This window comes from Mytilus trossulus, unplaced genomic scaffold (genome assembly GCF_036588685.1).
Source record: "Mytilus trossulus isolate FHL-02 unplaced genomic scaffold, PNRI_Mtr1.1.1.hap1 h1tg000138l__unscaffolded, whole genome shotgun sequence".
Lineage (NCBI taxonomy): Eukaryota > Metazoa > Mollusca > Bivalvia > Mytilida > Mytilidae > Mytilus > Mytilus trossulus.
In genome coordinates this window covers 145,611-289,789 of record NW_026963302.1, presented here as the reverse complement: position 1 = coordinate 289,789, position 144,179 = coordinate 145,611, and the positions used below count along the sequence as shown (strand labels likewise).

At 31.3% G+C, this 144,179-nt stretch overlaps 5 protein-coding genes and 1 long non-coding RNA gene across 10 annotated transcripts; 1 reads left to right on the top strand and 5 right to left on the bottom strand.

Annotated features, from left to right (window-relative positions):
- Positions 1–53,990: 53,990 nt before the first annotated feature.
- LOC134700320 (baculoviral IAP repeat-containing protein 2-like) lies at positions 53,991–60,677 on the bottom strand. The gene is made up of 5 exons (XM_063561671.1): positions 57,494–60,677; positions 55,928–56,109; positions 55,510–55,654; positions 55,091–55,264; positions 53,991–54,564 (listed from the first exon to the last, which is right to left on the bottom strand). Exons 1-5 carry the CDS (start codon positions 58,782–58,784, stop codon positions 54,365–54,367), a joined length of 1,992 nt encoding a protein of 663 aa, XP_063417741.1. The 5' UTR covers positions 58,785–60,677; the 3' UTR covers positions 53,991–54,364.
- Positions 60,678–68,711: 8,034 nt separating this feature from the next.
- Positions 68,712–78,375, bottom strand: LOC134700444 (uncharacterized). 3 transcript variants are annotated; one of them, XR_010103874.1, is made up of 8 exons: positions 78,322–78,352; positions 75,183–76,443; positions 74,159–74,306; positions 72,923–73,093; positions 71,094–71,247; positions 70,466–70,602; positions 69,807–69,987; positions 68,712–69,201 (listed from the first exon to the last, which is right to left on the bottom strand). It is a non-coding gene; the product is annotated as an uncharacterized LOC134700444 (long non-coding RNA). The 3 variants fall into 3 exon arrangements; XR_010103876.1 differs by lacking the exon at positions 78,322–78,352 and having other exon boundaries at positions 68,810–69,201; positions 71,094–71,282; positions 75,183–77,751; XR_010103875.1 differs by lacking the exon at positions 75,183–76,443 and having other exon boundaries at positions 68,811–69,201; positions 78,322–78,375.
- Positions 78,376–80,850: 2,475 nt separating this feature from the next.
- LOC134700443 (baculoviral IAP repeat-containing protein 3-like) lies at positions 80,851–87,656 on the bottom strand. Its single transcript, XM_063561835.1, has 6 exons — positions 87,568–87,656; positions 84,347–85,660; positions 83,826–84,007; positions 83,524–83,668; positions 82,915–83,094; positions 80,851–82,547 (listed from the first exon to the last, which is right to left on the bottom strand). Exons 2-6 carry the CDS (start codon positions 85,638–85,640, stop codon positions 82,348–82,350), a joined length of 2,001 nt encoding a protein of 666 aa, XP_063417905.1. The 5' UTR covers positions 85,641–85,660; positions 87,568–87,656; the 3' UTR covers positions 80,851–82,347.
- An 8,064-nt stretch (positions 87,657–95,720) lies between these two features.
- Positions 95,721–113,562, bottom strand: LOC134700449 (mediator of RNA polymerase II transcription subunit 8-B-like). Its single transcript, XM_063561841.1, has 7 exons — positions 113,449–113,562; positions 107,902–108,020; positions 107,125–107,269; positions 106,199–106,339; positions 98,601–98,685; positions 96,922–97,083; positions 95,721–96,165 (listed from the first exon to the last, which is right to left on the bottom strand). Exons 1-7 carry the CDS (start codon positions 113,452–113,454, stop codon positions 96,083–96,085), a joined length of 741 nt encoding a protein of 246 aa, XP_063417911.1. The 5' UTR covers positions 113,455–113,562; the 3' UTR covers positions 95,721–96,082.
- On the top strand, positions 113,512–122,934 carry LOC134700448 (nuclear transcription factor Y subunit gamma-like). Of its 3 annotated transcripts, none has more exons than XM_063561840.1 (10): positions 113,512–113,625; positions 117,177–117,305; positions 118,351–118,422; positions 118,775–118,888; positions 119,518–119,613; positions 120,099–120,273; positions 120,874–120,938; positions 121,414–121,599; positions 122,090–122,224; positions 122,656–122,934. In XM_063561840.1, the coding sequence occupies exons 2-10, from the start codon at positions 117,189–117,191 to the stop codon at positions 122,752–122,754; spliced, it is 1,059 nt and encodes a 352-aa protein (XP_063417910.1). In that variant the 5' UTR covers positions 113,512–113,625; positions 117,177–117,188; the 3' UTR covers positions 122,755–122,934. The 3 variants fall into 3 exon arrangements, with proteins under 3 accessions (XP_063417910.1, XP_063417908.1, XP_063417909.1); XM_063561838.1 differs by lacking the exon at positions 113,512–113,625 and adding an exon at positions 113,966–114,069; XM_063561839.1 differs by lacking the exon at positions 113,512–113,625 and adding an exon at positions 116,584–116,725.
- Positions 122,935–135,511: 12,577 nt separating this feature from the next.
- LOC134700367 (dnaJ homolog subfamily B member 4-like) lies at positions 135,512–142,866 on the bottom strand. Its single transcript, XM_063561721.1, has 3 exons — positions 141,915–142,866; positions 137,478–138,855; positions 135,512–136,800 (listed from the first exon to the last, which is right to left on the bottom strand). The coding sequence occupies exons 1-2, from the start codon at positions 142,743–142,745 to the stop codon at positions 138,622–138,624; spliced, it is 1,065 nt and encodes a 354-aa protein (XP_063417791.1). The 5' UTR covers positions 142,746–142,866; the 3' UTR covers positions 135,512–136,800; positions 137,478–138,621.
- Between the last annotated feature and the right edge of the window lie 1,313 nt (positions 142,867–144,179).

The following is a 144,179-nucleotide window of genomic DNA, read 5'->3' as shown; positions in this document are numbered from 1 at the left end:
TCCCGTAAAATACTTAAATTATTACGTCATTATTCTATGACGTCGTGTACTTCATTCATAAACAATCATGTGACGTGGGAGTACAATCGGAACAGCCCAACCAATATATTCATATTTTACCACGGGTGTGTACTCAAAGCGTTTGAAGGACGTCATGTTAGAATATAGTTTAAGACAGTGACTTACTAATGGTTTCTTTGAACACACATTATGGCATGTTTCTACAATCTTTTTATTCGTTCAACATGTTCAATACAAAATGAAGACTCTCCCCCTTTTGTTTTATTACAGAGAGTATATTGTTTATGCTTTGCTGTGTCAGCTAACAATAACGTTCAGGTCATAGCTTTAAGTCATTTTTTTTTAGAAAAAGCAACAAGGTTTAATCTTTATGACCCAAAATGTTAAAAGTAAAATCACAAAAACTTAGAGGAAAATCAATTCAGAAAGTCCATAATCACATGACAAAATCAAATAACAAAACGCATCAAAAACGAATGGACAAGAACTGACATATTCGTGACTTGAAACAGGCAATGTTATTAAGTTGTATATTGAATTACAGGCAATTTCATGATTTTGGCTATGTTATTCATTATTTTCAACTACAGGTAATTGACAAAATCTCCATAACTTTTTACATTCAATTACTTGATAAATTGTCATTAATTACGGTCAATTACAATTATATATTTCAGTTACCCCATATCTGCTTGGAAGCATGTTATAATTAAGATACTTTTGTGTTGGGGGTCTACAATAGCAGTTTTGACACGCAAATAGCCAAATACATACAGGGTTAACGTTGCCTCAGGTAGTTCCGAACTTATTTTTCTTGAACCGAAACAAAAAATCGAATAAATTGTAAGCCATGGATGTAAATAACATAAAGAAGAACGAGGCTTGCATTTTGCATGTCTTAAATTACGTTACAAATATAAAATACCCAGTTTTAGATAATCAACAAAAGCAAGTTTACAGTAGGACTAATTATCTTCAGGGGCAATCGAAACAGTACGGTTAGAAAGCTAAAAAAAATAAACATGAAGACGGAAAACAGGAAAGTAAAATAAAGATTTGAAAGGTAAAAGTTGACTTACCAATGTTTATTTAATCAAAGCAACATTAGTGTATCAATTTGGAAGTAATTTTAATCGATTAAAACAAGGTCACTAGAACAAATCAGAATTTTAACCGAAGTGATACTTGTACCGTCGATAAGGTAAACATCCGAATTTACATGCATCATCCGCTATACAAATCCAATGTCAGTCAAAATGAGAGACAGACACAAGTGGCAAAATAAAAAAAACTATATATACTTTTCGAAAACCTTGAACACATGTAGTTAGAGAGTTCCGACTTCAAAAACAATTTATCTGCTACCCACATATAACTGGTGACTCAACAACTATTTGAAGGTCGGTTCCATTCGTTCTACTGTGCAGTGACTGTAAGGAGCGATATATATTGCAGGAACAAGCACGAGCGTGATGTATTAACTGAGACAAGAAAACGTGAACAGGTAATACAATTTACGTGATGCATTGCTCAAATTTGATATTACTAAATGCAGATGCTTTTATTTAAGTCAAACGGATTTGTTAATACGGGCATACGATACAGTTGTAATCCTATATTGAAATTTTGATGAAAATTTGCATATATTTAATCAAATCAAATATGCAATAAAAAATAAACCCTGATGTGCTAATTTTTTGTAAAATAAGGTCGAGACTTTGTATATTTAGTAGAAATTTGGATAAGTGGCCGTATTTTATTTTTCGAAAAGCCATAACTTTCTTGCTTTAAAAGATAAACACAAACTGTTTTTTTGTTTGTAAAATTATTTTTTTATCTAACAATCTCATATTTTTTATTTCTTTTTAACAAATGACTTAAATTTATCAAATGTTCAGGAAGACAGAAATATTTATTTATAAAATTTAAAAATTGCAAAATTGACGTTTTCATAAAAAAATTGTACTAATAATTTTCAAAGGTAATCAAACCGAATGTCATATTAAAAAAGAGGGGTTCATGAACTCGTTTTTAAGTTAAACGTTTTTGAATAATAAAAATCAGTCAAAAAATGCATCGTTTCCCGATATGTCATAGTTTGACGACTCGAAAATAACAATTAACGTTAGCAACGTCATTACATCCCCTGTAACTGTATTGTATGCCCTTAACATACTTTAACGAGTTGTACATTCGAAAAATAAGAAAATGTATAAGCCAAAAATGATGCGCATTAGAAAAAAAAACCCACTGTAAACACGATAAAGAGTAAAATGAAACCAGTTCTTAATAGCAAAAAAAACCAAACAATTCCATCAAATGAGTTTGCTCATATATCTGATGTAAGGGTAAATGTGGATGAAAATGAACGATTTTTAGCGTGAACTATTTACTTTTGTAGAATTAGGTGTATGCATAATGTTGTTCATATTTAAAGATATATATACCACATTATAAAGGAGACTTTGGAAGCAATATTAAACCAGATGCAAGTTTTAATGCTGTAAGCATATAATAGACTCACCATTGATTCCAATGTAACATAACTCAATAAGAGGTCCGATCCATTTTGTTCCTTCCCATTCTAATGTTCCTGTATCGTCGTAATAAATGAAGTATTTTCCAATTTGATTACATGCTATAGTCTGAGTAATGCTTGGAAAACCAGGAGCAGTATCTGCATAACAGAGGAAACCATCAGGTGGAATAGTCGATGTATTGGTCACATATAATTTAAATCCATCCATACGTCTTTCAGCTGTAATAAATAAAATATTAATACAATTTTATTAGGATACAAAAAACTTACGTCATTGTCCTTTTTTTTAATAGTCTTCATGTTTCCTTTCAATTTAAATACACAACAATAACTTGAGTTTTAAATAATCTTAATTATCTATCATTTCTACGCACAATTATATGTAGTAAGAACACGAAAAAAGTATGAGCTATAGTATAAACTTTGAAGGGAAATACAAGCAATTAAATATGCAAAAATGTGCAATTACAAGTTGGAATGTCAGCCTTCAAGCAGGCATGTTTATGGGGACATGATCACATCGAAAACAAAATATGTTGCTATACAGGGGCGTCAGAAATTTAGATTTCAAAGGGAGAGTAATTTATACCTGTCCCGTGTTTAGAGCTTGACACTTTAACATGTAAGTGTTAAACAGCAAGGACTGTTAGATATGTGTTTAATTATATTGGCATTCCTCCATGACTTTTCTGATAACACCCCACTAATCAAACATTATAATATCATCCTTTGATTTTGCCTGGATAATAAAATATATTCTAAAAACTATTTACACGCTGAAGAAAATTCTACAATTTAATATAAGGACATTTTGTATAAAACAATTATTAGACTTGTAAAAATATTTGATCCGGTGTAGTATTGATCATAAAACAAAAAAAATAATCCTGCATTGCAGGCAAATAAATGGTACCAGTTCTACGGTTAGAAATTATTTCGCAAGTTCTGCAAATCGATAAATATCAATAGCAAATAGCATATATAATAAAGAGGACAGGGTATAATTCTCAAGGAGAAAGTTCTCCACAAAAAACAAAATGCCACAGTATTAACAGCTATAGGTCATCGTACAGCCTTCAACAATGAGCATAGCCCATACCGCATATTCATCTGTAAAAGACCCGTAAAATCAAAATGTAAAACAGTCAAAACGAAGAATACTTTGTACATGCCTTTTCTTATGTAGAAAAGGTGACTAAACACGGTTTTATAGCTTGTTTTAGAATGGCATCAAATTCCAACATATTGACAATAATGCGCGAACATAACAGACTGACAAAATAGGCAAAAATGTCAAACATAGGAGTACAATAGCAAATACTTACAATATGATTCACTAAAAACAAACAAATATGTAACACAGAAGTATAAAATGGTATGTACATGTAAAAGAATCATTTCAAATTACTTAGACTAAAATAAACAAATCTACCATAGTACAATAATACAATGACGGGATGTTTAGTACTGATCCGCGTCATATATGTATCAAAGAAATATAAAAAGGAATATAATTAAACCTGGTTTCCCGTTTGAAAATTTTTACACTAGTATTTTTTTGGGACCCTTTGTAGCTTGCTGTTAGGGGTTTGTCAAGGTTCCCTTTTATTGACCGTACCTTGATCTATGGTGGTATTCATTAATTAAATTGTGCCTTGAATAAAGAGGTGTTTCATTGGCACTCATACCTCAACTTCCTATATCAAAAATGAATGACGGGCATGCATACACACATGTTTTATAATAACACAGAGCCACGATATATGTATAATGCATATAGATAAAGGTCATTTAATCTTACAAAAAACGATATATGTATCGAAGTAATACCAAAATGCATATAGATAAAGGACACTTAATCTAGCAAAAATGAATACGAGAATATCATAAACAATACCATAATGACAGGATAAACAAGTAATTAAAATTTCTTTATCACAATAAAAGCAAACAATTTTATTCATTGCTTTTTTATTTTTGAATTTCTATTATATATGTTAAATCCACCCGTACTATTGTAAGTACTGGGATCAAACGATTAGATTAACATCGACTCTGGCGTAGAATCGAGCGTTGACATCAGAATGTACACGTCATCCATCTAGAGATATAAAATTATGTTGTCGTCGTTCAAAGTTTAATATGAAAGACCAGAATACAAAAATTATAATAGAACAATGACACATAACATAACAAAATAAATTCGAGCTATTAAAAACAGTTGAAAGTAAAGTAAATTTATTAGAAAGTAAAAACAGGAAACGATAAATGTCCCTGATTGATAAAGAACGTGCAAAAGTATGTCATAAAGGTCCAATGACTTCAATAAACCAAAATTTAGTCCGAGGTTAAAAAACTGCCATCGACAACTGTTCGGTCAATATAAATGATTTCGTTAAAAAAAAACCAACGATACGCTGTTTCGCGTTTAAGTTGATTTAATTGAACAACAACAACACTGACGGAAAGTTGATGCATCAATTTGTTTATTAACATAAAATAAAACATGTTAGAGAAAATGTTGATTTAGAAATACCTGATAAGTAGGTCTACGTAAACCTCGATGCAAGAAACATGAAAAATAGGAGTATAAACGTTATGGTACGTTTTGTATTACAAATGACTTTAGAAAACGTTTTGTCGCATTAAAACAACTTTGCCTATTCTTTTTGTCTAATTTGTTGTGTGTGTAATGTACAGTACAAGTCCAAAACTATATGCAGTTTTCAGAAAAATTGCATGTTTACATCATTAAGTCTGGCCAATACACATCCATACCCTTATAGGCAAGTCAAGAGATGTTCCGAAAAGTGTAAATATAACCTTTTTGCACCTGGCCTAATCATGCTAATCACTCGTTCCTTATCAAAATCGGTTAAAATAAAACATCCAAAAGTTTATTTCAGCTCTCTTACTCTCTTATTTCATTTCCATCATAGAAAATCTAAGGAATGTATGAGAAAGGGAAGAAAAAATACACTACAATTAAAGGGAACTTTATTCGTTAACAACGAAAAGTAGGGTCATTAACTGTGGTCTTGGGCCAGAATGAAGATCAACGATTCAATAGTTCTCGATTAAAAAAAAAAGACAAATGTGACATTATATCAAAACTTGTATTACATTAGTATGCTTTAAGTTTAAGCTGCAGTAAGTTGAGCAATTAACAATTTTTTTTTGAATATTTCGGGGACATGTTGAGCAATCAAACTTTGGTATATTCAATTAGATACTCACAATTTTCCCTGTAGTAAATGTTTACGTCTGTGATGTATGCAGACCCAAAAGAAAATTGAAACATCCACCAAGCCGGATCATGATAAATATCGTCAGTGTGTGCACAGTAGTTGATAGACCAAGCATTTGAAATAGGTGGGTCCACAGCATTTTTTGGTCCACCTTCACCATCAACATAAAACGAACTTTGAGTGGCGGTGCCAAATGGTGTAAGGTTACCTGTAAAATATAAAATGCAAATGAAAAAAGATTCACAAAACTGCAAATAGTAAATAAATTATTACACGTTTTAGTACTAATCAAGGTTTGTTGCATATTTTGATAATCTCTGAATTATATCACATATATATACATTGTATAAATCATTGTGGGTGATCATTCTCTTTTGTTTTTAAATTCCTTAATAATTCAATGGAACGGTTTCAGTGAAAACAAGGGTATTATAAAAATATTAAAAATAAGTTAAACATACCATGCACACTAAGCTGTACAATTAAATATCGTATTTGATCTGACTACTGTAAATTCAGAAAGTATTGCGCAGTTTTTATTAATGCGAAAAATGCTCGCATTTTGACTATTACAAATGTACTATATCAATTAAACAGGATTGGCCTCAAAATCATAGATGTTAAAATCGCATTTAAGTTTTAAATGACAAAATTATTACATTTACGGTACCAATTTTCCTGCACCTGATGCGCATTTCGACAATACATGTCTCTTCAGTGATGCATTTTTGAGTTTTCATTATAATTTTTTTGGCTTTTGCAAAACCATTTTCTTGTGATGTAAAGTTGTTTCGCCAGATGTCGCTTATTTTGTTGGACATTATATTGAACAGTTATTGCAATTTAAAATAAAAACTTGTTTAGCCAAAGCCATTTTTTTTGTAAGAGGTATCTGTCCAAACACTGTTTGTCTTGTTTGTGTTTGATCCTCCATAACAAAAACGGATAACGACAAAAATTCTTTTTCATATGTGTTCCTTCCAACCTCTAGATTGTTATTTTGATTTTGATCGAAGAGACCCGGAAATTTTATAGATGTTAACTACCTTTATCAAATAAATTTGTCGAAATGTGTTTGTTACTCATAAACCAAAAACCGTTTAAACCCTATGGTCTTTTTAGATGAGGTTTTTGGGTCCTAACTTAGACATTGCGATCAAGGTCTAAGTCATGCTCTGAATTTATCTTTATCTTGTTTGTGCATTTTCTCTGACCCGTATAAATATACAATATAAATTAAAGAGCGAGTGTAAAATGTTTGCTTCATTGGGATGCAGGTATGATACATTTGGTCTTTCCATCTTTCCTTTTGAGTTTTGTTTCCAAATAATTTGTTTTCATCTTCCGCCTTATTATTTTGCTTACGTTGTATTTGTGTCGTTTAGTTTCTTTTATATATGATATCATACAGTCTATATGCTTTTGAAACTGACCCTGTTCAACTGAACAATTTTCTTTGTATGAGTTATCTCCCCATACACTGTCATGAGATCTCCTTCGTAACCGTAAAAGAAAACGACAAATGATTTTTTTCCCAATTGCTTGTTATAAGCTCTGAATGTTTTATTTTGACAGAAGCGTTATGAAGATTCCATATGAGAATTAAACATGTTATATCCCCTTTTGTATTCGATATAAGTAAAATGTATTTTTATGTGGAAAACCATAAGTGATAGAGGCCTAGGGTATTTTGATTTGAGGTCCTTGGTCTAAAGAAACGAAAATGTGGTCAAGGTCAAAGGTTAAGGTCAAATTCAAAGTTTTGCTTTTGGCTTGTGATCACTAATTTTCAAAATTCTTCTTAGATATCTACTAAATATTTTTACAGAATTATTAGTTGAGTTAAAAGGGTACGGAAACATTTAATGGGAGTTTTCTCCCCTTATATAATTACAAGTATGGTGATATAACTAATTATATATAATTATGATTTGAGGCCCTTGTTTTATGACCTTGAAATTCAGTTCAAGGTAAAAGGTTCATTCAACGTTATTTGACCTTGAAAAATCCAACCGGAATTGACCTTTTGTAAACCAAAAGTAGCTATTTAATAAATGTAAAAGTATACAGAACCATATATTTTTGGATTAAGTAAACTATTCAACAATACCTGACATTTTTCAAACGGGAAGTAAAATATCTTCTTTATTCTTATTTTTATGTATAGATACCATATATGTTTTGAATAAGCTGTCATTTGATTCTAAAATAGACAATTTAAAACTAAATTTTAGAATTGTCATATCAAAATAGATCCCTACTGGTAGACAGACCTTTAATTTACTTTTGTGAATCAATATTAATAACGCTATTTCTTAGACATATGTTACATTGCTTACCAAAAGTACCCAATACTCTTCTTTTTGATAGGCTTAAGTATATCTTATTACCATATACATTTTGCAATAAGTGTACGCACAGCTATTAAGACAGGAAGACATTTTCTTACCCGTAAGTTGGTACTTTCCTTCCTTAATTAAGCAAAAGCATATAGAAATGATATTGAATCAAAAGGACGCCAAAAGTAATTTCAAATTAACCAAAAGTCGCTCTTACCAATTCAAATATAAGAGGGTCAACTTACGTTGTGCTGTAACCAGTAATAGAACAGTTGTGTGAGTAAGTAATACTATTAACATTTCAGCTGCCACTACATCCAGGAGGTAAACTGTTACTTAATAATTTGCTAAAAGTAATAAAACAAGCCTAATTTAGATATATAGATTAAAGTTGAAGTACAGTAAATGGGTCATATCACATATTTCGTGAAATTTAACTAAGTCTTTCTTACGCGTCTACTACGATAGTGATGCGATTATACTACGACGTCTTGGATTTCTTATGCACATAATGACAGATAAGTTTATCACTAACATAACTTCTTACCAAAGTTATGTTTTATTTCATTTAATAGATTAAAAAAAACTTGTATAATTTATTCTTTATACAAAGAAGGTTGTGTGGTACATTGTTACTCTGAATGAATTTTAAGATATGTTTTGTGGGATATTTTTGTAAGAATACAATTTATTAAAGGTATGAATATATTAAACAAGAATGTGTCCATAGTACACGGATGCCCCACTCGCATTATCATTTTCTATGTTCAGTGGACCGTGAAATTGGGGTCAAAACTCTAATTTGACAATTAAATTACAAAGATCATATCATAGGGAACATGTGTACTAAGTTTGAAGTTGATTGGACTTTAACTTCATCAAAAACAACTTGACCAAAAACTTTAACCTGAACGAACGGACGGAAGGACAGACGGAAGGACGGACGGACGGACGGACGGAAGGACGGACGCACAGACAAGAAAACATAATGCCCCTCTACTATCGTAGGTGTGGCATAAAAATAGTTATATACCCAATGCCAATTATTTGTAGGTAAATTTGGTTGCTGGTACAATGTATGTCACAGTAACTTTGTTGGTAGCAGGTGATTTAAATCAATAATCAATGGTTGACTACCCACCTGTTGATAAGCATTCGCTATATTGCTACCTATTATACAATTTAAACGGACAAAACAGGTTACTGGATAATGAATGTTATTAATAACAATACTTTATTGTTGAAGATAAACTCATCATAGATATCAGGACTAAATTTTGAATATACGCCAGACATTCGTATCGTCTACAAAAGACTCATCAGTGACGCTCGAATCCACAAAAGTTAAAAAGGCCAAATAAAGTACGAAATTGAAGAGCATTGTTGAAGAAGATTTTGCATCATAAATTGACATAGTTGATTATAATCTTCTATTTAAAACAATAACATTTTCTTCCAAATATACTGGTTGAGATATTTGCTTTCAGTACAAGTTTGAATCAAACATTGAAAGTGTAAACTAGAGATCTCAACACGGCGAATAATTACTAATTACTAGTATATAATCGGGTAATCGTTGGTTTAATCGAGCGATACTTCAGTACTCGCTCGGGATTATATCAACGACACAAAATTACATATTTTCGATTCTCAGGATTGATGTTTTTTGAATGGAAATTCAGCTATGTTAAGTATCTGAGATAACAAATTACACACCATAATTAATAATAGCTTCCTCCGCCTCATTTTTAGACTTATACCTTGACTTTGAAATACACGGTCATCTCAGTACAAGAATTTATGACAAGTGGAACGGTTTTAATTTTGAAATTGTCAGCTTTCCCCACCTTAGAAGCAATATACCAACTTCACATGCAAATGAAATATACATTTCCCAACTAACTCGTCATTGTGTTATTGTGATATGGTAAACATTGTACATTTACAAGGTTTGTCAAGATTACTTTATATGCTTCTTTTTTTAACATATTTCTTTGTTTTTATAGTGATTAAGATTATAACACACTGTTGACAACTGTATGCCTAATTTTGACTTTTTACTACGCATACCTGTTATGTCTTTTTGTTTGTTCACACATCGTTCTCAATATAATAGAATTTAATGCGACTGTCACACGAGTGAGAGGTTTTGCTAGCTATTATAAAAGGTGTTATCCACCATTTTCTACATAGGGAAATTGGCTGTATCACGTCAGGAATATGTTATATATTTGTTTGATGTTTTTGAGCTTTTGATCTTGTCATTGCTTATTGACTTTCCGTTTTGAATTTTCCTTGGAGTTCAGTTTTTTTGAGATTTTACTTTTTACTTACAAGTACTTAAGTAAACCACAATATAATTAAATGAACACCTTTTTAAAAATTAAAACTAAGAAAAAATAGAATAAATAAGTGCAGTTAGTAATCGTTAAGAAAATACATTTAATGTTTAGAAAGTCGAAGGGATTAGAAGTTTACCTATTTACCGATGGTCATCATGGAATTGAACGAAATTATTCTATTCGGAAAATGTTTCGGTTAACTATTATTTGGGACATTCGGTTTTGCAACTTTGTAAAAAAAGCAGCTCTCAAGAAGATCAAGGTTATGTAAAGAAGACAGCAGCAATATTCTAAAAGGAAACCGATTATTCGAGTATCGTTTTTGGTATTCGATTACTTGATACAACTGGTCGATTCTCGAATAATTGAGTACTTGACAATATCCCTAGTGAATAAAAAATGCTTCGGACATCGGACCCCCTCCCCCTCCAAAAAAAGCAACTTTACCAATTAGCCTCCTCGTCAATTGTCGAATATGAAATATGAACACGTATGCAAAATTCATTTCCAAACAAATAAAATCATTGATTAATGTACATAAAAAAAACTGCATTAATCCAAGCAAAGATGCGTATACTTTCTTACCTGATAGACGAATTCGACTCCAAAGAAGTATTAAGTCAATGATATAATTGAATGTAATTTTTATATATGGTCTTATACGTTTCATATACAAACGGCTAATGATAAAAAAACAAGTCTCTTTTCGTTCGTGTTTTAAATCTTTATATGAATATATGACAAACCATATGCGTAATCGGACCTATCCTTTTATGTGAATTATGGCCATCTTCTTTTGTATTGTGCATCCTGTTAACATGATCTGATTTCTTTATCCATCTTCAATTACCAACATCGACATCAAATTTCATCAATATTTAATAATGTCAGTGTGCTGGCAAAGGTCATATCTTTGGTTAGCTTAGTTGCTAGCTAAACCGTGAAATCAGTTTTAGGTGAAGTCGGACAGATAACCACCGAAATAGTGCGTAGAAGGAAGAAGGAATTATTTTGAGTATTCAAATTCTATCAGGTAAAACGACGAGAGTGTACATTAACTTTATTTCTCCTTCGTTTATTGGGTTGCTAAACACTACATGCGTCTCATATGATGTTATATTGAATATTTAAGAAATTGTATGAAGAATTATTTGTATACACACATCAGAAGAAAGACAAACACAAAAAAGCAAAGGATTAGGTTCAGTAAGACCCCTTTTTGGCCCTAAAATATATCAGTTTTTCAAAAAAGTTATAATGCAAACTTTGAGCTATTTATTTGAAGTATTATACTTCAGCTACATAAATATGAGATACTTTGGACAATAAAATGCACATATATCGGAAATTAGCATCATTAAGTCATGTTTAACTTCTGAAATCTTCACAATTTTAGAATTTGAGTTAAATTCTAGACGGCTTTTGTCTTAAAAGGAAGTGGCCGCATTCTTTTTCATTCAAAATATGTAAATGTAAGTTGTATTTCATGATACATAACATATATTAAGGTTCAGGGTGAACACGGATGCGGCCACTTTCATTTTTGATTTTTTTTTATCTGAAAACTGAAATATTATGGCATATTTGATAGATTTTTCATATTAAAGGTTAACTTAGGTGTTTAAAAGTGTAAAAAATCTTTCATCAGATGAACCTGAAATTTGAGGTCAAAATTGGCCGACCGGACCTACTCTGTTAGCAAATTCTGTGTTGCATTTAAAAAATAACCAGATATTTTTACATTTTTTCATGAACTTTCCTTTACATAAAAAGACTCATAAAACATTATTTTTTTTTCAAGTGAGTATACAAATATTGACATTCATTTGTTTTCACATTTATTCTTTGTGAAACGAGTGTTGGCCTTCTGAACCTTTGTTGAAACACTTATGATAATGTTTGTATAGACTGTGAAAAGCTTACGAACGACATCCTACTGATCAGGGGCCGGTAACAAGAAGCATTCTTATGTCTTACGAACATCTAAAGGGCGTCTTAAGATTTAAGAATGTAACCAGACCCAAACTCAGACCTATCTTAGAATGATTGACAGCCCTTAATGTTTTGAAAAAGTGCATGATTTAAGAACGATTCTTACGCCTACCTTAAAGCGATCTTACTAATTCCGGTAACACAAAATCATTCTTAAATTTTGGTCAGTTATTAAGTGTTCTTAAAACAAACTTAGCAACTTAGGGGTGTATCAAGAACAATTCGAAATAGCTTCACTTGATATTTTTTGTAAGAGTGGTCTCGACTACTCTTAGTTGTACTGATTCGCTTGTTTTAGAACAAGTTGCTTAAAAATGTTAACACGTGAACCTTAGAACTGGTTTTTTTTTCTAATTATGAGTTCATCTGAATAGGAAATTATATATCAATGTTTTCTTGGCCATGTGTGTGGAGGATGGTAGTTTCTCTTTATTGTAAATCATTACAATTTTTCAGCTTGTGGTGAGAAGTGTTAAATATAAAGCAAGGAGAAATTTGTGACCTTTTTCAATTTTAAACCAAGAGTTCCAAATGGTGAAGTTTGAATCACCACTTCTTAAATTCTTAAATTTTACGGAAGCCATCATGAGTTGCTTGACCAATATGGAATATCCGTTATACATATAATATAGGATATGTTCATTGTGTCGTCACTACAGTCCCATTCCTTTTTTTTTTCACGAATGTGACCTAACGAATTAGACTATTTACCGTATTTGTAACATAATGAACAACTCGATGGGCGCCACACGTGGAGCAAGATCTGCTTATCCTTCCGGATCATCTGAAATCATCCCCAGTTTTTAGCGGGTTTCGTGTTGCTGTTATACACCTATTTTTGATATTTTTGCCTATTGTGTCTGTTTTGCTCACGCATGGTTATCAATATAATGGAATTTGATAAAAATGCCATACAAGTGAGAGGTTCAGTTCTTTAAACCAGGTTCAATCCATCATTTATTTTACAGTTTGAAAATGCCTGTAATAAGTCAGGAATATGACAAGTGTCGCCAATTTGTTTGATGTGTTTTATCATTTGATTTTGCCATTTGGTTAGGGACTTTCCGTTTTGAATTTTCCTCGGAGTTCAGTATTTTTGTGATTTTAGTTTTTGTAAGAAGGCTTTCAAAGAAAACAAAATATTGTTATAATGTGAAAAAATATAGGAAGATGTGGTATGAGTGTCAATGAGCCAACTCTCCATCCAAATAACAATTCATAAAAGTAAACCATTATACTAGTGATTTGACCGAAATGAAAGTAGGATAGAAAGATAAACCTACGTCATTTATACAAGATTTAAATTCTACCATTGGCCAGTGAATAAAAGGGGCTCTCAAAAGAAAAAGTACTGAAGGATTGTCCTCAGACAAGCATATTTTTTTTATTAGAATAATAATGGTCTACAAGCAGTTGAAATAATTTCATGTTTGAAGCGGTGAAAATTTTTTAATTCAATTTGACTTTAATTTATCAAAAAAAGGGAAGAATTAATAATGGTGGTCTCAAGCTAGAATTGTTTTCCTTAGGTTAAATGGGTAGTTGATTGTTATGCGCATTTTATCGTTCATTAAAACGTTTTTATGATTCATTTAAGGTGATTATAATTTCTATGCGAGGAACCAAAAACGGAGACACCAGAAAATTATTAAGAACTCGTAACTTGAAAACGATTACAATGCAACTTAAGGGGGAAATAAGACCGATCTACGAACAACCTGTGGGAGCTTTGATTTACACTCTTTGAATGATCTTAGAATGATCTTATCTTCCCCTTTATTCAATACTTACGACCTCTTTTAATAAATTTTCTTGTTACTCGCCCCTGATTACATACTCACAGTTAAATTATTTACATAAATAAAAATGACTATTCAACTTTAACCTTTATAGGTTTAATTTGGTCCACACAAGTGTGGTCTTCAGCGTGAAAAAGAGTTCAATAAAATTCAGGATTAATATTTACATACGTATAGTTCAAGTGTTCGGTTATCACATACAAATGCCAACCATTCCTGCCATTCATTCACCCCTTCCTGTTCCCATCGGTACTCTGGTACCGATGGGCTATATTTTTGGACAACTAGCTTGCTTAAAGTATTGAATCTTTGACATTTGTTGACGTACAGGAGTGGTTGATGGCCTAAAACCTCTCCCGAGTACGGTTTGGTATCAAATCGCCCCTAACAGACAACGTTTTCTCCTGTGAAAACCGTGTTTTTTTTTAAATTTTGAACACAATAGTTCCGTAGAGTATTGGAACATATACTGTTGATTTTGGGGGCAATATAACTTTTTTTATTAACTTCGCCGTGTATTTTTGAAGGAAACTATTCATAGTATGATTAAAACTTGTACGCAAGTCAAATAAGTGATTGCTAGTGTACCAAACGCAATCATTTACTCGAAATGCACTCTCAATGTGTGGTCAGTACTTTCCAAATTAATTGAAAAAAGACAAAAAGTCATGATTTTTTTTTCGAAGTTGAAATAGATGTAACAGAACATTGTTTCCGGATGCCTGGTTATGGTAATGCCGAAAACACTTTTGTTGAAATAAAGAAACCGGTAAAAGTTAAGAAAAAAATGGCAGACTAAAGTAAGATATCATCCTATATTTGCTCAAAATGATTGGATTTACAACAATTATATGTTATATCTAGACTTAATTTCTAAATGAAAACTGACTGATTATTTGTTTTCCCTACACTTCGTTACTGGAACAGTTAACTACTAAACTGTCAATATTTTAAACTGGAACTCCCGTGGTTAAATGTAACTTAACTTAACTTAAGCTGCACTAGCCCACAGCAGGAAGATTGCATGTTCGAACCTCAAAGCCGGAGGTGAAATATTAATTTTCTATATTAAATGTAACTTAACTTAACTTAACTTAACTTACTTTCAATTTCAAAAAGAGGGTCATGAATACATCCAAAACTCAATTTAAAAACGATGTTTGTATGTTTTTAAATAATGTGTGTCCTAATTGCACCCCCACCCCACCCCTTAAACTTAAACATTATAGGCCTAAAACACCAAAGTAATTATTGGTTATTCATTGAAACTTTACTTTTAAAGTCAAAATTCTATGTGCTGCTTGAATAAACATAATTTAACCTAAAAATTGTGTCAAGGATAAGATGTTTGACGACATACGGCTGAAATCCGTTATTTTGCATATTGCGAACATCAACGTTTGGAAGGCATACAGCACGTATTTCCTCAAACTATACCATAATGGTAACTTTCCTGTTTCTATCAGACTTAGGACATTGCTTTGACACCAAAACTATATCCTATTAGCCATTATAAAAGTCTCCAAACGACCATTTTCGCAAAATTTTTGTATTTTTTTACTTTTTTTCCGCAAGTCACGTGACTTTTGGACAGATAACACGTGACTTCAAATGACAAAATTTCTGATATAATTATTTCTTTGAAATATTTAATCAATTATCTCTCAAATGGATCCAAAACGACCTTTGTGTAAGCTTCAGTGCGAATGCTATATGCGATTTAACTTTGATAGTGTCTTTCCATAAGTTTACGTCCAATTTGGCGGAACGTGAAAGGGTTAATGGAAAAACAGTCAACCTTTTTATTCCTGAATACTAAACATTTTCCAGTTATGAACTGCTTCCAGTAAGACATTTAGACATAGTAAAGATTCGTAGAGTGTTTGATAAATGTAAACCAATAGAAAATTGGTCTTTCGGCGCACCCGAACAATTGGTATGCAATGGTTTTCCTCTTCGGACACAGCTAGTATAAGCAAATGACAATCAGATCAATACTTGTCCAGAATAGTGTTTCGTACTTAAGGTTGGCATGTCTTCCTGAGAACTTTAAATTTTGGGCTTTGATGTTAAAGTTCCTGCCAAGTATAAAGGAGGTTTGATATACATATAGCATTCCGTGCTTTTTATCTTAAATACTTTTAAGAATTTAATTGACAAATAACTTTCAACAGTCAGTATTCATCGTCACCAACCAAATTTGATAATATTGAACTATCAGAATTCCAGGGCATCTTTTTCAATTGTTATGGACGCATGATTCTTTATTTTCCATTTCAGGTCGGTAATACCTGAGTTGAAGGCATAAATTACCTAAACCGTATTCGTACCAACTTTTTGGAATTTTGGGTCCTCAATGCTCTTCATCTTTATACTTGTTTGGCTTTCTAACTTTTTAGATCCGAGCGTTAACGATGAGTCTATATATGTAAACGAATATGTTCACAGGAGCAATGCTAATTACACTACGAATAGCACAAGACAATTCTACATTGAATTTAACTCTTCATATTGGTCCACGAAAAAAGGAAAGAAACAATCACATGGCAAGATTCACATGGAAGTCCTCCGATTCCTGCGATCCACGATACATGAACATTGAACTTGCCCAGTATCATAATAAAAAGTTTGGGAAACCAGAAACAAACGAATGGTAAGCATATCTATTTATTTAATCGTCAATTTAGACGTTAATTGTTCATATGACTATTTTGCCTCCTCTTTGTACTTGTTGTATAAAACACATTTGATAATTATATTGCTTAGATATCTAGACATTTTTAATTTTTGGGCCAATATTTACCTTCGTATTCCTACCCCTTTGATACTCATAATGTAAAACGTTCGCGTTAAAAGAACTCGTCGTTATTGAACTATTATTGATCATTTAAAAGTATGATGTCTATACCTAAACGAAACCATATGTTCTCCATCAAAAGACCATACATTAAAAAAAACAACCCAACACAACTTAAGAAGAATTGTTTTTTGAAAATACGTTTTTCGTTTACCCTTGTTGATGAAGAAATTTAAACGGCTTTAAAGAACCAGAAATAATCCAAATTCCAAATGAATATTATTGCCTTAACGGGTTAATGCTTGATTTAAAAATAAATTGACATATTATTTTCGACATTTGTAATGCTAACGATAAATGTTTTCTACAAATTTAAAATATTCATGTTTGCATGAAGAAAAAAACATATTTCAAAAATGGCATTCAGGGATTAACTTATTGTCTTTGGGAACCGGATTGATAGGTTCTTAGTAATGATTATGTTGATGTGAATAATGTTTATTGCTAAAACGTTTTACATTTTTAATTCCTAAACATTATGTCTGTAACTTTATTGACAAAGGTTAGTCAAAAAACTCGCTTTGTGCGCATCGGCTTCCATATTTTAAAATGTTTAAATTTTAAAAGTAGCTTAAACAAATAAAACAAATATTTCATTTTAGACCTTACATGCGTTTCAGTTGGCGATGATAAGTTATCTAACAAAACAACCCTATTTAAATGAAGCTTAGGCAACAGTAGTATCCCGCTGTTCAAAACTCATAAATTCATAGACAAAAAACAAAATCGGGATAACAAACTAAAACTGAGGGAAACGCATTAAATATAAGAAGAGAACAACGACACAACATTAAAGTGTAACACACACAGAAACGGACTAAGCATTAGACAATATCCTATGAGAATAACAAATATAACATGAAAACCAAATACATGAATTTGGGAAAGATAAGTACCGTGAAACGTATTATAGTAATGCTAATTCATACTAAAAAAAAGAGAGAAAACTAACGACACCACAAAGATAAAATTATTTTGTTCAAAATTTTGTAAATAATTATCACTGTATTGATCATTAATGTCAATTTTTGCACGAGCAGGTATGTGAAGTGGTTAAAGCGAAATGTTACCAAAAAGAGATAACGCTTCAATCTTATCCAATTGATAGTAAAACAAACGAAGTTGTCCTTCGTTTTACCGTTTTATATTTTAACAATGCAAATTGCTACTTTGAATATAAAGAGTGTAGATGAAATTAACTTTTTGAGATTACTTATAAATGGTCTATTAAATGGTCATTTTTATTGTACAAAGGACATGTAGGACATGAACTTTTTCTTTAATAAAATTAATAGGGAATGTGTCCATGGGACACATATCATGCCCCCGCTTGCATACAATTTTATAAAGGGACGTAACTCTAGAAAGATAAAAGTGACGCTACTCAAATTCGTACTTGATCTGAGTTTTGTGGTAGTTAACATTTGGTTGATGCAAACTTAAGTTAGAGAACGGATACCTAAATTTCAGCAGTTTTTCCCTTTGTAATGGGGCATAACTTTAAACGGTATAGACGACGCCACCAAAATTCAAATCTGATCTGTGTTTTGTGGTATTAAGCATTTTGTATAAGTTTCATCATATTTGGTTGAGGCAAACTATAATTAGAGAGCTGAAATTAATTTTGGGACGAACGGACGTACGGACGAATGTACAGACGGCTAATGTTAAAACTTAATGCTCCCTCCGCTACAGTGGGAGCATAGCAATGGAAAAGAGAATATAACTACTGTGTTCTAATCTGACTTTAGATGTATATTTTTTTCTTTATGTAAGTAAAAACAGATGTCGGGTTTATATTATTTGTCAATGAGACTCTAGAACAACAATGTATTTATTCTATGTGTGCGTTCTTTTTAGTATTTCAACTGATCGATATTAAAAGGGGGATGATGGGGATCGCAGAAAAAATGTGAACATGTGTATAACTGACATAAGGACAGATGTCTGTCTCGTCAGAAATATTCGTTGGTTATGTTTTGTTCTTGTGATTATGGGAATGTTATGTTACCTTCTTCCAATACGTATTTTATGCCGATTGATTCGTGCATCGAACGATTATATATATATAAGAGAAAGACATAAAACATGTGTAATATTGTATACATAATCGCAATATTAATTTGTTAATTGATGCTTCCCTTTTGTACGTGAATTCATAAATATTCTATTATATTTTCTATTTCAGAACGACGATTGGTGTCATATTTAGTTGTTTTCATCGTATGAACATTTGTCTAATACATGTATAACAAACATCAATCAACCAAACATAATACAATATTTTCAAAAATTGTGATCTAGTGAAATATGTCAAAATCGCTGTATCTTTAATTGTAACAGACACCACCGGAAAATTATATACTAGTTTACGACAAAGTGCACGCGTATAGATTTATCTATGTATACTGCAAGTACTTTCCCATTACCTTAACAGTAGAACACACCCGCGACATCACCCGTTTAATGAATTAAAGTACCTACGCCTTAATTTTAGCCTGAACTTTTAGTATTCATATTGTCATCTGATAAAGTCATGCTGATTATGAGGTGCACAGTTTTCTCTGCTTTCAAACTCTTTCTGTTTGAACCCGTCCTCATTTTTTTTTACTACAACGGGAAACTACATGTGACATATATTATTGGTATCGGTATCGGAATCGACCAGGAACTTGTTAATTATTTGTAAAATAAATTATGTGGAATGGTGAAATTTTTAAATAACACCATTGTCCTATATTAGTTATGTATTAACTTGAATTCTTTGATTCGACGTTTTATTTTCATGCCGGCTTACAAATTGAATCTCGTTTTACTTTGATTAGGTAATTGCTGGTATTGGTTATGAATGAATATATGCTGTCATTTTTGTACAAAGATTAAGGTTAATTTTTAAATAGCTACAAAGTTTTGATTTTTCTACCCTTTATACCACTTTGCTTCATAATCTTTTCAAGAAAAAAATCACACACCTGATTAAATGGGCATTTAAAAAGTCGGAAAGTGAATATATATGTTCACACTCTTTTAGGTCATTTTTTAATAACAAAAAACAAAAGAACTATGTCAATTGGACCTGCTTTGATACTACACAGCTACTTTTGCATAGGTACTATTTCTTTCAGTACTATTTTGTTACTCTAAAATTATTGTAATATTTAGGTTCCTGGATTTTACAGTACTTTATTTGTACTTCAAATTTAGGTACACATTTTTGGTTACTAACGTTACATTTTCAGCATTTTGAAGGTTTTTCTATTTCAAATCTCTTAAAGTTATGATTTTCAAACATGGAATATTGTATTATTTCTGTACCAAAATATTTAGTACAAATCAAGTACTGTAAATAACAAGTACCTAAATATTACAATAGTTTTAAAGTAAAGAAATAGTATTATATACCTATATGGAGTTATTTTCTTTCAGAACGTCAGGTCATTCTTTTTTCAGAATCAACCCGGACGATACCATGTTTCAATGATATATGCTCCAAGGCATAAAATAATGACCTGTGTAAGGTCATTATTTTCCTTGATAAACATGCAATCTATGATTTACTTCAAAACTTTATTCGTCTGATAGTTTTCTGTTGCCGATTTGGAAATTTATTTTTTAAAGTTCAATCGATGATAGGTGTAAAGGAAACCGTCATTGTAGTCCCGCATTTTAATTTTAGAAACAAATAACGTGACGTTTTGTTGATTTATAGCTACAATAAAGAAACATTGTCATATATGTCAGATGAATTTTAATGTAGACTTTCATAAGATAAATCCAGATTTAACATATTCGTGTGTAAGATTTTGAAAATCTTATTGAGTCAAACTGAATAGGTTGATTGATTGTTGGTTGCTTGCTTAACGTCCAGTGGCAAATATTTCATACACGTTCAGAACGATACAAACTGAATAGGAAATCATACTGTGAACTTCATGTATTTATATTCGTCTTCGTGTCAGTTCTTAACTTTATGTATACCTGTAACTCTATCAAATGATCAACTAATAAGATAATCTTATATTCTATATATTGAATAACATAAACGTAAATCACGAAATTTATATCCTGATTATCTTTTAATAAAATGTATTGTTATTCAAAAGACAATCTTTCTGAATTTTTCGATTCAAGTAAAATTTAAAAAAAAATAACCACTTTTCGGCAACAGAAATTACATAACAAATAGAGAAAAAAAAACATACCCCCTCCCCCTTTTCCATAAGCAAAGTGATTCAATAAATAATTTACAATGTGTCTTGTATTTGTCATACACCGTTATCGGATGGTAACAATATTGTGGTTATTTGTGTCTTACTTCATGCAGTTACAGTAATATTTTTATTGTATATGGATAACAATTTTTAAAAGGTTTATATATATCTAAATTATTTAGTGAGTTTTATTTCACATTCTAAAAGAGCCGCAGGGCGTATTAATACCTGAACGCATTAGAAAGGAATATCCCACTTTAGTGTTGTCGGTAAAATAGGATACTAAATATACAAATCTTTATAAAATTAATATTTTTTGACGGTATATAAGTCAGATAAGAGTTTGAAAGCAGAGAAAACTGTGCACCTCATAATCAGCATGACTTTATCAGATGACAATATGAATACTAAAAGTTCAGGCTAAAATTAAGGCGTAGGTACTTTAATTCATTAACGAACCCGTGATGTCGCGGGTGTGTTCTACTGTTAAGGTAATGGGAAAGTACTTGCAGTATACATAGATAAATCTATACGCGTGCACTTTGTCGTAAACTAGTATATAATTTTCCCGTGGTGTCTGTTACAATTAAAGATACAGCGATTTTGACATATTTCACTAGATCACAATTTTTGAAAATATTGTATTATGTTTGGTTGATTGATGTTTGTTATACATGTATTAGACAAATGTTCATACGATGAAAACAACTAAATATGACACCAATCGTCGTTCTGAAATAGAAAATATAATAGAATATTTATGAATTCACGTACAAAAGGGAAGCATCAATTAACAAATTAATATTGCGATTATGTATACAATATTACACATGTTTTATGTCTTTCTCTTATATATATATAATCGTTCGATGCACGAATCAATCGGCATAAAATACGTATTGGAAGAAGGTAACATAACATTCCCATAATCACAAGAACAAAACATAACCAACGAATATTTCTGACGAGACAGACATCTGTCCTTATGTCAGTTATACACATGTTCACATTTTTTCTGCGATCCCCATCATCTCCATTTTAATATCGATCAGTTGAAATACTAAAAAGAACGCACACATAGAATAAATACATTGTTGTTCTAGAGTCTCATTGACAAATAATATAAACCCGACATCTGTTTTTACTTACATAAAGAAAAAAATATACATCTAAAGTCAGATTAGAACAAAGTAGTTATAGTCTCTTTTCCATTGCTATGCTCCCACTGTAGCGGAGGGAGCATTAAGTTTTAACATTAGCCGTCTGTACATTCGTCCGTACGTCCGTTCGTCCCAAAATTAATTTCAGCTCTCTAATTATAGTTTGCCTCAACCAAATATGATGAAACTTATACAAAATGCTTAATATTACAAAACACAGATCAGATTTGAATTTTGGTGGCGTCGTCTATACCGTTTAAAGTTATGCCCCATTACAAAGGGAAAAACTGCTGAAATTTAGGTATCCGTTCTCTAACTTAAGTTTGCATCAACCAAATGTTAACTACCACAAAACTCAGATCAAGTACGAATTTGAGTAGCGTCACTTTTATCTTTCTAGAGTTACGTCCCTTTATAAAATTGTATGCAAGCGGGGGCATGATATGTGTCCCATGGACACATTCCCTATTAATTTTATTAAAGAAAAAGTTCATGTCCTACATGTCCTTTGTACAATAAAAATGACCATTTAATAGACCATTTATAAGTAATCTCAAAAAGTTAATTTCATCTACACATTTTATATTCAAAGTAGCAATTTGCATTGTTAAAATATAAAACGGTAAAACGAAGGACAACTTCGTTTGTTTTACTATCAATTGGATAAGATTGAAGCGTTATCTCTTTTTGGTAACATTTCGCTTTAACCACTTCACATACCTGCTCGTGCAAAAATTGACATTAATGATCAATACAGTGATAATAATTTACAAAATTTTAAACAAAATAATTTTATCTTTGTGGTGTCGTTAGTTTTCTCTCTTTTTTTTAGTATGAATTAGCATTACTATAATACGTTTCACGGTACTTATCTTTCCCAAATTCATGTATTTGGTTTTCATGTTATATTTGTTATTCTCATAGGATATTGTCTAATGCTTAGTCCGTTTCTGTGTGTGTTACACTTTAATGTTGTGTCGTTGTTCTCTTCTTATATTTAATGCGTTTCCCTCAGTTTTAGTTTGTTATCCCGATTTTTTTTTATGAATTTATGAGTTTTGAACAGCGGGATACTACTGTTGCCTTAGCTTTATTTAAATAGGGTTGTTTTGTTAGATAACTTATCTTCGCCAACTGAAACGCATGTAAGGTCTAAAATGAAATATTTGTTTTATTTGTTTAAGCTACTTTTAAAATTTAAACATTTTAAAATATGGAAGCCGATGCGCACAAAGCGAGTTTTTTTACTAACCTTTGTCAATAAAGTTACAGACATAATGTTTAGGAATTAAAAATGTAAAACGTTTAAGCAATAAACATTATTCACATCAACATAATCATTACTAAGAACCTATCAATCCGGTTCCCAAAGACAATAAGTTAATCCCTGAATGCCATTTTTGAAATATGTTTTTTTCTTCATGCAAACATGAATATTTTAAATTTGTAGAAAACATTTATCGTTAGCATTACAAATGTCGAAAATAATATGTCAATTTATTTTTAAATCAAGCATTAACCCGTTAAGGCAATAATATTCATTTGGAATTTGGATTATTTCTGGTTCTTTAAAGCCGTTTAAATTTCTTCATCAACAAGGGTAAACGAAAAACGTATTTTCAAAAAACAATTCTTCTTAAGTTGTGTTGGGTTGTTTTTTTTACTGTATGGTCTTTTGATGGAGAACATATGGTTTCGTTTAGGTATAGACATCATACTTTTAAATGATCAATAATAGTTCAATAACGACGAGTTCTTTTAACGCGAACGTTTTACATTATGAGCATCAAAGGGGTAGGAATACGAAGGTAAATATTGGCCCAAAAATTAAAAATGTCTAGATATCTAAGCAATATAATTATCAAATGTGTTTTATACAACAAGTACAAAGAGGAGGCAAAATTGTCATATGAACAATTAACGTCTAAATTGACGATTAAATAAATAGATATGCTTACCATTCGTTTGTTTCTGGTTTCCCAAACTTTTTATTATGATACTGGGCAAGTTCAATGTTCATGTATCGTGGATCGCAGGCATCGAAGGACTTCCATGTGAATCTTGCCATGTGATTGTTTCCTTCCTTTTTTCGTGGACCAATATGAAGAGTTAAATTCAATGTAGAATTGTCTTGTGCTATTCGTAGTGTAATTAGCATTGCTCCTGTGAACAGAAATAGATAGATATAGCACTATTCTGTTTTCCTCGGTATATGTTTTTTTACTTCATGAAGTGGAAAGCATGAGTACAATCTAACATCATTGCAATGGACTGTCACGACAATATGATTCAAATTTCATATCTACATTGAGTACAATCATCTGATAGAAACAGGTGTAAACAATCCAAAAAACATCAAACCTAGACGGTGTTTGTCTTCTATAATTAAGAGTTCAATTTATATTTATTGTATTCCACTTGATATCCGCCTGTTGTTTTGATTTAAGCGTCACTGTTGAGACTTTTGTTGATAAAAGATGTGTTAGTGTTTAAAGTCTGTTTGATTCAATATTAAACATAAAATATTACTTGCATATGAAGGACGAGAAATTGAAAAGGTTACATGAATAAATCTTTGCTGTTACTTTTAGGTTGGTGGAAACATAAAATACCTTTTCTTGTGTCTATGGTTTCACAGGACTGTAATCAACCTCATAACTTTTCGAACGCAGTTTTAAGGAAAACAATATATATATAGATAAATGACCATAAAAATCACTATAACTATAATCTTCTTACAAAATTGTAAAAGCGTATATGAATTATCTACCATACGTTATTAAGTATGAATGTTGAAATAGCATATACATACCAGTATCATTATTAATACACATGTTCTGTGTAATCTATATCTGGAACAAAGCCTCTTTTATAAGTCTTTAAACAATGATGTATACAAGCTTATAAGTAATAATAATACCGAAAATAAGTTTAACAACATACATTTCTAGTATTTGAGCGATTGAGATAAGGACAAATATGTACAAGATACTCGTTTAAAGACAAAGATTTACACTGTATGCAATATTGTATTATATAAAGTGAGTGTTCTCCACACATTTTTATAGTCTAGTATACGATGATCTTTTTTTTACTTGTATAATCACCTAACGCGGTTACTGGTGATGGTAATTATGAATTGTAGATAATCGTTTAGCAGCAAAACAATTGCGATTTCAGAATAAGTGAAGGCAACAGTAGTATACCGCTTGTTGTGAACGTTAAATATCGCGGCAGTACCTTTTTGTAAACGTTACGTTGTTCCCGGCAAATTTGATAGTTGCCGATTTAACGTTACGAAATTCCACCAACATGTGGCTTTCGAATAAAATCTTTGTTTTCTAGCTTGTTATGAATCTTTCATTTTTTAGTTACTTGTATTTACAGGCTTTATATTGTTAAATCGGTGTCGAGACTTACGAATTCATGCTATCTTTCTTTATAATTCATATTTATGTACGTACTGACAGTTATTTACACGATAAACCTTGACCGGTAACGAACTATATTCTTACACGCAATGATATGGCGGGCTACGACCTATAAAACCCGGATTTTGCTGAGAGCAAAACCAATTTGAACCGATCTTGCAAGATTCCAAGAGGTAATAACAAATACACGAAAACACATTCAACCGTTTTAACATATTGTATTTCATTTACCTGTATTTATTATTGTTGATAATAATAATCTCTGATACTTTAAAACGTTGTTTAGTCATTATTTATTATCCAGAAACCAAAGATATTGTTTTAAAATTAAAGATTGGCAACAAACTTGGTGGCAGCGAATTTAGTTTTCTTTTTTAAGAAAACTTTAAGCATCTACGTGAATATTTTATGAGCCACGAAATTGTTAAGTACATACATTGTTTCTGTCCATATTTTATGATATTTGGTTACACATAAAAAAAAACTAAACATAAAAAAAGACACTTCAACAAAAACTGAAAGAAATAGATAGTTTAGCTGGTGAATATCAATTAGATTATAGTATATATATATAAGTAATTTTTTCAACAAGGATAAATAAGTTGAAATAAAATAATTGAGAGTTTAAAAGATATCAACAAGGATAAATTCTATTCAATTTACATGTTAAGAGGATAAACAGACCAGAGCATTGCCATATAATTACTGACAAAGAGGATTACCAGCCGAGTATGACTGAAACTATTCACCAGGTGACTTTATATGAAACTTACAAAAGAGGGAATAGAGATAGAAACATCCGTCAGCTTAGTATGCAAGAAACTGTTGATTTAGATGAAGGTGAAGATTATATTGAAATAAGGAAAGTTGGTCGGAAAAGATATGTAACTGAGGAGAGACTTACGCAATTGAAAAGAGGAATGAAAGACTCTATCAACAGTCACTAGAAAAAAGTCATTCAAACAGAAATGGCAAAGTAGTATACACAACAAGATTATGTCAGTACTTCATTGCAAAATAAGCAAGTGTATAATGACTGTACGACCAAGATAAAGAATCTCAGACGTTTTAACTGTAATGAGGATGGCCATTAAATAAGAGATTGTCCATAGAAAAGAGAAGCCCATATCACAAAGAAAATAGAAGTGGTTTTATAAGGAATGATGGAAGGAGCCAAAATCAAACTGAAGAGTCATTAAACTGCTAAGGGTTGAGACTACCGACCAAGTGTCAGCCCCTAAACATGGTAGAGAAATAGCTTAAGAGAATAATTTGAAAAATGAAGATAATCCTTTCCAAATGAAAGAGCATTTGGTTGAACCGAAAACATCAGTTGGTACAGCTTATTTAAAGAAATCATTTGAAGAAGACAGCATAGATATACAGGATCTAGATTTCAGCCTAGAGATGCTGTTTGATGAGTCTAAGGAGATACAACAGAACACACCAGAGAACACACCAAAGTAGGTAAGGGGTAGTGCAGAACCAATCAACAGGATAGAAGAGAATAGTATCAGTGATCGGTAAAAGCAGCTAACATAACAGTTCCAGTGGTCATTGACAAGATTGCGACATATGCAGTTATTGGCACTGGAGCAGATGTGATGGTTCTAAGTGTTAAATTGTATAATAAGATTCCTGAGAGTAAACGGCCAAAATTAAGGAGATCAGCGATAAATTTGGTAGTTGCTGAGGTCGGACGGAAACAGGAGGGATTTCAGAGGTGGAAGTTAATCTGGGATGTGAAACCTTCAAATGGCCAGTTTATGTAGCGCCCATTGAAGACAAAATATTATTGGGCTGTGATCTAATTGATGAAATGAAAGTAGCTAGTGTCGGAGAAAAGGACACCAGTTATGGGCATATCATTGACAAAGAAGCAGAAAGAAGCAAGTTCCTTTAAACCAGAGATTCGTTGGTATAGACAGATGACAAAAAACGTGGTAGCATGTACGCAGGACATGCATGTATATAAAGTCAATATTACAAGTGCAAGGTATAAGGGTAAACAGACGGACAAGGTCGATGTCCAAATGTTGCCTGAACTGTTTCAACATGTTCCAGAAAAAATGTAAATGTAACAGTAGAAAATATAACTGTTACAGAAGAAAGACTAAAGGTTACGGAAGAAAATGTAAACGTTACAAATGAAATTGTGAATTTTCTAGTTACACAAGATAATGAAAATGTTCCAGTTACAGAAGGAATTGTAAATGTTTCAGTCATAGAAGAGGATGGAAACATGTTCTGTCGGGAGGAAAAATTAAGTCAACTAAAAGAAAATTTCCCCAAAAAAGATTTAGACCAAACTAAGAAAGAACTTGAGAACGAAAAACATGTAACTCGAGATACACAAAAAGATTGGAGGAAACGGAAGAGAAAAGCAGAAGTTGACACAGAAAACAAAAGAGCAGAAGAGTACACAGAAGGAGAAAAGAACAGAAGAGGACAGAAAGAAAGACAAAAAGAGACGAACCAATAATACAGTGAAATCGTGGGAAAAAGAACACGTTGAAAATTTTAAAAACATTTTATAATATTGAAAAGACACAAAATTAGAAATTTGTTGACATTATTTATATGTATATTGTTTTGTATGCCGTTGGTACAGTTTTACCATTAAACGTGTCATTAATTGTGATATTAGGTTATTCGTGATTTAGACGAAAACAAATTTTCTTAATTTTAAAATTCAGCAGCAGGTGCTCGTTTAAGGTAGCTCGGGACTATTCGACTGCACATAACTTCACGCATAAATTACAAAAGTATATGTCGTAAATTCGACATAATTTTTTTTAAATATTTTGATTGATTAGACATTTTAAATCATATTTTCGATATTATCCGTTTTTGTTAAAGGGTCAAAATGACATTTCACCCATTTTCACCATTTTTCCGCCAAAATTTGAGTTTTAAGGCAAAATGTTTTTTTCCTTATCGGTGACCTATGTTTTTATTTGCTCATTCTTTGAAGCTATATTTCAGCTTTTCATATTACAGTTTTGGACCAAGTGTCATAGAACGTTTTTTTGATATTCCGATAAAAATAAGCCAATACCTCTATTTTCCCTATCATTTCATTGAAAAATGGTCCCTTTTACATACCTGTTTAAAATTAAAATTTTGAGCTTAAATAGTCCGTGACCCCCTATTTTTTTTTTGACCAATTTGATTCACTTTCTGTAAAGAATAAAATAACAAAAAATACGGCACTTCTGATAGAAATTTCAAATAGGCCCGAGCCACCTTAACTTGATTTGTTTGATTGTATATATTGATTTAATATTTCGTGGTTATTTAAATTTCGATACGAAATTCTATTTTGACGGAGGGCAGTTTTGTGAACGTTAAATACCGCGGCAGTACCTTTTTGTAAAGGTTACGTTGTTCCCGGAAAATTAGACATTCGCCTTTTTAACGTTACGAAATAAAATCTTTGTTTTCTAGCTTGTTATGGATCTTACATTTCTTTAGTTACTTGTATTTGCATGCTTTATGTTGTTAAATGGGAGTCGAGACGTACGAAATCATGCTTGCTTTCTTTATAATTCATGTTTATGTGCGTACTGACAGTTATTTACTGCGATGAAAATTCCTTTATCAAATGGCACAACACGAAAAGCTCAAAAATTTCAAACGAATGGATATCAACTGTCATATTCCTTATTTGGTAAAGGTATTATCATGTAGCAAATGGTGGATAAACCCTGGTTTTAAAGCTAGCTAAACCTCTCACTTGTATGAGAGTAGCATTAAATTAAATAACAAATTGACAAACCAGTTAGAGACTACTTAAACTTGAGAATTTTCTTAAACTGCATTTTTCTTAAAACTAGGTGAACGTCATAACGAAAAAGGTGTACATTGGAGATTTACAGTACAAGACAGAAATAATTACAGAAGATGGCAATACATTTGTCATTGTAGTTGGAATATTAGCCGCAGGAGCAGTTATATCTATAAGCATAGTTTAAGAAGAAAGAAAACTAAGGCTGGAAATTAATTTAAAATCGGAATAAAGGCGAAGGAAGAAATGATCCAACAAGCCAGGAAAGAAGGTAGTTAGCTCATATTATAAAATACACTTTTATTGGAATATTAAAACAGATGAGAAACGGCTATACAAGTGAGAGGTTTAGCTAGCTATAAAACCAGATTCAATCAACCATTGTCTACATAAGAAAATGCATATACCAAGGCAGGAATAAGACAGTTGTTATCCATTCGTGTAATGTGTTTTCACTTTTGATTTTGCCATTTGATTAGGGACTTTCCTTTTAAATTTTCCTCGGACTTCAGTAAATTTGTGATTTTGCCAGACTAGCAGCTACGTTGGTCAAATCTTAATATTATTTTATTTAAACATCTCATATACACTCTGCTTTTACTCTTTATCACATGCAGACCATTACACTTCAGCGTAACCACCATCGTACTTTAGCGAGTTAGCGTCAGAAAGTCAACATTGCACTTCAGTGTGTTAACACACGCACTTTAGCGTGACCATCACGGTTCGAAGTACCATCGAGAATCCGAGTCCTACATTTATATATATTCAAATAGCAGATGCAATTTGGACTCATTCTGACCTTTAATATATTCAAGGCATATACTTTCGTACATTAGATGCGCGGTTTATTTACAAAAACACTCGATCATCGGAGGCAATTCAAACATTTGTTAGAAAACGGGGATTGTGTCAAAAAGACAATAGACCTATCAAAGAGTAGAAACATTCCGATGCCATCAAGGGTATCAACGCAGCTTGAATATCTCGCACCTTGAGTCGGGCTTCAGCTTGCGCTTAAAAAAATATGTATACTAGCTCAGCTGAATCGACGTAAAGCAACAATACGACAATTTGAGTTGTATCCAAAGTATTGATAAACACTAGACTAGTACTGTTACATAGAAGTTTCAGGTTGTCTGAAAGATTAGGAAACTTAAGGTAAACTATACGTGTTGTTATATGTTGAAATCTGTTTTAATAGTTAAACTAATTTTATTGTTCTTTGTTGTGTTAAGTTTACTTATATGAGATTAAATGATATGAAATGGGTTGTGTGGTATAATTGTCAATGAGACATCTCTGCAAAAGAAACCAAATGACACGAATATATATTTTCGTAAAATCAACATGTTAATTGAAACTTACGGAAACAAAGAGCATATAATACGTAAAGTCAAACCTTTGCAACTTTACGGTCAGATGAACATTTAATCTTTTTTTATGCATGTGTTCAAATTTCTTTGCTCGATGAATATTTTTTACAAAATTAATGTGAAAACGATTGCAGATAGGACAATTGCACAATATTTGAATTAAAGGATGATTTTCATTCGTTTAAAGCAGTGGATCAAAATAATATTTTACTTTAAATGATTGATGTTAAACTTTGGGAATACGGAGTAATACTAGTTACTAGTTTTCAATTATTATGGATACTACTGTATGATAGATTGATTTATAGTAAACATATCAATAGCCATGTAATAATAGACAAAAGTCAATAATAAAGTTCTGTGTGAATAAAAATAAGAATTAAACAGCTTATTATGTTCGTTTTTTATTTCTAAACCTAATAAGCAAAGATAGATCAAAATCTAAAAATATTTCGTTGTTAATGATATTTTCTAATACGACCTTTTGTGGCATATTCTATTTCCAGAAATTGAATTAAAACAAACAATGCGAGGAATAATTATCAATTCCAGTAATTTTTCGCGTTCCTTGGAATGATTTTCAATGTACAAATATATTGTATGTATACCAAGGCAAATGTATAGAACTCTTTCAATTACCATTGATGCAGATAAAAACATATATGTTATCAACGTCTATCGTCTATTTGCACAATTATCATTTTAAATTAAAATAATTACCATTAGGGGAGAAGATAGAGATTCTTATACTGAGTCTGATGAGTCGGTATATGATGAAATACGTGCAGGTGAGGAAAGCGTAAATGACGGATATGATGAACTCGGGCAACGATCACAAAAAAATCCTTATAATCAGCTTCAAAAAAAAGAGCTGATAATCCAAGTCAGGATGGAATAAGTGCAGATGAAGAATTGCAAACAAACAAACATAGTGATTATCTAAATGTATGTGATGGATACGAAAAACAAATACCCCGAAACGATCCATTATATATTAATCAACTTCAACAGGTGCTGCAAACAAAAACTACTGAAATATCTTCATAAACACAACCAAGGTCATGTGTTTGTCAGTCCGATTATGAGGTTCTGACACTTAATCTCTCAGAGTTGTACTGATTAATACTCTAGGAGGAGAAAACATGATTTACCTCATTGTTTTAATTGGTTTTGAATATATCTAGCTTTCAAAATACTCTTTTATCGTTGCTTTTTAGTATCTGTAGTTTTTGTGTTCGTATCTTCTATTAGTGTTGAGTCGTTTATTTATAGGTCTGTTATAATTGGTTCTTATGTTTTGCTGAACCACCACTGTCCCAATCAGGGTTATAAGCGCTCAGAAACATGTTTAACCACGCTGCTTACTTTATGGAACTGCCTAAAGTCGCGCGCCTGTAATTAAGTGCAAAAAGTTGATATATGTCTGTCATATTTGTATTTCGCCTTCTATATTTAATAATAAGGGCGTTTATTTTCTTGTTTAACTTGTTTCCCTTTTTTTCATTCATTTTATATTTTACTTTACGTTATGAGTCTTTCACACAGCTGAATCCTCATATATAAGTTTTAACCTGATTTATTTAAACTTTAAACGACATTTTGGTAATAATATCACATCTCGTTACTTGTGTACATGATAATATAAGGGATATGTCTCCAAAATGACGATACAAATCTAAAATAGATTAGAGCAGCTTATTAGAATTAAGGTGGATGTGTAATTTACATTTATTTACAACTGTTCATTCCATTCTTTGTAAAACATTTGTAATGACTTTTTGGTAATTAAATACAATTGCTTTATAACAAAAACACAAATATTTTTTTATATTTCAATTTCATTTTACTTAATTAATATTTATGTAAAACAAAGAAATCTAAAGTGAAAACTATACTTGTAATCATTTTGCGTGTTATTTTGTTCATATATTTTCTTAACGATGGACTTTCAGATGAGAAACAGCAATAAAAGTGCTGTTTATTTTTAGTTTTTGCTTGGCATGTACTGATTTTATGTCATTTATGATACACCTTATCCTTACATTTCTTTTACTGACTGCAACACTCGATTTCTCTATGGACGATTTCGTGAACGAACAATTATGCAAAAAGTCTTATAGTTCAAAATCATATAATAGAAGCAAAATAATTAAATCCTTCATTTTGTGGTTTGCTTTTTTGTACCAGTTATTGCAGATTGTGTACTCCGTGCCTAATTAAAAAAAAAACAAGAATATATGTCGTTTGCCTTCTCGTACTTTTTCATGTGTTTTCAGGTATAGGTATATATCATCGCTAAATGAACAGCTGAAAGATGGCTAAGCCTCATTGCAAAATATGACAAAAGACTGTGTCACCTACATGTAGATATAACAAGAGTGCACGCGCTGAAATGTCTCGACTTCTGTCATTATTATTGCTATCATATTAAAGGTCCTAAATATAAAGCTTTACTATACAACCATCACATAAACTTTACACGATCCAGAAAAATGAGGTCAAACCCATATTATCCAAACAAGAAATAAGTATACACCTTACAATCATTCAATACACTAAATATTACCTATTGCTAAGAATAAATTTCACGAAGACTAAAATAATTAAGACTAACTTAACTTAGAACAATGAACCATAAAAATGAGTTCAAGGTCAGATGAACCATGCAAGATAGACATATACAGCTTACAATCTTTCCATACAACAAATACATAGTTGACCTATTGCTTATAGTTTAAGAAAACAGATCAAACACAAAATCTTAACATGCACTGAGCAACGAACAGTGAAAATGATGTCAAAATCAGATGACACCTGCCAGTTGGACATATTTATCTTACAATAATTCCATACACCAAATATAGTAGACCTATTACATACGGTATGAGAAGAATAGACCAAAACTGAAACTTATCTATAATCACTGATCCCTGAAAATGAGGTCAAGGTCAGATGACACATGCCAGTGGAACATGCCCACCTAACAATTCTTTCATACATCAAATATACAAGACCTATTGCTTATAGTATCTGAGATATGTACTTGACCACCAAAACTTAACCTTGCCGACTGATACTTCAAACTTTTTTCAAGTAGTAATCACTGAACCATGAAAATGAGGTCACGGACAATGAACATGTGACAGATGGAAATTTCGTAACAGAAGGCATCTTTATACAAAGTGTGAAGCATCCAGGTCTTCCACATTCTTAAAGCTTATAGGAAGCCAGTTAACGCCGCTGCCACCGACGTCGTATCACTATTCCTATGTCGATTTGATACCTTGTGTTTTATGCTCCTTGATAATTACTCCCAAATATAAGGGTGGTGATTTGTTTCATATCAAAAACTGTAAAGAAATTACTGCTCCATTCGTCACGACATACTGTTGGTACCATGAAGGGAACAGTATGAAATATTTCAAATTATTATAACATATTGTTATTCTAAACTATTTCCCAAAATTGATCGCACTGAAGATCATAAAAACCATTTTATTAAAATAAAGTATGTCAATAAAGGTTTTGATTTTGTACATATTGCCGGTATATTCAACGATCATTCTGTTTAGGAACAAGTTCTTGGATATTTTGACAATACTGAGCTCCCTCTTATTTGTTGTATTTATAAGAATTTTACCCGGAAATTTGTTTTTGATTATAACCAATTGTGTAAAGATGTTGATATCAGTGAAAATACACCTACTTCATGTAATTGTAGTAATTCTTAATACATTTATGGACCCATTTCCCATGTTAAAACAGGAGATCTTAACATCGTTCAAAACCGAGAGTTAAAATCATTCCTAAGTAAAGGACCTAAATATCGTCCCCCGTCAATTATTAATTGGACTGAGTGTCGTAATATCATCAACGACTCACTCCGTACTTACTGTTTCAAATGGATAAAACGGGAAAAAAGCTGACAAAAAAATTTATTGACTCTTTTTTTAATTCAGTAATGAACATAGTTGATATTCGTATTCAACAGTTTAAAGAATATTTTACTATTAACAATAACCACAATAAACTTATTTCTCGTATCAAACATAAACTAAAAGAACTAGCCAAGGTATTTGTTTTTGTCTCGGCCGATAAAGCTGCTAATAATATTATTATTGTTTGACGTAAATGTTCCATTGAGGTTCTGAAAAAAGAAATTACCAATTCACCAATATTCCAACTGACTCCATTTTCAGAAAAAGAAATCTGTAACAAACAGAAACTTTTAGCTAGCGCTTTACAAGCAGAATCAAATACAATGAAAGTCCCAACTATGTATTGGCTTCCGAAGCTACACAAAACACCTTACAAATATATATTATTTATTTTGTCTTCAAGCCATTGTTCCAGTACTAAACTGTATATTCATCTTACCAGTACACTTGGTACAATCAAAAACCTAATAATAAACTGTTCAAATAATGCCTTCGAAAATAGTGGAATTAATTACTTTTTGAGTGTCAGGAACTCGTTGGAAGTACTAGATAAACTGCATGCTTATATTGGTGATTTTGAATCTGTCAAAGTTTTGATTTTTCTACCCTGTATACCACATTGCCTCACATTCTCATTATTAAAAAATCAATGGGTATTTAAAAAGTCAGAATGTGAATATATATGTTCAAACTCTTTTAGGTCATTTTTTAGTAGCAATAAACAAAAAACTATGTCAATTAGACATGCTTTGATACTATATACACCCTTGCATTTTTACGAGATAACATTTTTGTTCGCTTTGGAGATTCCGTATATCGTCAGGTTATCGGAATTCCAACGGGGACTAACTGTGCATCACTTGTTGCGGACCTGTTTTCGTATTGCTATGATTTACAATTTATGACAAATATCAGCAAAGCCATCAAAACAACATCTGATAAACAAATTTAATAATACTTTTAGATATTTGGATGATATTTTGGCTCTCAATAATGACGACTTCAGTATGTATACAAAGAAAATTTATCCTGTTGAACTTACTTTAAATAAAACTTATACTAACAATGAACCCCTGCCCTTTTCCCGATCTTGATATCAATATCACTAACGGAAAGCTTTATTCCAAAATTTATGATTAAAGAGATGATTTTTCATTTCCTATCGCTAATTATCCATTTTTTAGATGGTGACGGTGTTTATATATCTCAACTTGTACGATTCGCTCGTGTATGTAACAATGTTTTAGATTTTAACGAGAGAAATTTATGTATTACTACGAAATTGTTATACCAGGGTTTTCGATATCACAAACTAGTCAAAACATTTACTAAATATTATCATCGGTATAAGGACATCATTTGTAAATATAGCTCAACATGCAGACTTCTTTTACGTTCAGGTATTTCACATCCAATTTTTTTATGGAAATATTCTTTATAAAGCACAAAGGTGTCAGTATTTACCTCAGAAACTAACAAAACCTTTGAATAGACTGATTTAGAAGGGATATAGTTACGATACTGTTGTCAGGTCACTAAAGATTGCTTATTTTGGCGTTAATATTGATTCACTTATAGGGTCTTTGCATCGGAACTAAACACATTTATTTAAAAACCAGTTGTTGGCATGACACGGGTTATGTTCTTCTCATATATGATATGATGGTATGATGCTAAACCCCTAACGGGTAGGATTGTGCCTAATGTTCATTTGATGAAATCATAATCTTTCAGTCAGTTTTATTGAAGTCTGGAGCTGGCATGTCAGTTAACTGCTAGTAGTCTTTTGTTCTTTATGTATTATTCTCATTTTGTTTATTTTCTTTGGTTACATTTTCTGACATCAGACTTCTCTCGAACTGAATTTTAATGTGCTTAGTGTTATGAGTTTACCTTTCTACATTGGCTAGAGATATAGGGGGAGGGTTGAAATCTCACAAACATGTTTAACCCGGCCGCATTTTGGCGCCTGTCCTAAGTCAGGAGCCTCTGGCCTTTGTTAGTCTTGTATTGTTCTAATTTTGTTTTTTTGTGTACAATTTGGAAATTAGTATGGCGTTCATTATCACTGAACTAGTATATATTTGTTTAGGGGCTAGCTGAAGGACGCCTCCGGGTGCGGGAATTTCTCGCTACAGTGAACACCTGTTGGTGACCTTCTGTTGTTGTTTTTTCTATGGTCGGGTTGTTGTCTCTTTGACACATTCCCCATTTCTATTTTCAACTTTATTAAATCGCTGCTTAAAAGTTATAAATCTATTGAGAGAAAACAAATCCGGTTTACAAACTGAATTCGATGGAAACACGGAAAACAGAATCACTGGACTGCAACAAAAAACAAACAGCAACGCAACATACAGAAAAACGAATTATCAGATACCAACTGCTATATTCTTGACTCGGTTCAGGACGTTTTAAATGGTAGGTTTAACCTGGTTCAGTAGCTAGCCAAATCTAACGCTTTAGGACAATGTTAGATATACCGCTTAAATGACAACATTACATGACAGGAATACAGAACAAATGAATGCAAGATCACCAGAGGAATGAATAAATAAATAATATAATAGTGCATACAATATTAACCATTGTTTTTTGGAATCGACTTGTCTAAATATTCTAAAATTTATAAGATGCCTGTGTCAATTGAGTCGGTTCTTGCAAGCCATCAATTACGAACACACAGCCGAGACTATTTCTTAAGCTTTCAAAGCTATAAACATTAATCGTAGTCCATAAAAAGAAAACTACATGTATTCATTCATTACAAATACCAGCAATCATCTAGCGGAAAAGGTAAGATTTTTGCACAGATATATAACATGTTTGATGTATAAAGGAGCAAGTTAAATGTGCTTATTTAACGTCACTTGTTGATGTTTCGGATTAGATCGAAAGGTAGGCTGCTGTTGTCTGCTCTATGGTCGGGTTGTTGTCGCTTTCACACATTCACCATTTCCTTTCTCAATTTTATTTATACTTATAACAGATTTCCGTTTGAAAATAATTATACATTTTGGTTTGTTGCTAACATTTACATTTTTTTCATGAAATTGATATGTTTTTCATTACTGATCCCAATTGTTATAATCCATACTGCGAAACAGCGGTTGCATTGCATGGCTAACCTATCAAAAGTAGCGTAGCAAAAAGAACGTCACAACTGTTGATAATCATTATAAAATTATTTGTCCGAAATGCAAATATTGGTACAGCTTATAAAAGAGCTATCTGGTTGATTACATTTTGAGAAATATATGTCATAGTATACAAACAAAATCAAAGCATCCCATATAATACGATTGAAAGGAAATATAGAGTATACGTTAGTAAGACATAAAGTAATAGCAACATATTAAACTCAATAACAAATAAGAACATATTTTATTATATTGCTTTGATCGATGATTGTTATTTATGAAACATCCAGAAATTTATATTAGACACATGTGTATACGATGAAAGCAACTCAATTCTGAAATAGAGTAAAAAATAAAATATTAAAAAGAATGCACATGAAAAAAAGGAAAAGCATTAATTAACAAATTTTGTATTGCTATAACGTAAACAATAGTCACATGTTTAGAAGCCCTCTCTTTAAGATAAACTTGTTTGATTCGTGAATCAACATGCAAAACCTACGTAAACAAAGAAGGTAGCATACGATTTCCTTCATCCCAAAAACAAAACATTGAGATATTTTCAACTTATATATCCGAAAAGACCCGTTTCCTAATGGCAGTCAATATGTGACGGGGTTCAACTTTTTTTCGAAGATACCCATCGTCAACGTTTTGATCAGATAAAATACGGAAATGAACATACACTTAAGATAAGTACATTGTAGTTCTAGAGTCGAATTGACGAATGACGTAAAGCCGAAATCTATTTTTGTTTACATGAAGGAATAAATTAATCTGAAACTAGATTTAAACACAGAAGCTAAAGCCTTATTTTATTTTATATGTTATTGAAGAAATAGTTCATATCCTACGCGTCCTTTGTGTAATAACAATGAAATTTGACATACTAAATATCTATATTCCTTTTTTTAATATTTGGATAAGGCTACATCTTCTCATTATTGTACTGCTTTCACGACCCAATAATGAGTTATATTTTACCATTGCTTAATAATCTTTTAAAAAGTAAATTTTATCTTTAGGTTCATCATTTATCTTCGACGTAGTAATCTTCATTGTCAAAAATTACAACTGTAAAACGAATGACAACTTTTGTTTACTATCAAATGAATAAGAATAAAAGAGTTATCTTTCTTATGATATCATTTCGTGTTTACCACTTTCACATACCTCGTCTTGCAAAAATCAACATTGACATTTATTTAAAACAGTGATTATAATGTAAAAATACATTTAAAAACCAGAACATTTTCATTTCTTTATTTTGGGGTTAAATAGGGTACTTTTAGACTATTTATTTTCACGAGACGAATGGCAGTTAAAATTTAAAATATGTTTTTATATGTTGTTGTTTTGTTTGGGTTAATTTTAAATTGTAAAAAGGTATTAAAGCCGGAGTGCACATAGCCAGTTTCTTGACTGAACTTTGTCAAAAAAGTACATAGTTTAGGAATTCAAAATATAAAACGTTTAAGCAATACACATTATTCACGTCAAAATAATCATTACTATAAACTTATCAATCCGGGTCCCAAAGGCAATAAGTTAATCTCTGAAGAACACTTTAGGAAAAGTTTTGTTGAGTGCAAACGTGTATCTAAATTTGTAGATAACATATATCTTTAGTGTTACGAATTTCTAAAATAAGATGTCAATGGTTTTTTTTTTTAAATCAAGCATTATACACGTTAACTGCAATATTCATGATAATATTAATTGGGAATCTGGATTCCTTCTGGTACTTTAAATAGATATAGGGAGATGTGGTATGAGTGCCAAGGTGACAACTCTCCATTTGAGTCACAATTTTTAAGAGTAGACCATTATAGGTCAAATTAGGAGACACCTAGGCTGAAAAATTCCTCATAACTAAGGGTTTACGAAAACAAAGTCATTTTAAGTTTGTTTTTTTGTTATTTTTCTCTATTGTATGGTCTTTAGATTGAGAATATTTCGCTCGATTTAGGTACCAGCATTACATTTTCAAAACTGATTAATTATAGTTTAATAACGACGAGTGCTTTTAACTGAGTTTGACACGATTGTTTTACATTATAAGCATCAAAGGGGTAGACACGGTAGGCACACGAACGTTAGCATGGGCCCAATAAATAAAACTTTCTAGAAATCTTAGCAATGCAATTATCAAAAGTCTTTGAAAAACGGAAACAATATTGTTATGATAGCAATTAAATCCACGCATATTTATATAAAATATGTTAACACTTTTGTTCTAAATAAACTCACCAAAGATACCAGGACTAAATTTAACATATATACGCCAGACGCGCGTATCGTCTTCAAATATATTGCCTAAAAAATTATTAACGTCTAAATAGAGGTTTCCAGATTTGCTACGTATCAGGTACGGTTGCATTGGTACGTAACACAACCGTTGGTGCTGTTTTGGAGGTATCATTTAACGCATGAAATTATCTTATTAATCACAATGAAATTTACAGAATTGATTTGCATATCACCAAAAAAACTAGCTTAACGATTTATTTGATAGCGATTTTAACGTTTCTAAAACACTTTGTTCATGATTCTTTATGGAATAACTTTGTAATACACAAGTGGATGAATCAAACCGACGTTAAACGAACTGAGTTGAAATTGACACGACCTTTAGATTCTAAATATAGATTTGTGTTTCTGTTTGTTATAGGTATTTTGTTTTGGTTCGTTTTGATTTATATAGAACAAAGATTGTTTTCATACAGACACATGCATTGTAATAATTAAAATGATAACTATAAACTACCTTTTAAAACACATGATACTGGTGTTGGTTATATTTGTTAACGTGTCAAAATTGCGTAGTTTTCATATCTTAATTAGTTGTTACATGATTTTAAATTTAGTTTGTATTATCAGAATTATTTACTTCGATCATTACACAACATTTTTTGTTTGAGAGGATAAGGGGCTGAGATTTCATTTTGAGTGAAAAAATAGAATTCTTCGATATTTTTTTCTAGAAACGATTCTAGAAAGACTTAAGTAAAATGAAAAATATTGAAAAATCAGTTTTTACTATTCGGTTGCCAATAAAAAAAAACATTTCTTGAATCATCTAATTACATTAAGTAGAATAACTGTCATATAAATATACAGAGGCGGATTTAGGGGGGAAGGGGGGAAGGGGTCCGCCACCTTTTCTGAAAAAAAGATTGATAATATAGGGTCGCATGACTGGAGCGGGCACCCTTTTAGGCAGTCAGTTGTCCCCAACTTATGAAAAATTCTTGATCCGCCAATGTTATCATGAACAAAATACTAACAAAAAAAAATTGTACTCACACTTGTGTTCTTTGAATATTTTTATTTGATACTTTATTCGTTATTTTTACTTTTGGTAAAATTTCTCATGTGTCTGAATGATGATTTGTTTTTGTAACTTGCAGAAAAATATAAGAATTAACCTACAATTATAAATTTTATCAGAATATTTATGATATATATTGTATTGACTTTTATATTTAAATAGGTTTAATTTGTATTTACCTTCAACATTTTACATTTTGAATGAGGTCAATTTTGAATGTTAAAATAGCTCTTATTCTATTATCTTTTTTTAAAACCTACCCCTAAAATATGCCAACTTTTCCATTTAATACTGTTTCATTAATATAACAGTCAAACATAAGATAAATTATGAATGTGCTTTATATATATAGCTTGTTTTGCCTGAGAATTTCAGGGGAAATAAATCTTAATTACAAACCGTTCGTTGCAACGGTTACTACCAACGGTTTGTTGAAAGCATAATCGAGTACACACAATATCGTTTGTTATGAATAGGTAACATATCTACATAAAAATTTATACCAAATTGTATACGTAGCTAAAAATCATCCAAATACTTCATAAAAAAAATACACTGACATTAAGGACATCTATGAATTAATTTCAAAAGATCAATGACGGCTCCCAGTTCGTACTACGGTTGGTACGGTAGCAAATCTGGAAATCTCTACTAGACGCTTAAATAAATGGATATACTAACCATTCGTTTGTATTTGGTTTCCCAAACTTTTCATTTTGATACTGGGCAAGTTCAATGTCCATGTTTCGTGGATCGCAGGAATCGGAAGACTTCCATGTAAATCTTGTCATTTGATTATTTCTCTCCTTTTGTCCTGGATCAATATGAATAGTTAAAATCAAAGTAGATCTGTCTTGGGCTGTCCGTAGTTTAATCTGCATTGGTCCTGTTAAAAGATACTGATATATATATATATATATATATATATATCATTATTATTTTTTCCAACAGGTATAGAATAATTGAATTTTTCATTACTAGTACCTTCTTCTTCATGGAATTGTACGCATGAGAGCTACAATTGTTACAATAATTTGTTAGAAACAGGTGTCTGCAATACACAATTACAAACCAAAACGGTATTTGTCTTTTGAAATAAATAACTTAATTAATAATTATATTTTTTGTATTTCAGATGGTATTCGCTGGATTGTTAATATTTAGTAGTAACAAGTGAGTCTTTTGTAGACAACAAGCCGGTCTGGCTTCGAAATATATTAGCCAGATATTTTTTATGATTTTTCATATATTTTATGATCATTACAAATACCAGGCTAATATTAAGGTTTCAACATGTTCAACCTCATAAAGTGTCGATTGTGAAGCATGATCTGTGTACCCTTTTGGAGCACCTATGATCACCCCAAGTTTTGTGTGGGATTTGTGTTGCTCAGTTTTTAATTTTCTATGTTGTTTTTTTGTGTATTATAATTTGTCGGTATGTCTTTTTCATTTTTAGAAATGACGTTGTCAGTTTATTTTCGAATTATGAGCTTTACTGTTCTTCTGTTATCTTTCTCTTTTAAAGGACATAAAAAAACATTATGTATTAATATATGACCATGCAAATCACGATATCTATGATTATATATTCCTTACTAAATTGTTAAAGCGTACATGAATTATCTTACATATGTTATTAAGTGTATGTTGAAATAGCATATACATACCAGTCTCATCATCAGAAGACATGTTCTGTGCAATCGATACCTGTAACAAAGCCTCTGTTATGAGTTTTCATAATGTCAGATGATAGCATAAGTAGTAGTATTAATGATACTGAAAATAAGTTGAGCAACATACATTTCTAACAATAGGGGGATTAAGATAAGGATATATACTTGTATGACGGCAAATCATTTACAGAATTCAATTACACTGGTTGCAATATTGTATTATATAGATGTAAAGAGAGTGTTCGTAACACATTTTTATTATATATCCTAGCATATGATGATCTTTGTATACTTCTATTATACCCTAACGTGGTTGCTAGTGATGGTGATTATAGATTGCCGAAAAGTTCAGCTGCAAAACTCATTCGTTTTTAGGATAAGAACATGCTGATGAGATATGATTATTAACCCTGTTGTGTACTAGACCAACCGTGCGTATTTCAAACGTTCTTGTTATCAAGGTAATAGTCTGCATGTATCTTGTTGATAAAAAAAACCATGCGATTATTCAGTTGACACTTAAAGCGTGTTTCTATCTTATCTTTTGTCAAATACGCTTCTCGCTGACTTTTAAAAATTGAAGGATACAGTAATAGCCATTTAAATTATTCGATTCTATTTCAGAACCCATTTAGTATAAAGAATCAATTTCAGAAATTTAAAGAAAAAGAACAAAAATACAAATTCATGTTTTGCAGACAGTGATTCACAGATCGGTTTGTTTTTGTTATATGATCACACCTGTTCAAATAAAAGGTTTGTATCGTTGTTATATCTACGCACATTTTCTGATCGAAAAAATTAATGTAAAACAAATACACCGAATTTATTCCCGATGTCTTTGATGATTGTTTGAGTTTAAGCGTGTTTTTGTGTAAGAAAAATACATAATATGACAGTTGTTCCCCATTCTTTTTTGACGTGTTTGAACTTTTGATTTTGAAATTTGATAAGTGACTTGACGAATTTTCCTTAGAGTTCGGGATTTCGTAGCTTATATCTTTCTATACTTGTTTTATCAGTACAAGCAGTTACCAATACTGTAGAAAACAAATCGATTGGTTAATAAAGAATTAAACAATATTATGAAAACCTTAGAGTCATAAGAAACCTCAAATAAAAAAAAATAATATACATGTTTTTTATAACTAAATGGATAGTTTTCATTATAAAACTTATGTACCTATTCTTTTTTCTGAAGAAAATTCTTTAAAATATTCATATTTAGAAGAAGTTTACTTTATTTTAATTGCTTCCTTCCAGCAAGCAATTCCCCCGAGATATTTTCCGTATGCAAAGTGACCTCAGTGTGACCCATCTCGTAAAAATCCGGTGATCACAATACGCATGGATGTCCTTAAAATAAACTATTATCCTAGTTTACATGTTAAACACGTGCTCTCTTTCCGTGCTTTTTTGTTTATTTTTTGTCGATTGTTGACAAACAGGTGACCATCGTTAAACTTCGGCTTCAAAACACGAACTTTAATTACCTGCCATATTTTCACAACAACACTGACCGATTGAGAAAAAAAAATGAAGATTATACGAAATTTACACGAAAAAAATGATAAATGCGTGCACAGAAGACTAAGTTTATTATGTTTGTATGCATTAGTTCAAGAATTGGAAGAACATCGATCATTTTTCACCGGTCACTCGTTTCTTATGACTTTATATGTTAAACATTTTTTTTAACTATTACGGACAAAATAAGTGATTTAAGAGTATATTTCATCGTGTAAAATTTTCATGAAAAATGAACGCTACGTGGCACGATTACCACAGCTAGTATTTTTAACCATTTCTGTTAAAAATGTGGTCTCTTTAAGATTAAGAGTTAAACACGGATCGATAAAAGAGGGACGAAAGATACCAAAGGGATAGTCAAACTCATAAATCGAAAATAAACTGACAACACCAATGGCTAAAAACGAAAAAGACAAATAGACCAACAATAGTACACATGACACAACATAGAAATCTAAAGAATAAACAACACGAACCCAACCAAAAACTAGGGGTGATCTCAGGTGATCCGAAAGGATTAGATACGCTTTACATCAAATATAGAAAAAAAATCTTCAAAATAAGTTATTTTGCATACCTGTATTTTTCAAGTAAAACGTTTTTATTTTTTGGTTGAACTCGAAGGTAAACCAAAACACTTAACATGCTCAGCATGCAGAATTCACACAGCTGCATAGAACTAACACTAATGCAATCACTGTTTAAGCTCTATTTAAAAAGTTTCGTATTATAAGACAATAACAATCAAAACCAAGGAGTAAACAAAGACTCACAAAACCAAAGGACATTTACATCAACAGTTATAAATAATAATTAAGAAACAACACGAACTCACCTTAAAACCAGGAGTGAAATCAGGTGCTCCTGAAGGGTAAGCATTTCCTGCACCGTATACGGCACCTGTCGTGTTATGTCTTTGTTCAGTTCAGTAATGATGGAAGGTTATTATGACTAAGGAAAAATATCAGATAAGATTTCTGACACACTTATGTCATAATGGCCAATCAGCTCATTATGGCGACCGTAAAATTTCTTGAGTGATGACCTTAATTTGATTGATTCATAGCCCTGTCTTAGCGACTTTTGAGAAAACATTATTCCTTGTTAAACAAAATTAATTGCAACGTACCTTGACCTAGCTGTAGAGTAACGTATCAATTGAGAGACACATATACTCCATATACTGGTGCCGCTGGAATGATGCTACACAGAAATGGAAAGTTGATTATAGGAAAATAAAAATCATCGCGTTTGTTATAAATTTTGGTATTCAACCTACCATCAGTAGTCATTTCGAGAAAAAGGTCTAAATATGAAGCAGATTTGTCTGTGTCGGTAGTCTCTTTAATTTCAAGTTCACTTGGATCTACTAAATCTAAGTGATCACTGAATCTATTATTATTACATTATCAATATACCGAAAGGTGAAATTAAAAGACTGGGCTAATTTCTTTTTTCCTACATTACCGTATACTTTGAATTAATATTGATGCGAAGGTCTTTCTTTCGTGCATTAATCCGATAATTAACTAGAGAGTCTTGATAGTTCGTTTTTATTTTTATCATGAAATAAATACACTTTACATGGGTATGGATTAGTTGAAGCGGAAAATTTTCAAAAATTGATTTCAAATATGTTACTATTTATACACGTAATATTACTGATCAAAGAATTACAAAGAATAACTTGTTATAATATTTTTCCCCGAATACGAGTTTAGTAATGCGTGGGTTTCGTTTACAAATAAAAGGAGTTATGCTGTCAATTCGATCAAGGAAGTATATTAAATGTTAGTAGAGACGTCCTTGGCTCGATGTATTTCTACGCCTCTGCAAATTTTATAATTTATACAAATAGACAAAACGTGAAATCTGTCATATGATATATGAAATTTATCTTTAATTAGAAACAGTTAATACTGAATACATTTCTTCATATATTGGTAATCAAACAAATGACCTGACAAACATATTTTTTTTTAATCTAAATATTTGATCATACAACAATTATATAGTTACTTATAAAAACAGTGCTGTAAGATCAAAGAAAAAAAGAGATGTTGTTTCCAATCGCATCAAATAGTCAAATATATAAAGGAAAAACAATGAACTATTGCATTTTAAAATTACATAGTTAATAGAAAAAACATTTATAAATCGGCAAGTAATTACTGTAGACATAAATATGTACAGGAATTCTTTAAACAAAGGCATTGTAACAGTATTAGGAAATTAAAGAAGTTGTCAGTTGCGGATCAAGAAACTGTAGGAATTGGGTGGGTGCACTGACTGCCTAAGAGAGGGTCTGCTCCAGTCACCCTTCAGTGATTCCCTATATGGTCAACCCTAAAAATTTAGATATAGGGGAGGGCGGGCTGCATGAACAGTTCTTATTCGCTTCATTATAACGTCCATTATCACTTAACTAATATACATATTTGTTTAGGGGCCACTTGAATGACACTGGTTGCAATTTTGTATTATATAGATGTAACGAAAGTGTTAGTAACATATTTTTATTATATAGCCTAGTATATGATGATCTTTTAATACTTCTATAATCCACTAACGTGGTTGCAAGTGATGGTGATTATAGATTGCCGATAAAAGTTCAGCTGCAAAACTCATTCGTTTTTGGGATAAAAACGTGCTAATGGGATATGAATATTAACCCTGTTTAAGTTCTAGACCAACGGTGCGTATTTCAAACGTTCGTGTCAACAAGGTAATAGTCCGCATGCATCTTGTTGATAAAAAATAACATGTGATTATTCAGTAGACACTTAACGCATGTTTCTATCTTATCTTTTGTCAATACCTCTTTCCCTGACTTTTCAAAATTGAAAGGTACAGTAAAATCCATTTAAATAAATCGATTATATTCTAGAACCCACTTAGTATAAAGAATCGATTTCAGAAATTTAGTGTAGATAAACAAAAATACAATTCACTTATTCCAGACAGTGATTTACAGATCGTTCTTTTTTTGTAATATGATCACACCTGTTCAAATAAAAGGTCTGCATCATTGTTATATCTACGCACATTTTCTGGTAAAAAAAAACAAATGTAAAAAACATAAAACGAATTTATTTCTGATGTCTTTGAAGATTCTATGAGTTCAATCGTGTTTGTTTGAGAGCCTGTTTGTGTGTAAGACAAATCCAGAATATGACAGTTGTGCCCCATTCTTTTGAAGTGTTTGAACTTTTGATTTTTACATTTGATAAGTGATTTGACGAATTTTCCTTAGAGTTCGGGATTTCGTATCTTAACCTTTTCTATACTTGTTTTATCTGTACAAACAGTTACCAATACTGTAGAAAACAAAAGGATTGGTTAACAAAGAATTAAACAAAATATGAAAACTTTGAATGATAAACACTTGTTTATCTTTTACGGACAAAATAAGTGATTTTAGAGTATATTTCATCGTGTAAGATTTTATTAAAATACAAACGCTATTTGAAAAGATTACCACAGCTAGTTTTTTTAACCATTCTTGTTATACATGTGATATCTTTAAGATTTAGAGTTAACATGGATCGATGAGATACGCTTTACATCAAATATAGAAAAAAAAACTTCAAAAAAGGTTGGTTTGCATATACCTGTATTATTCAGGTAAAACGTATTAAATTTTGGTAAAACGCGAATTTAGACGAACACACTGAACATGTTTATCCTAAACATATTGTAACGGGAGTGGAAGTTTCCACTGGCTTCGTTTTCCCGTTGTCTACCCAAGTTCTGGGATATCGGACAAAGTACGTAAAACTACGTAAATATAAACAAGATGTTTATTTTAAAGACATATATGGTTGAACATAGTACGATTACATGAATAAATATACAGCGGTGGCTAGTCTACTTGTCGTATAAATAAAGGTTCCATTTGCATGCCAAATCGTATGAGCGTCTGCTCATTTTAAATCCTTAGTGTAGACTGCCCAGAACCCGGTGAGTGACGTCATACTTATAGTTCCCAGGGACAACGAGCCCGGCCGGGCACGTGCCAGAACAGGAAGTCCCGACAAGGATAATTTCATGGCCGGTCTCGGAAGAAAGAGTTACGGAACTATAAGTAATTCTAAAGTTAACCAATTTCCCCAAATAGATAGAATAAACAAGTTAACAAAGTGACCACCATTACAATATATTACCTTATCCGTATTTGGCACAACTTTTTGGAATTTTGGATCCTCAATGCTCTTAAACTGTGTACTTGTTTGGCTTTATAAATATTTTGATATGAGCGTCACTGATGAGTCTTATTTAGACGAAACGCGCGTCTGGCGTACTAAATTATAATCCTGGTACCTTTGATAACTATTTACACCACTGGGTCGATGAAACTGCTGGTGGACGTTTCGTCCACGAGGGTACCACCAGCCCAATAATCAATAAATCAATAATGCGGTAATTTCTGTTTACAAATCTTTGAATTTTTTGAAAAACTAAGGATTTTTATATCCCAGGCATAGATTATCTTAGCCGAATTTTGCACAACGTTTTGGAATTTTGGATCCTCAATGCTCTTCAATTTTGTACTTGTTCAGCTTTATAAATATTTTGATATGAGCGTCACTGATGAGCGCCACTGATGAATCGCGCGTCTGGCGTACTAAATTATAATCCTGGTACCTTTGATAACTATTAACATGCAAAATCAACTCTGTTGCATTAAACTAACACTTTGCTTATATCAATGCACTAACTGTTAAAGCTCTATTTAAAAATGTTTCTCATTATAAAATAATGTAAAACACATACACCGAACGTATTCCCGATGTCTTTGATGATTCTTTGAGTTCAATCGTGTTTGTTTGAGAGCGCGTTTTTGTGTAAGAAAAATACATAATATGACAGTTGTTCCCCATTCTTTTAAGTGTTTGAACTTTTGATTTTGACATTTGATAAGTGACTTGACGAATTTTCCTTAGTGTTCGTGATTTAACTCTTTCTATACTTGTTTTATCAGTACGAGCAGTTACTAATACTATTGAAAACAAATTGGTTGGATAACAAAAAATTAAACAAAATATGAACACTTTGAATGATTAACATTTGTTTATCTATTACGGACTAAATACGTGATTTTAGAGTATATTTCATCGTGTAAAATTTTATTAAAATACTATTGCTACGTGAAAAGATTACCACAGCTAGTTTTTTTTTTTTAACCATTCCTGTTATAAATGTGGTATCTTTAAGATTTAGAGTTAACATGGATCGATGAGATACGCTTTACATCAAATATAGAAAAAAAACTTTAAAAAAAGTTGGTTTGCGTACCTGTATTATTCAGGTAAAACGTATTAATTTTTGGTAAAATGCGAATGTAAACGAACACACTGAACATGTTTATCCAAAGCATATATTACCTTAGACGTATTTGGAACAACTTTTTGGAATTTTAGATCCTCAATGCTCTTAAACTTTGAACTTGTTTGGCTTTATAAATATTTTGATATGAGCGTCACTGATGAGTCTTATTTAGACGAAAGGAGCGTCTGGCGTACTAAATTATAATCCTGGTACCTTTGATAACTATTTACACCACTGGGTCGATACCATTGCTGGTGGACGTTTCGTCCCCGAGGGTATCACCAGCCAAGTAGTCAACACTTCGGCGTTGACATAAAAATCAATAATGTGGTCATTTTAAAGAATGTCCTGTTTAAAAATCTTTGAATTTTTCGAAAAACTAAGGATTTTCTTATCCCAGGCATAGATTAACTCAGCCGAATTTGGCACAATGTTTTGGAATTTTGGATCCTCAATGCTCTTCAATTTTGTATTTGTTTGGCTTTATAAATATTTGTATTATATATATGAGCGTCAATGATGAATCTAATTTAGAAGAAACGCACGTCAGGCGTAATAAATTAGAATCCTGGTACATTTGATAACTATTAACATGCAGAATCAACTCTGTTGCATAGAACTAACACTTTGCCTATATCAATGCACTAACTGTTTAAGCTCTATTTAAAAATGTTTCTTATTATAAATTTTACATTACCGTATACTCTAAATTAATATTGATGCGAAAGTATTTTTTACGTGCATTAGTCCAATAATAAACTATAGAGTCTTGAAAGTTCGTTTTTATTGTTACCATGATATAAATACAATTTACATGGGTTACGATATGTTGAACTGGAAAATTCCAAAATTTGATTTCCAATGTGTTACTATTTATACATGTTAAACATGTAGTACTTATTTTTGTTCTCTAGATTTCGAGTTTAGTTATGCGTAGGTTAAAATAAAAGGAGTTATGCTATCAGTTCGATCAGGAAGTATATAAGATGTAAGTAGAAACGTCCTTGATTCGATGTATTCATCATTGTATATACGCCTCTGCAAAATTTGATATTTTTGTATACAAATACATTGACGAACCTGAAATTAATCTATGATTAGAAACAGTAAATACTGAATACATTTCTTCATATATTGGTAAACAAACAAATGACCTGACCGAGGACAACATGTTTTTCATTGTTTTTAAAATCTTAATATTTGATCATACAACAATTACATAGTTACTTATACAACCAAAGAAAAAAAGAGAAATTGTCAAATATATAACGAAGAAGAAATGAACTATTGCAATACAAAATTACAAAGCTAAATAGAAAAAAACATTAATAAATCGACAGGAAATATACTGTAGACATAAAATGTAAACAAAGGCATTGTAATAGTATAAGAAATTAAAGAAATTGTCAGTGGTGGATCCAGAAATTTTCAGAAGGAAATGGGTCCACTGACTGCCTAAGAGGGGTCTGCTCCAGTCATGCTTCAGTGATTCTCTATATAATCAACAATAAATTGCACACAAAGGTGAGGGCGGGCAGCCTGGACAGTTCTTATACACTTCAGTATGACGTCTATTATCACTGAACTAGTTTTCATATTTGTTTAGGGGCCAGCTGAAGGACGACTCCGGGTGCGGAGTCTTTCGTTGCATTAAAGACCCATTGGTGGCCTCACTCGCCTGTTGTCCGCTCTATGGTCAGGTTGGTGTTTCTTTGACACATTCCACATTTCAATTCATAATTTAATCATGTTTGTTCCCTAAAATAAAGTAAGTTTAATCAACACATACCTTTATACAAGAACTAGAAAAATCTATTATTACTATCATTATACTGTTTTCAAATCATATGTTTACCAATACACAGGGAACAGCACTTTCGATTTTTTGTTATGTACTTATTTGTTTTCTCAGAAAAACAAAAGCTTTAAGACCAACTAGACAAAGATCGTTATAAGACAGTTTCAGTTCATTGTTTCATTTTGGTTGACATCAATTTATCACGAATACAGTTTTAAAAAATGGAGATGTCTTATCTTTATGCAAAATGTTTTTCTGTTAACTATTTCCCTATATTGTATTTTCATTAGTGATAATGCAAATATGCATTTACTTATATTATAGTTTTTTTTCAAGCGAGACTGTCTATAAAAACAAGATTGTTCCTTATTCTAGTACAAAATCAGGTTCAACCCACCATTTTTTTTCTTAAAATGTCTTATACCAAGTCAGGAATATGGCCATTGTTCTATTATAGTTCGTTTCTGTGTGTGTTACATTTAATGTTATATTTCTGTTTTGTCGTAGTTTTCCTCTTACAATTAATGTGTTTCCTTCAGTTCTAGTTTGTAACGCTGATTTGTTTTTTTCTGAAATAATTTCTGAATTTCGAACAGCGGTATACTACTGTTGCCTTTATTTATTGTCGGCTATTTAAAAGAATTTAGTTATCAATATTCTGACACATCACATGCTCTACTTGGTTGTTGAGTTAGTAAACAGATCAATAACCATAGTTTAGTAGAACGAGTGAACACTTATTTTAGAATTGAAAAAAGAGGGTAGACGGACAGACGTTTTGTTTTTCAACAGAAAACCTATGAATCTATCAGCGAATTGGTAGGAGGTAGCAGTTAATACGCCAGACGCGAATTTCGTCTACATGAGACTCACCAGTGACGCTGAGATCAAAATAGTTATCAAGCAAAACAAAAACAAATTGAAGAGCATAGAGGACCCAAAGTATCATAACGCTATGCCAACTACGGGTAAGACAATCGATTCATGTAAACTTGTCGCTCCTTTAAATGGAATCATTCTGGAGGGTTACCTATTCAACACTGTAATAAGATCATAGAATATTGGTTTTGTTTGTATAAATATTGATTATGTTATCATTGAATTTATAGCTAACTAAATATTACTAGTATGTTATATGCATATACATATTCATGTATCTACAATCTGTCGATACCTGTAACTTGGCATTGCACAAGGTCATGTTTTTTCTCTGGCTGTTTATGACGTCTTTACACTTAATCCTTTGGATGTTGGATGTGTATTTTTTATTATTTGTTAGTGGCTTTGGGCTGGCTGTCGGATATCTGTGAGTGCTCTCATACCTGTTCCTTGTGTCTATTTGTGTCAGGATGTATAAGTATCCGGCGACGTCCACTTGTATTTTTGCCCATCTGTTGAGTTAAGCCTTTTTCAACTGATTTATGTAGTTCGTTCTTGTGTTGTATTGTTGTGCCAAAGTCCCAGGTTAGGAGAGGGTTGGGATCCCGCTGGCATGTTTGGCCCCGCCACATTATTTATGTGTGTGCCTGTCCCAGGTCGGGATCCTGTAGTTCAGTGGTTGTCGTTTGTTTATGTGTTATATACTTGTTTTTCGTTCATTTTTTTAAATAAATAAGGCCGGTAGTTTTCTCGTTTGAATTGTTTTACATTGTCTTATCGGGGCCTTTTATAGCTGACTATGCGGTATGGACTTTGCTCATTGTTGAAGGCCGTACGGTAACCTATAGTTGTTAATGTATGTGTCATTTTGGTCTTTTGTGGATAGTTTTTTCATTGGCACCATCCCACATCTTCATTTGTATATTCCTGGGATAAAAAAATAATCGTGAGTGTTTCAAAAAGTGTCACAGTTTTTGCCGCAAAGGGAGTTTGATGGGAAATTGTATTGTCGATATTTACAAAATTGCAACTTATAGTGGTTGTTTGTGTAGATTTTTTGTTTGTTTGTTGACATATAGTGTTAGTTACATGCATGAGCACATGGTATTGTCTATGGTTCATTCAGAATTTTACTTGATAAAGAAGTTAGTTTCCGCTTTTTGTTATATTTGGCTGCTATATCATTGAAGTAATTCCAACATCTCGTTTTATTTTACAATTCGACACAAAATTATGGCAATTTTATTTATTCACTAAGGCATAAAGAATTCGAAGTAAAGCTAGTTTTATTATGGTACACTATTACAAATAAACAAACATAAAAGAGGCAGACTATTACATGTATTGTAATTGTGTATGTCATAACATATACAGAGAACTTTTTAAAAATAGCTAAGCATTATTGTTTACATATAGTTTAATAAATCAAAGATATCACTGATATCCATTCCAAGCTTTAAAGGGTCAATTTGTAAAATCTTTAGAAACTGGATGTCTCAATAAGCGTATGTTTCAAAGGTTTATTTAAATGCAAAGATCCCACTTCTTGACATCCTTTAGTTTTTTTTACTTCATGAATGTATGTTTAGCCATTTCTGAGTGTAATGGACTTCTTTGGTAATCCTTCTCCAGGACAACCTTCTTAACACATTATTGCCTTCACTGTTCCTTTAATGAAAGCTCTGCAGATCGGACATCGTCTTAGTGCCGGAGCACAGTTTATACACGCTGCCATATGCCCACATGGTAAAAAAACGATGGACACTGGTTCATCTAGACATATTTTGCATGTTTGTTGGTCTTTCAAGTTTCTATTTTCATCTTCAAGACTTTTCACTGATACTACAAAGAAACCATGTTCATTACATACAATACTAGCTAAGAAGAGTTATTAGATTCATTTAAATCTTGATTTTTAGTTGTAGATTAATTGGGGGGAAATAGAAACCCATTTTATTGATATTGTCAGTATATCAACATATTTTACGTTATCAATATACATTAGAAGTTCCGATGTGAACTTTTGAAAAATAAAATGATAAGGTCAACTAAATGCCTATGAAGCCAAAGATACTTGGAGCAAAGGCTAAGTCAACAACAGATTGCAAATATAAAATTAAAACTGCGAAGTAAAATCCCAAAAAATAGAAAAGGGGTTGTAACTTGGAGGAACATAAACATGTCCTTTCTTCTTTAATATAACCAAAACATAGATCAATTGTTGTATTTCAAATAGTTACAGAAAATTAACGTTGGCATACCAATATTTATGTCAGTTTACACATGTGTTTTTGTTATATCTATTCTCATGCACTACGGGATATTTGTGTTTCGGAAGACAATCTTGAATTAAGTGTTGTATACTTACATTCAATGTCTGGGTCAACTATGGCCTGTTCGTCTTTAGGTATATCCTGTAAATGATTGTTTTCTTCGTGTGCTGCTTTAGTGCTACTTTTAACAGGATCATTACAAGCCGAATGCGTTTTTTCTCTTTCTTCTTTTTCATTAATTGTTTCAAACAATAAACTTGCTGTTATATCTGAAAATCACATTATAAAATATGTATATACTTATACATTTAGAAAATATCATTGCAATCTGAACTTTTCTAAATATTGCACCACTTATTGTTATTTCATTTGAATTAGGCTGATGGTTTAAACAAGATTGCTCATTTGAATTGTTTCAATTACATATGTGAACTTTTTTTTCACTAAATCTTTCTTCGTAAAAAGTTGTTATTTTATCCTGCTCGATTATCTTATTATTTTCTAATAATATTACCATGAACTCCAGCTGTTTGTAGGCTCGTATAAGCTGATTTGACTACATTTGGTTCATATCCAAATTCTAGGATTGTTTGCACTGCTGGATTATTGGTGTAACCATTTAACCTTTTTGGCTTGATATTTTGCTCCGGATGTGAGATCTGTAATACAAATTATCATTTAAAATTATTTACCATATCATTGATTTATTTATTTTGACATAAATGTTATCCTTAATTCACTCAGCATTATAATGCATTTAATCCGAGATAATAGTAGTATTCTAAAATAGCTACCCGTACTTCAAACAATGTTATACATTTGATTTCTTTTGTCAAGCATTCGCGAAGTTAAAAAAAAATCGGACTATCTTAGTTCGCTAAAATGCAAAACAATGTTTGTTTCAGAATTTAAGCATCACTGACAGTACTTACATTTGAAATATTTTCAGGATCCTTTCCATGCTGTACATCTTCAATGAACTTTTCTCCCATACACTGTGCTACAAATTGACATTTTGGATACCACCGCGCATGTTCTGTCCATGGCAAATCCCCAACTTCCCATCTTCGCAGACCACCTCCACAAAAGAAACATCTGCAATGATCTTCTATGCCTATTTTTTTTTTAAATGAAAGAAAGCAAAAACTTGTAGTTTTAATTATCATGTTTAAATATAACAATTGAATAAATGTCTTACCGTTTTATGCTCTCGTGACTTGATCTCTAATGCAAACATTAATTGTAACAATTTAATTGCATTAATGGCTCATTTCACCAATTGATGAGACCTCATTGATGCTTGAATAGAAAATACGTAAATATCCGGACTATCTATTATAGATTAACATTCGGACAAGGTATTACTGAATGCAATGATTTTAAAGGTAAAGTACGATTTTTAACTACCTTATAGTCAGAAGTGTTTAACAGCAAATTTCAATTAAACATAATCCCTATTTTCTTGTTAAAACTGAAGTAAAAAATATATGTGATGTTATGCTATTGTTTCAGAAAAACGGAGAAGGTTTGGATCCATTAAAACGTTTAATCCCGCTGCAAATGTTTGCACCTGTCCTAAGTCAGGAATCTGATGTACAGTAGTTGTCGTTTGTTTATGTAATATATACGTGTTTCTCGTTTCTCGTTTTGTTTATATAGATTAGACCGTTGGTTTTCCCGTTTGAATGGTTTTACACTAATAATTTTGGGGCCCTTTATAGCTTGTTGTTCGGTGTGAGCCAAGGCTCCGTGTTGAAGGCCGTACTTTAACCTATAATGGTTTAATTTTTAAATTGTTATTTGGATTGAGAGTTGTCTCATTGGCACTCACACCACATCTTCCTATATCTATATATGGTAGAACGATATCTTGGCATCAACGGGTTCATGAGAGTAGTCGATTTCTAGAAAACTGTCGATCTCTTATAGTTTTTATTTGCAATAAAATATATCTAGTGCTCTCTTGAAACAGAGCAATCAGGATCGTTGATTACTGGTTTTTCTAGTTTGATTCCAGTTTTCATTTCGAGGCATTCTATAGCTGACTATATGGTATGGGATCTGCTCATTCTTGTAGGTCTCATGGTGTCATATATTTGTTTACACCCAAGTAATGTGGACTTTGGTAAAAAGTTATATCCTTGGAAAACTTACCACATTTCTGCGTTTTATATTAAACATAGAAACAATGCAAAAGGTATCATATAAGAACTTTTTCTTACTTTTGATAACAAAATGATTTACTGTTATAATCACTGCTTAGGTGTTATTTTGCATTTGAATACTTCTACATGTATATGATGATTATCAGTACACATTGATTTGTCTTGTGTATTTTTATCCAATGTCATATCATCATATTCTCAGATAATTTATGTATGCAACATATGCTGTGGATATATATTACTTTTAATTTTTTTGGAAAAGATATATTCATACTAGTATAAATCAAAACAATACAATTAGATATGTTGACTTTATTGCAAAACTATATTTACCGGTATAAAAGAAACCTGCAGTCACCAGTTCATCTGGTGATTGAGAAAGGTTAGAAGGCCAATTTGCAAATGATGACAATCGAGTTGTCCTTATAGCATATTTTGGATATTTGGGCTTTTCTAGACAAACGCCCATGCTCAGTGCCTCCATATTTGAAGTGAGTGAGCTGATAGGGACAGATGTGCGTGGTGGTTGAATTGATGACTGCAGGGCTGTGTTGTTTTCTGGAATGCTAATGAGACCATTTACGTTGTTTCGGGAAAAAACTGGGAACTCCGAATTTGTTTTCCTTGGAGATGAGCTGTTCTCTAGGCTTTCCTTAGCCAACCTGCTATCGTTGCCAGCTGTAACATTAGTTTCCATAGTAAATCTATTCCGGTCCATGGCGACATTGTTTTCTGAATATGTTTCATTTGTTTTCTTGTCCCTTGCTGGAGATGTTTCTTCTTTATTTTCCTTTATTACCGATAAGTTTGGCGCTTCTGTGGAGTTTCCACATGCACCAACAAAAATATCAGATGTCGGTCTGTCATTGGTTCTTGTTTTGATATTTAAGTTATTCACAACAAAAGAACATTGAGGTGCATTGTCTTTATGTATTTGTACTGGGCTTTCTTTTGACCTCCAATTTTTATATTTCAATCCACAAAAAGAGCAGACGACCTCATTTACGTTTCCCTCATAGTGAAATCCAGCTTCAGCAAGTCGTATCACTGAAATATTAGTATGGGGATAATTAGCAAAACTAGCTAATCTGCACCATTCAAACTGCATTGATTCCTTTAAAGACGACGTCAATCCAGTCTTCTGTTCCTTGATAAAATTGCTATAGTCCTGTGGGTTCAACACATACGTTTGAACAATTGTCCTTGGAATGAGATAGAATGTTTTAACAAGCTTGTTAATCCAGAGCCGTGTCTTCGGATGTTCCTTCAATTCTTTCATTTTTGCTTTATGTTTAGAAAATATAAAGTCAATGTCAATTTTGGACTTGCTCATTCTCTTATTTTGTTCTTGCCAACGTATTTGTTTGAAACTCATCATGATGCAACCAAGAACACATAGAATAACTGCGAAGTTTGTCTTTCTTGTAATTGATTCTGCAGGGAAGGATGTAGAATTATCGAGCTTTAGATTCTGAACAGATAATACGTTTTCGTCACAAGTACTGCTGTCACTGTCTGTTTCAACGACACTGTCTTCCAACACTTTATTCTTATCCTTCACATGTTCATGAACATACATGTCAACGTCAGTACTGTCTTCGCCATTATAGTCTGGAACAGCCATTGTGTTAGCTAGACAAAATCACAAGAGTTGTCATCGGTTTATCAATTTCATAAAAACTCATCAGTAGAACTTATATGTTTGTATAGGTCTGTCCATGCATATATATATCCAGCGCAATTATATTGCTTGTGTATATTTAAAGAGTATAGCAATTTCATTTGCTTGGTAAAATACAGCAGGAGAAATTTGAAACGAATATATTGGCCATGCTTCAACACACGACAGGATAAAAGTTACGAATATGCTATTCTTTAAAACGAAAGCAATAGTTGAATTAATTATCATATAATAATTAACAGAATAGCGAGACCTAATGAGTTGTCCTAACAGCAGCTTAAATGATTTTTTTTATATTCAGTCGCCGAAAAAATGTTCTCCACTCTCTCCAAGATAGGCAAAGGACAAGGTACGATAAGGCCCGTTTTTGTCCCCCCTATTTCTTCATTTTCTTTGGGGAGCTACTTATCACATTAAAGTATTCACTTAGGTTTGAAGTTTGTTTGGATGAACTTCAAAACCATTAATTTCGGAAAATGGGTGAGGTTTTGAGGGTAAAAGGGCAACGAAAAAAAACGATTTTTTGCCATTATTTCTTAATTTTTTAGCGTTCGCCTGCTTGACCCGGAAAAAAATTATGGCGGTTTAGACAGCAAAAACAATTCTCATGACATTAGAATAAAAAAAATCCTTGGTCACGTTGGCACAGGCACTAAAAAAAAATTGTTGAAAAATCACCTGCAAAATGAATAATAATTACAATATCTGAATAATACCAGAGAAAGTTAACTCCCCTCATCTCTTTCAGTTGTGAAAATTGGGGGCTTTGAATTTAATCCAAACAAACTTCAAACATCAGGGAATGTTTTAACATAATAAGTAGCTTTCCAAAACGGAATTTGAAAAATGAGAAAAATAGGGAGGGCCAAAAACAGGCCTTATCGTAAACGAAATCATATACACAAAACCATAATAGTATGCATGCAAGCATAAAATTCACAGACTCAAAATTAGTAGCATACATAAAGTTTATTTTTGTAGCTTAATTATTCTATATTTTAATATATTTTTATTTACCCACATTCCACTTTTGTACTTCGATTATCGAAGACCGAAAACTTATCTATGAAAAACATTAAAGAACGTGAAGATAAACAAAATAGGTAGGTATTAGAATTTTTTTAGTAAGTTTTATTTGTGATTTTGAAAACAATCAAGATAGATATTTGTTTAATATATCTTTATTCAGTATAAATTTATTTTGCTGACACGAGCTAATCCTAGCAGTACTTACAAGTTTGCTTCGTTTTATCAAATGATATATTCTATGTTTACCTCTTATTTATATGATTGCATCTAAATATAGCAAACCATGCGAGACTCTTCTAGAATGTTCAGTTAGTGATGGAAAAATACAAATAACTGTTGTTCGTAAAACATGAATAAATCTGTTAAGTTAGGGAACCCTCTGTTTTTTGTCTGAGATGGTTGCTGTCCGTGTAAAATGTTAATTGTGGATTGCCAAAAACAATGTTGTTTTATCAGTAATAAAAAAAAGAAAACTTTTGGTTTTAAAATGTTTACCTATGGTCACAATTTTCATAAAATTCTCTAAACGTTGACAATGTTGTATAAATAATTCTAACAGTGTTAAAATTACCAGTTTATTAACCTAAATATTGAAGACAACGACGATGGAACGACTGATTGCTATGTTTCGCTAAAAATAAAGTAGCTCATACAAAATTTATTTGCATAGCTTAATGATACTTTCTTCATTTACAAACACTTGACTTTGGTAAGCCGCGATTATTCGAAGAAAACATATTTGCGTACATCATCTTCTAAATGATAATTATAAAAACAAAAAACATAGATCTTTGTTAAATATATATTTTATACAATTTAAATTTATTTTGCGGACGCTATTAATACTTACATACTAGTCTTCTTCTTTTTATAGATATGATTTTCTCTATGTTTACCTCTTATTTAAATATGATTGAATCTAAATATATAACATATCATGCGATACCCTCTAGAATGTTCTGTGCGTGAAGGAAAAAAACAAAATAAGGCCGTTCGTGTTAATCTATAAATAATTTTTTATATAATTTGTGTTTTGTTCATATGACTCATACATGTCATATAGATCTAAACTATGTGTATTGATTACATAACATTTGAAAACATTGCAGTGTTGTCTTAATATGGACTTCATATAATGGCAAATGAATTAAAATCAGTTTAAAACAATATATTTAGAAAGTAGTTTATCTCTTTTGATCCATTTATAAATTTTATGGCTTTTGAACAGCGATATATAATACTTTTGTTGCCTTTTTAATATTTTGATAACAGAAAATGTTTACAATAATATATGTTAATTGGCCTGTTACGTTGTTTGTTATATTGTAGAAGCTCTTGTACAACTGAAAGAAATACCTTTTTTGTATGTCTTCTTACAAATATAAAGGTTTCTCAATTTTAACAACTTAACATGTTAACAAGTACTAACTTTTGAAAAAAAATACTCGACGTATTACGATGACTACGATAGGGGAAAAATGCCTTAGATGTACCATAAACACGATGACAACTGAACACACGTACTATTCTTAATGGTCATCATAAGGAATTGAAAAATATGGCCGTGTTTACACCTCAAAATTTACTTTGAGTACAGACAAACTGGTACTTCTAGGAAAGTTTTAAGGCATTGCAGGAACCAGATATATACAAGTTATATGCAGTATATGTTTCAGAAAATTAAAAACATACCTGAAGTAAGATGGGCAGTTTTTTTTCCAGTCTGCAGAAGATAGCAAAATGAACAAACACCTGAGTTTAATTTGATACGATCCACTAAGTTACACAGCTTAAATCACCTATTGCCTGCAGATGTATATTGTCCATCAATTGTCCATTTAAATCAATACTAGTCACAACATTAAGTATATGAGGGGAGATTCCCAAACTCTTTAGCAAAATCTAGTAAAGTTTATAATTTTCTAAACCATAAAATGCATTTAAAATTTATATATCTAGTTCCTGTCATCCCTTAAACTTTTTCAGGTGCATACTTATGAAAAGTACCAGGATTATAATTTAGTACGCCAGATGCGCGTTTTGTCTACACAAGACTCATCAGTGACGCTCATATCAAAATATTAACAAAGCCAATCAAGTACAAAGTTGAAGAGCTATGAGGATCCAAAATTCAAAAAAAGTTGTGCCAAATACGGCTAAGGTAATCTATGCCTGGGGTAAGAAACTCCTTAGTTTTTCGACAAATCCAAAGTTTTGTAAACAGGAAATTTATAAAAATGATCACATTATTGATATTCATGTCAACACCGAAGTGTTGACTACTGGGCTGGTGATACCCTCGGGGACGAAACGTCCACCAGCAATGGCATCGACCCAGTGATGTAAATAGTTATCAAAAGTACCAGGATTGTAATTTAGAACGCCAGACGCGCGTTTCGTCTACACTAGACTCATCAGTGACGCTCATATCAAAATATTAATAAGTATAAAGTTGAAGAGCAATGAGGATCCAAAATTCCAAAAAGTTGTGCCAAATACGGCTTAGGTAATCTATGCCTGGGATAAAAACATCCTTAGTTTCTTGACAAATTCAAAGTTTTGCATGTTTTGTAAACAGGAAATTTATAAAAATGATCACATTATTAATATTCATGACAACACCGAAGTCTTGACTACTGGGTTGGTGATACCCTCGGGGACGAAACGTCCACAAGCAGTGGCATAGACTCAGTGGTGTAAATAGTTATCAAAAGTACCAGGATTATAAGTTAGTACGCCAGACGCGCGTATCAAAATATTTATAAAGCCAAACAAGTACTAAGTTGAAGAGCAATGAGGATCCAAAATTTCAAAAAGTTGTGCCAGATACGGCTAAGGTAATCTATGTCTGGGATAAGAATATCCTTAGTTTTTCGACAAATCCAAAGTTTTGTAAACAGGAAATGTATAAAAATTATCATTTTATTGATATTCATGTCAACACCGAAGTGTTGAATACTGGGCTAGTGGTTCCCTTCGGGGACGAAACGTCCACCAGCAGTGGCATCGACCCAGTGGTGTAAATCGTTATCAAAAGTACCAGGATTATAATTTAGTACGCCAGACGCGCGTTTCGTCTACACAAGACTCATCAGTGATGCTCATATCAAAATATTAATAAAGCCAAACAAGTACAAAATTGAAAAGCAATGAGGATCCAAAATTCCAAAAAGTTGTGCCAAATACGGCTAAGGTTATCTATGCCTGGGATAGGAAAATACTTAGTTTTTCGAAAATTCAAAGTTTTGTAATCAGGAAATTTATAAAAATTTAGGTGTCTTTTTTACTTTTCTACTTTTTACACAAGTATTCCACATTCCAAACTAAAAGACAAATTGAAAGAGTTGGTATTGCTTTGCTTTATAAAAAAAGAATGGCCAACGTAGATACAAGTATCTTGTCTTAGGAAGGAATAAATCCTACTTTGCAATTCATTTTATTTTTATAAACAGGAAATTTATAAAAATGATCACATTACCGAAGTGTTGACTACTGGGCTGGTGATACCATCGGGGACGAAACGTCCACCAGCAGTGGCATCGACCCAGTAGTGTAAATAGTTATCAAAAGTACCAGGATTATAATTAAGTACGCCAGACGCGCGTTTCGTCTACACAAGACTCATCAGTGACGCTCATATAAAAAAAATTAAAGCCAAACAAGTACAAAGTTTAAGAGCAATGAGGATTTAAAATTCCAAAAAGTTGTGCCCAAAGGTTTGTCTGTACTCAGAGTAAAATTTTTGGTGAAAATACGGTCGTATTTGCCAAAAGGTTATGATGAACCTTAAACTTTACAACCATTGCGATAACTTCAGAAGCTAAGGTATGAAATAATTATTATTAAGGATGTACCTAGGCGAGGTTTTTGAATAAGTGTCAAATCTTCGGACTCCTTGTTTTTTTTCCATACGATACAAGGTAGAATAGTTTGCCCCATAACACCTATTTTTCTTTTAACATAAAACTTAATAACTCATAAAAGGTCATTTGAAAATATTTAAGCATTCTTGATTTTCTTATTGTGATTTGAGACCCAAATAATACCAATGCCAATATAAGGTAAAAGTCCGAGCCAGCATTTTCCCGCCATATTTTATAAATCAAATATCTTGAAAAATAGCTTCATGACCTATCAATATTTTTAGCTAATTTGATCTTTAACAAATACTTTTTCAGCTTACAGTAGCAATTTTGAATTCTTGATTTATTTAATTTTACCTTATATCACCTATGTACATCTTTAAGTACCCGCCTGTGTAATTCACATGTAAAAGATATATACAATGTTATATAAAACAAATAGCGCATCTTAGATTTTCAATGATAAATATACAAATATAAACTTAAAAATTAAATGTCAGAGATGTAAACACTTTACGTGCATATATATATATATATAACGGACGGACGCCGAATAGGATTTGTAACGCATCTTTTGACTGGTATTAAATATAATTTATTGTGCTCTTTATATTTTTAGATCCAATCCCTCTTTTAAAAATATTTAAAACCCTTATTTCAAGTATTATATTAGGTAGGCTATCAACAATTATTCGTAATGTATGTCTATCAAATTTTCTGTCGCATTACATTACACAAAATTGTCACCAAGAAGATTTATGTTTAAGCTGAAATTTTCCTTTATCACTTTTGAAAACTTACTGTATCTGGTTTAAATCCAATACTTACCTGTGAAGACATTATAAATATATTAAAAAAAATTGAGAATGGAAATGGGGAATGTGTCAAAGAGACAACAACCCGACAATAGAGTAGACAACAGTTGTTGGCCACCAATGGGTCTTCAATGCAGCGAGAAACTCCCGCACCCGGAGGTGTCCTTCACAGCTCGCCTCTACACAAATATGTATACTAGTTCAGTGATAATGGACGTCATACTAAACTCTGAATTATACACATAACTAAAATAATAAATGTCAGAGGCTCCTGACTTTGGACAGGCGCAAAAATTCGGCAGGGTTAAGCATGTTTTTTTTAAATGTCAGCCCTCCCCCTTTACCTCTAGCCAATGTAGAAAAATAAAAACAAAACAGTACGCACAGTAAAACTCAGTTAAGAGAAGTCCGAGTATGTTTTATGATTAAGAACTTTGAACAAAGTAGCAGTTTAAGAAAGTTGCAAAAAGAAGTATCATAATATCTAACAAAACGATACAGATTGTTGATATATGTTTTTTTCAGACAAATACAGCAGAATATCAACTAAATTTATACTGATGATGAAGATAATTTTGTGACTTACACATGTAACAGAAATTTAATACTATCCAGCAGTTAAAAGTTTATTCATACTGAAGGAGTTTGACGATGAAACAAAAACATTTCTATTTATCTTTACAAAATGAACATTTAATCAAAGAAAAAGTACACTAAAGAAGATGTGGTACCAATGAGACAACTCTCCACAAGCGGTCAAATGCAACAGTAATAATAGTCAATAATGAACAGAATTCCTTTTCCTTTTTTAATCAAATGTTTAAAAATGTCATTTTTTTCAATTGAACTCAATTAACCTGTTATGCTACTTTTTGTCACTACATTATATAACATTGACACTTTAATCCCATCATGTAGAGTATCATTTCCTGCGTTCGAATTTGAAACGACTTAGCAGAATTTGCTTAGCTTGGTATACTCTTTAAATTCGTGTTTGATGTGGTCTTTCGTGTTTTAATTGAGTGCCAATGATAAGTCTTAGCTATATAGGTTGACGAAACTCGTATTTAACGTAGCAAATTTTAAGCCTGGTATCAATGATATGTTTTCATACATCTCACATTGTATAATTACTTTTAAGATATAAAGTGTTTTTGGTAAGTGTTATTTTAAAAACAGGTTATTATAATTATTGAATTAATAACACCAACACTTACCTTATATACCTTATCTGTATTATTGTATTAATAGCTCTATGTATGTTCTTGTTTTTATATATTGCCATATAAAAGAGAATGCAAAAGATACGAAACGGCTCATTTATTTTTTTTAGTTGAAGTTATATCTGACAATATCATGACAAATAACAAAAAAAAAAGAAAGGACAAAATACTGTCTGCAAAATAACTTAATAAAACACTTAAGACTTAGAAACACGAACCCTACTACAAACAAATTGGAAGACGTAAAAGGTGTAACAAAGGATAAACAGATAGAACATGTTTTATGTTTTAAAAAGTTCATTCCTATCTTCATGATAATCAAACACATTTTGCATAGAGTCCAATAAAAACTTCTGATGTAGCAATGCAAGAGATGATCGCGAACGGGTAAAACTTCTATGTACATACATGTATCTCTTTAACATAATGTTATTATATTCAATCGTGTGATGAACATTTCATCTTCTATAATGAATATTATTATGAATAATTAACTTGAATAATATAATATACAAACGATATCATTTAAGTGCATCGCATATATAGTTCAACATTTACTAAACACGTTATATTATGTTGTTTTAAGATAACAATATAGGTATTGCATTTACAATTATAACGAAGTGAAGGACACAGCATGTGATTATTGCATAATAAAACAACTTAAGCCCGTGTGATACAATTGCCTTTATTTAGAGATGTAAAAATTCGGTAAACTGTACGCACCATTATTAGTACAACACCTGATGTAACGACAAATGTGCACTAAAACTTTTTGAGTAAATGTCCAGTCAGCATATTAGTCCATTTCACAGGAAAAAAAGTTGTAAATAAAGGCAACAGTAGTATACCGCTGTTCAAAACTCATAAATCCATGGACAAAAAACAAAATCGGGATAACAAACTAAAGCTGAGGGAAACGCATTAAATATAAGAGGAGAACAACGACACAACATTACAATGTAACACACACTGAAACGGACAAAGCATCAGACAAAAATAACGAGAATAACAAATATAACATCAAAACCAAATACATGAATTTGGGATAGACAAGTACCGTGACACGAAAAAGAGACAAAAGCTATTAGTGTAAAAGAACACAATTCGAAAAAAAGTATATCATAGCCCAAACAAACTACTCTAAGAAACATTCAAAACGGAAAGTCCGCAATCAAATAGCAAACAAACGCTTAAACACATCAAACGTATGGACAATAACAGTCACATTTCTGACTTGGTAAAGGTATTTTCTTATTTAGAAAATGGTGGAAAAAAACTGGTTGTATAGCTAGCTAAACCTCTTACTTGTATGACAGTCACTCATAACTTTATGCTGAACAACAACACGAACTCTGACAAGAAGGGGTTGATTTGGAAGGGGAAAAATGATCCTGTTCTACTAATGTCAGCACTCGTTTTGCTTCTGGCAAGGAAAACATTTATTTTGTCGTGAGTTTTGTTTTCAGCGGACCCTGTTGTCAATTTTTAGATAAAAACGCGATGTAGTAGATTTAACTGTAACTGTAGTATCCTTCATTTTAATTTCGATAGAATAGGTACGTTCAACGTAATAACAAAAGTATGAATTCCTGATGTGAGAATAGCATCTCTATATCGGAACGTTTAATACCTACTTTTTATTCTGTATAAGACGCTTTTGTATGATGAATGTCTCATGTAAAGTAAGCAACAAGTTGGCAAGAACAGGAGCACGGTTAGTTTCCATTGAAATATCGATTGTTTTATTAAAAACAAAACACGTTCTGTAAAAGTAAGTTGTAAAAGAATGGTAAACGATACAAAAGTAACATTCAAACTCAAGGTCAAAAATAAGCTGACAACACCATGGTTAAAAAAAGAAAAAGACTAAAAGATAAACAACAGTACACACAACCTATCATTGAATACTAACGACTGAGAAACACGAACTTTACCACAATTGTAAGTATCTTAAATTGATTATGTTAGTATCAAACTGCGCCTGAAGTATGTCTTAATAAACATTTAAGACATATGTAGTTAACGTTTTCTATATCTCTGAGTGATATGGATTTCCGCAAGTTCCAAACGAAGGAAGACTATTCAATGCAGCATAATAAAAAACTAACAAAACCGCAGACCGGATATAATAGTGACTTAGTATGATAATTTCAGATTTCCAACTTCACAACTTTTTATATGAGCATATCTTACGTCAGAGAAATCATTAAAGCCCTCGGTTACAAAATACCAAGTCCAATTAGGTTCTTTAATATGGTGTACGATATATTTATTTTATTCATATTCCACACATCAACTTTGAAATAGTATGTACAGAAAATTAAACATGTTACTAGTTGGGGCGCAATTGATTTTGATTTCTTTTCTTTTAATTTTGTTTATTCGATATTAATGGATATTCTCTAACTATCAAACAGTATATTTGAAATTTGACGTTTAATATATATGCTGATAATAAATGAACAAGCAAATCAGTGCTAGTGATTTTATTAAGTAAAAGAACATTTTATGGAATAAAATCAAAGATAAACCATACTTTAAATGCATGTTCTTAAACATTAACGGTACGAAAATTGCATAGACCCTTTTCATGTAGACACATTTTTGCAACAATTATGTTATTTGTTCTTAATCGAATAATGTATGATTACATTTATACGACATAACCATACAGAATAAAATGATAATGCGATTATACTAACAGCATATGTACGACAAAAGGAATTAGTAGTACCTAATACAATTTATTAAAGTCATTTCTTTAACCATACAGAAAATTTGTGATAATAATTAATAAAAAAAATCCTGTGAAGTGTGCGGATTTTGGAAGATGTAAAGATGTAAAATACAATTTTATGAACCTAAAATGTATTATGATAAGCAAGATGTTGATATTGTTTATTTGTTATTATTTGATATCTTTTTTTAACTGTTATAAATAATTATTTGTTATTATTTGTTATCATTTTTTAATGAATAATAACAAATAACAAATAATAATTGAAAGCAATTAAAAAATGATAACAAATAATAACAAATCAACAATATAAACATCTTTCTTATCATAATACATTTTAGGTTCAGGAAATTGTATTTTACATCTTTACATCTTCCAAAATCCGCACACTTCACAGCTTTTTAAAAAAAATCTATTTACATAAAGGGACATTTGAATTCATTTGATAATTAGAATTATTTCTAAAGTGTTAAATCGTTCTGGAAATATTTCAGCACATCATAGCTTTAACAGTTCCTTTAATAAAAGCTCAACAGATTGGATACCTTCTCAACGCTGGAGCGCAATAAATGCATGCAGCCATGTGGTCACATGGGAGAAAAACCAAGGCAACCGGTTCGGCTAGACAAATCTTACAGGTTTGTTGATCTTTTAAATTCCGGTTCTTCTCTTCCAGACTCATGTTAGATTCTGAAAGTAGAGGTTTATGATTAGATAGTATAGCAAAAAAATAAATGCATTTCAAATTCATTATATTATTCCTTTCTTTCACAGACAGACAGATAGACATGGTTTATTAACATAAGAAACTTGTCAAATTTGAGATTCTTCCTATCCTTTCGGAGCACCTGAGATCACCACCAGTTTTAGTGGGGTTCGTGTTGTCTAGTCTTTGATTTTCTGTGGTTGGTCAACTGTTCTATTGTTTGTCTGTATGTTAAGGTGGTTTTTTTGCCATGACGTTGTCGGTATATTTTCGATCTATGAGTTTGACTGTCCCTCTGGTGTCTTTCATCCAATTTTTGAAAAGTTTGCCAAGGCCTACGGAATGAAAATATTTTTATATCAGATACTAATACAATGACTGATAACCAAGTACTGAATTATTTAGAGAGTATTTATTTGACTGGACTGTATAAACAAAATATTCAATAGAACGCTATAAACTGGGTTACTAATATTGTACGAACTTCTGGTAAATGGTGTCAAGTTTCATATGAATTTTTATTTTCATTGTCGTTTTTAATAAATGTTCTTGTTTTTAGGGGATACTTCTTATATATGTGAATGCTCACATTCAAGTGTTGGATCTATTTTTTCAATGGTGTCTGGTGTTTTGTTGCAATGTTTTGTATCGTCTGCTTTTTTTTTCTTATGTTGTGCTACAACTATCAATAGTCTGGTCAAAAGAGGCAAGTTGATTTTCACTATCTTCTTTTTCACAAATTGTCTCTGATAATAGCGCTGCCCCAATATCTGTAAAAACAAGTTTGTTTTATAATGTATACATATTTGCAAGTAGCCAAAACACAGAAACGTATGACATTTATCGTCTTGTAATTTTATATTTATATAGCTATGATTGTACTGTTAATGCACTTTTTTCTTCTACATCGATCATTGTGAACATCAAATTATTAAATTGTTAAGAAATAAATGATAATATATCATCAACCATACCAAGCAAGTACTTTTGGTACATAGATGTAACAGCAGTATACCGCTGTTCAATAGCCACAATTCTATTTTGCGAAAACAAATCCGAGTAACACATCAAAACCGAAGAAAACACATCAGTGACTCTCAAAACAGATGTAACCTTATCCCAATTGAACTATTTTTGGTAAACTGTTGAGACGAAAATGCCAGTACAATATGTAAACTGTTAGGTCTATCATCTATACTTTTATCTTTAATGCTGAGCTCATGGTGAATAGTACAAATATATACAAACCATATATTCCAGATTCTTTCAATCTTGTATAGGCTGTCTTTACAACTACAAATTCGGTTCCTAAATCAAAAATTGTTTTTCCTGTTGGATTATTTGTCTACCCATTTAATTCACTAGTTGTGATCTTTTTCGTCCACCTGAAATATTAAACAACAGAAGCTTCAATTGCGTGAATCTAGTATAATTAGTATAAATTAGTGCAAAACATGTGTATACAAATAAAATTATCTTCGTCTATGTGTTTGGTATAGTGTCATAGAAATAAGAAGACTTGGTATGAGTGCCAATAAGACAACTCTCCATCCAAGTCACAATGTGTAAAAAGGAAACAGTTAAAGGTCAAAGTCTTCAACACAGAACCTTGACTCAATCCAAATAGCAACCTTTAAAAGGCCACAAAATGACAGGAAAACCAGCGGTCTAATCTATATAAAAATAGCGAAACGAGAAAACATATGAACCCCACCATAAAAACGGCAACTACTGAACAACAGGTTGTGACTAAGGAAATATGCAAATGAATGCAGCGGGCTTAAACGTTTTAATAGCCTCTTATCTCCAGCTTATTCAGAAGTTACTTATGCATAGCGCCATAAATTGAAGTGTACACTATTTGATTTGTACTTACACTTTTTCGTAACTTCTTGTTTTTTTTCCCTTTTGTACATCCTCAATAAATTTCTCTCCTTTGTATTGTATAACAAATGGGCACTAAGTCTTGAGATACCATCAATCATAATCTGTCTAAGGCAAATCTCCCTTCTCACATCTTCTTATACCTCCTTCATAGAAAAAGCATTTACAACAATCCACAGAACTAAATAAAACGTTTTAAAATTCATTGTTGTTATACTATAAAACATTAAAATATTTGTTCTCGTTTTATCAATTTCATTTAAATCTTCTAAATTCTATAAAAAATGGGCGAATAGCAAATTATCTTATTGATATGGTCAGTATATAAATACATGTTGCATTATCATTATTCATTGACAAGTGATTTAACGATTTGACTGGTAAATATATAGAGCTATAAAGACATAGATTTGCCTAAGAGGTTAAAGATTAGGGAGCAAATGCAAAATTGACAAAACATAATGCATATCAAATAAAGTTTGAGCAATTATGATTAAGAAAACTTAAAAACGGGATGGTACTCTGAAATATTAACATTTCCGTGCTACTTCAAACCAATCACAAAGTAAGATGTTGTATATCAAATAGTAATAGAGATATACAATTTCGGTATAAGTTCGGTAAGGGCCATGTTTAGCCTTAATTATAAAGTTCAATGTAACAAAATGAAAAATGTTTCAAGTTGTCTTTAAGTCATGTGAGAATGTTAAATATATCTATTTTTGGTCAAAGGCTTTTTCTACGTTGATTTTCACATCTAAAGATTCGAGATTTTGGCAACATTTGACCAAATCGGTCGAATTTCAACAAAAATTAGTTCATATGAAGCTTAGGCGTCTACAAACTAAATATTTAAAGTAGACTTGTAAAATATCTTTACAAAAATTATTTTTAAAGACGTATGCGCTCTTTGTTTCCTGTCCAATAATCGATAGAGATTTACTTATTTTCTGAGATTTTTTTGTGGAAAATCAAAATAAGTACTATTTGTGACGTCACAGATAAAACGCAAGAACGTAAATTTTCAGCAAAAGGGATTATTTCCTATGTAGTCACTTTATTAAATATGATTCATTGTGAGATTGGTCAATAAATCCTAATTTAAAATTTAAGCTAAAAAAGGGGGACCATTTTAGGACCTTACCGAATCTACTCTTATTTTCATCCTAACAATTCCATTAGTGACCTCATCATTGACAGAATGACGTTTGAATAACGTCAAACACGCGACTCTTCTCTAGATTTTATGTGAACCTTGCCATTCAGTGACAGGACTTCATATATTTCAATCCGTCATTGGTTGATTTCAAATACATATAAGCAATGAATGTGGTTGTAAAATTTGATAGATGTTTTTAGTGCTTCTTTGTAAAATTTTGTTTGCCTTTGTTCTTATCGAGATTGTGACTGCCGTACCCCTATTTTGTACCTACTATGTCTGTTTTCCTCACACATCATTGCAAATATAATGGAATTTTTGATGCGACTGTCATACAATAGAGAAGTTAAGCGCTATACAAGGTTACATCCATCATTTTCTATATTCGAAAATGCCTGTATCAAGTCAGGAATGTGACAGTTGTTGCCCATTCGTTTCATGTGTTTTATCATTTGATTTTTCCATTTGATTAGGAAATTACCGTTTTGAATTTTTCTCAGAGTGCAGTATTTTTGTGATGTTACTTTTTTCTGTCCATAAATATGTTTTTTTCTGATATTAATCTTACGCTCTATTGGATATTTGATATTTGCTGTTTCAGAAGATGATCTTGAATTTTTCGTAAATGTGTTTTCGTCTAGAGTAAAATTTTATACACTTACATTCAATGTATGGGTCAATATTTGTCTGTTCGTCTAAGGTGTAACCTGGATATGATTTTTGGCTTCATATGCTGATTGATGAATACTTTGAACAGGATGATTAAAAGCCGTTTGTTTTGTTCTCTTCTCCTTTTGTATTAATTATTTCAAACAACAAACTAGTTGTTATATCTGAAAAAAGAACATTATGAAATATGTAAATACATAAGTACAATTGATTGTTTGAATTGATTTTTTACTGCATATGTGAAATTTTTTTTTTTACCAAATCTTCCTCATAAGTTGTTTTTCTATCCTTCTCGATTAACTTAATAACTACTACCAATATTATCTTGAACTTTAGATATTTGTAAGATCGTTAAAGCTGATTTGACTACATTTCGTTCATATCTAAACTCAATTATAATTCAAATTATTTCCAACTTCATTGATCATTTTTTCAATTATTTTGATATAAATTTTATCCTTACTTTACTCTGTATTATAAAACATCATAATACATTTAAGGGGGCTTGCAGGTCTTAATGATTTTTCTTATTCAATATAGGATTTAGCTATATTTTTCCATAAATGACCTTTATCTATTACTTAATAGAAAAATGAAATAAAAAAATGGGGTCACCGTTCATTTACGGTCACAATCTGTCTTCGAAAGAAGCATACATTTTTGTTAATGTCCTTTTTTTCTGTTGAACTAATAGGAGAAATAGCGGTTATATCGAAATAAAAAAAGAACTAAATTCGAAAACAATTATAAAAAAAATATAGGTCACCGATGATTTAAAAAAGATATTTAAATTTTAATGCTAAAATATGGCATTTTTGCATCAAAGGGAAATGATTTTGAGCTTTTTCAATGATATCTACATTTAAAAAGTCACCTGGGGTCAACACGAATTAATTTTTTTTGGAATGATTTTTGTACCATATGATAGTGAAACAACTAATTAAGGTAATTAATAAAATTTGTAATGAAAAGTTTTGTTTTTTTTCTAAAAATCTTAAACCCGCAAGCCTCCTTAGTGCGAGATAAAAGTAGAGTGTTAAATACTGCCAGTACTTCAAACAATGTAAAAAAGAAATATTCTTATAGATAGATATAGGAAGATGTGGTGTTATGCCTTTCTAAAAGTACAGATTTGTAATGCATTGGCGAAGATAAAATCTCAGACAATATAATGTCACAAAAATGTAAAACTATTTGCTGTTATAGAGTTTAAGCATGTTGGTTCTTACATTTGAAATATTTTCAGGATCCTTTACATGATGCACATCTTCAATGAACTTTTCTTCCATACGCTGTTTTGCATATTGGCATTTCGGAAACCACCGCGCATGCTCTGTCCATTGGAAATCCCGAAGATCTCATCCTCACAGACCACATCTGCAAAAGAAACATCTGCAGTTGTCCTCTATATTTAATTATGAAAATCTTGGAACTTGAACCGTACAACTTATTCTGTTATTTATCATGGTCAAGTAAAACAATTTTTTCATAAATGACTTATTATTTATGCTTTTATGACTTGATCTGTCATACAAACAATAATGGTAACAATATATATGCATTATTTGCGCAGCTAACTAATTGATGTTCCTCATTGACGCTTGATTAGAACAAACGTAAGGTCAAACCCGGACTATGAATTAAAGATTTACATTTAGGAGAACATTCCTTAATACAATGATTTAAAAAAAAAAATAGGACGGTGCTTAACTACCTTGTATTTCAAAAGAGTCAAACAGAACATTTCTATTTGACAAACTCCATATTTTCATGTCAACACCGAAATACGTAATATAATAGATTTATATTTTATTTGCTGCTTGAAACGGTGTTACAAGGGTCTTTGCTTTCTGGTTTGCATTGTTTGATCTTTTTTCATTTTAAAATTCTTTAGCTGACTATGAAATCTGCTCAATGTTGCAGACCTTACGGTTTCAAATAGTTGTCTACACCCAAGTAACTTGGACATTGATGGAGATTTATATCATTGGATTGGACAGTTATGGTTATAATAACTGTTCAGGTGTAATGTTGAATTTGAATACTACTACATGATAATTATCAGTACACATTGATTTGTCTCGTGTATTTTTATCCATTGTCATATCATCATATTCTCAGATAATTTATGCAAGCAAAATATGCTGTGGACAAGTATTACTTTAGTTTATTCATAAACAGATATATCGATATTGATATAAATAAAAACAATACAATTAGATATGTTGACTTTATTACAAAATATATATTTACCGGTATAAAAGGCACCTGCAGTCACTAACTCATCTACGGCCAATTTGCATATGATGACAATCGAGATGTCTTTATAACATATTTTGATATTTGGGCTTCTCTAGACAAACACCTATGCTCAATGTCTCCATATTTGAAGTGAGTTGAGTCACAGGGACTGCTGTGCGTGGTGATTGCCGTGATGACTACAGACCTCTATTGTTTTCTGGAATTTACCAGTTATGTTGTTAGGGTGACAAGCTACAAAAATGTAGGAAATCACAATTTGTTCTCCTTGTTCAATAGTAAATCTTTTCCGGTCCATAGCTACATTGTTCCTGACTATGTTTCTTTTGTTTCTTTTGTTTTCTTTTTCCTTGCTGAATTCAAAGATGTTTCATCTTTATTTTCTTTTATTATCGATATTTTTGGCGCTTCCGTGGAGTTTTCCCATGAACCAACAAAACTATATGTCGTCTCTATATCATTGTTTATTGATATCATATTTAAGATTTGCACACCACAATAGTATTGAGGTGCATTGTCTTTATGTATATGTCCTGGGCTCTGGTTTGACCTCCAGTTTTTTTGTTTTAATTTACAACAAAAGCAGACGACTTCATTTGCGTTTCCCTTATAATGAAATCCAGCTTCTGCAAACCGTTTTGCAGAAATGCTAGTATATGGATAATTCGCAAAACTTGCTAATATGCACCATTCAAACTGCGCAGATTCCTGTCATTTCAGTTTTATGTTCCTTAATTAAATTATTATAGTCCTGTGACTTTCAATCTTAAGGTTTGCACAATTTTTCTTGGACAGTGATAGAATTTTTTTAAAACTTGTTTATCCATAAAGTCTTCTGATATTCCTTCAATTCTTTCGTTTTTGCTTTATGTTAAGAATAGTTAAAGTCAATGTAAATTTTTGACCTTTCGCTTGTATTGCCAATTCGTTCTTTTGATACCAATCATTATGCAGCCATTAACACAAAAATAACTGCGAGGTTTGTCTTTTTTTCTAATTGATTTTACAAGTAAGGTAATATAATCATCGTGCTCTAGATTTTGAATAGATGTTTCATTTCCTTCACACGAAATGCGTTCTATTACCATATCAAAGTCACTCTCTTCCACCATATCAAAGACACTCTCTTCTACCATTTCAACGACACTCTCTTCCACCATTTTTAATTCATCTTTTACATATTATTTTTATAAGTATATTACAGACGACACAAAGTTGAGCAATCAGATGAATTTTCCAAAACTATTGATGATACCTATCAATTGATAATTTCTATTTCATTAGTAACTATCATCATGTTTTTATTTATTTTTTTCATTTTCCTAATATTTTTTTCGTGTTTTTTTTTTTCTCTCCATATAATAATTTTATTATAACACACTCAACCCTGTTCATCGCAGTTTCATTAAAGGTTCACCTATACACTTCAATAAAAAAAAAGGCTGTGTTTACACCATAAAATTATCTCTGAATGCAGACAAAACTGTGTAATGTTACAAGTTTAAAATCCTGGCAGCACTTAGATATATAGAATTGTAATCATTTTTGTGTTTTAAAAAGAAAAAAACAAAATTGTGGATTGTGATTAACATTTTCTTTCCTTGTCATAAATGGTGTAAAAATAAACAAAGTCATGTGAAATCTTTGAGATGTTCCCCTTAGGGAATGATTGTATTGTATCTGGATAATAGAAATCTACTCAACAAAAGTTATTTAAATAGTGTAAATTGAATCAATAAAAACACAGGTGTGTGTGTTTATTTCACTATTTTCTGTAGCAAGGAAACAAAATGTTCATCAAAATCCATCAAGGTTTTTAACTTTTAAAAACACAACTAGATGAAACAATTATTTACCGAGGTGTTTGCAGGCTTTTAAACTGTTTAGATTACACATATGTGCCTGTACTAAGTGAAAATTTCATGGTGTAAACAGTCATTCTGTTAAAGTGTGTAGATAAACTTTTTTAATTTATTACTCACCAAAATGTAATACTAAAGTAAATTAAGGACTGAGTGTATATACATAATATTTATGATATATTAATTAAGAGTGCAATTATTACTTGATTTATTTCACTTGACTGGGCGGGTTCGCTCATTGTAGACAAGTCCATCTATAGATAAGTGGTTCGGGATAAATTCATCAATGAAGTGACCAGTTATTCGTCCCATATCTCACATTTAGTTCTTTTTTATATCCGTTTGATGACTCTTATAGGTGATTAGAAATCAATAATAATTATAACGGCAATCATCCTTATAGCACACATCTTCAAATAGACTGTTTTTTGCAGAAGTTGAAATACTATTGGTAATACCATATAAGTGATATGCCGCCTACCAAAATGAAAAACAACAACAGCGAAAACTTTTCAGGTTGATTTAATTTAATCAATTTCGACATCACTACTGTTTTCGTCACTATATACTGGTTCTGCCATTTAGTAATTAGCTAAGGTGTACAAAATCATGATCTGTTAATCATTTTCGTAAAGCTTATGAGAAGAACCTAGATTATTTCAGGTCTGTCCTTGAATACGTCTCTGTCATAAAATATTTTGTAATCTTATTTAGCTGATAACATTTGTCATTCATAATATTATACTTATATTTCATTATTTATATTATTTGTTGTCATTGTCCAACCGTCATTGATACAAACTGTTTGTAATTATAAAACATGCGTGTAATTATTCACTGATGCTATTATGTTTGTATATGTAAATTCTATAAGCTGTATTGCTTCTGAATAAAAGACTATTATTGTTATAAGTTATAAGAAGGTTAACATATTTATGAACAGCTAAAAAACATAAATAATATGTATGTTAATGGTTAACTGTGAAAATAATAATATGGGAATTGAAAAGGATATTTCTGTTTTAAATCTATGAAGGTTAAAAATGTTACTGATTCCTGAATATTTTACCAGAAATTTAACCTAACGACGACGCCGACGACGGAAAGCAGGATCGCTGTGTCTCTTTTCGGCGCCATTAGGTATCAATTAAAAATTATTAAGCCCGATGAGAAAAAACTTATTTTTTTCAAAAGGCAATCAACGAAAAATCTTTGCTTTGAAATTATTGTTATTCAACTTAATTTATTTTGCCGACGCTTGAAATACTTACAATAAATCTTCCCTCCTAATCTGACAGTTATGAAATACTATATGTTTACTTCTTTTTATTTATGTGATTTAAGATTCTAAAATTAGCGTTCGTTCGATACTTTTCTATTACTTTCAGCTCGTGATAGAAAAAAAACAATAATGATTATTCTTTGAACTATAAATAGATTCTTTTTAGATCTATGACTCTAAATGTGACATTTATGAAACGCTATATGATTACCTTCGATACTTTTCTAGTACTTTCAGCTCGTGATGGAAAAAAATTACAATAATGATTGTTCTTTCGAACTACATAGAATATTTTTAGATCTATTTTTAGATCTAGGACTCGTACGGGGGTTTATCATGTTTATTGGAAGCACAAATTTTGACATGATTTATAATAATTAAAAAAAACATGACAACAATATCAAGGGGTAAGTTAGTCTGCCCTGTTATCAAAAAACGAACTTTTGTATATACATAATTTGATATATATTATTACGTATACCAATGATGTAATATTAAAGTATTTTCAATGGGTTGCACATGTTGTAGTACAACCTCAAGAAATGTAATTTTGTGCGATTCCTCTCTTTGATTGTCCAAAGAAGACTTTTATATTTGAAAAAAAAATAGTTTAATTAAAATGTCACGAAGTTTTATCACGTAAAACACATAAATTTCTTAAAACAATTTTTTTGGTTTGAGAATTATTAAACTTCAGTACTAAAGACATTCAAAACTTTAAGCAAAGGAGAAGATTAACGAAAGTGGCATATTTTCATTTCATATGTTCCAATGTATCATAATAAACAAAACAATGTATATACCAACTATACAGCCCAAATTGCACTCGTCTGAGAGATATTGCTTGTAACAAACGTTTTATTAGTGCTGTCCATCTTATAATAGCAAATTTGAATTTTATGTTAATCTACATGTTTTCTGTTTTCAAAGGAATGTAAAACATACAAAAACTATAATTAAAACCAATTTACAGGTCCGAAAAACAATCGTTTACAAAACATTGTGTAGGTGTATAAATGTCTACGCTCCGTGTTGAAGATCGTACCTTGACCTATATAATGGTTTACTTTTATAAATTGTGACTTGGATGGAGAGTTGTCTCATTGGCACTCATACCACATTTTTCTATATATAAAGATTCATTTGTTTATATAACTTCAAACTGAGCAATACAAACCCTATCAAGAACTGGGAGAGATAATGGTTGTTCCAGAAGGGTACAGATGACACCAGCTTTGTTCCAATATTGATAGTTCCCTTCATAGTTACTATTCATAAAGCCCATGTTTGTCAAAATAGTATAAAATAATCGCGTTTAGTTATCAAATAGTTCGCTTCTATGTATGTTGACGTTTGTTTTTGTTGCACTTCAGTGCTCCTGGAGTTCCTTTGTTATCTTCTCGTAGTTGATGTGTTTTCCTCGGTCTTAGTTTGTAACTCGGTTTTGTTTTCACTGAATTGTTTAATAAATTTTGAACACATATATACTTCTGTTGCCTTAACTAAGGTTGTAAGGAGCAAAACAATTTTTTTTGCATTTCAAACATTCCAAATACGTTAAACTTTGCAGTAATCTGCCAGTCTAAAAAGGAGGAGTAAACCGGGGGGATTTTTTTTTTTTATAAAAAATAGAGTTTGACATATTTTAAATTTCAATATTTTTAATAAGAGTTGGTTGCTGAACTGCTCATAATGTTTGATTACTCCGCTTGAAGAATAAAACAGTAAACTAACATACTGTATTTGTTCACAATTGTGTCATCCGTATAAAATGATTACTACTTTTATTTAGTGGACAAGTTGATCAATATTATTTGTTTCGCTTACCAAATAAAATTATTTTTCGGTGATTGTGAATATTAAACCCATACCAATGAAGGTATCTCGTGGTGAACGCAGTTGTTTTGGAATTACATTTTTCATGATTATCAAAAATAATTCGCCTAGAACCAAGGCATAGCCCCTTGAGTAGTATTACAAGAAATGATCGGGAAAAGGTAAGAAGTATTATGTATCTCTTTAAAAAGATGTTCTATCATTCAACCGTTTGATCATCAATTTCAACTTTATTCGCATTTTGGGTAACCGTTTTCTATGCTAGGATGTATCATGAAAGTCACTTGAACGGATGAAAGAGTAGTGAATGTCAAATGTAAAAAGTGTGGGTATCTTGTATATGGTTTGACACATGATCAATCTTCTATGTGTGCCATCCGATGTCAGGAGCCGTTTGCTCAGTGGTTTTGGTAGTTGTTGTATATCATATTTGTTTCCAGTTCATTATTTTGAACATACATCAACCCGTTATTTTTCTCGTTTGAGTTTGTTATATGTTTGTCTTTCGGTGCCTTTATAGCTGAGTATGCGTTGTTGATTTCACACATTATTAAAGGCCGTACTACGGTGACCTTTAAAATCTTTTATTTTTATTCACAGCGTGATTTGAAATAAACTTTAACATTTCAATAACCATAATTTAAAGTACACCGCTTATTCATATCAATAGATAAACAATAAATATGTTGCATACTTCTTTATTCAGATAACACTGATATAGGTATTTTAAGTTACTTTCATAAAGAAGTGAAGGACATGTCATGTGAATACTGCATAATAAAACAGTTTAAGCCTATACAACACAGTTGTCTTCACTAAGAGGTGTAAACAAATCGGCAAAGGGTATCACTAGTGAAACGCATGATGAAACAACACATGTGTTATCTTACTTATAAAGAAAATACTATGTCAGCATACTTTTAAATTATCACCAAAATATATATGTATATGGCCAAAACGAAAAACGATAGATGGACAAACAATGTCTGTCTACAAACAAATACTCAGACTGAATAACGTACATAAACCTCATTAAAACCGGAGTAATCAGCACAGGCACTTGTCTCAGAAAAAAAATTCCTGTATATCTTTATATAACAGGTATATAGGGGGAAAAATTCTGAGACAAGTGCCTGTGGTCATCAGGAAGGGAAAGATGACCCAGTTCAACTAATGGCACCCGTCATGTCGTAAATTGTCAGTAAAAGTCGACGATTACTTGCAATCAATGGTGCCACGGTCAAGCAGAACCTAAGGGCGACCGTAGAATTTAAGTTTGAAGGAATAAATTTAAACTTTTACATTACATGTACGAATTGTTGGTGCAATCGTGTCCTTGTAAACGGCAACCTTCTTTCAGTAAAATACAAGCAAAGGGGGGAAAATAAAACAAGATATCTAATTGGTCTAATAAAGATGATGTTTTTTCCGTCCGGGTACGGGATTAGATTCTTTTAAAATTTGGCATTCAATCTCTGCTGTTGCACAACATAAAAATATACATATTATAATAACTTGGAATTGAGCACACTTGGAATTGAGCACTAGTGGTTTTATTAAGTATAAATAACATTATATCAATTTTAAACTTTTAACAATAACTTAACATAAAAAATATAACAGAGATAAATTTAAATAAGTTATAAACATTAATGGTTCGAGAGCAGTTTTACCACTATTCTTTCAATTTTTGTATTACCGCATTTATGTTAGATGTTCTAAAAGAGAACGATTAATGATTACATTTATATATTAATATACAGTGTATGAATAATAATACAATTATGAGAATAGTACATGTATGACAAAAGGTAGTAACAATATGCAATATGAAATAGTATAGTCTGTTGTAACCACACAGTAAGTAATACACATGTTTATTCTAATTCAAAGAATATTTTGTATTTGATATCTTCATTTTCGTTCAAAGAATGTTTTGTATTTGATATCTTCATTTAAGTTCAAAGAATATTTTGTACTTGATATCTTCTTAAACATGTATAACATTTCTTTCAAAGTTCTCGCTATTCACAACAATTGTTTAAACTTATATCTTAAATGTGCCTTCATTGTTGAACGTATCATACAATACCGTGACGTTTCTACATTTAAATAAGAAAATAATACTTTTACTAATCGTTCTTCAATTCAGACAATTGTAAAGTATTCTGGAAATATCTCAGCACATTATAGCTTTTACGGTTCCTTTGATAAAAGCTCTACAGATTGGACATCTTCGCAATGCTGGAGCGCAGTTAATGCATGCAGCCATGTGACCACATGGGAGAAAAACAATGGACACCGGTTCGTCTAAACAAATCTTGCAGGTTTGTTGATCTTTTAAATTTCTGTTCTCCTCTTCCAGACTCCTGATAGATACTGAAAGTATAGCTTTACAATGAGATATGCTAATAAAAAGATAAATCAGTTCATACTCATTCTTTTTTAGTCCTTACTTGCACCTAAAAATAGACATGATCAACGAAAACAAAATGTAAAAGGGTGAGATCTTTTTACCCAGTCTTAAATGGCTGATAACAAAATAATAAATTATTTATGGAGTATTTATTTGTCTTGACTGTGTAACAAAAAAAATTTAACAACTGGGCAAATAGTTGTATACAAACTTTTATCAAATGGCGTCTAGCCACAATTTTTTCTATGAATTTTCATTTTTATTGTCTTGTGTTTTAAATGTTTGTTTTGCGGGAATCCCTGTTATTTCAATTAATAGAAATATACTCACATTCAAGTGTTGTGTCAATTTGCTCAATGGTCTCTGGTGTTTTGATGAAATGTTCTGTATCGCCTGCTTGTTTTTCTTGTGTTGTGCTATGACTTGCAATAATCTGATCAGAGGAGGCACGTTGATTGTCACTCTCTTCTTTTTCACAAATGGTCTCTAATAATAGTGATGCCGTAACATCTGTAAAAACAAGATTTTGCTTAGTTTGTTTACACATATTGGCAAGTAGCTATTAAAGAACATAAATTTATGACAATTGTCTTCTTGTATTTGTTCACTCATATAACTATGATCACACTGTCAATGCACTATGTGTTGTCTTCTTATGCAATCATTGTAATTTTTTGATAAATAGTTACATAACACAAAGATGGTCACTTTGTTAAAAAAAAGACGCGTGTTGTACCTACAAAAGACTCATCAGTGATACACAAAACAAATGTAAACACGGTTAAACTAATTCCAATTCAACGGTGTTGGTATTCTGTCGATGTAATAATACCATTGCTATATGAAGCCTAAGGTATACATTCTATTATGTCTACATCTTTTTATGTAGATACCTGCATGACAAAGAAGTCATTGTGAGTAGTATAAATATGTACATACCATGTATTCCGGATTCTTTTAATCTTGCATAGGCTGTCTTTACAACTGCACATTCGTACCCAAAGTCAAGAATGGTTTGTACTGCTGGATTATTTGTGTATCCATTTAACCCACTAGGTGAATGCTTGTGTTCTTTTTCAGCCACCTAAAATATTAAGTACAACAAGCGTCAATTGATGGAATTAACTTAAGATAAAAACGCAAAATATATGCAAACAAATAAGATTGTGTTGTCTACATTACATTAGCTTATTTGTCATAGCGTAATAAATTGAAGTGTCCACTATTTGATTTGAACTTACATTTTTAGTTATCTCTGGATTTTCCCCTTGTCGAACAGCCTCAATAAACTTCTCTCCCCTGCACTGGTTAACAAATGGACACTTGGGATACCATCGAGCATGTTCTGTCCAAGGCAAGTCTCCTTCTTCCCATCTTCTAAGACCTCCTCCACAGAAAAAGCATCTGCAATGATCCTCGATACCTTAATATAAAGATTTAAAATTCATTAATTGTTTCTATAATGTTAAATACGAAAATATTTGTTCTCGGAAAGGCAACGCGGAATCTTTATAAAACCGTATATATACATACCTCTCGTTTTTCTGAATTATTAAGAAGTCTTTCCGTCTCAATCTTCAAAACCTGGAAAATAGTCTTAAAAAGATATTGATTTTAATTTTTTTTATTTTTAAGTTTCACGTTAAGATTTTCAAAATATGTTTCCTATTTTCTATGTAATTTTCATTATTGACAACTTTATCTTTAGATGAAAAACCGCTACATTTTTATAGGTTAATAAAATTAATCAACAGAAACTTACCGGTATAAAAGAAACCTGCATTGATCAGTTCTTCTGGCGTTTGAGTCAAGTATGAAGGCCAGTTATCAAATGATGACAAGCGAGTTGTCTTTATAGCAAATTTAGGATATTTAGGTTTTTCAAGACAAATGCCGATGCTTATTGGTGCCGTATTTGAAGCCGAAGATCCCGCAGTATTTTCAATTGCATGTGTTGAAGTTAGTTGTTGAGCAACATTTGTCGCTGGTATGTGAATGAGACCAGTTGTGTTGTTTCTAGAGTGAACGGTTTGCGTTTGGTTCGTCTTTGTCTGTGAAGAAAAGTATTCTGCTCTTTCCTGCGGCATTGACGATTCGGTATTTTCACGATTTCTGTCAACCGCAACAGAATTTTCACGATTCGTTACAACTGTGAAAGTATTTTCATTATGAGCTCTTGATTCATTTCTATGTTGTTCTTTTACAAACTCATATTGTTTCTCACTGATCACTGATAAATTTTCAGAATCTGCAGCGTTTCCACATGCACCTCCCGATGATGTATGTCCACCATATGTAGAATAAGTCGGCACATCATCTTGCTTTGAAATTTCACTTATATTCTTCATAACAAACGGACATTTAGGTGCCTTTTGCTTGTGAATTAGTTTTGGATCATCTATTGGTTTCCAATTTTTATGTGTTAAGCCACAAAAATAGCAGATAACTTCGTCTCCGTTTCCGTCATAGTAAAAGCCAGCGCCTGCGAGTCGTATTACTGAATGACATGTCTGTGGGTACGATGCGAAACTTGATAATCTACACCACTCAAATTGCATAGCTTCCTTTTTATTACCCGAATTTTTCTGTTGATCCACAAATTTATGATATTCCTCAGATTCCAACAAATACGTATTCAAAAACGTTTTTGGGTAGAAATGTAATGTTCTCACAAATCTTTGCAACCATGCTTTACTTTTTGAAATAAAAATAACCTCTTTTGCCATGCTAGGCTTCATTTGTTTAGTCCTCATTTTATAACACGCCAAATGACTTTTCGCATATTTTTGTGATGCGTCCATGAATTCGTTTTGAAATGTTTTGATACAAGCCATAACACAGCTAAGTATTGTAACAGCTGTTGCAAAGTTGGTTTTCAGTATTTGCTGTTTAATAAAAGTTTTCTCTGTGTCATCTTTGCGTGTGGCTGATGTTGTTGAATTCTCCTCATTTGTAAACTGACCATTCCCTATATTCGAGTTGTCTAGATGAATTACGTCCCTTTCAATGATCTTGTCTTCTTGCTCTTCGTTATTTATTGGTACTGCCATATCCATCCAAATAAGATTTTCTACTTCTAAAAAATACAAACCTATATAAAGCAGGCAATTATTTTGTCGTGTATACTGTATGCATATACAAAATAAATAGTATTTTATTTCTTTTCGGCATATATTTATATATAAATCATACAGAGTCGCCAGTTTATTCCGGAAAAACTAAAACTGGTTTTATGCAGTATTTATAAGTTAGAGTTATCTTTCTTTATATCTTATACAGTAGTTGTTTAAAACGTATGAAATCCGTGTAATATCTCCTCGCTTTTAGTAACTTGTGTTTGTAATGAGCCTTGAGTTGAAAATCAATAAGAGTGTATATAATCGTAAAACATATAAACCCTTAATAACTAGCTTAAGATGGTACACAAAAATCAACACATTTGCCATTAAACCAGTAACGCTTTATTATTTTAGATTCCTATATTCTTCCAGAACGATATGTCATTTTTCAGAGAATCAAACCGGACGGTACAATGTTTCAATGAAATATGCTTCAAGACATAAAATAATGATCTATGTGAGGTCATTATTTTTCTTGATAAAATTGCAAACTTCAAAATTTAATTCGTAAAATAGAATGCTATTTTGCAAATCTTTGTTGAAAATCATATTTCTTGTACGGTATATAAATCAAATACTAGTAATGCATATTCTAAGGTTTTTCATGTGGTAAAACACACCTCGGGTGTCAGTATTGTCCAAAGAAAGACCTCCCTACCTTCGGTCTTTCATTTGATCAACCCTGACACCCCTCGGTATATTATAATATATCAAATATCACAGGCACTTGTCTGAGAAAAAAAATTCCTATATACCTTATCATAACATGTGTTATAATAAGGTATATAGGGGGGAAAAAATTCTGAAACAAGTGCCTGTGTCAAATATATAACACCAGCTTATTTGACGGGGTTGTATTCATACAAATAAACTCATCATAGATACCAGGACTATTTTTTTGGTTTCGTCTACAAAAGACTCATCAGTGACGCTCGAATCCAAAAAAATTTAAAAGACCAAATAAAGTACGAAGTTGAAGAACATTTACGATTAAAATTACGAAAAGTGTTTGCTAAATTCAGCTAAAGTATTCTATGCCTGATGCAGAAAAGTCTTAGCATTTCAAAACTCCTAAATTTGGTAAACCGTTAATTTATGAATATAACCATATCAATGATAATTCATGTCAGCACAAAAAGTGTTGACTACTGGGCTGGTGATACCCTCGGGGAAATAAATATCCACTGGCATCGACCCAGTGGTTGTAAATAAACTCATCATAGATACCAGGACTAACATTTTTTATATACGCCTGACGCGCGTTTCGTCTACAAAAAACTCATCAGTGACGCTCGAATCCAAAAAAGTTTAAAAGACCAAATAAAGTACATAGTTTAAGAGCATTGAGGACCACAAATTACTAAAAGTTTTGCCAAATCCAGCAAAAGTATTCTATGCCTGATGTAGAAAAGCCTTAGTATTTCAAAAATTTTATAAATTTTGTAAACAGTTAATTTATGAATATAACCATAAAACATTGCCAGCATGATGGCCATCGTATTCAGTCAAATGTTACAGTGTTTTATTTTAATGATATAATGATGTAGTTCATATTTACTGATTTAGTTTGAGTATATAAATGATTACGTGATTGTTGACGTAATGTATAGTTCAATTTGGGTTCAGGTTTTATGGTTTTAAATATATTGATTTTTATTAATAATAGATTTTTACAATGTTATTTACTCATGATAGTGTAGTATATTCTTACAATAGATATATGACATATATACATGATAAATGCATGATATGTATGTTGCATTCCCAAAACATATTTAGACATAAAAACGTTTAAACGTTATCTTAAAGTAAAAATTGCATTTTTTTTTTAATTTTAGATATATTCAATGTTATTCAAACTTACCTTGATAATAAACAAGGAAGTAAAAATTTAAACTAGCACACGCTTGTTAACAGATTTGTTTATATAGTACTCATTTGACCTTGAACTTGTTTACATAGTATTCTTCGTATTTTCCATTGTGATTGCTGTAATTTTCCAGAAGTGTCGATTATTTTCTGGCTGCTTCGACATCGATGATTTTTTTTAGTTAACCAAAAGCGATTTTTAAAAAGTGCGATTTGATCACCTACTGATTTATTTCAGGAAACAATTCTCATATTGACAATTTATGAGTACTTTTATAAATTTACACGTTTTAATTGGAACATCAGAGACCAAGACTTTACCTCATCTTGTTATTGGCAGATGAACAAAATGTAGAGTACAAAGACTAAGGTACATGTATTTTATTGTGACGTGTTATAGACATGTATGATATTTTTGATGTATGTTTTAAATTGGTATTAATAAAGCATACTGTTTAATATTCTGTATTTTTATGAAAGTTATTATGTTAGAAACAGTAACTGTGTGAAATAACTTGCATTATAATACCTGTAATGCTTGTAGTCTGGAACATATGATAACTGAAGCAAATAAGTTTTAATTAACATTTAATAAGTATAGTAAGAACAATTACAATATTATGAGTTTTATTGAATTATTGTCATTTGTATATTTGATAAACTGATTGAAGTTCATGATATAATTTACCAGTTCATAGTAATAAGCCACTGAATTATCCAACTGTATGTCTTGTAATTTTGTGAAGATCCAATTGTAGAAACCGTAGTAAATCGTAGTAAATTCCACGCACCTGTGCTTGAATTTTATGAATGAAATGTTCTGACATGCGCAGTAGAACCCATGTGTCACTTGGGACGATTGTTCAATAAAAACACTATTTTTACGTGTTGGCAACTGTTTTCACATACTTCTTGTAATTCCTTTTAGTATTTGTAATCAACGTCTTCAATGTTTTGTTGATGTTAATGTTCATTTTCCTTGATATTTCACATTTTTATCCGCCGGTGACACTCAAACTTTTCGCAGTGTTGTTTACGTATTGTGACTTACGGTGGCGCTGTATATATTGTTGTATTTTAGTTACCATAGAAATTTGTTTAGTACCATGCATAAAATGTTTATTATATAAAGCGTACTTAAATTGTATATTATTGTGATTTTTGTAATTCATTATAGAATTTCAATATTTCGTTGGACGGCAAGCGCGCGATCCAACAATCCAACATTGACGTAATTTCGACGCTTGGACGTCAGTTCTGCTAAAACTTTTGGTTATTACAGTTAGTATTTTATTTGGTCGTAATTTATTTCAGTCAAAATGGTTATTTTTTCTTAGAAACTTTATTTTTTAAAAGGTAAATTTGTAAAGGAAAATAGTAAAGTTAGCGTTTTCAAAGTTTAAAAAGGAATATTTCATTTTAGCGGCAAAGTTTTATTTCTAGTTTATCTTTTAAAGTTAGGATTATTGAAATTGTTCATTGAAGTTCATGTTTATTGTTAACGTTTGTCTTTTTGTAATAAATAGAATTAAATAGGTCCTAAAGGTCTGGAAATTATAATAAATAAAACAGTTTATGAATGGTATAAACTGTATTTCATTATTAGTTATTCAGGAAAGGCTCTGAAATATAACTAATAATAATAAACATTTTTTTTTATGTAACTGGTGAGGTCTCAGTTACAACTTTTACAAAAATAGTTAGAAAGAGGTCTTCTGACTAAATTTACTAGAAATTAGTATTTTCTCTTAGGGTAATTTATTTTCTTATTAAGATAGCAGGACTCAGCCTTTTTATGTATTTTTCTGTCACACCAACATATTATCTCTTGAGTGTAGAGATAAGTTAATAAATATCTCTTGAGTGTAGAGATAAGTTCATAAATATCTCTTGAGTTTAGAGATAAATTACTACAGTTATTATACTGAATAGATTCTTGTCATATCATTTAAGTCTATAATTTTAAATATATTACTAGTCAAAATTGTTGTTTATCTGGAATTTAAATGAAAATATATGATTCTTGAGATGAATAAAATATAGAAACTAATTTATGTGACTTTTAACAAAGCCTATATTATACTGACCAGCTCATATCTTGTCATACTGACGTTGTTATTTACAAACTACTCATAATATTTGAGTAAAAACTCTTGGGTCGAAGCATTTCAAGCCCCTGCCCGCTACACGTACTTGCATGTAAAGTAAAGAAATTGAATACTCTTGTTAGAATAGAATTTATATGTATACATGCAAACAAAATACAAAAAAATTATAGCATATTTCGAATGTTTTATGATAGGTAAATGAAGTGTTAAAGATATCAGAGGGACAGTCAAACTCATAGATCGAAAATGAACTGATAACGCCATGGCTAAAAAATAAATGACAAATAGACAAAAAATAGTACACAAGACACAATGTTCAGAGAAAACTGAAGACTAAGCCAAAATCTGCGGGTGATCTCAAGTAAATTGCAGTACAGGATTGGAAAGACAACAACAAAGTCATGTTCTTTTTAAACGAAATGAAGTAAAACAAGTGAACAAGTTATTGTGACACGTATGCTTTTAACTAGAAGACTAGGAAATTTACACCAAAATGCTTGAATAAGATTAAACTCATTGCCGGTTTTTATGAATTGATTGATATATTTTAATAAGTGTCTATTTATGGTTGTAATGTTGCATATAAACATGTTCAGTTTTTTTTTTAAAGTCATTATACAACCATACATATTTGTGATTGTTTGATATACTAAAATGCTTGAATTTTATTCATTTTACTATCTTTTCTTCATGTATATTTTGTTGTTATATCTAATCCAGAAGCTATATTCAACATAAAGAACAGCATAGCATGAATTACCTTGAAGTGAACGCGATATAGTGAATTGCAAATAAATAAATCCCAGTTGAATTCATGTTCTGTTTCTTCCTCGTTCGGACCGGATACTTCTTAACAAATCTAATGGAAAAAACAATGTAAAAAAGATAGAAGAAAATTTAGCAATAATACATATTTCCCCCGCCTTTCAAATTGGGAATTGGAAATCTGAGACAATTTTGTTTTATTTTTGGCTGATGCTTTTATATTGAAATTGTTTAATCTTCTGTCATTTTTCGTATCGAAAGGATAATGATTTATTTTTAATTAAGCTATTGACGTTATGAAAGCTGAGCAAAACCCAAACTCAAGGTTATATATTATCCTTTTTAATTATACGGAAATAATGAATAAAAGTTTTTCTTGAACATGTTGAATATGAAATGTATTTTCTTCCATTTAATTAATCCGTCACTTTGAAATATTGGAAGAAAAAGACTTGCTACGTATGAAAATAACCTCTTCATAGATACATGGCTACTCAACTCAAGTTAAAACAAAAAGTCCAATAAAGTACGAAAGCATAAACATTGAGGCTTCCAAAGGTATAATACTAAATACAGCTTATGTAAACTTGAGAATGGAAATGGGGAATAAGAAATAAAGGCAGCATCAGTAGTATACCTCTGTTCGAAAGTCATAACTCGCGATTAAACTTAGGGAATCTGTTCCTGGGGTAGAATATCTGTATTATTTCGAAAGTTTCAAAGTTGTGTAAACAGTTCCATCATATTTATGACCATATGAGTAATAATAAGTGTTGACTACTGGACATGACAGTGCTAATTTTAAGGGAAACATATATTGGCAATAGTATCTACCCAGCGTGTGTATTATTATAGATACATACATTCACAATAATCCATATAAAGTTAGTCACTAATGAGTATCGTTCATGTGTTCATTTAGTAGCCTTAATGCGTCAGTAATCATATTGATACGTATTCCTTCATTATTCTAAAATACGAATTTATCTATTTTAATCAAGCATATGTCATTTAGAAATGGATTTGAAAATATGCTTTTTGTGGACTTCGGATGTTTTCTGCTGATATGTCGGGTTGTTGACTCCTTGAAACATTCCCAATTTCTATTGTCAATTTTATATTACCTGACAAATATAACTGCAAAGAAATGTTCTAATCCAATGAAAATAACATGTGAACAAAATTAAGGAGAACAATGTCCTGCTATTGGCCTTTTAGTGATTTTTATTCATGGGCGTTTTGTCTGGCGTAAAGAATATAAGCCTGATGTCTTTGATTATTGTTCTTATATAAGGACGTTTATGACTATCATTCAATGATTGAAAAAAGAACGAGAGATACTTACGTTTCGTGCAAAACAATGGTGTGTAGTGCACATGCACCCCCAATTTTTGGTGGGGTTCGTGTTGCTTAATCTTTAGTTATCTATGTTATGTCTTGTGTACTATTATTTGTCTTTTTGGTGTTTTTTTTGGGGGGGAGGGGGGGCATCACATTGTTAGTTTATATTTGATTAATGAGTTGGAGACACAGAAAAACGGCAAAAAAAAAGAAAAATATGATGACAATACACAACAATTCATCTAGAAATAAGAAAACAGAAATACTTTTTATCGAAGTTCTCAGACGCTCCTCATTGGCAATTAAATTAGAGATGATAATTCAACAGGAAGTTTTTTTCTTTTTACTTTTTATGTATAAAAAATAGTTTTGAATATATCCCTTATTTAAAGATGATTTATGTTAAGCGTTTTTCATTGTAGTAGCATTTGTTAAAAAAAAATATTTATTATAGTTCGAAGTAATATTTTTCAAAAGAAAATAAATAAAAGTAAACTGCTTCAAGTCACTTACGATTTTCAACAATGTTGTGCAACATGACATTTTATAAGTATACTTTCATGTGTGTGAACATTGTAATTTTTAATTAACTCGTCATCATCTTCCTATCAAACAAAAGAAACAAATATTAAAGATATATATTGTTGTCCATCTGATGAGTGAAGCCTTTTTCAACTAATTATAATATTTCATTTTTATGTTGTACTGTTATACCCCTGTCCCAGGTTAGGGATCCCGCTAACATGTTTAACCCCGCCACTTTATTTATGTATGTGATGTCCCAAGTCAGGAGCCTGTAATTCAGTGGTTTTCCTTAGTTTATGTGTTACATATTTGTTTTTCGTTCATTTTTTTAATTTTAATAAGGCTGTTAGTTTTCTCGTTTGAATTGTTTTACATTGTTATATTGGGGACTATTATAGCTGACTAACGGGTATGGGCTTTGCTCATTGTTGAAGGCCGTACAGTGATCTGTAGTTGTTAATGTCTGTATCATTTTGGTCTCTTGTGGACAGTTGTCTCATTCGCAATCATACCACATCTTCTTTTTATATGAATGAACAATTCAAAAAAATACATAGCTGATGATACCAGCCGGAATCATCTTTCATTTTTATTTTTTTATCTTCAGTTATGGTCGTATTTAATATTTTAAAGAAGCATACTTATAGACAATGTAACCGAGAAGCATGTGGGACATTTTTTTTTTATCTTAACATGCTTAACATCCTATTAAAAAGAAAGGCACTGGTTTGTTAATTTAAAGCAATAACATAAGGACTGGTTAACGCGAGTGACGTGTCTCAATCTTATATAAAGATGAAAATCTTTTTTGCAATTCAAATAGGACTACAAAATGAAAATAATACCATAGAATACAGATTACTTTCTATCCCTTCTTTCACCTTTTTGACAATTCTCTAGTTCTTCCTAACATTGAAAAAGTTTTATCTTAACTAATATTATTAGGAAACCTGGATTTGTTTCCTCTCAACCGATCTAGGACTTTTGAACAGCCGTATATTACTGCTGCCTTTATTTGTTGAAATCAAACCATTGCCACACTGAGGCTTTACAGAACAAGTGATTTTCTGTCCATGAATGAAAACCAAAGTACAACGAACCTGGTCAGACAGATTTGAAGATCTTACAATCATTCTATAAACAAATACAGTTGTCTTGCTTCTAATTATCTCAAAAAACTGAGTAACTGAGAAACTGAACTAATTAGAACTCAACTTTGTACAAGAACCTGATAAGAGGTAAAAAATATTGATTCTTCATAAACATCGCATGTAATGCTTCACCTAATCCTCTTTCAATTATTCACAAATTACATGTTAGTCCATGCCAAATGAATTTCCTGATTCTCTGACAATGATTTCTTAAGTTTAGTCTCTAAAGTCTGCGTCCCTCACCTAGGTCTATTGCAACTTAACCATGCACATTCACAAACATTGCAGACTAAAATAGTATTCATGACAAAATAGGTCTTTTTTTTTATCTAATGTTGCTGATAACTTTTTCTGCTACTAGTTTTTCTATCTTTAGCTTTTACCCAAAACACAAAAAAGGGTTAAAAAAAAAATCGTCATTTCATTCCAATCATTAAATTAAGAGTGTACTCAACTCATTTGTGATTCTGGTATTTCTGATCATTTTTGCTGTCTATCTATATCTTACATTTTTTTTAAAGATAATACTAATAGGCAACATGCAAAAGAGTAAATAATCCTAAATGAGTCTGCTTATTATTTTGACCTTATTGCAGATCGTGTCTTGCTGATCAATTTTGTAATTTGAAATATTAAACTTTGTATAATAATTTTATAGATTAGATGCAGAACACTTATACTGAACAAACAAAAGGCTGTCAGGAGCCTGAAACGCTCACCTTAATTTTTATGGTTAAATCTCTCATCAATGATTATTTTGGCTTTTCAATTTATTTAAATCTTCTTTGAATCGTCCTATTTTCTTCAAAAGCAAAAAAAAAAATCATTTTCTCCTATGTTCGATTTTAGCCATAGGAGCTATGTTTCTTGACATACAAGGAAATAAAATATAAAATTTATACTAGATACTCTGAAACTCATTTAGCCAAAAATTGGCTGAAATTGATACAGCAGTTTCAAAGGAGAAGATTTTTTAAAGTAAGTCAACATGGTGAACAAATTGTGAAAAAAGTCATTAAAGGACAATAACTCCTTAAGGGGTCAATTGACAATTTTGGTCATATAAATTATTTGTAGATCTTACTTTGCTGATCAGTTATGCTGTTTACAGTTTATCTTTATCTATAATAATATTCAAGATGATGACCAAAAACTGCAAAATTTCCTTAAAATTACCAATTAAGTGGCAGCAACCCAACAATGGGTTGTTTGATTCATCTGAAAATTTCAGGGCTGATAGATCTTGACCTAATGAACATTTTTACCCCCATGTCAGATTTGCTCTAAATGCTTTCGTTTTTTGAGATATAAGCCAAAAACTGCATTTGACCCCTATGTTCTATTTTTAGCAATGGCGACCATGTTTGTTGATAGATCAAACTTCGGATATAATTTATAAACTAGATACCCTAAGGATCATTCAGTTAAAGTTTGGAAGTATTTGGCCTAGTAGTTTCAGAGGAGAAGATTCTTGAAATAGTTTAAGACGACAGACGACGGACGCCAAGTGATGGCATAAGCTCACATAGACCTTTGGGCCAGGTGAGCTAAAAACATCATTAAAAAGAAATTACTCTTATAATAAGTTTTCTATCCCAAATTCATGTATTTGGTTTTGATGTTATATTTGTTATTCTCATCAGATTTTGTCTAATGCTCAGTCCATTTCTGTGTGTGTTACATTTTAATGTTGTGTCGTTGTTCTCCTCTTATATTCAATGCGTTTCCCTCAGTTTTAGTTTGTTACCCCAATTTTGTTTTTTGTCCATAGATTTACGAGTTTTGTACAGTGGTATACTACTGTTGCCTTTATTTATTCTGACACTTTCCACTTAACAACCATATTTGAATATATTGTTTTGCTGATTCCTCTTCAACTACTTTGAAAGCATAAAAATTATGAACAATTCTGAACTTAGGGTGGTGTGAATCAGATGTGGATAGAAAAAGACAGATCATATTTATAAAAACTCATTCTGATTCAAACTAAAGCTGACATCTTCAAATGCTGGATTATGTTTTACTTCAATTTTTAACCTAAAATAAAGTGTCCTCTGTAATAAACAATTATGAATACTTACAATTAATTCCTTAGAACAAAACATCTATAATTCACTGATATTGAAATTTTGAAACCAGACATAAATTAACTGGCAAGGATTATTTCAAAGAGAACAACTGCAATCTCAGCAACTGATAAATGAGATATACATTTTTTTTATTGACTCTAAATTTTTCCCACATAACTATCTATAATACAATAAAAGAGAGGTAACTATAAAATAAATAAGTTTAACAAAAAAAACTAATTTTAATTCACCTAGTTTTAAGCTTACAAATATGAAATCATAATCAATAATTCTTTTCATAGCACTTGATCATTCATGTCATTGTTGCACTTGTGTACTTTAAGAGAAGAGAGTGGTTAATACAATCTTGCAATCCCTTCTTTTTTCAACCTTCAACCTACTTTTTACATCTTTTTCAACACAAGCATGTCAAGTCTTTTTAAACATTGTACTACAACAACTGGTGTAGAGAAACATCCACCATGCATATCAAAAGTGGTCTTCATTCTACTAATATAGTCTAATCCAAATCATTGGTATTGGTTCACAAATCAAGGTCTTTGATATGGGTGGGTACTGGCTGCAGACTTGATGTTTGTTTTTATGGTACTTGGTGCTTTTCCAATGTTTTGTGCTGAAAACAGAAGAAAAATATTCTGATTTGTTATACTATTTACAACAAAAGATTGTTATATATAATCAGACCATGTAGCTGCAACAAGCTATAAATCATAAATTATGACTTACTGGAAGAGAAATATGTCTTTTAAAATGTTATTGGATTATGCTGTTCAACTTTGTACTTTTATCTTTTTATATTCAAGCTTCACTGATGAGTCATTTGGTAGGCAAAACATAAGTCTGCCATGCATTTATTTTTTTATCAGTCACACATTGATAAGTTCACTTTTCTAACACAGTGCTCTTATGACTATATTTGACTGTAAAATTGACAACTGACTTCGCTTGATGAATTGAATGTAGTTTGATATAAAAATTGATTCCTGCTCATATAATGTTACCTTAGCTGGCAGTTTTTGATCCTCCAGATTTTGATAGACAGAACTTTTGAGAAAATGGAACTAAGAGAGTAGTGAGGCACTACGGTTATCATGATATTGAATCATACAATACATTTAAAAAAATCCATTATTTTGCTTTTCAAGCTAAAATTATGTGTCAATTGGACACAGACACCCTAGCTTATTAATGTAATAGAAATTCGATAAATATTTACTTTTACAAGGGGACATAAATCAAGACCAGTATAAGAGACCCTACAATATTCAATGTTGATCATGGGTCTGCATCAAGTGATTCTTATACAAATTAAAGATGAGTTTGTTAAGATTGATGTATCAAATCATTGAGTGATGCATATCAATCTTACCCTGTTGTTTCTGTTGTTGCTGCTGCTGTTGTTGTTGTGCTGTCATACCAGGTCGAGAATCTTGTCGTTGTATTGATTTTAGTCCCTTACCAAACATCATGGCTGCCACCATGGAACTGGTATCTGTTGATGAATATGTCTGTGCCATCTGGGCTTTCTGATCTAAATACAAAACATTTTTTTCTATTTATAAAGGGGAATAACTCTAGAACAATAAAAGTGACACAACCAATTTCAAACTTTATGTGTTTTGTGTATAAGCATTGTGTATAAGTTTCATAACATTTGTTTGAGGCTAACTAAAGATAGAGAATGGACGGACAGATATACAGACAGACACGAGTAAAAGTTAGTGTCCCCTTTACTAAGGCAAGGGCATATACATATTATGATGCATAACAAGGTAATGTTATAAAATTGAATTGCAAGTTCAAATATAATATATGAATACACATCAGTTTTGAAAGTTGTTAAAGTTAATCTAATATTTTAAATTTATACCTCAAAATTTTGAAAATTTGTTGATACAATTCAAAATGAACCTACCAGTTAAAAGAAAAAAAGTTAATACTAAGTAGTTTTTGTCTAAATTTTAATTCAATCTTCCAATAAAAAAAATTAATCAAGAATAACAAAAAGTAAGTGTTTAGTTTCCACTGAGCTGTGAAAATTGTTCCAAGACATGACATTTTACTAATTGCTGAGGATAAGATGCCCTCCTAATGCATGAACATAGCTGCTACATTAGATTTATTAAACCTTGATGTTCAAATTCAACTTGAAATAGGTGTGTCGGCATGACAGTTATGTTTTATTTTATAAGAATTTAAAAAACTTAAAGGAGACAAAATACAAAACAAGATTTGAGGCTTAATACTGATGGAGAAGCTAGCTTGACAAACCATAAACCTATGTGAGATGGACATTTTGTTGATGAGGCATTTTTTTTTTAACTTTCATATTATCATAATGTTTGCATGAATGTTCATAACTTGAAGATGCAGGTAAAGCCATGAGGCACTCACATTAAAATGTCATGTCTGGTTATATGTCTGTACAACCACCTTTCTTAATAATGATTAAAATATCCATACTCATACATCACCACCATACATGCCATAAGCAACAAGCAAAACTGAATTACATTGCAAATTGAGAGGATACTGTAAACTGACTTATTTTTACAGATACTTTATTTGGCCATTTTAACTTTTTCGGATTTGAGCATTTTAACTTTTTCGGATTTGAGCGTCACTGATGCGTCTTTTGCAGACAAATCGCGCGTCTGGCGTATATACTAAATTTAGTTCTGGTATCTATGATGAGTTTATTTATTTTGCGTTTTACCCTTTCTAGATCACTTCACAGCTATTTAATTTTGAGATTTTTTGACTTACAGGATGAAGTCTGATAAGGAATGATCCAAGTTTTCAATATTCACGCCGATTTATATTCACGCTATTTTTTAACTCGTTTAAGTCTCGATATATTTAATCAGTCGTGAAAATAAGTTGGTTTACAGTAAGTAACATCTTCATTCCTGCTAGCTTAGGGTTATGATCCAGTCCCTTTCTATTCACCCTTGGCAGTTAAAATGCACCTTTAAGATGATACATGTATGTGTAGAATATAAATGAACAATTGCAACATGGTGATTGTATAACTCGTCTTTAACTTACTTGCTTCACTTTCTAATTCTTCTTTGTTGGAATTTATGATATCCAATAAATTACTGGTGATCTTGTTCATTGAGTTCAGCTGTTTCTAAAAATAGAATACACACAATGCTGTATTGCTAATCTCTACACCTACATACCTGCCAATTTTTCAAAACGATCATAGGGGTTTTACGTGCAAGATGGCTCTTATAATCCTACAAAACCTTTTACGAGGCCTTCAAATATATTCTAATATTGTTTATTGGCTTCTTCATACTATTAAAAGCATGTAGCCATTGAAAATTAATTGTTTTGTTCAAAATTGTCGACAAATTGCCCATTCAAATTTTCCATTCGGGAGCCTCCATGGGGAATATCCCCCGCAAATAGTGACAGCTGGCAGGTATGCACCTACAAAGTCTCGACCTATATACATTGTATCAATGCAATGTGCTGATTTAGTGGGTAACCTGACATGCAAAACTTGCCCCCAACAAATCTATTCACAAATTAAAGATTTAAGAATTCTCTACATAACCATGGGCGAAAAATATTTGGAGATTTTTAGGTAAAATTATTGAAATATTCTACTAAAGTGGTGAAATGTAGATATCTCGAACTATTGTGTGGTAAAATTAGTGAGAAATTAAAGTTTCAAGCTGAAATCGTCTTAATCCACACCTGACAACAATCTACAGATAGACGGGCGGACAGACGGACGCAAAGTGAGACGAGACAGATTACAATTGCTCAACTGACCAATATATTATTCAAAGAAAATTTCGACTTTTTTCAGCGATTTTTAAATGTCCTTTCATACTATCTGTTTTTTAATTTTTTGATTTTCGAAGGTCATGCCAGACTGCACTGTGTTCGCCACAAACAACTAAAATCAGAATGAGATGCATTTACGCAGTTATATGTATTTTTTTGGGGATCCCAAGCATTCAGTAATACGGTACAGTATTCGGCTAAATATTTAGGTTGTAAGTGGAGATAAATAATTTAGGCACAGAGAAACAAAATAATAAACTAATTTTTCGCTTGAAACAGTATTTCTATCTTTCATTACGGATATTATAAAAGAATCTCACTGTTTTCTTGACCGTGTCATGATGAAATTGAGAAAGTGAGTAAGGGATGTTTTGGAACTTTGATTATCAAACAAATTGATTATAAAAACCGCAAATACAATGTAACATTGGTATTTACTTTAACTGCTAACCAGATGCTCCGCAGGGCGTAGCTTTATACGACCGCAGAGGTTGAACCCTGAACGGTTGGGGCAAGTATGGACACAACACTCAAGCTGGATTCCGCTCTAAATTTGGATTGTGATTAAATAGTTGACACAGCATAGGTTTCTGACACAAAATGAATGTATTCAAATGAACTTAAAATTTTTGTTTTCTCTTAGAGCAATTCACTATGCTGTTGAATATTAATCCTCTCAAAAAAATGTTTGAAGAAATTTTCTTTTTTATTTATGAAATTTCAAATGAGAAAAATTGAACCCAATTTTTTATTCACATCCCCCTTTCCCTTATTCCAAAACTAATTTCAATTAAAATATTCTAATGGAGTTTGCAACAATTACTACTCATTTAAATACATCATAAAATATTAAGATGTAAAAAAACTGCTTGTTATCACTGAATGGTAAAGATTATTTAAATTTATCAGTTGGTAGTAAAAAGTGAATATACATTGTATATTGTATATAACAAAGACTTAAGTTGATTCTGGACAAAGAAAGATAACTCCAATTAAAAAAAATTATTGCAGATATTTCTTGCTTACTATACTGGACAAAGAAAGATAACTCTTAATTAAAAAAAAAATTTGCTATTTCACAATATTGTGAAATTAGATATTTCTTGACATTGCACAATACTGTGCAATTGAAAAGACTTGCTATTGCACAATACTTAATATAATAATTTTAGATCCTGATTTGGACCAACTTGAAAACTGGGCCCATAATCAAAAATCTAAGTACATGTTTAGATTCAGCATATCAAAGAGGCCCAAGAATTTAATTTTTGTTAAAATCAAACTTAGTTTAATTTTGGACCCTTTGCACTTTAATTTAGACCAATTTTAAAACTGGGCCAAAAATTAAGAATCTACATACACAGTTAGATTTGGCATATCAAAGAACCCCAATTATTCAATTTTTGATGAAATCAAACAATGTTTAATTTTGGACCTCGATTTGGGCCAACTTGAAAACTGGGCCAATAATCAAAAATCTAAGTACATTTTTAGATTCAGCATATCAAAGAACCCCAAGGTTTCAATTTTTGTTAAAATCAAACTAAGTTTAATTTTGGACCCTTTGGACCTTAATGTAGACCAATTTGAAAACGGGACCAAAAATTAAGAATCTACATACACAGTTAGATTCGGCATATTAAAGAACCCCAATTATTCAATTTTGATGAAATCAAACAAAGTTTAATTTTGGACCCTTTGGGCCCCTTTTTCCTTAACTGTCGGGACCAAAACTCCCAAAATCAATACCAACCTTCCTTTTATAGTCATAAACCTTATGTTTAAATTTCATAGATTTCTATTTACTTATACTAACGCTATGGTGCCAAAACCAAGAAAAATGCTTATTTGGGTCCCTTTTTGGCCCCTAATTCCTAAACTGTTGGAACCGAAACTCCCAAAATCAATACCAACCTTCTTTTTGTGGTCATAAACATTGTGTTTAAATTTCATTGATTTCTATTCACTTTAACTAAAGATATTGTGCGAAAACCAAGAATAATGCTTATTTGGGCCCTTTTTTGGCCCCTTATTCCTAAACTGTTGAAACCAAAACTCCCAATATCAATCCCAACCTTTCTTTTGTGGTCATAAACCTTGTGTCAAAATTTCATAGATTTCTATTAACTTAAACTAAAGTTATAGTGCGAAAACCAAGAAAATGCTTATTTGGGCCCTTTTTGGCCCCTTATTTCTAAAATGTTGGGACCAAAACTCCCAAAATCAATACCAGCCTTCCTTTTATGGTCATAAACCTTGTGTTAAAATTTCATAGATTTCTATTCACTTTTACTAAAGTTAGAGTGCGAAAACTAAAAGTATTCGGACGACGACGACGACGACGACGACGATGACGACGACGACGACGACGACGACGCCAACGTGATAGCAATATACGACGAAAAATTTTTCAAAATTTGCGGTCGTATAAAAACCTATTATGTTTGTCATCAAACGCAGCTCTGCCTTTGATACTTTCCTTTGAAGTTATTTATAGAACTTTAATAAAGCGTTGGTCAGTTGATTTATATACTTTGAATGTTAAAAAAGATTGAATGGTCTCTTTTGATACTTAAATATGTTGAAGTCAACCCATGCTTTGCAAATTTTAGGGGGGGCGCACGCCCGCCATGCCCCCGCCTAAATCCGCCCCTGATAATGTATGTAGCAGTTATACTTCTAGGAAGTCAGTCAAAAATTTTCCAAAAAGGTGTTGAATAAACGGGTGAAAAAAGCAGCCAAAATATGGAACTTATTCTGTTTAAAGTTAGATTTTTTTTGTACAGAATTAGGGATATAAAAATATTGTGTGCTCATGAAAATATTATTAAATTGTGGTGAGGATTTACAATGATGTATATATAGCAAAACCAGATGCTCCGCAGGGCGTAGCTTTATACGACCGCAGAGGTTGAACCCTGAACGGTTGGGGCAAGTATGGACATAACATTCAAGCTGGATTCAGCTCTAAATTTGGATTGTGATTAAATAGTTGACACAGCATAAGTTTCTGACACAGAATGAATGTGTTCTAATGAAATTAAAATTTTTGTTTTCTCTTAGAGCAATTCACTATGCTGTTGAATATTATTCCTCTCAAAAAAATGTTTGAAGAAATTTTCTTTTTATTTATGAAATTTCAAATGAGAAAATTGAACCCATTTTTTTTAATCACATCCCATTTTCCCTTATTCCAAAACTAATCTCAATTAAAATTTCTAATGGAGTTTGCAACAATTACTACTCATTTAAATACATCATAAAATATTAAGATGTAAAAAAACTGCTTGTTATCACTGAATGGTAAAGATTATTTTAATTTATCAGTTAGTAGTAAAAAGTGAATATACATTGTATATTGTATATATAACAAAGATTTAAGTTGATTCTGGACAAAGAAAGATAACTCCAAATAAAAAAAAATCTTACAATTAGATATTTCTTTCTTACTATTCTGGACAAAGAAAGATAACTCTAATTAAAAACAAAATTGCTATTTCACAATATTTTGCAATAAGATATTTCTTGCCATTGCGCAATACTGTGCAATTGAAAAGACTTGCTATTGCACAAAACTTAATATGATAATTTTAGATCCTGATTTGGACCAACTTGAAAACTGGGCCCATAATCAAAAATCTAAGTACATGTTTGGATTCAGCATATCAAAGAACCCCTAGATTTCAATTTTTGTTAAAATCAAACTAAGTTTAATTTTGGACCCTTTGGACTTTTATGTAGACCAATTTGAAAACAAGACCAAAAATGAGGAATCTACATACACAGTTAGATTTGGCATATCAAAGAACCCCATTTATTCAATTTTTGATGAAATCAAACAAAGTTTTATTTTGGACCCAAGATTTGGACCAACTTGAAAACTAGGCCGATAATCAAGAATCTAAGTACATTTTTAGATCCAGCATATCAAAGAACCCAACCGATTAATTTTTTGTCAAAATCAAACGAAGTTTAATTTTGGACCCTTTGGACCTTAATGTAGACCAATTTGAAAACGGGACCAAAAGTTAACCAGATGCTCCGCAGGGCGTAGCTTTATACGACCGCAGAGGTTGAACCCTGAACGGTTGGGGCAAGTATTGACACAACATTCAAGCTGGATTCCGCTCTAAATTTGGATTGTGATTAAATAGTTGACACAGCATAGGTTTCTGACACAGAATGAATGTATTCAAATGAACTTAAAATTTTTGTTTTCTCTTAGAGCAATTCACTATGCTGTTGAATATTAATCCTCTCAAAAAAATGTTTGAAGAAATTTTCTTTTTTATTTATGAAATTTCAAATGAGAAAAATTGAACCCAATTTTTTAATCACATCCCCCTTTCCCTTATTCCAAAACTAATTTCAATTAAAATATTCTAATGGAGTTTGCAACAATTACTACTCATTTAAATACATCATAAAATATTAAGATGTAAAAAAACTGCTTGTTATCACTGAATGGTAAAGATTATTTAAATTTATCAGTTGGTAGTAAAAAGTGAATATACATTGTATATTGTATATAACAAAGATTTAAGTTGATTCTGGACAAAGAAAGATAACTCCAATTAAAAAAAATTCTTGCAGATATTTCTTGCTTACTATACTGGACAAAGAAAGATAACTCTTAATTAAAAAAAAAATTGCAATTTCACAATATTGTGAAATTAGATATTTCTTGCCATTGCACAATACTGTGCAATTGAAAAGACTTGCTATTGCACAATACTTAATATAATAATTTTAGATCCTGATTTGGACCAACTTGAAAACTGGGCCCATAATCAAAAATCTAAGTACATGTTAAGATTCAGCATATCAAAGAGGCCCAAGAATTTAATTTTTGTTAAAATCAAACTTAGTTTAATTTTGGACCCTTTGCACTTTAATTTAGACCAATTTTAAAACTGGACCAAAAATTAAGAATCTACATACACAGTTAGATTTGGCATATCAAAGAACCCCATTTATTCAATTTTTGATGAAATCAAACTATGTTTAATTTTGGACCTCGATTTGGGCAAACTTGAAAACTGGGCCAATAATCAAAAATCTAAGTACATTTTTAGATTCAGCATATCAAAGAACCCCAAGGTTTCAATTTTTGTTAAAATCAAACTAAGTTTAATTTTGGACCCTTTGGACCTTAATGTAGACCAATTTGAAAACAGGACCAAAAATTAAGAACCTACATACACAGTTAGATTCGGCATATTAAAGAACCCCAATTATTCAATTTTGATGAAATCAAACAAAGTTTAATTTTGGACCCTTTGGGCCCCTTTTTCCTTAACTGTTGGGACCAAAACTCCCAAAATCAATACCAACCTTCCTTTTGTGGCCATAAACATTGTGTTTAAATTTCATTGATTTCTATTTACTTTAACTAAAGTTATTGTGCGAAAACCAAGAATAATGCTTATTTGGGCCCTTTTTTGGCCCCTAATTCCTAAACTGTTGAAACCAAAACTCCCAAAATCAATCCCAACCTTTCTTTTGTGGTCATAAACCTTGTGTCAAAATTTCATAGATTTCTATTAACTTAAACTAAAGTTATAGTGCGAAAACCAAGAAATTGCTTATTTGGGCCCTTTTTGGCCCCTAATTCCTAAAATGTTGGGACCAAAACTCCCAAAATCAATACCAGCCTTCCTTTTTTGGTCATAAACCTTGTGTTAAAATTTCATAGATTTCTATTCACTTTTACTAAAGTTAGAGTGCGAAAACTAAAAGTATTCGGACGACGACGACGACGACGCCAACGTGATAGCAATATACGACGAAAATTTTTTCAAAATTTGCGGTCGTATAAAAATCTACATACACAGTTAGATTCGGCATATCAAAGAACCCAAATTATTCAATTTTTTATGAAATCAAACAAAGTTTAATTTTGGACCTTTTGGGCCCCTTATTCCTAAACTGTTGGGACCAAAACTCCCAAAATCATTACCAACCTTCCTTTTATGGTCATAAACCTTGTGTTTAAATTTCATAGATTTCTATTTACTTATACTAAAGTTATGGTGCGAAAACCAAGAAAATGTATTTTGGGTCCCTTTTTGGCCCCTAATTCCTTAACTGTTGGGACCTAAACTCCCAAAATCAATACCAACCTTCCTTTTGTGGTCATAAACATTGTGTTTAAATTTCATTATTTTCTATTTACTTAAACTAAAGTTATTGTGCGAAAACCAAGAATAATGCTTATTTGGGCCCTTTTTTGGCCCCTAATTCCTACATTGTTGAAACCAAAACTCCCAAAATCAATCCCAACCTTTCTTTTGTGGTCATAAACCTTGTGTCAAAATTTCATAGATTTCTATTAACTTTTACTAAAGTTAGAGTGCGAAAATTAAAAGTATTCGGACGACGACGACGACGAAGACGACGCCAACGTGATAGCAATATACGACGAAAATTTTTTCAAAATTTGCGGTCGTATAAAAATAGATATTGCTTACTCTTCATGTAACTGCTTCCATCTTGTAAGATGAATAACTTCCCTTCCAAATATTTATGTGACATTACAGATTTCTTGATGTCCCATATTCTTAGATTGTACTTTGTTTAAAACATCAGAATTTTATTTAAAAGCTGACTTTAAACAGTTGTTTTTTCAGTTTATCTTCAATTCTTATCAAGCTTACAGGCTGTTCAATGAAGATAAACATTTGAGGGTACAATACCTGTATGTTGGTTTGATGTCACCATAGTCATGATAGTAAATTTAAAAAAGAAAAATATGCTATATATGTAGTTGCGGATGATCTATTAATACATATTGTAATATAGCTATTAAAAGTATTTTTCTCTAAGAAAAGACTTAATGTTCTTACTTGTGCCATGTCTGCTTGCATTGCAGCTGATTTCTGAACGACAATATTAACTTTGTCCTCGACCTCTGGTTCTGGTTTGGTACGGAGATAGTCTGGTACAACTTCATGGTTAAAACACTGTACTCTTCCTTCTGTTAGTTTCTACAAAGTAATTATAATAAACAAACATTTTTGCATGACTAGTTGGAGATCAATTTAATAATTACATACAAGTTTAGACAGATAAATGTCTGCAATCATTTTCAATACTTTTTCTCCTCATTATCTTTAGGATGTTGGCTCCTCTTGTTTTTTAAGTTTTGTCAGATATTTGAAAATCTTGTATTAAAGTCCTAAGACCATGGACCCTTCATTTTTTCTGCTATATTACATCTATTATTATAAAAGTTTTATATAAAACTTTTTATTAAGAAGCAGAGAAGCGAACATCTTTAAATATTTTTCTTGCCTATTTTCATGATTTTCATTGAAACAAATGAGATAAGCAAATTCCAAATGACCTTTTATATTGTGTCTTTCTGTGTTGTGATGTTACATTATTGTTTCAGATAAGGGTGAAGGTTTGGTACCATGTAAACAATTAAACTGCTGAAATTGTATGCACCTCATGAATCTGATGTTAATTAGTTGTTGTTGGTTGATTTGGTTCATAAGTGCTTCCAATTCTCGTTTCATGTTTTTTTATATAGATTAGACTGTTGGTTTTCCTGTTTGAAAGGTTTCACACTCGAAATTTTTGGGGGCCTTGAAAGCTTGCTGTTTGGTGTGAGCCAAGGCTCTGTTTTGAAGACCTTTATTTGACCTATAATGGTTTACTTTTATAAATTGTGACTTGGATGGAGAGTTGTCTCATTGGCACTCATTAGACAGTCCACATCTTATTTCTATTAGATCATAAAATAATGTATGATTAATCTTTTCAGTACCTCAAGTTCAGCATCTCTATCAGGTCTCAATGCCAGCGGTAATAAGAGATGATTTCTAAGATGTGGTGATCTGTCATTTTTCAGGACTTTACCAAGACTATTTAGCTGACCAGATATCAGAGCAAAATTATCCAGCACAGATGGCCTAAAAACGATAAGTGGTATTTTTAAGACATTAAATACATGAACATGCTCTCCTATTAAAATGAAAAGCATATTCAATTTTAAATATTATCATGATAAAAGCAGATAGTAGCTTTTCAGGTAAGAATTTATACTTCAATAAAAATTGACAAAAAAGTACAATTCATTATTTGCAAGTAACTTGCTTATAATAATTTTAGCTCATTTACAACAAGTACAATGTTTAACCGATCTACATGAACATTTAGATCAAAGTTATTTTTTTGTACACGTTTTTTAATTTTATTCTGCCACACTTACATGTCTAATCATGCTAATCATGTTTACATTTGCCAGATGGTAAACATGGTAATTGTACAAAACATTTGAAATTTTAATAAAATATTTGTCAACATATGCATGGTCAAAGAAAACGCATCTTATTTTAGGATTCCCTGGTCTTGTGATCTTTTTCTGCTTGATTCTTATTGTCTCTTCATTCATTGAACTGCCCAGCTCCTTTGTAATTTCTCAGTTGTGTTAAGAATTGTATTATGCAGAACTCAGTGTTTAAAATTTATCAATATGATCATGTGTCCACACTTTGTCTGTTGTCTGAAGGAGCATATAAACCATTAAAACATAATGTCCTACCAATTCAATGTTTGATATTCATTTTCAAGCTTAAAGAGAAACGATGCAATGGAATTTTTGATATCCTGAACTCTGTGGATCAAGGCATCTACAGTGGCTTCTAATTGCTTTTCTTCTTTCTGGAAAAAATCAAATGATACATTGTACAAAAAAATGTATATGTACATTGTAGTAGTAGTCTTGGTACATTTGTAGTTTGTAAAGCTATTAAAACCTGTCTTTTCAGAATATTCATACATGACATACATTGTATTCAGCCATTTACTGGTCTTAGCTGAACACTAATTTTAATTTCACAAAATTTATGTACTCTTATGATAAGTTAACCCTTTCATGCCAAATTTATCCTTTTGACATCCTTGTGTGCATGCCAAATGTATCCTTTTGACACACAGGTATAGATGCCAGATTTGAATATATCCTTAAAATGATACATAAATTTCTATTTTTAAACTACATCATACATTTGTACATGTATCACATTCAAGATTGTAACTTAGAATGGTTAGTAAATGAGAGTCAACATCTTCCTAGGTTTATAGCTTTAATAATAAGGATGACTGATACCTGAAATGAATACACAGTATGTTAGTAAATGATTAGTTAGTTAGAACTAAAGTAAAAACATCTTTCATTTAAGGAATGATATAATTAAACTGTCAAAATAGTTTCAATAAGTGTAAAAGTTTAACAGCCAAAGTGAAAAAATTTAGACCAAAACAAACAAGGCAGATGAAAAGAATGACAAAGTCAACTTTCTAGTTAATTTACTAATGAAAGCATTATAAATCAACAAAAATCATTACTTAACAAACTTCATAAAATGTTGAAGGTTGGTCTTGCCAATTTTCAATCATTTGTGTCTGGCAATCCATGCAAAATAATGTTTTTATATCGCTTTTTTGATCGACTGAAAAGTAAATAAAAAAAATAAGTTTCCAGCATCGTGTTATATATCATTAGATTCCTATGATTCTTAAGATCATTTCATTTTTTTCCTTAGTGTTGTCATGTTCAGTTTTTATTTAAAGAGTGATAAATCAATGCTAAAAATAGAAAGCCAGAAATTGATCTTGTTGTGCATTAAGTCACAGTTCACAAGCTGTTTTACTGTCCCATGTTTACTTGCCTTGGGGTTATGTCAATAATGCCAAAAACAGACTACATCAGACAATGTAGAAACAGATAAAAAGCCTTTAAAAGGGAGTCATTACATCTATAAGACATTGATCAGTTGATAGACGGGTTCCCAACCTGAGAAATATAATTATATGGCGACGAAGTCCCCAATTACGGTAGAAAAATCAATAAAAAAAAAATAAAAAATTGAGAAAATTTCCCGAATTTTTAATTTTTCATTCTACTAATGAACCCAAAATCGTTAACTTTTTTTTTCAGATCCACTTCTTGTTCCGGTTTTCCCCGCATTTGCACAGATATCTGTCTTGTTTGCATGAGACTTTGAAAACAATTTATATTTATCAGTCTAGCAGGGATGGGGTAATCGTAATCTGTAATCGTAATCGATTGTAATTGATTACATTCTTTCAAGTAATCGACAGTAATCTGTAATCGAAGACATTTTCGATTACATGTAATCGTAATTTAATCGATTACAGCAAAAATTTGGATGTAATCATCGATTACTTTTCGATTACATTTCGATTACTTTAGTATAATAGTTTGATGAAAAATAACCTATTTCAGAGGAAATTATGTATGTTATCACTCTGTAGTATAGATAAAAAATTATATCTTTCTATTGTCTCAAGCTGCATTATGAGTAACCAGATCCCCTACTTAAATTTACTTTATAGCTAGCTTTTCAAACAAATGGATGTATGTGCTTGTCAATAATTCAAGAGCTTTAATATTTAAATAAGAAAATAGATTTGAAATAATAAAATAGATCTTAAAAAAGAAATGTGTCCATCTTTTGTTAAGTTCTGTACTACATGTTTTTAAAGGAGTAAGCTTATTTGTATTAACTTTTCTGAAAACAACATTTTCAATCAGAGTTGAAATTAAAGTTGAGAATAGATAAACAGTTGATTTCTTAAATGTTATGATATACATGTATATAAATTAAATTGAACCAGATGCTCCGCAGGGCGTAGCTTTATACGACCGCAGAGGTTGAACCCTGACAATTGGGGCAAGTATGGACACAACATTCAAGCTGGATTCCGCTCTAAATTTGGATTGTGATTAAATAGTTGACACAGCATAGGTTTCTATCACAGAATGAATGTATTCAAATGAACTTAAAATTTTTGTTTTCTCTTAGAGCAATTCACTATGCTGTTGAATATAAATCCTCTCAAAAAAATGTTTGAAGAAATTTTCTTTTTATTTATGAAATTTCAAATGAGAAAAATTGAACCCAATTTTTTAATCACATCCCCCTTTCCCTTATTCCAAAACTAATTTCAATTAAAATATTCTAATGGAGTTTGCAACAATTACTACTCATTTAAATACATCATAAAATATTAAGATGTAAAAAAACTGCTTGTTATCACTGAATGGTAAAGATAATTTAAATTTATCAGTTGGTAGTAAAAAGTGAATATACATTGTATATTGTATATAACAAAGATTTAAATTGATTCTGGACAAAGAAAGATAACTCCAATTAAAAAAAAATCTTGCAGATCTTTCTTGCTTACTTTACTGGACAAAGAAAGATAACTCTTAATTAAAAAAAAAAATGCTATTTCACAATATTGTGAAATTAGATATTTCTTGCCATTGCACAATACTGTGCAATTGAAAAGACTTGCTATTGCACAATACTTAATATAATAATTTTAGATCCTGATTTGGACCAACTTGAAAACTGGGCCCATAATCAAAAATCTAAGTACATGTTTAGATTCAGCATATCAAAGAGGCCCAAGAATTTGATTTTTGTTAAAATCAAACTTAGTTTAATTTTGGACCCTTTGCACTTTAATTTAGACCAATTTTAAAACTGGACCAAAAATTAAGAATCTACATACACAGTTTGATTTGGCATATCAAAGAACTCCAATTATTCAATTTTTGATGAAATCAAACAATGTTTAATTTTGGACCTCGATTTGGGCCAACTTGAAAACTGGGCCAATAATAAAAAATCTAAGTACATTTTTAGATTCAGCATATCAAAGAACCCCAAGGTTTCAATTTTTGTTAAAATCAAACTAAGTTTAATTTTGGACCCTTTGGACCTTAATGTAGACCAATTTGAAAACGGGACCAAAAGTTAAGAATCTACATACACAGTTAGATTCGGCATATTAAAGAACCCCAATTATTCAATTTTGATGAAATCAAAACAAAGTTTAATTTTGGACCCTTTGGGCCCCTTTTTCCTTAACTGTTGGGACCAAAACTCCCAAAATCAATACCAACCTTCCTTTTATAGTCATAAACCTTGTGTTTAAATTTCATAGATTTCTATTTACTTATACTAACGCTATGGTGCGAAAACCAAGAAAAATGCTTATTTGGGTCCCTTTTTGGCCCCTAATTCCTAAACTGTTGGGATAGAAACTCCCAAAATCAATACCAACCTTCCTTTTGTGGTCATAAACATTGTGTTTAAATTTCATTGATTTCTATTTACTTTAACTAAAGTTATTGTGCGAAAACCAAGAATAATGCTTATTTGGACCCTTTTTTGGCCCCTAATTCCTAAACTGTTGAAACCAAAACTCCCAAAATCAATCCCAACCTTTCTTTTGTGGTCATAAACCTTGTGTCAAAATTTCATAGATTTCTATTAACTTAAACTAAAGTTATAGTGCGAAAACCAAGAAAATGCTTATTTGGGCCCTTTTTGGCCCCTAATTCCTAAAATATTGGGACCAAAACTCCCAAAATCAATACCAGCCTTCCTTTAATGGTCATAAACCTTGTGTTAAAATTTCATAGATTTCTATTCACTTTTACTAAAGTTAGAGTGCGAAAACTAAAAGTATTCGGACGACGACGACGACGACGACGACGACGACGCCAACGTGATAGCAATATACGACGAAATTTTTTTCAAAATTTGCGGTCGTATAAAAATAACACAAAATCCTTTGAACAATGAACCAATGACTATGCATAGCAATTCTTTTTAGAAAAAGATACATGTATGCCTTTGACACTATAAATATATTTTGTACATAATTTGATTGAAGAAGTTACAAATCTTAACAAAATTCTTGCCTTTACTAATGAATGATCAAAGTCTTCTAATCAATAACAAACATACTTTGTTTTTATTTCAATTATCTTATAAATGTCTAATTAAGAAGGAAATTTACAATATTTAGCCCCAGGTTATAGATTGCACTCCAGTGGCAGTTAAATAATCTTTAATTAGGGTGGTAATCCAAACAAAAGGTTTAAATTATGAATGTCATTATAAAAATAAATTTTGATCTTTAAAATTAGCTGAACTAATTAATTATTCTACTTTTTTTTATATTTCCTTAAACATTATTATTAACTATGCTAAAATATTTTTTTAATAAAGAGTAAAAACAAAAAAGCTAACGTAAGTCAGTAAGAAAGCTTAATTTTTGAAAAAACAATGAGTTATGAATAAGTCATTATTGCAATGCGATGACATGTTTCATTTATGTTGAAAGTAAAAATTTCAAGATTTTTTAAATATTTCTACTCTTCATCAAGAGATTTGATTTTAAAAAAAACAGCTATTAACTTATAATTTAGAAACAATGCTTTGAATGATGCATTTTGTAAAGATCTTTATTTCCACTTTCCAAATGTTGAGCAATATAATTGTGTTTTCCTTGTTATTTTTTGTTGAAATGTTGAAGTATGTAATTGACAGTAATCGAAAAGTAATGTAATTACTTTTGGTAAAGTAATCGATTGTAATCGTGATCGATTACATACTAAAATTTGAGTAATCGATTATTAATCGATTGCACAAAAATCCTTCATGTAATTGATTATTAATCGATTACATTTGTCAGTAATCGTGCCCATCCCTGCAGTCTAGTAAAATATAAGATTTGATCTCAATACCAATTCAATTTTAATAATTGTTTGATATGAAAAAAACGTTACCTGATGAAAGCTTTTCTTTTGTTTACATCGAATATGACGTCATAACTTAAAGAACGTCACAGCTAATTACCTAACAACAGAACCAAAATCGTGAACGTTACGTAAGGTGTTTCGGTTTCTTTTATCAACATGATTGAACTAAAAAAAATAAAACATATAGACTTCTTCCCCATTCACAGGTTATGCCTGCCTCATATTATGTGTACAATATAAGACCAATGTCACATAATAAACTCTTTTGTATGATGCTTAGAACATGGGCAAGATACTAATAGTATTTTGCTGTCAAACACATGCACTTTGACTTTGTTTACATGATAATCGAACAACATAAACTAATAAAATTATTTTAAGTTTTCTTTTTAAATTTTTTCAACTCCAAAATCCTTCAAGGATTACAATGCACCTCTTCCTTAAAGTGCATGCCTTTTTTATAACTGTTCCCTCAAAACCCACCCTGTAAAATTATTTTTTAACCTGCATTTTTGTTTTTCAATATAATTTCTTGATTTATAAACCGGAAATGCAATACCGAATTCACGCATGCGCAATCGGAAGATTTTACCAAATCGCATATCAGCCATATTTTGAAGGATCTGAAAAGACAGAATTTTATTATATAAAATTTATATCAAGAATATTCGAGACTGAAAGGTAACTGTTTTGAAACACATATACTTCCAGGTTCTACATGAAGCTACTTTGAACCAATCCGCGCACCTTGTTTCATTGAATAATTCTTTGTTCTCATTGGTGGGTAGGTCAGTGTTGATTGGGTGTCGATTCCCGACCAATTTATTGGTCCACTCTTCGACCCAATCTCCAATGATAATTTACAAACATTTCCCTGTATTAAAGAAGTAGCAATTTACAAATGAAATAAAATGTTTCTCCAAATATACTTTCTGTGATTAGCAGTCATGTGTTGACAAATATCCCCTCACGGACAAGACAAAAATGGCTTCCTTTGCTTTCTATTTTTAGAATGTCACTACAACATGTACAAAAACAAATTCTGAAAATGAATTTCCCATATTTTATTAACCTTTGGTGTTATCTCATTAAATATTGGAACTATGCAGAATGAGACTGATCAAAGTAAGACATTGATATACATATATTTATATTCAATTTTATTCATTTTTGTACAAGAACAACCCCTTTTCCCTCTTTTTCATGCATATATTTGTGATATATATTCTATTCTATTCTATTCTATAGAAAAATAGTTCTCTGAAATAAATAAATGTCACTCAATTTAGGCTATCATACTTCAGCTGTGGATCCAGAATTTTTCATAAGGGGTTGGGGCCACTGACTGCCTCAGATGGCCTCACAAGTCATGCCTCATACAGTGTTTCCTTATAGAATCAACCATTTTTTCCCACAAAAAGGGGCCGTGCTTAAATTACAAAAATAATTCTTTAAATATGTTCGGAAATTTTAAAAAAAGAAAAAATACCTGTTTACTCTTTATATCTTTAGCTTTATCTTCGAGTCCTTAAATATACTAACAGCTTCTACTAACCCCACATCTTCGAATGTCTTTCTGGTCTCATAATAATTGCATAATAATATATTTATATATATATTATCCTTATTTAAAGGTTAAAAAAAAAATAGGGAATATGAAAAAGAAATACGAGTTGTCTCCCTGTTTTCCCTCTAAAATTAAAATTGACATTTTAAATTTAAATCTCTGCATTTAAGTTTTAAATGGTAACAAAAATTTTATAAAACCATAATTTACAATTTTCATGTCATATCGCTTTCATGTTTGACATTTGCATACCTCAAAATTTGAAGTAAGTAACAGCAATAAAATTTTATAAATACCTTTGAATAAAAGTATCAAAAAAGTGATATAGTGTGCATTGAAAACACTTTGTTTCAATCTTCTTTTTTGAAACTACTTCTTTTTGGGCAATTAAACTACTAGTCAGTAGTTTTTAAATATAAGTGAATATCTAGTGTGTGAAATATTACAGATGATGGTCTTGGTAGAATGACATGACTGTTTGTTCTCTGAGTATGTAATTTTCGACCTGTTACCAAATCTGTGGTAGGGCTTCTGGTACTGGGTCAAGTGATTACAAAGAGAAAAATCATGCTGACAATCACATGAATCTGTCCAAAATGTGAATTCTAATATGATGTTTAATTCTAATTGCAATAAAACTGGGTTACATGTGATTGACATGGGAATTAATTTAATTTAAGATCCCTCTAGTTTTTATAAATTTCTGATATGATATTGAGAAGTTATTGAACTTTATTCTTTGAAAATGCCACTGTTGTATCATGCGTCATGGGGCACAGCTGTTTATTAGTTTATTATTAAATATAAACATGTTGAATTGTTGGTTTTCTATAATGTTTTAGTAAATCATATCAATATACATGTAATAGGTCAAAATTGAAGTCATGGAAGTACAAAAGTTATAAGGAGTAGGTCCAGTAATAGCCCTTTTTGGCCTCAAAATATAGCAGTTTTACAAAATTGATAAAATGTAAACTTTTAGTTTTTTATTTTCAACAGTAGAGTGCTTCTGCTACATAAATATGGGCTATTTTTGACTATACAATGAACATATATTGAGTCTGGCACCTTAAAGTCATGCTAAATTACTGAATTCTTCACAATTCTAGCATTTTAGTTAAATTTAGATGGTTTTCGTGTAAAATGAAAGTGGCCGCATTCGTGTTCATCCATAAAATTGAAATGTAAGTTGTATTTGATGATAATACATAACATATATATAAAGGTTGAGAATGAACACGGATGCGGCCATTTTCATTTTTGACAAAAACCATCCGAAAAGTGACATTTTCCGGCATACATTTTTGTATTTGGTTGATTTTTCATATTTAAGCTTGAATCATGGTCAAAATCATTTGTCAGATGAACCTGAAATTTGAGGCCAAAATCGGTCCTTACTGGACCTACTCCTTTGCCTATCAGAACATGCAGAATAGAAATAATTCTGTCATGCCATGCTCTAAACATGTATGCTGATTTTAACTTGGGTAGGTATTATTTTCATCTATATGTAATTATATAATTAACACTCAGTATAAAGATATTGACAAATATAATACATGTACACATGTACACATGTTAAAATTAACATTGAGCCTGGCATGAACAAATTGTATCTTAAAAGATAAGCTAATTTATAATGGCATGAACAAATTGTATCTTAAAAGATGAGCTAATTTATGATAATATAGACACAACAAAATGATAGAAAGGCAGTCAAATTTCTCCAAAAAATGTCAACAATTGTAAGCTTTTTTTCTTCTTAAACTGCTCATACTGGAGTTTTTGACTGTTGGATATTGACTGAGTGCCTGAATATCCTAGCTTCCACAGAGCAGAGGGCTTTTTGCCCATTATTCTCTATTCCCGATTCTAAGTCATACCCTCATGTGTCCTATTTTTACCAATTTTGAACAATTGCAATTCAATTTAAGGTACTGCACCTTGTTAAACTTGACTTCAGGAACTGTACTTTGTGTTAAGCAAGCTAATCAGGACTTTTCCATAATAATTTTATTTCCTGAACTTGTAACAGGATATATGTTCTTGTAATGTAAAACACTTACACATATTATTTCCTATTCATGCTATTGACACAGATGTTTATCATGTTTTTCATCAAATTAGTACAACACATATACATGTACATGTATATTGAAATACTGTAGGGAACATTTGACCCAGGGATTATGCAAGAAGGATAAGATTTTTATGGTACAGTATGGTGGAACATAGTTATTTTACTCAAATATGCTACAGTTAGGACAGTATATATCATGTATATGGAAAGTTTAAATCAATATAACAGTTCATTTGTCAAACAAACACATACAATGTATATATCATGTATATGCATCATGTGAAAAATTAATGATTTTGATCACTATTTCTTCATGCTTTTAAAGTTTTTCTACAAGGCAACTGGTCAACATTTTAGAGTTTACTCTATTTTTAATTGCATGACCAATGATATTAATTAGGTCTTTTCCCTTGACATAGACCCATTTATCATTGCACTTTTAAATTTGTTAATTATAACATGTTTTTAGAACACAAACAAGGAAACGTCAAATAAAATCTATAGTGACATGATATTATTATATAATAGTAATTAGAGGGAAATTTTGTAATAGACAGCAATTTCACATTTGAAATCTATTTACAGAGAGTTTCCAAGATGGAGTACCCAACATCAGGACAGTCTCCTAATGCTGCAACAATAAGTGGTGAAGCTGCAGCCATGTTGAACACATTCTGGCCTGATGCAATGAAAGATATCAGAGACCTGAAAAATGTAGGTACAAATGTACTTTTGTATTAGCAAATTTGATAATCATGCATATGTTAATCATTTTGTTAATTGGTAAAATTTTAACATGGCTCAATAAAACAACTTTAAGAGTGAAAAAGTGTTTCCATCAATACACCAAAATCTTCTTTCTGATTGAAATTCACATTCTGTGTCCACTGTACTTTGCTGATATGAAAAGGCTCCATTCTACTCTGTTTTTTTACATGTTTAAAGACTATCCTCTTGTTTTTCATTATAAGAAATTATATAAAACAATGCATTTATAACCTATGAAAGAAGATGAATTAATAAAATACTTATTATTTTCATGATACATTTGGTAATTAAATATACAAATTTGAGGGGAATCATGTGCTTAGGTTATTAAAATATCAACAATTTTGAGAAACTAGTCCTGAGGGACATAGTTGAAATTGAACAGTAAATGTTACCCATGACCTATTTGTTTCACTGCCCTGATTAACCAAATAAAAATACTGAAGTTTTGGGCAACCATATACATACAAAATAGAACCCAATCTATCATACAAAGAATCCCCTGGACATTTTTACATGTTAAAAAATATATTGCAAAAAAAAATTATCTTATAATATTTATTTTTTCACCATACCAAATGCATAATATATATTTTTTTTGATAAGAGGAAAAAAACTTTTAAATTGCATGTGCATGTTTTTTTAAAAACAGGTTAATCAAGTAAACATTAAAAAAAATCACTACACCCAAGTCATGCAAGTGTTTTATTTATATATTAGTGGAAAAGACTTTGAAATTTCATTTGTATGTCTTTGAAAAACAGGAACATAATGTAGATGTACTAAATTCAAATTTTCAGCAACAACAAAAATAAAAATGTTCCGTATAATTCATTTTATAATTCTGTAGATATGCAGTTGACATGTGAACTGTCATAACCTGTAGTACATGTACAGCATAGCATTTTTTTCTTTTCAAATATGAAGTAATGCAATATTTTGCAGAGTTGTCTCCCATTGTACAGTAAAAATGATTTATTTGTTTTTTTAGGATGATTTCAAACAACAGATTCTGCCTCTTGCCAGAATTAAAAAGATCATGAAACTAGATGAAGATGTAAAGGTAGGTTTTATTTTGAATATTCATATCAGGGGCATGCCCAATGTGAGACCCTGTTCTAATAGCATAATTTATAGGTAAAATTACAGCCAAACAAATAAAGAAACTTTAATTTGTATACAATTTCCAATTTGATTCCAAGGAAAAATTATTAAGATTTACATTAATATCCTGCTCTTGCTGTGATGTAGTCTGTTGTGCTGACCTGGCCTCAAGCTAACAACAATCGATCAATATGTTGTACATTTACATAAGCATGTGTTATTTAAGAAGTTTGTTAATTAGTACAGATAAGTTTGTGAAATTATTTTGCTCAATAGAGTCTTAACTAATAATTTTTCTCCAATCTTTATAGATGATTAGTGCAGAAGCTCCAGTATTATTTGCCAAAGCTGCAGAAATATTTATCAGTGAGCTGTCACTAAGAGCCTGGATACATACTGAGGACAATAAAAGGAGAACATTACAGGTATGATATAAATTTAAAAAAAAAGGATACTGATAAAAGGTATAAATGAACCTGACATCAATCCAACAGTAAATTTTATGAGGAAAAAGAAAGCCAGGGTTTACATCAATAAGACTGCAGTCTTACAATGTGAACACAGAAAAAAAAACATAGCAGTAAGAAATTATTACATCATATAATCAAGCCTGGAATTTCTTGGTTTAAATTATGTTCAACCTGTAGCTATTCTTGTATAATTGAAGAGAAGAATTATAAACACAGTAAATTTAAACTGTGAAAAAATTATGAACATGTACACATATAAATGTAGTAAGATTTCTTTTTAAATCCTTTCTTTACATAGAAGTGGATCATTCTTTTTTCATCATATAGTCAAATATACATGCAAGAACCTGTCTGCAATGAAAATACTCTGGTTTTCAAAAAAGTACCAGTAAGCTAGTACATCAGTTCTTCTGTCTGACATTCTGAACCGTCCTTGGAAAACAGAATGTGTAAAGGTCAACGAACTCAATCTTGAGAGATTTTATTAACACCTTATTATTATTTAGTAGTTATTCAGGTTTGTATTATAAAATGTAGTATGAACTATGACTGTGCATATAAACTATTTGTTTGTTTTTCTTTAGAGAAATGATATTGCCATGGCTATTTCAAAGTTTGACCAGTTTGATTTCCTGATAGATATAGTACCTAGAGATGAACTTAAACCTACCAAACGAACCGTAAGTGGTTTGATGTAGTAACTCAAAGATCTTTAACTTATATTGCAGATTCATAATTATTTGTAGGATACAAATTTTCTTCGATTTCTTGGGGTGTATGTGAACTACAATTTAAATGATCAACAAAATACGAATTTTCGATTGACTTGCAATTGCATGCATACTTTTTTAAATCCATGAAATCAAATGTCAACAAAAATGCAATTTTTCCTTAATCTACTTAATAATTAGTCCTGAGTATAAATACTGTAGATGGATCCACATTAAGCAAAAATGTTAGTTTTTATCAATTAAAAAAACAAAACTAAAAATATTTTTAGAAAAGGCTATTCCTGAAACTCAGTGATATTAATACTAATGAATACGTAATTATGATTGACTGTTTTGGAGATGTAAATTTAAAAAACATTTTATATTTGAAAAAAGTGTAAAATACAATGAGATTGATAGACACTAATTATAACCCACAATGATTTTATTTCCAGGAAGACACGTCAAGAACTAACAACATGTTACCAGAACAAATACAGTATTATCTACAGCTAGCTCAACAACAGGCACAGCAAGCACAACAAGCCCAACAACAGCAACAACAAACAACACAACCTACACAACAAGTCACCACACAAGTGTCACAGCCAACACAAATACAACTGCCAGGTACACTAAAAATGTCATCATAGCAGCTAACTCCTTTCTTTATTTCTTTTGTTTGAGCTTTCAAATTTGGAACACCCCAATATTATGTAAAAAAATTAGTTTACATCAACATAATAGTCCTAATTTTCTGATGCAAGTGGTTTATTTGAGCAATAGTCATGATAGTTACCACTACTATGTCACCAAACCAAAGTTAAAAAAGAACTTTAAAGAGTACATTTGTCCTGTGTAGGACAACTTGGTATCTTGTAACTATTTTAAACATATGTTCAGGGTATATGTAGCAGATGTGTAAATACATTTTAAGACACAAGAGACAAAACATAATTAAACATGTTGCAGAGGATGCAAAACAGTGTACAGAGAATATTAAAAGTTGTTTAATTTTATAGTTTCTTATTAAATACACCATTAGTTTCACTTACATAAAACTGTTGATGCATATTATTGTTTTTATAAAAGGAAGATATAACTGAACAAAATAGATTAATAAAAATTCTTAACAGAAAAAAATCAGTAAAAGTAGATATCAGGGCCATGTTGTTCAAAAGTGTAGTTTAATTTTGAAATTAGAAAAAAAATATTTGAATATCCTTTCAGGTGGACAAATACAGAATGTCATACAGCAACCCTCCTACCAAATACAGTCAGCTTCTAATACTCTTGTAAGTCATCTTAAAAATGATATTTGTAATTTTTCAAGTATTCAAAAGATAAGTTGTGAGGTTAAGTAATTTGATTTGATAATCTATCATAAGTTCATGAAGTTGAATTAATTCTACTAGATCATACCAGATTTGAAGGAGAAATTGACTTGAATAATGAAATCTGAGCTCATTATTACAAATAATATCAACATTCATTTCACCAACATCATAACAAAAAAAGTAGACTTTTTGATATATAATAGATTGCTCTGACGTCCAAAAATTGCTTGAAAATTGACAACTCTCATTCTACAAGGAACATGTTTGTCAAAGCAGATTTAAGCTTTCTTGGTATTAGTGAGGAGAAATGATCAGTTACTCTCCAGGATACATATTTATACTTCAATCAATTGCATATAGCATCACAGGTTCAGACTCCTCATTGGTCTTGTCCAGAATTGCTCTTTTAGATAACTTCAATGTTCTCTTACAGCAACAGCCACAGGTGATTCAGATCCAAGCTCCTTCTGTATCACAACAGCCACAGGTACAGACTGTGCCAAGTAACCAACAGATTCAGCAAGTCCAAGTTCAACAACAACAGCAGCAGCAACCCCAACAACAAACACAGGTCTATCAACAAGTCATAACAGCTAGTGGAGAAGTACAAAATGTTCCTGTAAGTTTTTTTAATATTTGTCATTATACATTGTATATTTATTTGAAAGTCATATTTGATCAATAGTTCTTTAACGGAAATATTTTTTTTCCCATTGAAAAATGAATCTTAGTACTTTGGATTCATTATTATTCCTTGGATACCAGGTATTGTGGATTTCATGGGTACAGGTAAACCAAGAATTAAAATATTCAACTAGGTTTGTATGTGGACTTCGGCAAATCCACGAAAATAAATATCCTCTAACATTCAAGTTTTCCTTAATCTTTGAAAATTGGTACCCACTAAAATATTTGAATCGACAATCATGACAATATTCTCTTTCTGTTTTATCATACCAATTAAACATTTGTTTGTAATATTATGATTTATTTTTCATATTATCATGGTATCAAGAAATTAATATAAGTCAACATATTTTAAATGATGTACCTACAGTACCCAGGCATAGTTGTGTTGAATTTTATTGTATACACTTTTTACCTTCCAGATACAATTAACACCAGCACAGCTACAAGCCATACAGATGCAGTTACAAGGAAAACAAACCAATCAAAATGTTATTATTCAGCAAGGGGCACAACCAGCTGTTCAAACAGTGTCAGCAGATTCTCAATTTAATCAGGTAAATGATTGTTATTTTAATGTCTCCTCTATTTACAAAGGCTTTGATATTACTATTATTTGGTAAATACCAACAAAATTGTCACAATCGACACATTTTTTTGCAAGATAAAATGTTTACAAAGTTATAATTAGTTTGGTCAATGATAAATGTAGAAAAGTTCTGAATTTTTTCTACTGCCCTTTTAAAATTTCCAAGGTTGTACTTGATTGATGAGAACCAACCAGGTTCCATCTGTTCTACAAATAAAACAGATGCAAAATTTGCAAGAAAGAGAGGTTCTGTATTGTGTACTGACTTCCTTTAATTATTAGAAATAAAAACTTTTATTATATTGACATTTCCTGATAGTTGATTTCTAAAATTGTGATTTTTATTTTCATTATGATCTAAGGGAAATAATTCAAACATATTTTTTTTTAATTTTACAGCAAATGTTCCAAATTCAACAGCTTCCTGGACAAAGTGGACAGCAGATTTATATACAACAATCTGATGACCAAACAGACGGAGCGCAAGATGTGTCATAGCTTTATTGACAAATATTTTAATTATCAAATCATGGTACATTGTTAAAATGCCATATTGGTGCACATTTTCTACATTGACATTCAAACCATGTTTTAAGCCAAAGCTTTATTTATTTTGCATTGTTCAGTTCATAAAAAGTTTCATTATTTCCAGGAAGAAAATCTGAGATATGTATATATGTTCCGGACCATATGAGTATTTGGACCATACGCGTATGGTCATGACCATATGCGTATACTCATATGGTCCGACCATATGAGTATGATACTCGTTTGGTTATTAACGGGCCGGACCATATGAGTATTTGGACCATATAGGTATTTGTTTTTCAATAATATGCATTAGAAAACTTTATATAAAACAATGATTTCTTCATGCAATTGTACTATTTACAATTCAAATAGCATTAAATAGTTATGCCAAAGCTACTTTTCATCGCTAATGGCATTCTTGCCTGTATGCGTAGGGTGACATTTACTTCCATACGGTACCATAGCTTTTCTTGGGTCCTTGGTCATTCCAACTTGTCTGCGACGTTTTTTAAAGAGCTCTAGATCTCCAATATAGTAACAAGGCTGAAGTGCATCATATCACCAGACAACTTAGAAAATTAAACTTGGGTCCTTGCCGGTTACATCATTCATTTTTAACAACCAAACACGTATTGCTATAAAAATTCGAAATATTGCACTGCTAAATACATGCTAATTATATAAAGTTTCAAAAGTAAAAAATTATTAGACTCTTTATCCTGTCGACTTTTTTGTCAGTTTATAGTAAAACGATTTCTTGTGTATCAGAGTTCATTAAGATATTTGTGGAAGTCATCTTCCCAGGTTGACGTTTTGCCATTCACTCGTAATAACATATCGAAAAATGAAAAAAAAAGTTTTTACTATAGTTTTGACTATTGATGAAATTTACTGTGTGAAACTGCTTATTTCATTTTGTTAATCTTGTTATATCTTTTTTTTTTTATAGATCTATAACAAAATTACCTTTGGTAGTGTCTTTTTAATGACGCGACAACTAGAAGTAAACCTGTTAATAACCCTGACCATATGAGTATATACCCATATGGTCATGACCATACGCGTATGGTCCAAATACTCATATGGTCCGGAACATATATGAAAACACAAGTCTAGCTTAGAAATTTTCTTTAACTGCTAGCTGGAAGCAGTAATAAAGGGAAACATGATCTTTATGGCAAAAAATACATTTTAATGTTATTGAAATTGTGTTCAAAGCAAACTGAGTTGTATCCGTTTTAATATTTATATCTTCAGAAATTGATTTTTAAGATGAAAATTTTCATTTGGAATTACATAAAGAATAAAGATTACATGAGACATTAATCATAAATATCATTATTAAAAGCTGTGGGTTCCAATAATTTTGTTCAATCAAATTTACTTTGGTTAAGAAGTCTCTACCCCAAAATGTACATAGAATGTTGTATAAGCAATTCTGTTTTTTTAATTAAAACCAGAAAATTTCAGCATTTGTTCTGAAAATGAAAATTGCCTGACTGGAAAATTGCATTGAGCCCAACTTGATAAAAGAATCTACAATTGAGAAGATTTTACTGTAATTCTAATCATTTTCTTAACCACCGGGTATATTCCTGATTTTTTAAAGAATTAGAATAAATGAAATAAACTGCTGCCATTTTTTTATACCCCAACATTAAAATAAATTGTAATCACCTTATCCATCCATTGTCATACTTATATTTTCATCAAACTTTTCCTAAAACTACTATTAACATTGATTGAGTCAGCAGCTTTAAAGAGAGTAGTTGTAAAATGTAGCTTTTTTTAATCTGTCAGATATATACTTCTTTTTTGTTCATACTTTGGACTGATGAATGAATTTAAAAACTTTTCATCATATATTACTCCGTTACTACGGACAAGATTCCCTTTGTATTGGGTCAGAAGCTAAACAGTGATTAGTTTTGTGTGTTTGTTAATTTTAGAACTGTCAGACACCATATTTCTGTTTTGTTTTACTTTGAATTACATATGAGATTATGATAACATGAAAACGGGTATAATATTGTTGTTGTTTCATTGAAATATTGTAATTGATTGTAGATCAAACAAGAGTAATATATCAATGCTTCTGCAATACCAAAAAAAATAAAGGAAAAACTACTATTATCTTTTTAACATTCTCCTTAAAACAATTACAGGCTTTGAATCTATTATGAAAATATGATTTACTGTGGATTCATTTATTTTCGTGGGTACCAATTTTTGTGGATTAAGGAAAACTTACATGTTCATGGATATTTAATTTCGTGTTATTGCCAAAGACTTGCATACAAGCCAATGAAAAATTTGTCATTCGTTGAACATTTGATTTTGTGGTTTACCTATACCCACGAAATCCATGAAAATGGGTATCCAACGAAAAATGATGATTCCACAGTATCACTCTTGATCCAAGACAACCCTGTAGCTAAGAAACAGAATATATATTTATCAGTCAATCTGTTTTGCCTATTGTATATATATTGTATGTTAAATAACGATTCAAACAGTGCATCATCAGCCTATTCGGCTGGCTGAAGATTTATATTATGTATTTAATGTAACAATTTACTTTATATTCAGGTTGCACTATAATAAACAATTCTTCTTCTTCTTCTTCTATATGAAATAAGGAAAGAAAAGGGAAAGAACTATATGTGTGTACTCCTGACAAATCAATTGAGCATACAACACTTAAAACATTGTTTAAATGAAAACAAAAAATGAATGTCCATATATGTTGTAGAAATGGAGAGAACATTGGAATACAAATTAATTGTATAGAGTATAGAATATGAATTATTATTATAATGTTATACAAATCTTTGTTTTTGAATCTTTAACATTAACTTTTATTGTATAGTTACTGTATTGTGTTCTGTCATCTGTATCAATTTTGTAGAAAGTTTTACACATGTTGACTAATGTTAAAAAAAAAAATGAATAGCAGATAATATGTTTAATGTAAAGTCCACATATTGACTTAGTTATCAACATAAAATGACATATATTTTTTGGTCAAATAAAAGAGTTAGATTTTCTTGTTGGAGATTTTATAGTACCGGTAATGCTCCCCTAGAATTACTTTGTTTTTATCAAATTACATATTTGTGAGTAAATGAACAATGAAATAACAAAGATTTTACCAAATTGAAAAGCTTAATTAATTAAGTAGACAATAGTTTTTCAGTTTCTTAGAACCTGAAATCCAGCAACCTTATACTAATTCTTCTGCACACACCATTTATTACTTTCAGATCAATGAATGCTACCTTTTCTATATTTTTTTTATTTCATTGAGTAAAAATATCTGTTTCTTCTTATTTATTGTCATTTTGTGAACTTGGTCCTCATCTATATCACATTACACTTAAAAGTGGTACGTCATTTAATTCATTTTAATAAGCATGTTTATTATTATGTCTTGTTATTTAATTTATGTTGAAATAAATTTTTATTTCTTTTTTATGTATTAGTTTGTATCAATTCATGGCAGGGTCAATAACTTACACTAAGCTTTTCAAGGATACATCATTAAATATGATAATCTTTTGTCACATGAAATATGGTGGGAGTGTAGTAAAACTCTTTCACCTTTTCAAGTACGTAAGTGTTGGCTGTAGAATATATACAGATGTTAAAGACGTAAGAGGAATACTTTATACTTGGATGTTGTCAAGTCACACAAGTCATTTGTATACATTTCCTTATGTATAAGTTCACATAGACAATTTTTGGCAGAATTAGTTTAGTGTCTCTGATAACTCCTTACTAACCAAAATTATGAAGAAAAAAAGTTAGAATAAATGCCAAACTTCAATATACATTCATTAACTCTGACGAAATGAAATGGTGATTATCAACTAATATAAAAAAGAAGATGTGGTATGACTGCCAAAGAGACAACTATCCATAAAAAACCAAAATGACACCAACATTAACAACTATAGATCACTGTACAGCCTTCAACAATGAGCAAAGCCCATACCGCATAGTCAGCTATAAAAGGCCCTGATATGAAACTAAACAATTCAAACAAGAAAACTAACGGCCTTATTAACAAAAAAATGGACAACTAATTTATACTCCTGGCTTAATTTCTACAGGCAATTCAGAAGAATATAGTGAGTTAAAAAAAGGTTTTATATCTAGCCAAACCTCTAACTTATTTCACAGTAGTTTATAGTTCTGTTATATTGAAAAAAATGAATGAGCAATCCAAACATTCATTATTGATTAGCCTAACAATAATTATGATCCAGGATCCAAAACTGAGAAAACACACATTACAGATATATAAGAACACAACAAAAAAAGTACTCAAGTTTGATTCTTTGAGACCAAATTTAATACTAAAAAAATAAACCAAAGAACAGTACTTTTATTGTTGTTGGTCATCATTGAAGGTCTTGAATGAATATGCTGTCTATTTCTTTAAATCTGTAGAATACTTGGGCTAAAATTGTATATATTATATTAATCTTTACAAATGAAGCTTGATTTATCATTTATTTCCAGTGGCAGTCGAATTTTCAACACTTTTTTTCCCAAAACCTACAATAGTGCATATAAAAATAAATTCACGGTAAACTTGTTTCTTTCTGAAAAACAGAAGAAATATTTGCCACTGGACATTAAGAAAATGAGACTAAATCACTCATCATAAGGAGTTAACAGTCTATAATGCATCATAATGTATATCTTTTGAAAAACTACTGCAATCAAAAGATGCTTCTAAAGGATTTTGTGTGCTAGGGTAAATAGGGCTCCCAATACTGTGGATTTACGAAAATGACTTCCTTGGAGATGTTATTTCGTGATTTACCAAATTATTCGTACAAGCCTCAGAGAAAATTTGTTTTTCGATTAACATTTTGTTTCATGGTTTACCTTTACTCACTAAATCCACGAAAATTGGAATTCCAGGAATAATAATGAGCTCACATTACATGGATATCTATACACAATTCAAGCAAGGATTTGTATAGTAAGACTATAACTATACAAATCCTTGATTCAAGGAAACCTGTGTTGGATAATTTCATTAGTGAAGAACAAAACACGTCACTGTCTACTGAGGAAAAGGAAGTGTGGGGGGAAATCATTTTAGGACGAGAGGATGGAAAGAGAGATTATTATATTGAGTGGTTGAAATGTTGTTTTGTTAATAAAAGTTTTTGATAGCAACATTTAAAACGTCAGGGTTTTTCCAAAAGGGATTTTTGTTCAGTGTACTGATATGGATAGTAAACTGTCTGCACATTGCTAAAAAAACAAAGAAATATTGCTGCCAACGTTTTCTTAAAAACTGTGGTCCAAAAAGACAGGCTTTTAAAAAAACTTACCTTATTCTAAATGGTTACAAATGCGACGCTGTAATAAGATCTTTGAATATTGTATTTATTGGTATCAGTATTGATTTTATTACCAGTAAATAATAGCAAACTTAATAGTATCAATTATATACATATGCACATTTATGACTTTTTAATTTGTCGGTAATTGTGACATTGTATCTTGGCATTACACAAGATCATGTTTTTTTTCTCCGACTTTATGATATATTATTACAAAATCGTTGGATGTTGGATGTGAAATGATTGATACTTTAGTCCTACATGCATGATTTTTAGGATTAGTTGTTATTTGCTTTGAACTAGCTGTCAATAAATGCGAGTACACTCCAATCTGCACTTAGTTTCTTTTTGTTGCTTTAATGTGCATGTGCCCGTCTGACCCCGTCGGTCGCATTCTGTGTTCAGTTTTGTTAGATGTTTTTCTATGTATTCATCTGATGAGTGACGTTATATAAATAAGACTTCTTCAACTGTTTTTTATAGTTTGTTCTTATACAATAAGTTATAACACCACTGTCCCAGGTTACCGCCACATTCTGCCCCAATCAAAAAGTCAGTTCAAGTTGTTGTCGTTTGTTGCTGTGCTACATATGAAAAGTATGTGTTTGTTTATGTTCGTTCATTACTTTGTACATTATGATGCCTTTAGTTTTATCGTTTGAATTGTTTTACATTTGTCATTTTAGGACCTATTATAGCCAATTATTCGATATGTGTTTTTTTCATTGGTGAAGGCCGAACGGTGACCTATAGTGTAATTTTGTCTTTTGTGGAGAGTAAAACTAATTGAAATATTGATCTCTGATTAGGCGTTATACTAGATATGTAGTATATATAAATTAATCAGAGATCAGTATTTTAATTAGATTGGTGGAGAGGTGTCTCATTGGCCATCATACCACATCTTCTTTTTTTACTATAAATAGGAAATAATAAAACAGATTTTTTTTTAAAACATTGATGACCACAGTTTTAATCTTTGGTCGACTCCCTGTGTTTTACTTCTGTTAGATTGACATTCACCATTGACTAAAACATTAATTGTGTAAATCGTTTGCATAAGCATTGTTCAAACAATGTTAGCTTTCTCACTACTATATTAATGATTCTTTCATTTGGCAAGATATACTGAACATTATTAATTGCATAACAACTTATCAGACCTGTTTCATACTTGTGGATAATGGTATAAGTTTTCAATTTATTCTCAAATGAAACAAATTTCAAATGTACATCTGTATGTAAATATATACAATATTTCGGAGATAGTTCTTGCCTAGTCAGGTTAAACTATGTAGATGGAATTTGATGTATTTCCAAAATTTGATACATGTATTTTAAATCCTACGTCAGAACATCACATACTAGTAATAGAAAAGTTGGAAATGGGGTGAAAATATTTTCTATGAGACTCAAAAAAATGAGTTGAAAGACAAAGATGGGAAAACTTACAGTTATTGTACAGCCTTGAACAATGAGCAAAACCAATAAGTATATTTGCTGTAGGAGAGGGGATCCAATGTAAAATAATTCAAAAGATGAAACCAGAGACATATAATACAATATATGTCTCTGATGAAACCATGCAACTGCAAAATTCAACTACAAATTGAGCAAAATAATAATTCTGACAGACAGCACATGCAATATGCAAAATTACATACTGCTGTTTGGGACAGAAACATAAAAATGTATATTGATAAAACAAAAACAAAAGTATCAAAATGTTGAATGATAGCAATTTGTTTAGTGTATCCTCCTCGTACTCAGAATACTTCAAACGTAGTTTGCCTCTGAGACATTTCTTATATATATAGGAAGTAAAGTTTACATCACGAATCATCGACTTTCAAATCACTATATTTGATTATATTTTCCTTCGACTATTAAATGTTAGTGATGACGAATGTACCCTTTACTGTAATATAATGCATGATAGACAAAATTGTATTACGTTTTATTGCAAAAAGTCTTTAGTGTATTCATGCATGCAAATAGATTGACTGCAATCAATGAAAAGTTAGGTAACTAAAAAGAAGGATAAAGTACACTTCAGTGTGAAAATGAAAAGAATAAGTCAAGTGAATGTATATAAATTAAACCAGTGCTATTTTCATCAGAGACATTTAAATAAATGCATACGGTTCATTGGTCACTGTGTCAATAATTGGGAAGCCTGCATCGAAAACTAGATGATAATGTTGGAATAAATTGGCCTTATGGTATTTCGGAATTTCCCAATTAAAAAGAAAATCCAAGATTACAATGAAAAGTAAGCCTCGTCTCCAAAATGCATTGATGTATAACAACTACGAGTGGAATGTGAAAACTAATTATTTGAGAATCAAATTTTAAACAACTTAATTCAAAACTAATTAAGTAAATAAAAATATTACATACTTATTGATCATTACATCTTAAATGCACGTTAGATAATTATATGTCACTTACATTGTAGTATATGAGATCTTAACTCGAGTTGAAAAATAACAATTTTATTCTTGATCTGAACAGGGATTAGCTGCGAAAACGTAGCTCTTAAGGTCCTTTTGATGATTTTTGATATTTGCGGACCAAATCAAAAGGACAATAGAGCAACGTTTTCGCAGCTTAACAGGGATACGATACGTTATACGACTCAATAAATCACAAAAAAAACATAAATTGTATCTATATGTCTTTCTGTAAGGCTACTAATATCGTAAATATGTATTCCGTCCTCTTTTCTTTGAATGTGCCTACCAAAATTAGACTTATAACCGGTTTTGTATTTGTATAACAACAACATGACTGATGCCATTAGTGAAGCAGGACCTGCTTGTCTTATAACCGTTTGAGATCACTCCGGCGTTTGTTAGGGTACATGTTGCTCAGTCTAAAGTTATGTCCACAGTTCTGCGTATGGTAATTTGTCTTTTATAACAAGGCATTGTCAGTTTGTTTTCGACTTATTATTATGAGTGTGAATAATCCGGATTTTGGCATCTTTCATATCTCTTTCAACAGCTTTACTTCAAAAGTACACATCAATAGGTCATACATACTCATCATACCTGTAGCACTTTTACATGTTATAGTGACCTAATATACTTTAATTTGGTGTAAGGATTGTGGTTGTAACGTCATTTAATTGGAACATAGTTACTCATAACGTCCGTAGAGATGTCAACTTCACCACTAAGAACTCTTGTATGGTTTACAGCCAATTCCATTGAGTGTGTAGGCAAAGATAATATATTTGGTTACCTTGCTTGCTAGCTGGACCGTTAAGTCATTATAAGTTAGGTTACTGAACTGCCCTCCTCGAAGAGTAGAATAGTCCGACAGATAACCAACCAGGGCGAAATCATAGCTAGCTGACTATGCGGTATGGGCTTTGCTCATTGTTGAAGGCCGTACGGTGACCTATAGTCGTTAATGTCTGTGTCATTTTGGTCTTTTGTGGATAGTTGTCTCATTGGCAATCATACCACATCTTTTTTATATAGTATACCTTACCTATAATAACGATTTCACGGTTAAGCTATATATATAGCTAGGAAGCAAGTTAATCAAATATATAACCTTTGCCTACCCACTCAATGGAATCAGCTGTAATAGTTTCAGGCAGTGTAAGCATTGACCCTCTATCAAGGAAATTATGATAGGAAATACAAGCTCTGTAATATCTTATAATCTATGAGATACATGATTGTATGTGACATACATCATATACAGGCACTACTGGAATGTTGCTACATAAAGATACAAAGTGTACAATTGTGAAGCAACTTCCCGAAGAGCAAATTATTAAACAATAGGTCTAGCTCTAATACGGTACCCGGACAACAACGCAATCAAATTAAAGAAGCTTCAAGTCCAGATTAACATTTTTCTGGGACTAGGATGCTATAGTATACCCGATATGCATCAGTAAAACAATAAATAAGTCAGATATTACTATATCATGGTTACTTAGTAAATGAGAACTTAGTTCGATTCAATAAAATCGAATTAATGAAATGACGTTTTAAAACTTTCTAAAACCAGTTGGTAAACGAATTGAGTATCTCGTGTCATCTTTTTAGTCTCTCTGAGGCGTTTCTGAGGTTTTTAAGTTGTGAACATTGATGCAGATGGTACATGTTCACTAATGTTCCACTATAGTACAGATAGGTTTCAATATTCTTTCGCCAAATATCTACTAGTATTAGAGAAAATATTTCTTAAAGAGAAATTAAACCAGCATAGCAAAATAATATCTTCCTTTCGTAATGGTATGAAAGTTTGTTTGGTAATCCGAAATAGAATATAAGCTATAGGACAATCTAGACTTTTGTGTTTGTGTATTTAAAGATAAAGATTAGTAGGCAGACAAAACTCTGTAATGTTGACTAACATTATATGCTGTAATGATTTTAAGTTTAAACATGACAGGCCTTATCGTAGATATTCTATCTGTAAAGAAGATTCTCTCAGCACAATAAACATGAACAAGTGTCTAAACAAATTTTCTTTTAAAGTCCACCGGTTTTATTCGAATCATCAATTTATCTTCAGGCCTCTCGAAATTTATTTGATGTTCTTCTGATTCGCAGTTTTTGTCTCTTTCTTTAACTGTTTTTACTACCATTTTCTATTCTATAAACCCGAAACACATGTCCGAAGAGTTCGGCAAATGCAAACAAGGTATTTCGAATGCATGATTATAGAACTATAACATGTATAAATAAATTCATAAAATAAGTGCGAGAAAACAAAATTAACGAGCGGGTCTGTACCCTTATTGCATATGGCTGCATGGATAGCAAAATAATAATTATCAAACGGCTGCGATTATATTTCAAATAGCGGATACATAGGATTTTTGACTGCTCTTCGTCTTACATTTAATTTGTGTTTATATATTACAATATTGGATATGGCTTGCAATATGCAGTATGAATTTTGTTCATTGTTGAAGGTAGTAAAGCTACCTATAGTTATTAGCTTCTACGTCACTTTGTCTCATATTTTCGCATACCACATACATTTTTTAAATCACTAGTATATTATGCTTTTTTCGTGATTTATAGAGGTTACAATGTGGAAATCCAGTTGTAACATTCTTTATTTACTCATTGCAGTTCAAGACAGCAAATTCCATTTCCTACATATATGAATTCCTTATCGTTCTTAATGTCAGATAAAAAATCTGATATAACATGAATTCCAGGCATGATGTCTTGTAGCATCAACACCAACACAGATATTCTGACATTCGTATAGTTAGTTATATCATTATATAATTAGAAGCTCGTTACTATAGTTGAGATATATGGAATTGCCAAAATAAGCTTGTGAATCCCACACTGCCTTCCGTAAAATATTACTGTTTTCTTAAGCTTCAGTACAATAGTACAAAGAACCAATTCAACATTTAAATCACTTTGTTAGTTTTTACCCCCACCAATTATTAATTTTAACGAGCACAGGCAACTAAATTTTACCTAAACGTATCCAAAATGCTTAAGTTTATATATTAACATTTCACATTAGTAGCAGGGTAGGCTCCATAATGGAAATATTAGTCTTTTCATGATTTGTTGCATACATGCATACCAACACGACCAAAACAATATTCCTTTTATTAGACAGATAAGTAAATAAAAGCTTATGTGGGATACATTTGGAAAGTCGTAATTTCTGTCTTCTGTACATATCAATACATGCTTCTGTACCCTTTTTTCAATTCATCATTAGTGTTCCTCTTTCGCCATATGGCTACAATCACATGTAACGTGACGTCTCAACGTTTAGTGATCTCCTGTGGTGTAGAAGAAAACCTAAACAATGCCTATTTACCATTTTAAATTAGTTTTGCCTACTGTTTCTAGAATAAACGTTTGTTAAGTGATCTTAAGTCAGCAGAAAGTTCCAGAAAGCTAGCAGATCAAAACTCACAGTTGTGGAACAAATGACAGAGTATACAAGCAGACTTCACTAGTCATTATATTAAATTTCTAGACTACTATACTACAGCCTTGTTTCCTTCTGCCTGAGATTCGAGTTGAGGGTGACACAAGGGGCATAGCTTGCTAGATAACGATGGTGATGGATTTGTTTTATGTCAGGTGGGAAATATTACATGCCTATCAGGATGAGAACATGCTAATGAACCTTGATGTGTATTAAACCAACATGCTGAGTAGGTTTTTGATCATGCTCGTTTAAAATGCATGTCTGCAAAGAAGACTTCACCAAGAGCCAAATTCTGATTTTTAAGCATTTGGTTTGACCAAAACTAGTGATTGAATCTACAAACTTCCATTCAAGACTATTCAGAGGTGGATTTAGGTGGGGGGCAGGATGCCACCCCCCCCTCTTTTTTTGGAAAAAATTTGGTTGCTTAAATAGGGAATCACTGAAGCGTGACTGGAACGGCCCCCCTCTTATGAAAATTTCTAGATCCACCAGTGCTATTTGCTCTTTCTGTTGAAGAATTAACTATTGGTGCCCTTTGGCTGTTTTTTGCCCTATTGGATGAGTTGTCTCCAACATATTTTACAATTTCAACCTTTACTAAGTATAAACGAAACATTTAATATTAACGTCTATACTAAACACTATACATGTACTTGTTCTTTAACTTATGTATATACCTTCCATCAACACTTGAAAATGTCTGAATATTTCACAATGTAAATAAGGATTACACCTACATGACCTAGGCTTGTTTCGTATATATCATGTATAGTATCCAAATATTGTCCGTTACTCTAGGAACGAAGGCACAAAATTATGTGCATTCAAAAAAAGAAACATGACATGTAGATGTACAAAACTTTATCTTTAAAATAAGATAGAAACTTGTACTTTCTAAGCTTCAGACAAAAGGTCTACCTGCAGGCACATGAAGTACATGTAGATAAAACATTCAACATGTTCCAAGATATTTTAAGAAATTAGAAAACAAAATCAGTCTGGCTATTTAACTGATTTTTTATCAATAGCTGCATTTATTAAAATCGCGACCAAACATCAGAAGCACAAATGTATCATTCATATACAAAATTTTAAAATGTACATGTAAATGACATCGACACTTTCAAACATTTTTAAGGAATTCATTCAAATTTCTTTGTCTGGCACTTTAACTGGAATTTTTGGATCAATCTCTGTATCTATCATGTCCTAACTTCAGAAGCACAAAGGTATCACCATAATCAGTCAGACACATAAGTACAGTACATCAAGGAGTACATATAGATGAAACAGTCAAAGATATTTTAAGGAATTGAATTATCATTGTGCTGGCATGCACTTTAACTGGAATTTTTGGATCAATCACAGCATTTAGCATGACTAACATCTCAAGCATTTTAAATGAAAGAAATACCATGTTAAATATATAATATTTTTATTAATGGATTGCAAATAGTATGAGCAATTTCACGCAGATGCATTTTTTCATTTTCCAAGTGCATACCTCAACCACACATATACACCAACTCATAAACAATAACATCATCGACTCCCTCGCCAATATTATTGGCAACATATACTACTAAACAATCATACACAAACATGTAACAACAAAACATTTGTAGATATCATCAATTATCCTTATATAAGCTGCTTAATTAAGCAACACAACAAATCTTGTGAACAATCCTTTTTTAAGGCCATCCCCAATAAATGTTAAGTTTAACAGCAGCATGCCTTTTATCAATCCTATTATCATTAAAGGTTGAGAAAAGGTTTTTGCTATTTTTACAGTTAATATATTAGTACTAGTGTACTTATCTTTTTTCAACAAGTACATTTTATATATTTTTAGCAAGAATGCAGAGAATGAAGACAGAAAATCTGTTTTGGGAAAAGAAAAAAGTATTTATGAATGATAAATTTGGTGCTTTATAAAAAGAACATCTATTTTAGTGTCTTTCAGAAATAATTCATCACTCTTTATCCAAGGGAAGGTTAACCATGTATACCAATATAAAACATAATAAACAATGTAGGATGGCCATTAACCAAATTTTAATCTAATTGTGGTACTTCGTTAAAATTTTCAGTCAAGTTGTGACTATTGCATGAATGGACATTTAAATTTTATTGTCTGACCTACCCAGGTTATGGACATAAGGAGCTTAAATTTTAAATAATTTGACAGTTTACATACTGAACAAAGGCAATGCTACTACAATGACCTACAGTTGACTAGTATTTAAACAGTTCCTTTACCATAATATTTTGTTAAGAGAGTATTACATACTACACTTTAAAATTTCAAAAGAAGACTTGTGATTTTCTAAAAATTAAATCAAGTCTAAATAACAGTTTCATATAATAATACAAGTTTACGACCTTTAACATAGTTTACATGTCCTTACATGTATGAAAATTGGAGCACTGAATTGTGTGTGGAATAATTGCCAATCAATTGCTATTCAACCGACATGACAGAGAGAAAGGACCTGGATGTAAGCTACTGTAATAGATCTTCTTACAACCTGCAACAACAGGGGCGGATCCAGCCATTTTCAAAAGGGGAGTTCCCAACCCAGGACAAAGGGGGGGTTCCAACTATATGTCCCCATTCAAATGCATTGATTGGCAAAAAAAGGGGGGTAGGGTTCCAACTCCCCCCCCCCCTGGATCTGCCAATGAAAAATAAGCTAGGCTCATACTATATACAGTCAGGGGTACTACTTATACAAGTGTATTTTATTTACTTGAAGAAGTAAAAAAAAATATACACATATAAGTAAATTTGTAGGATACTTATACAAGTGAATTTTATTAACATGTATAGGTAAAAAAAAATGGCTTAGTTATGTCCCTTAGGCGTTCAGAATTTTTTACTTGTATAAGTAAAAAAATCATCCTTTCTTCTTTTCTTGAATTCTTAAGATTTCTTTGCTCTAATAGAATTTTAAATTGTGTACCCTTTACAGATGTCTTTAATAATTATTTAAGTGTAATTTCATGGACAATGAAAGTCCCATTTGTCTGTTATCTTCTTAAAACTGCTCATTTACAAGCCCCAAAGGAGCAATTTTTGAAGGCCTTGCACAAATATACAAGATCTTTGCTCAATCAGTTTCTTTGATGAATTAATGAGATGAAACATTGATCTTTAATGAAAAAAATTGAGCAAACCTGGGAAAATTTTTTAAAGGCATGATTTTACTTCTCAAAACTTGAGAATTTTTGTTGGATTGTAAGAAAAATTTACTTATACAAGTAAATTTTTCAGAAAATTAAGGGGAGATTATTCAAACATTATTTATTTACTTATAAGTGTATATTTTTTTTCACTTCTTTAAGTAAATAAAATACACTTGTACAAGTAGTACCCCTGACTGATATAATAGTAAGCTGCAAGTATAACTGTACATGTACCAAATGTATATTTGCACTGGCAGGTCATTAATTTTTTAATATTAAGTTTACCCATGTTCGTGTCATCATGTTGCAAATTCAAATAGTAAAATTGTACTTTAAAATCCTTTTTGCATTTTTATTATAAACATTACCAGACTGAATTGTATAACAATTAAATTATTCAAAATTTTTAATAATAATGCAAGAAACTACCATACAATCATAACAATGTTATCTGTTTTGGCCTTAGGGGAAAGAACAGCTTGATACAAAATTTGTAGATCTGGTCACCACACAATGGATAATTTAAACTTATATTTCTTTTACACAAGGAGTAATTCTTTTTGGGAGTTTAAATTATCCATATATAATATTACAATGGAAGATCATACAATACAATACAATATGAAATAAAATAAAATATTGAATTGAACAAAATACAAATGTAACTCCAAAGACCTTCATTTGTTTTATACTTGTACAGTTATACATGTACACGTATGTTTTAAATTTCATTAATCACTTTCAAACCCTACATGTATTCAAAAAGCAAAAAAATAAAGAAATAAGATGTATGTATTTATTTAACACATATTACATGACCCTATCCTGATTTTTTTCCTGTATTTGCTACAGTTAACATGTACATCCTGATGTTTAAAGTAATAAATTAATCCTGCATGCATGTTAAACTTTCTTTTCATTACAGTCACAACTACACTATTTATAGCACAACTGGACTTCCCCCTACAAACCAGTTCATGATGTTCTAATTAATCATGGCTATTTAACTTCTGATTCTTTTGTATAGGTACAAAGTATTAATGTAAATACATGCATGAATCATCGCACTACTTAACTGGCTGTGCTCCAAAGAACATGAAAAATACACCTACAAAACTTATCTTATCCCCTGTAGGTTCGTACATCTTGTCTAGATAAATAATCATAAACAATGATAACACTACAAACTTTTATCTAGAATCATAGTTTTTTAAAGATGATAAAATTCTAGTACATAGAAAATGAGAATGTTTTCAAGTTCATCGACACAATTTTCTCGAACAATGACTTGTTGATTTCACAGTTTCTAATTAATAACTTTAATTAAATAATTAATATTCTATGATCGTGGTAGACAGTCTGAAAGAATTTCTTTAGCACTTTGTGACAATTGACTAGGGAAAGTAACGTCAAATTCTATAATTAGGTCCCCTCTCCTTGAGGGTTGTTTAGGAAGTGGAAGTCCTTCTCCCTGAATTCTTTTGACAGAGTTTGGTTTTATCACTTCCGTTAAACGCAATGGTATCCTCCTACCGTCGATGGTTGGTATCTGTAATGTGGCTCCACACAAGGACTGAAAGAAAATATAACCACATTAATTTACAAGTCAAGAAGAAGCATGTACAAAAGTCAATAAGCATATATACATGTACATGTATGTAAGATTTTATCTCATATTTGAATTTCTATCTGTAAAGCAAGGGTTTTAATAGTCCAGTCTTTACGCTTAACCATAAGTCCTACAGCAATGGCATTCAATTTGGGCTGTAAAATTCTTCTTTACAAGCCAACAGAATCCAACTGAATATTAAAAAAATTGAGCTTCTGTCTTGTGGACTCAAAAAGTTGAGCATGAAGGCTGTAATACAAACTTATTCAGTAATTGTAATTAATTGTGATTGTGTATTTAAATTTCAAAATGTATTGTACATGTACATGTTCCAGACCATATGAGTATTTAGACCATACGCGTATGGTCATGACCATATGCGTATACTCATATGGTCCGACCATACGCGTATGGTCGGACCATATGAGTATATACTCGTTTAGTTATAAACGGGCCAGACCATATGAGTATTTGGACCATATAGGTATTTTCTCAATAATATGCGTGAGAAAACTTTATAAAATAACAATGATTGCTACATGCAATTGTATTATTTACAATTCAAATAACATTAAATATTGGTGTCAAAGCTAGTTTTCTCGCATCATCATGCGTAGGGTGACACTTACGTCCACACGGTACCATAGCTTTTTTTGGGTCCTGGGTCATTCCGATGTGTCTACGATGAAAACCCTCTAGATCTCCAATATCGTAAAACGACTGATACACACAAGTACATCATATCACCAGACAACTTTAAATTATAAACTAGTGTCCTTGCCGGTGACGTCATTCATTTTTTTTAAAACAAGACACGTATAAATATAAAACATTATGAATATTGCACTGTTAATACTAATTATATTAGGTTTCAAAAGTAAGCAATTTATTAAACTCTCCATCCTGTCGACTTTTACGTCAGGTTATAGTAAAACAGCTCATTAATATATTTTTGGAAGTTAACTTCCCAGGTCGACATTTTCCCATTCACTCGTAACGCATAACATATCGGTATACATTTTTGTAAATGAAAAAAAAATGTGTTTTCTATAATTTTGACTAGTGATGAAATTTACTATGTGAAACTGCTTATTTTATTTTGTCATTCTTGTTATAACTAATTTTTAATGAAAAAATTACCTTTGGTAGTGTCTTTTTAATGACGTAACAACTAAAATGGTTATATAAAGAGGTAAGCAATTATGTACCTGTTAATTACCCGACCATACGCGTATGGTCGGACCATATGAGTATATACCCATATGGTCATGACCATACGGGTATGGTCCAAATACTCATATGGTCCGGAACATACACACAATGTATGTATACGTATCCGTTGCGGATCCAGAAATTTTCATAAGTGGGGGCCCACTGACTGCCGTAAGAGGGGCCCACTCCCGTCACGCTTCAGTGATTCCCTGTATAAGCAACCAAATTTTTTTCTCATAAGGGGGGGCCCAGCCCCCCCTAAATCCGCCTAGAGCTGTGTATGATACATTATGTATATCAATGTTTTAAATCAAATTGAATGTTCGTTTTCCTTAAACAGTAAATATATTCTTTTCATGTGCATGTATGCCCCTTAAATTACTCTTGTAAAGTCAATGAATTCATACATGTAGTTTACACATAAATTTATATACAAAATTTGTTAAAGATGGCCTTTTTTTGGCAAAGTTTTAAGCAAACTGTCAGAGCTGAGCATTGTTTGGCTTCATAAGATAAATCCATGTTTGTTCACCTACATGTTACTATTGTACATGAACTCCACCCTCATGACCCTTAAGATTCTTTCCCATTTGTGAACAAGCAATGAACATGATGAAGGACTTTCCCCCCTGTAAAAACCAGTCGAACATCTATTTCAAATACAATTACACATGGATATAAACATGATAAACCTGGATTGTAAATTGATTTTATACCAACAGTACATGTACAATGTACATTTGTACCACCCCTATAACTCTATAACTACATACATATGTAGCATGTCCACAGCAACACACTGTGACAGTTCCAGTTCCATGTATAATTATTTTGCTGGGCCTTAATATAAATTGCTTAAGGAGACATGCACAGGAAATAAAAAGTATTTTTGGGGCATACATGTAGAAATATTTTTGGCACAAATGTTGCTTACATAATGTGCATATGACTGCAAGGTTGAAGCATTGCATCTTACATATACATTGTACATGTATATCACAATGTCATCATTATGCATGTACATGTAATACATCAAAATATATACAATGTATTTCATTTTCAAGCATCATTACACATTTAATTCGGGATTTTGAGATGATTGGTGCACGTGGCACCTTGTTTATAAATTGGCAATTTATTTGGTTAACTAGCAGGGGCAGATCCAGAAATTTCATAAGGGAGCCCACTGACTGCCTATGAGGGGACCTGCTTAAGTCATGCTTCAGTGATTCCCTTTATGAACAACCAATCCCCCCCCCCCAGGGAGAGCCCAGCCAGTTAATCTACATTTTGTACCAAGCTTTATACTTGTAATGCTAGTACTAGACCTACATGTACTACATGTACATGATCTGGTGATATGCATGTACATGACTTTACTATATACATTGTTGTTGTTTGTAAGTCATCAATTCAATCATATAAATTGTAGACAGACATGCAAATGTTCAAGTGTTAGATTCTAAAATACATGTAGCGATGGGGATCATTTAGCTTTGTTGTTGGGTTGTTGTCATACTGACAATTCAATTGCAATCTTAACAGCTTTGTAAAATTAAGATAATCTGGTACGATTGCCATAGACACAAATTGACAGCTAAAGTTGCAATTTCTATTTCCTGAATTTTCCAGAAGATTCTGGAAACAACATGGTTCTTCTATGTGCATGATGTACAAGTGCCTAAAATCAAGTCAGAAATCCCAAAATAACATATTTTAACAATGAGTAAAACCCATACCATAATTCATTAAGAACATAATACTTATTTTCAATAAACTTCTACATAAACTGCACATGTATATATACTTACATCTCTTAGTGTAATCTTTGCTTTATATTTGATATCAGAACCATCTCTGGTAAAAGAAGAATGTGGTTTGTCTTTAATAATGAACACAACATCTGCTGGTATATTGTTTGGAGTCTGATCTCCCTCTTTGGGAAATGTCACTTTTGTGCCAGATTTCCATCCAGGCTTTATATCTATTGTCAATATTTTGTCTTCGTTTCTTGTTGTTCGACCATCTGCATTGAGCACTTTTCTTGTAATTTTTAGTTTTTTTGTTGTACCTTTACAGATATCTTCAAGCGCTATTGGAAGTTCTCTCACAACTGCTGAATCTTTCCTTTTCCTTCTGGGTAAACCAGCTTGTCCCCCTGACCCTGGGAACCCATGAAATCCACCACCGAAAGGATCATCGTCTATATCCATATTTTCATGATGACCACCACCACCTGGTCCAAAATGAAATACACGTGCCCCAGGTCCACCAGGCTGGCCTCCTCCGCCACCGAAAAAGCTGGCAAAAGGGTCATTGTCACCGAAAAACATTTTAAAGGTTTCTCTTGGGTCACCCTGGAACTCGTAGTGGTAAGTTCCACCAGGGCCTCCGGGTCCGCCACTTGGTGATGGCCCGTTTTTCAAACCTTCTTCACCGTACTTATCATATATTTCCTTTTTGTCTTTGTCACTCAATACATCATATGCCTCTGCAATCTCCTTGAATTTTTCCTCGGCACCTGGTGATTTATTTTTGTCTGGATGATATTTCAAAGCCATTTTACGATATCCTTTCTTAATTTCATCTTCTGTTGCCGTCTTGGCTAAACCAAGAACTTTGTAATAGTCCTTTCCCATCATTGATAATTTTTAACGAAAGAAGAAACTCAAATGTCACATAACAAACCTATTTTGCCAACTGTATTTGCCAGGTAAATCTGTCGTTATAACCGATTTTGTAAGGCAATCTGCGACTGCGCAAAATTAGTCTAGACGTTTCCGGTGTTTCCAGAAGATTCTGGAAATGACGTTGTTCTAAGCTAAATATAACCCGAAATTCCATGTATACACAATAGAGAGCGGGAAATTCAAAAACTTATTGCTAAATATAAAGTGGGGTGCTCATTTTCGCCATATCTTTCCATGTTTTCTTCAGTTTTTGTTCAGGTCTTTATCATTTTGAAGTGACAGTAATGATATTTCTATATGAAGATAACTTCAATTCTTAGCTTGAAAACGTGTTTGTGTTGAGAGTCTTGAGAAAAATCATCTGAAAAATGTGATTAAAGGGTGTTTGAAATTTCCAGATTTTTTGTTAACGGGGGACACATATTCGCCGTTTTTACACATCTATCTAAAACCAAATAACTGCAGCTTTCAACAATATTTATCAAATTTTTTTTTTCTTCATTCAGATGATTTTCTAAAAATCGTTGGGCCGTTTTTCGGTCCTTTGCGGTTAGTGCTGAATTTTTTTCTCATTTTCAAAAATAACCATATTTGTTTTAAAAATATAATTTACTGGCATATTTCTTCCATTTCAACAGGGACGTATATATGAGTCCTTGATTTCAACCATCCTTTGAAATTTTTACACCTCAAAATCATAAAACGGCGAAATTGTGTCCACGGCGAATATGAGCGCCCCACTCTACTGTTCTCAGTATCAGGAATTAAAGATCGACATACTCTGATTTTAGTCGCTTTTATCTTATTTTCTGTTTGCTGTTTTACACACACTTGAGTTTGTGTTCCATGAGAGTATGGATGGGCCGGGACCTTCATTTCTATTTCTCTATTCAGAGCGTGGTAAAGGGTTATTTTCGTGCAACGTGTTTTGCCATTTTTATTTCACGTGCAGCCGTGAAAAAGGTTCGTTATTCGCCGTGTTTCATGTAATCCGTAAAAAGGTCAACATGCAAGACATTTTAAATTGTTCGTTCATCGAGAAATGGTAATGTTAATTCACGTTCTTCCGTGCAGATACCGGCTTTATTTTTTTTTATTTAAGCCAACATATTAAATTATCTTCCATGGTAATATTAATGGAATAATGCTGAATCATTACTTAAAAAAAGGATAAGTTAGAACCTCCAAAGACGGTAAAAAAAACCAAACAACAAAAACACTATATTAATAAGTTATAGTTGTAAACGGAATTAATATAAAACATACACAAGAAACTCCATACACGCAATATTATTATATATAGTGGCCTATATATATATATATATATATATATACATAGGTAAGTCTGAAAATAAATTCCAAAAGTGTTAGAGCTGACGAATTGTT

Bases quoted from the DNA above. Each gene is read 5' to 3' on its own strand.
- LOC134700367 (XM_063561721.1), bottom strand. From the start codon at position 142,745: ATGATGGGAAAGGACTATTACAAAGTTCTTGGTTTAGCCAAGACGGCA. The intron at 138,856-141,914 runs GTAAGTATATAT...ATTTTCTTTCAG, and splicing joins CAAAGATTACACTAAGAGAT to TCCTTGTGTGGAGCCACATT.
- LOC134700449 (XM_063561841.1), bottom strand. The intron at 106,340-107,124 runs GTACTGAAAAGA...ATTACTTTGTAG, and splicing joins ATAGAGATGCTGAACTTGAG to AAACTAACAGAAGGAAGAGT. The intron at 97,084-98,600 runs GTAAGTTAAAGA...TTTTGTATTTAG, and splicing joins AGAATTAGAAAGTGAAGCAA to ATCAGAAAGCCCAGATGGCA.
- LOC134700448 (XM_063561838.1), top strand. The intron at 117,306-118,350 runs GTAGGTACAAAT...TTGTTTTTTTAG, and splicing joins ATATCAGAGACCTGAAAAAT to GATGATTTCAAACAACAGAT. The intron at 120,274-120,873 runs GTACACTAAAAA...ATATCCTTTCAG, and splicing joins AACACAAATACAACTGCCAG to GTGGACAAATACAGAATGTC.
- LOC134700443 (XM_063561835.1), bottom strand. From the start codon at position 85,640: ATGGATATGGCAGTACCAATAAATAACGAAGAGCAAGAAGACAAGATC. The intron at 83,669-83,825 runs GTAAGTTCAAAT...TTAATATTTTAG, and splicing joins ATCCAGAGATAACTAAAAAT to GTGGCTGAAAAAGAACACAA. The intron at 82,548-82,914 runs GTGAGTATATTT...CTATACTTTCAG, and splicing joins AATTGACACAACACTTGAAT to TATCTATCAGGAGTCTGGAA.
- LOC134700320 (XM_063561671.1), bottom strand. From the start codon at position 58,784: ATGGCTGTTCCAGACTATAATGGCGAAGACAGTACTGACGTTGACATG. The intron at 56,110-57,493 runs GTAAATATAGTT...AAAAAAAAATAG, and splicing joins TGCAGGTTTCTTTTATACCG to GCATAGAAGATCATTGCAGA. The intron at 54,565-55,090 runs GTAAGTATACAA...GTTTCTTTGTAG, and splicing joins AGTTGACCCAGACATTGAAT to TATCAGTGAAAAGTCTTGAA.